Source organism: Melitaea cinxia, chromosome 9, assembly GCF_905220565.1.
Source record: "Melitaea cinxia chromosome 9, ilMelCinx1.1, whole genome shotgun sequence".
NCBI classification, from domain to species: Eukaryota; Metazoa; Arthropoda; class Insecta; order Lepidoptera; family Nymphalidae; genus Melitaea; species Melitaea cinxia.
In genome coordinates, this window is record NC_059402.1 from 4,179,169 (window position 1) to 4,323,347 (window position 144,179).

Below are 144,179 nucleotides of genomic sequence, written 5' to 3' on the forward strand. Positions count from 1 at the left end.
TATATGAAAGTATATGCTATTCTAATTAAAATATTTAAACTAGCTGTAATGTCACATAACATTGTATTATATTATTAACGTTCGTGATAATGTTCCTATTTCTTGTAAAAATGCCTTTCTAAAGTAAGCTTATAACGGTATAAGTTTTAATAATATACAATTAGGTAAAGTACTAAAAGAAAACATTAATTGTCGAAATTTGTCGCGTAATTGATAGCAATTACGCGACAAATTTCGACAGTTAATGTTCATCATAGGATGAAGTATATCTACCTAAACTTGTTAAAGGTGTAAAACATGTCGTATCATGTTTAACATAATTTATGCAAGTAAGAGCAGAACAATAAGTCTAAATGTAATCTCTGAGTATTAAAATAATTTATCATCTTGGAATTGGATATACGGCAGTATCATGCTTCAGCTACAGCATTTTAGTTTGCTCTTGTAACGAACAAGTACCCCATATGGTTCCACTCGAGTGCGTCTCCGCTTTTTTGCTTCCCCCGTGACCCTTCAATGCAATTTGTCCCATCGATACATTTTAATTCCAGGAAGTCGTTAAAACATGGGTTTTAATATATTTTTACGGTTGAATCATTTCGCCCCGGTTTATTGTAAAAAAACACTTACGTCCCTTTCACACGACGAATCTGTTTCCTTTAAAATTTAAATAAGAAACATAAGATTTTGTTAATATTAATTAACGAATATCACAATTGAGTAATTCAATCAAGCTAATAAAACAATGAAAATACATGAAAAATAAAAAAATACATTAAAATAAACAAAAAGTCTATATATAATACTCGGACAGAATTTCGAAACGATATCAGTAAACATACATTTATACTGCATTTCGATTTACCAAGTTGGATTTTAGATCTAAATATTTAATAATTTCATAGATGGATTAATTACGTTCGTTCTAATTAACACAATTAAACATATGTACATTTTCAGATACCCTATAATTTAATGTACTTAATGAGACAAAGGTTATCGACCTCTTGTGACGTATGGCAGCACCCGTGCGAGACATTCGCAGTATTCGCGCAGCGTAAAGATGCAACTGATAAGAACTAGATACTTACTTAAAAACTAATTCTAGAGATTTTTCGTATTCTTAAAATAAAAAATCGAATTGTAGTATGAGTAAGTCTGTAGACCTCAAAAGCTAAGCATATGTCTCTGGTATTTTGACGAAGAATTAATGCTTAAATATGCTATAAATTAACAGATATATGGTATATATATACATTCTCACATATATATTTGTGATATCATATTGATAATCATAACATGTAGATTTCCGTATCATATTACGTATACCTTTTTATACTTCAAAGGTAGCAAACCTGCTTACACACCACCAGATACCATAGCTTCTGGAGGAGCATTTCAGGCACCTCGAGTCTCCACAGGAGCAATGGTTACCTTACTCCACGGAACACAATAATATTTCAGGGAAATGTTATTTGTTACAGTTGGGCTGCTTCAAATTTTAAGCATGAATATTCCTCTATTTATTTTATCCAAGATATTTATTGTTGCATGCAATGTTAAATTTTATTGACATTTCTATACCTACCTACCTACATTTTAATGTTGATTAAGTGTGAAAAATTAAGAAAACTAAATAATTGGCTTAATAGCTTTTAATACCAAGATTATTATTCGAAATTAGAGATCAATCAACAAAAATTAGTTGTTATATAATTATGACATTCGCTAATGATCATTTAGTACACAAATTATTGCGTTATTAGCCTGGCCTACACCGTATGTTGTTTTTGACAGTGTTTACAAAGTTGAGCTTAATATTGGTTTTGACACATCACTTACCACAGCCAACCTATAAGAAAGAAAGGAATAAGGTTTCGTGGATACAATAACACACAACACATTCTTAAACTACCAGAACAAAAATTTGAATGTCACATTAGTATTATATACACCGTACAGATTATTGCAAAATTTTATTTTTTGAATATTTTTTTCTAAATTCTACTACATTACTACATTACATTACTTATTAGTATACATAATCCAGGGCTAGCTTTCGCTGAATCCATTGTTCTACCATCATCCTGTTCCGGTATGACGGATGAGTAGCCAGTAATTACAGACACAAATTGCTTAACAATTTAGATCAAAGTGCCCGGAGCGCTTTGCAAATATAAGGAATGTATAATGCTACAGCACTGAATATCTTAGAAACCGCTGCTGTGTCTCATTTGCTCAGCTATCACGGAGTTCAACAAAGTATCGCCGTTTATGTTAGAACTGGAGGTGCTTCGTGGTTTGTCTGTGGTAAATTTCGTAAGCTGCCAAGTCAAGTAAAATTTACGTCTATTAAGTTCGGTCGTAAGGCCAAGAAGAGTTGTGGCTGGAATACTGAAATTGATGATGGATGGATGAGGTTTAAAATATCGGCTAATATAGTTTTTTTTCAGTGGTGAAGCAAAAATTGTTATCGTTATAGCAGTATTCTAAGAAATGATTAAAATTATCATTATAAATTGGAACTGCGTATTAATCTCCAAATTTTCTCCTTTATAGGACGAGGGGCTGGATTATATTCTTACTAATAAGCTAGAACTAAGTAATCGACATATAATTTCTAGAATTAGGTTTTTAATTAAAACACGCCTTTGGTTAGCTTTTATTTTTTTTATAAATAAACTAAAACACTTTATTATTTTCGATTTTTGAACCTAAACATTTTATAATAAACGAAGATTGAAAATATGACTTATATTCAAAATTTTAATATTTTAAATTGTGGCGCTGTAGTAACTGGGACGCAGCCTAATTGATAGAGCTTCCTGCATACCTACTAGCCAAGTCCAACTCCAAATACATCGTGACACGATGTCGTTATCATGAAAAATACATTTTAAGGCATAGATTTTTTAATCATTATATATTTATAAAAGTAAAATAGTAAATAATTTTTGTATTAATTTTTTAAGCATGGATATTGAAATTAAAGTTTAAGTCCACTTTTATTCCTAATTATTCTTAATGTAATATATAAGAAGCATCGCGAAACTCATTATACAATTTTTTCTTTCATATAAGCCAGGAAATGCCATAATCTACTTTTACCAAGTTATTTATGAAAAGTTAGAGATTTTAAAGTTTGTTTAATTTACCAAGATGGCATACAAAGTTGTTGGTCGCGAACCGGCCGAGACTTTGATGAAGATGAAAAAGAGATGTCTGACTTTCTTGCAGTTTCTTTATAAAACTTCGCGGTGTCTGGCAGAAAAGGGGTTAAAAAGCTTAATTACGAACGCTTCGAGTTGAACGATTTAATTGATTTTAGTTCGGATTTTTAACGAAGTCGTCCTAATAATCGCATTATAATTTCTGCTTCTTTAATTGCTTCATCCAACTTTTTTATTCAATTATCATTTGACCTAAATATAATAAAATATTATGATATTTTTAGAAGGGGTTTTTATATGGGTCATGAAAATGATGATTTCGATTTTAAGGGTAGGTAACACATTAATACATTTTTACTAAAAGCGCTAAAAGTCCTTTTAAAATTGGTCGACAATTACTTATTATTTTTTATTTTTTATAGAAATTAATACGAGTTTTAATTTTTATAATCGTATAATTAACTACGAGAATATTAAGAGTCTTATATAAAAAAAAAAAAAAAAAAAATTCAAACACTTCAATCATAATTTGTTATTTATATTGTAAGAAAATATTCTTACAATATAAATAACAAAATTTACTTACGATATTTCTACATCGTTCAAATCAAAAGGTACAAGATCTTTTTTTGTTACCTTCACGTCGTTCTATAAATCAAATATTTACACAGTCTACACGATCTAACAAAAAATGATTTATCCCAGGCTTACGAGCATTAAGAATTTAAAGAAATCGAATACGAAGGAATGGTACTTTAATACACAATAATTGTCGTTGAGTAGCGTGAACGATACGATAACGTCACGGTGACGTGACGTGACCGGGAATAAGTTCACAGTGAGTTGACAGATATGCTTCGAGAATTATGTTTACTTAAAATATTGCTTTTTTTGTTCCTTTTTGTATTTTTTGTGTCTTTGTTATAATAGTTTTAAAAACTTAATTACTGTGAGACTTTGCCCAAGTTCAGTTATCAGTTTATCACAAAAATGTCTAAGTTAATAATAATAATTTTCAACAAAAATTTTAAATTTAGTTTATTCTAATATATGTTTAAATAATAAAAAATGGAAAACTATATAAGAGGAAATAAAGTTTTTAAACGATAAATCGTATTTGTTTTAAGAAAGGAAGTGTGAATTTTAGACTGCAAACAGTACCCAAAATAGTTACAGCGGAAAAAGGATGAACCAACATGCTTTATTGAATTAGAACTACGACAAAATTGTTGAAAATCTACAGCAGCTTTTAGTGCAAAGCAAATCTATGAAAATACCTTTCATATTTCTATTAATTGATATCGAAAACGCTTAACAAACTATTTCACTGCTGCAGTTTTAGAAAGAGTATGACAGCCAGACAGAAAATAATTATTAGTATAGATTCCAAAAACATAAATCCAATAAATTGCCTTATACAACACTTATAAAAATGGTGTGTTGAAATAAATTTCCAATTACTATTTCATATACCTACTTGTATTGCATACAGATTAAAAAATGTTTTACTTTACCATTAAATATATTTCTCAAATATATGTATTATCTGTATTAACGTGAAAGTTTTCGTAATATAAGCTTTTTATACTACAGTTAAGAAAAAAGATAGTAATAAAATCTCTTTTCTAATAAAGAAAAAAAAAACACATATTTTTATTACTTATAAATCCGATTCTCAAAATTCTATTTACGAAGCTAAAGAGATTAGTCACCGTGAAATGTAACAAACGTTCAGACTAACATACGGACGCGTCCTGAATATTCAATTTAGAGGACAAACTTTAAATTGAAACTATATCATTCTGAACTTTCCACTCTGTTTCAGATGCTGTGCAGCGTTTTGTCGAACTACCCACGTACACTGAGGTGAATCCGGGTGAAGACGGTCTGTTAAAATGCCGGATATCCGATAAGAAAGGCGTGTGTTCATGGCAGAAGGATAATAAGGTAAATTAAAATAATATATATTTTTGCTGATATTTTATTCATGTGAGATTGTGTATAATAACTTGAAAGAATAAATATAACAGAGCAAAAGTTAATCTAAGTTAAAAGTAAGTTACAAATAGTAATGTTCAAACTTCGAGTACGTGAAATTATGAGTATTTTAGCTGCAATTTCTGTGGAATTGCAACAACTTTTAGAAAATAATATATACGTTAAAAGTTTACATTGTAGTACTTTATAAGAAAATTAAGTCAAATATTACCTTGTAATTAATATTCCATTATTTGTAATATTAGATTCAATTAGGTAATTATTAAATGAGTGTATAAATAAATAACAATACAATTCTTTTACAATTGTACTGATATTGTCAGACAATAGGCACAATACAGCCTTCAACTATCAAACATAAGTTACGAACAGATACGCCCAGAATATTAATCAGTAAGGATCTAATCGTCACATTGCTGGATAACCGTAGTTGTAATCCAATCCAGTGTACTTCTCTTATTAAATATTATAGTGCCCCTTTTGTATTATCTCTTTATATCTTCTATATATTAATAGGTGAAGCAAAATAAATTACGATTTTTTTACGAAAATTACGCGGACGGAGGACTATAAAATTTGCATAAAACAATACATTAAATCAATAAAAAAACAATATTACATATATTACCATGTATTTGACACACACACGCGTATATACTCTTTTGTTTATTATAATAGAAGTATAGTATTGCAGTCCACTGCTGGACATAGGCCTCCACAAGTTCGCGTCAAAAATGGCGTGAACTCGTGTGTTTTCCCCATAGTCTCCACGCTGGGCAGGCGGGTTGGTGACCGCACCAAAGATGCTGCTGCCCGTCTTCGGCCTGTGTATTTCAAAGCCAGCAGTTGGATGGTTATCCCGCCATCAGTCAGCTTTTTAAATTCCGAGATGGTATTGGAACTTTTATGCCTTTGTCGTCTCTTATGACACCCACGGGAAGAGAGGAGGTGGCTATATTCTTTAGTGCCATAACAACACAGCTTAAACTAAATTTATCAGTACCAATTTTTTTAAAGAGTAGTTGGTGTTTCTTACCGATTCTTCTCAGCAAAATATGCATTCAGAATCGGTGATATATTCATATTAACAATAGTAAATTTATGAAAAATATTGTTTTTAACGTTGTGATAATTTGTAAAATGACAACTGAAACGTACTTTTGACGCTTAAGTAACGAGTTTTTATTAAATTTGTTACAAAAAGAGTTGCTTGATCTCAGAAAGAGGTAATTACGTCCTTATGAAACAGATAAATTTTAACGGAAACGGGATGTATGGTCGAGGAGCGATCGTAATACTGTACTAATGACCAATGATAAATAATATTCTCATATAATTTATAAGTCGGTAACTTCATTACCTTTCGGGTATTACGTATATCATATATTTTATATTGATTATTATTTTCGCGTATATTTTCGCGTATATTTATTTTCATTCTGTACTTTCTGAAATTTTTGTACGCAATTGTATTAAAATATTAATTTTTTGAATTTTAAAATATATGTATATTTTGTATATTAATATTGATTTGAGTCTTGTATATTAAATTTGATTTGAGTCTTTTAAAACAAAATATTTGAAATTATTAAAAAGATAATTAACCTATTTTATTAAGATCGGATTTCAATTATTTCTTAAAATTTTCAAGTGAATTTTTAATTTTAATTTAATCTTTAAAATATTGTAGAAAATAACTCAGATAAGTATCAGAGAAACTAAAACTTAAAGATTTTAAGCAAAGATCAACTTTTTTAAAAGTTTTTAACTGTTTAAAGTCTTGTACGTTCTCGTAGATAAATATCGTTAGGAAAGCGATATATTATAGGTTAGGAGAAACTCTTAGATATACGTTGCTTAAGTTAAACAGCGCAACGGATAGAATCTGGCTTTACTAGCTTAAAATAAGAATGTTTGGCAATCAGTCAAACATCTACAAATCTATGTTATTATACAACACAGCACAACATACAGTTATGCTATTGCCTCCTACTTTGAAGGCCGATCAGTTTTCAAAGACTTACATCGTGATATTTTGATTTGATGGTGTTAGTAAACAATTGTAGTGTCACGGTAGTGCCATCATGAAACCAAGTAATTAAAAAAAGTTTAAATTTGTATATCTTATTAATTTTACAATATCTTAAACAAACTTCGCCTACTACTAACTATTTATACTCGCAATTCTTGTAGTACAATGTTACATTCGATAAAATATATCATGAACGCCGAAAATAGTAACGTCCATTAATAAACAAATATCGTTCATTATTCTCTCTATAAATACGGGGACAATTGATACAAGCATATAATGAATTTCATCATTTTCCGCTGATAATCGGGAGCGGAGGCTTAACGTGCTCTCGTCCGCTCGGCGAGGATAAAATATTGTGAATATTAAACTACGTTCGTATGTACTAGGTACACGCGTAGTTCGTTTATGTAGTTACTGATTCGAAACAGTCATATTTTAAAAAGAGCTGAGCGTGACTTTTTTTTAATGAATTTTGAGATGTTTTCGTAAATTATTTTTGAAAAGCGGGTTGTTGTTGTACTAGTCATTTATGTATGTGAGTTCATTATTTCAAATAGCTAAGTGTTTTACAAATAAGGCAAAATTTGATGCGTTTAAATTGGCAGACAGAGGCTTACAATGATACGATGAACTCTTTATTTGAAATTAGTGGAGTGATCTCTTTTAATCGACTTCAAAGGAGAAGGATGTGACTCAATTCGACCGTATATATATATATATATTTTATGAACCGATTTTGATAATTCTTTTTATATTGGAATATCCCAAGTGTGGTACAATGATGAGAAAACCAAGATCTGATGATGGAATCCCAGAGAAATCGAGCGAAACCCTCAAAAATCGTAGTGACGACTAGTGCGTTTGATATTTTTTTTTTCGTCGACTTACGTTGTATTATACCGCATAACTTTCTACTGGATGTACCGATTTTGATAATTCTTTTTTTGTTGGAAAGGAGATATCCCTAGTTTAGTTTAGTATAAGAAAACTAGGATCTGATGATGGGATCCCAGAGAAATCGAGGGAAACTCTTGAAAATCCGCAATAACTTTTTACTGGGTGTACCGATTTTGATAATTTTTAATTTAATCGAAAGCTGATGTTTGTCATGTGGTCACATATAAATTTTATTGAGATCTTATAACTACTTTTTGAGAAATCTTTAATACCGCGCAGTTACTTGATTATTTTTTCGTCGAGCTACGTTGTATTACTCGTCGAAATAATTGAAGTCGGTTTTTTTTCGTTTCCGAGCAAACACAATTATTTGATTAGGTTTACTTAGTTATTACTAAATAAAGTTATATAATTAATTAATGTAGGCATTTTCTAGTATGGTATACTAACGCATCTTTTTCGTATACTCTCATAAAAATATGTTTTTTTTTAAACGTTTGAACTCAAAAATATTTTTATATCGATAGCTTCAGCTGTGATAAGCCTTTAAAAATATTTCGACTTCAATAAATATTTTTTGATATCTATAAATTCTACTGGATTTACTTTTCAACTTTTATGAAACACTTATGTCTCTTATGCAGGTTTTTTAGTTCAGACATAGAATAAGGACTATATTTATGTTATTACTAGCTCGTTGGCGCAGTTTGTAGTGGCCCTGCTTAATATACATATAGAATAGAAATGAGATAAGAGAGAAAAGTAAAGAAGTCAATAATTTTTGTTTATAAAATATGTGAATTACCAAGTATTCAGTATTTAAATTATAAGTGCGTAGTTGTGATAGGTTGCATATTTGTTATAATTCAATTGTACTTGGTTGGTTTTTTCATAAGATTTCGCATGTGAAAACACGTATTACTTTTCTTCGAAGTGTATTTAATATTTTTTCGAAGTTCTTTCTGTTTACAATAGTAATGGTATTTTTATTTTGTTTCTTAAATTTAATTTATAATTTGTAAATATTATGCTGCAAAATTATATATGAATCATTAGTTACCTGAAATATATCGATTCTGATATCGCAGTTAAATGGAATGACGCCAGTTTAATAATACGTCGTATATGAACTCTAAACAAAAATATTGAAAAGCTTTGCAGGTACAACCCTAGTACATTGTTAAAATTTAGTTAATGGAAACTACGTTTTCAACACTACTAATCTCGTTAGAGATACTTAAAAACTTTGTCTCTTACAAAGCTATTGAAATGTCTCATTATCTATTTCACAAAATGTTAATGAACTCATTACATGACGTATAATTACAAGCACCTTCAAACTAATGATGGGTGAAATTTATTGCTTTGTTACCGATGTTACAAAAACTGACGAATTCTAATCGGTTGATTTTTCTTTTAAACGCCTTTTTAAAAACTATTGTCTTTACTTTTAATTAATCTTGCTTGTGTACTTCGCTTCCGGCACGTAAAAATGACTAACTGAAATTTTAATATTCTTTCTAATTACACCAACAAGAATTTTTTTGACAAAATTTTGTATTTAATCAAAAGTAGTTAGAGATTAAGGAGTGATAAATTTTTAATTATAATATTTTATTATTTTAATACAAAAATACATCATTTATTATTAAGAATAAAGTATTGTTAAGAATGAGAATGTTAATATTTATAACGTTCGTTGTATTTTAAATTTTACTTTGTCTTAATTTACGAGCTACTACAACAAGGTACTTCTACATAACTGTCCAATGAGCGCGTAAGCACCCGACTAGGAAAAAGGTCAGGCTCAACCAAATCATGTATCTGGATCGGATCAGGACGATGAGGCATGCCAGATCCGGCAAGCTCCAGATCTGGTCCAGACTAGGATAGCCTGATGTATAATATAATCAAGTATGGAAAGGCATACTGGATCAGGACCCGGTCCGGTCCAGATAAGGACAGCCTGATGTAAAATATAATCAAGTATGGTAAGGCATACTGGATCAGGACCCGGTCCGGTCCAGATCAGGATAGCCTGATGTAAAATATAATCAAGTATTTTAAGGTATACTGGATCTGGAGATACACGATCTGGTTTACCTTTACTACCTTTAGTAGGTAGACCTTTCTAGTCGGGTAAACGACGTCAAATTTAAAAATAGTTTTTCACGCGGAACGTGGGCTATAACACCTACGGAGCCTCCCATTTCAAGTGACGTAGTTAGGGGTCAATATTATATTTGTTTGTTGTATTAAACATGTTTTTAATCTTATAAATAAAATTTCATATGCACATATAAACATACGTATATGAACATCAGCAACGCAAGTTATATGTGTAAGTGTGAATAGCATTTTGCAGTAAATGTAAAATATTTAAAAATGAATATCGTCAAATCAAGGTTGAGTAGGCGAGCACGGTTGCAGGCAGTTGGTACGTACGTCTCCAGTGAATCGCAATTCAGATTTCCAATGAGAAAAGCGAGCCAGCTCGCTTGTCACTCGTCGAGGCGACGAGATAATTTTAAACAAGTTTTTATATTATTTTTAATTTTAATATTTTAAGATAATTTAACTGCCACTCCAAAAAAAGATTTTAATTTTGAAAATTGTTAAAAGAGATGTTTTATATTTATCATTTTAATTACACAGTTGTCTTATTTTGGAACTGTCTGGATAGCCAGTGATAAAAAAAATATTTTAACGCTAGGTGCTATATGATCTTTGCTCGGATCCTGCCTTTAACTTTTAATTATAAAAGTATTTTGATAAATACATAAATAATCTATGTATGACGTCTTTTATATCACCAGCTTAACTTCCAATCCAATATTTGTATTATTGAGATGAAATAAAGTCTATGGACTATTCTGGATCTCCATTTACATACATACCAAGCTTAAATAATCAGTTCAGGCAGTTTTTGCTTCAAAAAATAAAGTTACATGAATAAACCTTTGAATTAGTAATATCCTTAAAATGATAATACGTTGATAGGATGTTTGCAAAGCAATCAAACTAATTACGTAATTAATAAATATAATTTATACATGTTATATAAATTAAGAATGTCTCTAATCAAAGGAGGTAATCAGGACTCAGCAGTGACAGATGAGAACAAATAGACCACAGAGCTGCGGTTTCTGCGGGTTGCTATGAATAGGGTTTTCAAGCGATCAAATAACGATGTTACATTTTGCGTAATTGGGTCTCTAGAACATTATGTGGTACTAACATTTTTTATTACACAAAATATAATGTATAATATAGTATGTATACTGAATTGGTATAGAGTGCAAATTAAAATTAACAATTTGGAGTAAAATTTCACATAGAACCTCATTAAATTTGCTTAAAATATTACGTCATTATTATTTTTTATATCAAAAGTTTTATTTTTAATCTAATATAACGGTTATATTAACTTCGTATACATAACGAAGAATAATATAAAGGTGTGGAAAATGAGAATGTGAAGTTTTGGTACGTCTTAGGTAAAGTGTATTAATAAAGTTTTTATGTTATTAGTTTTTATATTATGTTATATTAAGGCCGTGATATCAATTACTTTTACTGCAAATTGTGTGTTCGATCGATTCCTAATAATGATAAATACGAACTCATTCAATATGTTTGTTGATATGTTGTATTTGTGGTTTTTGAATAGATATCATTGTTTGCAGTAAAGAATTTAATTAGGGCTATTATAAACAATATTTGATGTTCTGTGATGTACCTACATATTATTTTGGGTAGTTAAATGTGTAAAATTATCATGTTTTATAAATAAATTACCAAAATAAGTAAGTTGGTATGATTATCTCTGACTTGTAATACTCAAATTTAAATGGATCTTCAGTAAATTGTTATTTTTTTAATAAAATTGACGATCAATCATTTAAAAAAAATTAAATTTAAGTATTTTCTATAGATAACATAACAATTAATGTTATTAATGTAGTTATAAGGAAATAAAAATTAACGATGTAAGTTTTACGGCTGGAGAGCATTTTCGCAATTTGATAGGTAGGATGTGGCACATGCACAAGTTGCATGCATTATACAGGTGATCACTTACCGTCAGGTGGGACATCTGTTCGTCTGCCTTCTGTCAGCTATAAAAAATACATCGTGAAATTATAGCGCCGCCTTTACCATAACTAAATTATGAATGGACTTTATGGCGATGGAGAAATTCCGGAACCAATGTAGACACTACACAGGAACTGTGAGAGAAAACCAGAGTATCAAATTTAGTACATTTGTAACAATCGTATCGTAATCGTAAAATAAATATTAGTTTTCTTACATTCGCAGCATTAATATGAAACGAATAAGTTTCTTAAGGTTATTGTATGTATTTAAGGAATAATTGTTCTTTTCAACGTCCTAATTTCAATTTGGCATTCCAATTAAATTTAATTTATTATGTTGCTTTTCCTACGGATTTGGCGATAAAAAAACAGAAAGTAGGAAATCAGGAGTTGTTTACACTAAGATAATAATATCTTTTACTTGAGTAAGTTATTGTCTACTTTAGGCCGTTTATAGACACGTCGAAAGACCACGCCTTTAGGGTTTGATTTATATCGCTTATAGATATTGTTTCCTTTTTATATGTTAATAGTTATTTTACTTATAATAAATAACTCCTTAAAAGTGTATGATTTATGTTCATAGTTTAAGCAAAGATTTATTTGTCTTGTATCTTTTATTTTTTTACAAAGACTTATTGTCGGTTCACTCATAAATAAATCAGGTTGTATTCTTGTTTATGAAAGCTTATTTACAATTATAACATTAAACTGTGAATACTATGGTAAATGTATGTTTCTAATGAATTTTCTGTGACAGGATACCCAAAAGGTGTATCACTCAGTCATACAAAATAGGTTTCCTGAACTCTACACTGCAGTGCAAGTACAAAGTAAATTGAGTTTTCGCTTCTCAATTGGATTGGATTCTCCACATATCGATACTAACTTCACATCGCGTGGAGTAATAATGTAAAACTAATTTAATTAAAGTTTATTACAAATTCGACTCGTGGAAGCTAATGACAGCCCTACGCTGATACATCTTTAATGGAGCAAACGTTGCATTCGCTGCAATATAACCACGTCCATAGAAACCCTACACTGTTGCCCAATGCTTTAAAACTAATAAACAGTTCTATAAGCAACCTATATAACTTACACTCGTATAAACTCTATCGATTTAAGAGTTTCTACTTGAGATTTTGTTTACTTCGACTTGTGAATCGAAGTTTTTTTTGCAAACTTTTTCTCGAATATTAAATTAAAAATGCTATGGATTACTTTTTTTTTTATGTCACTAGGTCGGCAAACAAGCGTACGGCTCACTTGATGGTAAGCGATTACCGTAGCTTATAGACACGTGCAACACCAGAAGCATCGCAAGCGCGTTGCCGACCCAATCCCCAATCCCCCCAGGAGCTCTGGTCACCTTACTCACCAACAGGAACAAATACTAATAAAAACAGTATTATTTTGCTGTGATCTTCTGTAAGGTCGAGGTACTACCCCAGTCGGGCTGCTCCATATTTGGAGCAGGAAATTCCTGCTGTGCCCTACCTCAGTGAAGTGTACTTTCAAGTAATAATGTTTTTCTTTTAATTTATGCCAATTTTTATTAAAATTTATTTAAATTGTATGAAAAAAAGTAATATAGTAATAGACTTACCGTAGGAACATGCGTCCGTGTGTGTGCGTTATAAGATATTCATTTATTATTATTATTCATTATTACAGAAGATCACAGCAAAATAATACTGTTTTCAAGCAGTATTGTGTTCCTGTTGGTGAGTAAGGTGACCAGAGCTCCTGGGGGATTGGGGATTGGGTCGGCAACGCGCTTGCGATGCCTCTGGTGTTGCAGGCGTCTATAAGCTACGGTAATCGCTTACCATCAGGTGAGCCGTACGCTTGTTTGCCGACCTAGTGACATAAAAAAAAAAAAAAAAAAAATTAAATAATTTAACTTAACCGTATTCTGAATGAGGAAAATTTCAAATTTGGGTTTGCTGATTAGAACTCCGTCAGAGAAACTATAATACGATTTAACAATGATATATTTGAATAAACTATTCATATCAAAATTACCATCGAAACTAAAAGTAGGAGAGAAGTCACATGAAAGGGACATTTTCGTTCTACATCCCCTAGAAAACAAATACTACACTTTTCTTAATTGGTAGCACTGTATAATAAAATTTTCGTTATATAACTAACAAAAAACAAAATGGTCATTTATCTGGATTAATTCTTTCATACCTACTTGAAGCATTAAAAAAAAACGGTTTTGGCCCTATCATAAATATGCTACATTTAAAGGGATGTATGAATTTTTGAAAGGAATAATATTACACAAAATTACACTATTTAAACGAAATTAAATAATAATAATTAGTACATAGTTAGTGTATTAGTGTGGCGACGCGTTGGCAACAGCCACTGTTGCACTGGTGGTTGCGGGTTCGATCCCCGCACACGACAAACATTTGGATTGGTCATGCAGATGTTTGCTGTGGTCTGGGTGTTTGTGCAGTCTTTGTGGGTCTCCCTACCGTGCCTCGGAGAGCACGTTAAGCTGTCGGCCCCGAATGTTATCATATGTTAGCGATCGTTACTCATAGCATATATCCGCCAACCCGCATTGGAGCAGCGCGGTGGATTACGCTCTGATTCTTCTTCTATATGGGGATAGAGGCCTATGCCCAGCTGTGGGATATTACTGGCTGAAGCGTAGTGTATTATTAAGTTATTTTCAGTCTTGTTTTTGTCTATTTTTTATCAATTTTTATGCCTTCTTATTTTTGTATATAGTTTTTTTATCAAATAATAACTTATATCAGATATATCTAATTTAAAAATAATCAATCAAAGACATCTCACTAAATGTTAAAATCGGTTATTAAATAATTTTTTAAAGCGTCAATTATTTAATATGTCCCATTCATATCCGTGACTCTTGTCCCTTTCATAAATATTATACCTAAATTCAAAACTTGGCTATAAAATTCAAAAGCTTAATCAAAATATTGCTGGCCATTTGTTCCAATGTGTGTATGAATGTAGTCGATCACAATAAATGCTAAGAAGACAAAAACTTATAAACTAGCCCGCTGGCGTAGTTTGTAGTTCCCTGCTTTCTGTTCCGCGGGTTGTAGGTTCGATTCCCGCCTGAGTCTGGGTGTAATATTTGTATTTATATATCTATATATGTTTTATTTCTCTTTATACATTTATTAAAAAATTAAAGAAATATTTAGCTGTATCAGCCGGCTGTTACCTATAACACAAGCATTAAGTTGCTTACCATAGGAACTGATATTTATTTATTTATAAAATAAACATTTAAAAGAACACCTTAAAATGGTAATAAAAAACAAATGGTAAATAAAGAGCAGCTATACAACAAATATGATGTTCATTCGAAATTGTTATTATTTTGCGGGTAATTCGAATTGTTCCTTTCAATGCTTGTCCCTTTCATATGACCTCTCCCTCATAACTAACAAAAAAGTGTAAATCACGTGACTCAATAATAAAATAATCAATTTAAACGCATATAATTAAAAATGTAATTACAACTGGCGTTTTAAAAAAACAATTTTCAGAATAAAAAGCGGTGATATCACAGGCACTCTTAAAACGAAAGCACACTTGCTTTCGTTTTAAAAAAAAAAATCATCTAGCAAGGTAGTGTACGTGAAAAAATAAATTTTCATACGTTTTATTTATATTTCTATTTATAAAAATTATTAGTTTTAGTTTATTGGCTATTAACTTTCAAAAAGGAGGGTAATACTTTTTTTTCTTTACACTGTAATCATTGCGCAATCACAAAATAACGGAAACATAATAATTCGAAATATGAATACATAATAGAAGGATAATATGGAATACAAATATTTAATAACATCAGTTGTAAATCAGATTCGGATTCGGTAATTGTCTGTCTAATACTATATTGTGAATAAACAATCTCTACTTGCTACCCAAAATTATATTATATTAATAAGCGTAATCTGAGGATGTTTTACTACAAAGAGTCATAATTTTATTGGCAGTCGCTATTTTAAATCCAATTTAACTATTTTTAATAATTAATAGTAATTTTACATTTAATATGATATACAACCTTTTTTCAGGGGTCCAGAAACATCATACCACAAAAAAAAAAAAACCAATAAACATAGGAGTCGTTAATAAATATGTTATGAGTGGGAATCGTAGGTACTGGTTATTAATTGTTCTAGCCCGTTATGCCACTTCAACGACGCGTCGATGAAGAGTTCTAAATTTTTATTTTAAATTGTTATGAATATTTTTGTATGAAGTATATTAAAAGACATATATTCTTACATTTACATTTCTTACTTCCTTATAAATTAAAAATACACATTAGAAGTCGTTCCACGTGTGAATATAATTTATTCAGTAAGCAACATGCAAAACCCTTTCAAAAATGATGATGTACTCTCAAGGTTTTCTTTATCAGCCGACGTTAAATTGTCGACTGACGACGGCGACGTAATCCATTATTTGGTTATTTATTACCTAATAGTTTATAGTTATAATGAAATAATTACTGCATTTGATGTATTTGACGCTGATCATAACTATATTTGATGATTATATTTCACACTAATTAATTAACAAATAAAATTACTTACTCAATGTAATTCACTCAAAAAAGTTTTATGTTAGTATACGTCGGGTGTTTTTGTTGTAAATGTTTTTAAGACTGTGACGGTATTTTAAACACGCATTAGACCGTAAAATCTATTTTTAAAAGATGAAAGGTAATTGTTACAAACGTATGCGGATAGTTCCAGGCAACGTTCGGAACGTAATGATATCTGGTATCTGGAATGAACGGAAGATATATTCCGAATTTCAATATTTTAGATATGAATCAGTAAATGTGGGTCGGATTAAGAGGAAAAACTTTGGTACAGTTCGATAACGAAATATTTGGGACGAGCTTTTCCTTTGCGTATTTATTAGTTAAAGTATTTTCTAGTATTTATTTTAGAAGACAATGGTATTCGGCAATTGTAATTGTTTATATCGTGGAACCTTTGTTGGAATCGTCGTTTATTCAATTTATATTTATGACTATTGGCCACTGCGGTGTTTCTATGTTGAAGCGAGTCGTACTTTTAGATGTATGGATCTATGACGTATCTCAAAAACGATTTATATTCATTACATTGTATACCTTTTAACTTTCAATGAATTTCAGAAAACGCGTGATACTAACTTGCCTAACAGTGTATTCTGTTATATTCATCATTTTTTTTAATTGTGAGAATGTTTGTAAGAAAGAACTTTTGATAATCCTTGCTCCCAAGGATCCCAATCTCCCTCAAAATGCTCAAGTACTGGAATATTATTTTTTAGGAAAAACTCAATAGAAAATTGAAATTCACTTGGTCAATTCAGCCGATATTTAACGGGTTCGTAATGGTTTGTTATTCGTAGCATTAACTACATGTGGTACTATTCAAAGTCATCATTTCTAAGAAACTAATTACAAGAGAATAATATCATTTAATTTAAGCCACAGGAGACAAAAAATTTTTTTATTATATTAAATATTAGAAATATATTATTAATGTTCATTTGGACATTAATAATATACTTCATCTATAATCTATAATATAATCTATAATATATATAAACGCGAAAGGTCATTCATCACGAAATCTCCGAAACTATAACACCTACAAACTTGAAATTTGGCAAGTAGGCTCCTTATAGGACGTAGACATCCGCTAAGAACGGATTTTACGAAACTCAACCCCTAAGGGGGTAAAATGGGGGTTGGAAGTTTGTATGAGATTCCCATGTTTTTGACTTAAGAGACTTGAAATTTAAAATGTAAGCTCTATAGATAGATGGTAAAAAGGTGTCCAAATAATGTATCTTTAGAAATCAACCCCTTTTTGGGTTAAAACGGGGGATAGTAGGTCGGCTCACTAATCACGAAATCTCCGAAACTATAACAGTTACAAACTTGAAATTTGGCAGGAAGGCTCCTTATAGGGCGTAGACATCCGCTAAGAACAAATTTTACAAAATTCGACCCTTAATGGGGTAAAAAGGGGGTTGGAAGTTTGTATGAAAGTCCCATGTTTTTGAAGTAAGAGACTTGAAATTTAAAATGTATACCTTATAGATGATGAGAAGGTGTTCAAATAATGAATCTTTAGAAATCAACTCCCTTTTGGGGTTAAAACGGGGGATAGTAGGTTTACTCACTCATCACGAAATATCCGAAACTATAACACCTACAAACTTGAAATTTGGCAGATAGGCATCTTATAGGGCGTAGACATTTGCTAAGAACGGGTTTTACAAAACTCGACCCCTAAGGGGGTAAAACGGGGTTTGGAAGTTTGTATGAAAGTCCCATGTTTTTGAAGTAAGAGACTTGAAATTTAAAATGTATACCTTATAGATGATGAGAAGGTGTTCAAATAATGAATCTTTAAAAATCAACTCCCTTTTGGGGTTAAAACGGGGGATAGTAGGTTTACTCACTCATCACGAAATATCCGAAACTATAACACCTACAAACTTGAAATTTGGCAGATAGGCTCCTTATAGGGCGTAGACATTCGCTAAGAACGGGTTTTACAAAACTCGACCCCTAAGGGGGTAAAATGGGGTTTGGAAGTTTGTATGAAAGTCCTATGTTTTTGAAGTAAGAGACTTGAAATTTAAAATGTATGCTCTATAGATGGTGAGAAGGTGTCCAAATAATGTATATTTAGAAATCAATTCCGTTTTGGGGTTAAAACGGGGGATGGTAGGTTGATTCACTCATCACGAAATCTCCGAAACTATAATACCTACAAACTTGAAATTTGGCAGGTACGTTTTTTATAGGGCGTATACATTTGCTAAGAACGAATTTTATGAAACTCTACCCCTAAGGGGATAAAACGGGGGTTGGAAGTTTGTATGAAAGTCCTATGTTTTTGGAGGAAGAGACTTGAAATTTAAAATTTATGCTCTATAGATAGTGAGAAGGTGTTCAAATAACGTATCTTTAGAAATCAACTCCCTTTTGGGGTTAAAACGGGGGATGGTAGGTTGACTTACTCATCACGAAATCTCCGAAACTATAACAGCTACAAATTTGAAAATTGGCAAGTAGGTTCCTTATAGGGCATATACATTTGCTAAGAACGAATTTTATGAAACTCGACCCCTAAGGTGATAAAACGGGGGTAGGAAGTTTGTATGAAAGTCCTATGTTTTTGAAGTAAGAGACTTGAAATTTAAAATGTATGCTCTATAGATGTTGAGAAGGTGTTCAAATAATGTATCTTTAGAAATCAACTCCCTTTTGGGGTTAAAATGGTGTATGGTAGGTTGACTCACTCATCACGAAATCTCTGAAACTATAACAGCTACAAACTTGAAATTTTGCAGATAGGTTCCTTACAGGGCGTAAACATCCGCTGAGAACGGATTTTACGAAAATCGATCCATAAGGGGATAAAACGGGGGTTGGAAGTTTATATGAAAGTCATATGTTATTAAGTTAAGAGACTTGAAATTTAAAATGTATGCTCTATAGATGGCGAGGAAGTGTCCAAATAATACATCGTAATCTATATACATAAAAGAGAAAGGTCACTGATTGACATCACGAGAACTCAAAAACCGCTAGATGGACAAAGATGAAATTTGGCAGGGAGGTAGATTATAGTTAGTAGACGTCCGCTAAGAACGGATTTTGCGATATTCTATCGCTAAGGGGGTTTAATTGGGGTTGATAGTTTGTATGAAACATATACAGTACCATCAAGTTCGCCTGATAGGTTATTCATACTGCAGCCTGAAAATAAAACTAAAAATGTGGTGTATAGAGAGGTTTTATAAAAATAACTATTAAATTATACTAAATTGTGTCTTTGAAAAAGTTACTCAGAGTGATAAGCATTTTAAGTGACTGAAATAAAAAAATAATTTGCGTTAAGCATCTAAATAGTAATGCATATCTTCATAACGACGCGGACGTAGTCGCGGACAACAGTTAGTGTATTATAAAACAAAGTTCCCAAAAGCGTATGTGACCGATTCCCTCAAAATCTACTTAACGGATTTTCATGCGGTTTCACAAATGGAGAGAGGGCTTCAAGAGGAAGGTTTACGGAACGGCAAAGCCGATTTTGATGAGCGTTTCACTGGAAGTTTGCCGGGAAAACTTTGTGACAAACTGATTTCAACGCGGGCGAAGCCGCGGGCACAGCTAGTATTATTATAAAGGTACATTTTTTACTATTTGTGTTTATGTAAAACCAAGATGGGTTCTTAGTCGTAAATAGCTTAAAGATTAGCATATACAAGCTTATTAAAATCACTGAAGCATAATCATTCCATATCCTAGTGACATAAAAATAAAATACTGGTGTTAAACTTTAGCCATATATCGAGAAATATTTTATGTATTTAACTTTGCCGTGAACCTCAATGAAAGGTCACAAAAATACTCTATAAATATTACAGCGGTTTACGATATTACAATTTTTAAATTTTTATTAGATAAATTCTAAAGCCATTCGAAATGATAAGAGTGGACCACCTCGATAAAAAAGTATATCTAAAAGAATAAAATATATACGTATAAAGGAGTTGGTTTACTGATTTTTTATTTTACCGCCATCGTTGTCAAAATGACTAAAACTTGAAACATGGAATTGCACAGTTGTTTCTTCTTAGTTCGATTCCTAACAAAGTCGCAAAGATTGTATGAAGTCGAAAAAACTTTTCTCATCGACTTAAAATCACCAAAAAAGTTTTTAGAACAATCTGGCACTTAGTCAACGTTTTAAAAAGTTTATCTCTTAAGAGGGTAAAAAACTATTGCGCGACAGAAACCGCGTGGATCGACGAGTATACAAATCAATTTTTACGTGCCACTTCAAGTTAACAATAAAAAAGTGTTATGCCCTATATGATATTAAGTCACGCGCAAGTAAGGGCAAGGGGAGGTTGATAGGGGTATAATTAAGCTGAGTGAAGTAAAATCAAGATTTTAAAATTGTTTACCAGAATGTTCTAGACACAGAAATTTACTGTATTTTTATATGCAATATTTTCTATAGTTAAGTTTGTAAACAAGCTTACGCTCTGCCTTATGGTAAGTAGTTACCGTAGTCTATGGACGCGTACAACACCTGGAGCATCGTAAATGCTTTGGCGACTCTACAGAGTATCCTCAAGTGCTCTGGGTATTTTACTCATCAGAGGAACACTACGCTACTTTATAACAGTATTATTTAGCTTTGGTCTTCTTTAAGGTTGATTTAAACACTAGACGGGCTGCTCCAGATTTTGAGCTTGATATTTGATGGTTGGTCATTAACGACGCAGCGGCGCAGATTAATTAATGGTCACTTCTCCAGTCGAAAATGTAATTAATTTATTTAATGTTCAAAATTATATTTGCTAATTAATCTGCGTTGAGTTAGTTAGGAACGTTTGTCAGTTGTAATAAGCGATTACTGAAATGACCGTTAACAGAACGGTCAGTTGTCGTGACTACGCACCCCAAAGCAAAACTAATCATTAATATATATGCCAATTTTTTTTTTCTAAATAGCTCATTTATCGGGTTTCTATTTATATCAATTTGTGGATAGGAGCAGAGTAGAAAAAGAGAGTGAGACTAGATATTATACATGATATTTTTAATTTCTTCTATACTCTGTAAATTATTATTCTTCTAAATCATATTGTGTTTTAAATTACCCTCTATGACTATTCAAATGTGTGTCTTTGTGTTAGTCTTCATTCTATATTTTTACTATATATTCAACTATCATTGTGGCTTCACCGACGTTCACATTAATTATTACAAGTCGTTCCATTATTATAAGTCGCAGCAGAAGAATGAATTATAAAATAATTAAAATATTTTATTGTAGCTTCTATAAAAATATAAAGGGTTGTTTAGATGTTTTAACATATTCGATTTTCTTAATTAAACGAAAATGTAAAGATAGTAACTTAATAAAATAAACCTATTCGTTGGATTGTAAACTAACTTATTGTAACTATATCCAAAAATATACATAACATAGCATTCAGAGTATTTAATAATAAAGTATTTCAATTCATCCGTCGATAAAATGCAAATTATGGGAATGATTTGAACATCAAATTACTCTTCCGTACAACATTAGATAATAAAAAATAGATATCCAAATCGAGTTACCCTTTCGGCCGCGTCGGAAGCGATAAAAAATGGTTTTGTTCAGCTTAGGAAATTCTGGGTACAATTTTTCTTAATCTACTTAAAATAAATATTTTAAAAACTACGGTGATGTTAAAATAATACTCTTTAAAAAGTGTGTTATTTTTTCCATTAAACGGACATAGACTGTAGAAGCAGTTGTCAAAATCATTAATCATCGAAACAAGCATCGATATAATTTTGTAAGAAGCCTCCATCTTCAATTATATGATTATATTATATAAAGATCGTTTCCTGTGCATAGTTTTTTTTAATTTGATTTGGATAGTATATAAGTTATAATAATTATGTATATTACTGAATAGAAAACTAAAAAAGCTAATAATAATCTTCCACAAATTGAAACTAAACAAAACACAACGAGGATGAAAAATATAATCTCCCAAATTAAATCGACAAAGGGCGAAAGGCAACATGAAGTCAGATCAACTAATCAATAATAACAATTATTAAGCAATTAAAATGTTAAATAATATGATAATATTTCATTTACGATTATTTGACATTTTACTGATATTGTGGAGAAATACAAAGTAAATTTATACGCAATACCTAGTATTTTTATGATAGGTAGTTTTAATTGAAACTTCTGATAATCGCCGTTCTCTGAACTTATTTGTTAATTAAAATGGAAGCTCTGTTCGCCTTTGAAAACTTTACCATTGTGAAAACAACATTTAGATCGACGAAGTTTTCATAAATTATTTTCTATTATTTTAAAAAACATTTCAATGAAATCGTTGCACATTGAAATGTAGGCGTTTATTTATTTTTCATTTACAGCAGAATACTGTATAATAAATACACTATTTAAAATTTCATAATAGTATTATTCATAACATTATGAGACTTTCGTGGTAGGCGTTAAAAAAGTTTTTAAGGTGGAGGTTCTTATTTTTTCTAAAAATGTTGTATACATATACAAGTATTTGCTTGTGACCCTGTTTAAAAGTACGTTCGCAAATATAATACAATAAAATAAAATACAATACAATATTCATTTTACCCAATCACATACATATAAATAATTTATTCCCGAATTTTACTATAATATAAGGAATTACACTACAATACTTGAAAATTAATTGTTTATAGATCATTGTGGGATAAGTGACGTATGCATACTTAAACTTATAACATATTTCATGACTCATACATATACATAACACACAAACTACTTAATTATACTTAACTCAAACAGAATAGTTAAGTTCTTCAAACCGGAGACTGTTACTCATACACGATACCGCTTATCGTGTATGAAAGTTAATTTTCTCGACAAAGGTCTTCCGTGATGTGCAACGAACGAACTCATTTAGCATACAGATAAAACTAAACGCTTAGCCCACGGTTATCTGACGGTTAAATTTAACCAGGCTCTATTTAGTATGAACAATCGTAGCCGTCAGGACGAGATTTGAATCTTAAGTAACGTTAGTCACGTTCTTTTAACTGTTGTTATACCTTTTCTAGTACTGAATCATGGATGGTAAATTTTTTTTATATATACGTTTAGAAACGGTTTTAGTTTTTATCTTTTCTGATTTGTATTAAGGAGTTTAGTTATCTTGTTTCGAAATTCGAATTTAACAGAGTAGTCGATAATTTTTAATGAATTTAAGGGTTAAAAGAAAAACATAAAAAAAATATAATTAAACAAAAATTTGAATTTATATTTAATATAGTTTGTATTTATAAACGTAAAATTATTAATTGTTTGCAAAAATAAATTGATAGAAATGATTGAAGTTTAATTAAAAAAATAAATGTACTATTAAAAACGTGTTTCGTTTGAAAAAAAAAATCACTTCAAACAAAATCTATTAATGAGAAATGAAGCCGCGTTCAATATAAAGCAATATTCACATAAATGAAGTAAAATACTTAATTGAAATAGAAATTGCATTCGCCCTAAGTCGTTACATTTTAATTGAATTTACAATCAATACAACTTAATTATTTTCTGTCTTTTAACTTAACATCCCGTCTAGATCAGCGACGATATATATATCTATACAAATTAATTGTAAGGTCTGTTTGTTGTAAGAAAATGTATAGTGTTTATTTGTCTATATATTTATGTAAACAAATAAAAATACTTACAGAAGATATATACCTACATTAGTTATATTTTTGATAATAAGTTTGGAATATTTGAAATTTCAAGAACTATTTTGATGGAACTTTCACTGTCAGATTGCTTTATTATAAGTGCGTGACATCAAACGATAAAAATTAAAATCAATAAAATCGCATGTAAGTAGATAGTCAATAGTAGTAGTAAATACTTTATTAATTTAGGGCAACGCCGCGGGCAATAGCTAGTTATTTACATAGCGAAATGTTTATTGGAAAAATTATTTTATACGGTATGAAATACAGAAGAGGTATCTCCACATCTGGAGGGGAAAGATTGGATTTATTGCCCGTATTCCGCGTAACCGGAATTCAATGGCCATAAAGATGAAAAATTCGCCTTTTATAAAATGAATTTGTTTAAGTTATTAAGAATTGTATTATATCTATTATTAATTTTTAGGTATTATTGTGCATTATTTAAATCATTCAAATGATCAAGTATATTTTTTACCCCGATTATCATTTTCGAATTCTCGATATTTCGGCGACATTGCAGACGGCTCGCCTTGGCGGGTTTGGTCACAGCGACTGTCACCGAAAAGTGTGCGAAATCTAATATTGTTAATCCGAACGTTTGTATGGATGAATGGATTTTTGTTACTCTATCACATAAAATGTATTGAAATGATTTTAATGCAGCTTAGCACGAGTATAGCTGGATGTCGAGAATAAACAAATAAGCTACTTTTTATCCCGACATTCCCACGGGATCGGAAATTATGCGGATGAAACCGCGTGACGTAGCTAGTATATAAATAAAAGGGTTAATGGTAAATTTTAAAGCTTAGAAACTTAAAAGTGTTTTCCTTATCGTTACTAGATGGACTTCATTTTCTCGAACAAAATTAAGCTGTAATAATATATAAATATTACGCTAAAAGTTGCCTACTTTCCAAGTATTCGTAACCTTAACTTTCAAAACCAGATAAACTTAACTTTGAAAATTACAAAATTGTTTAATTTTTAACCGACTTCAAAAATCGATGAGGTTACTCAATTCGAACGTATATATTTATATATGTTCGGGGATAACTTCGTCATTTATGAACCGATTTTGATAATACTTTTTTTGTTGGGAAGGAGATATCCCAGGTGTGGTACTATGATAAGGAAACCGGGATCTGATGATAGGATCCCAGAGATATCGAGGGAAACCCTCGAAAATCGTAGAGATGACTAGTGTGTTTGTTAAAATATTATTTACCAAAAATTTGTATGTTGTAAATCTTAAAATTTCTGTGTAAATAGGTAGTTACAATTACGACTCGTCCATCCGCTCTAGATTAGGTAGAACATAGGATACGTTACAATGTATAAGATTCATAGAAATAGGCAAGAGACGCAAACTCAGCGTCTGGTCGCCCCCCCCCCCCCCCCTATCATCCGCTGGGCCCAAGACTGTAGTAGTTAAGCAGAGACATTAAAGCCTCCAAATCGGTTACATGTCTTTCATTTTTTTTAATATAAATTAAGTTAGTTAATAGTAAATTAATATAAATTGTTTCCAAACGCTCCGAAACCAAAAGTGGCGCAGCCGGTGAGGATTCTCTTATAGACTCCGTAGTTTTCGTGTTTTTCGACGTCGAAATCCGTCTACAAAAATTACGCGAATATTATACGTGAGCAGAGATCCTTCGAACCAAATAAATATTCTTTTGTGTCTCGAGAAGCAAAGAAGACAATATGGGAGTAGCGGTCATTTGGTGAGTCAATCTTTTCGCCAATCCTTGTTCCCGTAATCCTCCTGTATTTTTCATATAAATTATTAAGTTATTGTTATTCTTGAGATCAAACCTTGCTCATTATAACGTTGTGAAATTGATATCTCCGTATGAAATTATTCGGTCTTATCATTCTTAGAATAGGAACATAGAGTAGTAAGGAACATAGATACTTTATTAAGTTAAATATTAAAGTTCGAATTGTATTAAAGAAATTAAATAATATTAAATTTTTATAATATTAATGTTATCATATTTCATTTTATAAAATTAAATTTTGAATTGAATTAAATAAAAATTAATTAATTAATTGTTAGAACATTAGTTATGATATTTTATTTAAGAAAATAAATTTCAAATTGTTTTTAAGAAATTAAATTGTATTAAATTGTTATAATATTAAAGTGTTATGATATTTTGTTTAAGAAAATAAAATTAATATTGAATTGAATAAATCAAATTAATAAATTGTTATAATATTAAAGTGTTATGAAGTTATGATACATAATTTTCTAAAATTAAATTTTGATTGAATTAAATAAATTAAATAATAATTGTTAAATTAAACATATAATAAGTTTAAATTTATATTAAAGGCTTACATTTTATTAAATGATCTTACAATACATTATTTTATAAATTTACAAATTATATTTTACAATTTTTGTTTAATTTCTAAATTTGATTTTTATTACCATATTATTTTATTGTATGTGTGATTTTTTTTCAATACATTATTTTATAAATTTACAAATTATATTTTACAATTTTTGTTTAATTTCTAAATTTGATTTTTATTACCATATTATTTTATTGTATGTGTGATTTTTTTTTCTCTTTTGAAAGTGTTTTATATTTAAGACAGTTGCATCCTCTGATCATTTAATTAATCTATAATCATGACAACCACAACCGTATCACTAATACCAAAAGAAATTTTAGATCTAATTCCGCTATATAGTGGTGATAAAAGACAGTTAAATCTTTATTTACAAAGATGTCAATACGTGATTGAACGTTATAATGGTAACGAGGAACAAAATCTTTACGTTTTTCATGCTTTAACGAGTAGACTAAGAGATGATGCAGCTGCGCTTTTATCTGAACGAGAGGACATTGTAACATGGTCCACTTTAAAAACTCTGTTAATCCAACATTTTGGAGACCCTCGCAGTGAAGAGTGCATTAATATTGAGTTAGAATCTTTAAAAATTAATCCAGGTGAAACCTTTCTCGAATTTTGTAATAGAATACAAGGTGTTCGTTCGTTATTAATGTCGAAGGTCAATTCAATCCATGATCCAGATTTAAAACTTGCGAAGTCGGTTATTTATAATAATACAGCTTTAAATGTGTTTTTATATAACCTCCCGGAAAATATGGTGCGTATAGTTAGGCTTAAATCACCCACAACTTTAGAAGCAGCTTTAAGTATTGTTCTCGAGGAAGTAAACTTCTTAGAGCAATATAAAATGCGTAATCATGTACATGGTAATAGCCAAATTATGGGTTCATGGCCACCGATTACACAACCATTTGGTCACAAGCCCAGCTTACCTTTTTATTCTAAATTTAATTTTAATAATTCTCAAAAGACACCCCAAATTCAGGGTCAAGGTCAACTATCAAGGCCATCGTTCGGTTATAGGCCTCAGTTAGGTTTCCAATCGCAACAAATTGGGTACAAGCATCCGCAACAATTTGGATGCAGACCTCCACACCAATTTGGGTATAAGCCCCCAAAACAACTAGGGTACGAACCCCCTCAGCAATTTGGCTTCAAGCCACCACAACCTCAACAACAAACCAATGATGTATCCATGAGGACAGCTCAGCCAAAAATGCAACAAGAATTTAATTTAAATAAATTAACCATGACTAACTATGAAGAGAATTTTTCATGTGATGAACATTATTATTACGACAATGAATATTCAAATGATATCAATCACTGTTATGATGCTGATGCTCTATCTAGGATAAAAATTGACGCCTTAAATTCAGACGAAGAAAATCAGTCACAAGTAGTTAGTATTGATCAAAGCCTAGATTGCGGTGATTCATCAGCAATGACTATATCAGATTTAAGTCAAACAGCAACAGCTAGTTCTGTAGAAATTCCTAATGAAAATGTAAATGAAAATGGCTATCCTGTGCGATCAGAGTCTAGTAGATCGGAAACGATTCATTCAGACTTGAATCCAGGGCTATCTGGAATACCAATTTTGAGTGAGGCCATAGACACCAAACCTAACCAGATTTTAGTTTTTCCATGGCTCAAAAACGATATGCAAGTAACAGATCTATCGCGTGATAAACAGAAGGTCTTACAACTTTTCTTACCAACAGGCATACCTGAATTAATAAAAGAATTTTTAAAACAATACATAAAGCCGAAAACAAAGTATTTTATTTATTTTAAAGAAGAGGAACATCGAAAATTATTCAGTAATATAATTATTCAACTTTTTGAAAAAGGTTCAGTTGATTTCTATGAATGCACAAAACGAGTAGTATATGTTGAAGATGAAGAAGAACAGACAGCTATCATAAGTAAACATCATGAGGGAACATGCCACCGGAGCATTAAGGAGACTTTAGTTCGGATTCGTAGAAATTACTATTGGGATAGAATGCAGGAGACAGTTACAGCAGTTATAAATAGTTGTGAAGCATGCCGGAAAATGAAATATGATAGAAAACCTATTAAACCTGTTCTGCAGCTGACAAAAACCCAGGATGCCCCCTTTCAGGAAATGGTTAAGGAACATGCAAAACGGATCAGAGTATTGTTAACGGCTAAGATGGTAGCAAAAAGGAAAAAGGTTAGGAAAAAGAGAAGTGGTGAAGCTAACATTGAGTTTCCTGAAGGAGAAATTGTTTTCGCAAAGGACGTTAACAAGCGTTAAAGCAAAGATAAACCAAGATATGTAAAAGCAAGGGTTAAAGGACGTGCCGAGAGAAATATATTACCCCTAAAGGTTGGAGACAGAAACACCAAAACTCCTATTAATGTTAAACGTCCTCCGCAGGTTCTGCTGCACCATGGTAAAGGAAGGGAAAGCAAACATTCAAACCGACCACTGGACTATAGTTAAGCTTGTAAGATTAGAACAAACTAGTAATGATTTCAATCATATTCTCATAAATTACCAACAAATGTGTGGGATAATTGATTTGAATGCATCATACTCTTAAGAACTAACAAGTATTAAGATTCATAGACTTTTTACGCGATATAACAATAGAAAAATACAGACAATTAGTACCACAGTAACGTTCTAAGAGAGGTTTTATAAATCCTTTGGGTTCCGTAATAAAAATAATAATAATTAGTAATCTGGATCATGATGATGCGGTTAAATACGATGAACTTATCTCAAATCTAAATACCTAATAACCAAATTATTATTTCAAAGAAACTGACAACAGTCTCTAAAATGTTTGATCGTTTTATCAATATAACTGAAAGATGTATCTGTGAAGCAGAATAATTGAATTTTTGTAACTTATCTTACGAATCTATTTATTGTATTTACAAGCAACTTTCGTACTATATTTGTTAGACTAAGTGAAATGGAAATAGCATTAGTATTAAGTTTCTATATTACATCAACCAATTACAGATAACTCCGATTATAATTATTTTAAGATTATTCATTACCAATTTTTCATGAACCACAAAACAAATCTGTAACCATTATTCCCAAATATCCTTACCTTTTGGCGAAAGGAATAAAGTACTTACCGCTTGTAAAACCGTGCTGTTCATTGTCGACCAGCGACCAATTCCTATGCACCAACGAACTCTAATAGAATCAGATGTCGCTAAGAAGATCCCAATTAAAAATGCATATGACTCTATCTAGTGCAAGTGTACTCAATATGAAAGGAATAAGTTTAGATAAAGTGAAATATATGGCCTTTTCGTTGAAACATAATGCAGTGATTAAAAGTGTTTTGAATTATAAGAAAGACGATAACTTCAGTGAAATTTTAAGATACGTAACATTAGTTCTAGTAATTTTAAGTCTTTTCTTTTTTATATTTTATGTAATGTGGCTAAAATTGCCAAAATGTTTATTATTTAAGTCAAATTATCGGAATTAATCTCAAATCGATCCTTCCGATAATTTTCCTCTTAGGGATGGAGGAGTTACAATTACGACTCGTCCATCCGCTCTAGATTAGGTAGAACATAGGATACGTTACAATGTATAAGATTCATAGAAATAGGCACGAGACGCAAACTCAGCGTCTGGTCGCCCCCCCCCCCCCCCTATCATCCGCTGGGCCCAAGACTGTAGTAGTTAAGCAGAGACATTAAAGCCTCCAAATCGGTTACATGTCTTTCATTTTTTTTAATATAAATTAAGTTAGTTAATAGTAAATTAATATAAATTGTTTCCAAACGCTCCGAAACCAAAAGTAGGTAATAAATAATAATATTCTTAACTTTTGGTAATTATTGTTTAAACGGGTTGTTTACTAATTGTTAATTTGTTATAGTCATGTATAAAGCATTTTGATATTAACGTGTCTTTGATATTCACATATATTTGTATTGTTTTATTCGTTAAATGAATCCAATGGCTTTTAAAAACCACAAATAATGTGTGCGGTATCGTAATAATCTTTACGTTATCCCAGATTATGTAAGCGAAATTAAATCGAAATAAAAATAATTTACCTCCTACCTAATCAATTATACCTACGTATAGTACACATTATTATGTTTATTAAATAGTTTGTAAATTGAGGTTTAATAATTAAGGTTTGAACATAACTGGTAATCTCTGACTCGTAATTGGAAGAAACAATTATGTTATAAGTTACTTAGCGTCCGTAAAGGTCGTACCTTGTCCTAAAATTCTGAAATATATTTTATTCAAGAATAATAACATTATATATGAACACATACTACGAGCTCTTACTGGATAAACACTGTTAAGTCTGCGCTTCTTGTGTTATTATTACTTCCTTGTCTGAGTTCGTAAGTCGTGAGGTTAAGTTTGAACAAAATTGTTACGTTTAATCCTTTGAATTAAGAAATATAAGTTGTGTTTGTAAAACTTGAATGATGTGAATTTAAATTTTCGTTGCTGTCAGAACACGCTCGTTAAATTTATAACATGAGATATTTATAAAAAATAATAGTAATAAAAAAGCTTTTAAAAAGTTTATACTATTAAATAAAAAGAATATTTTTCCGTTAAAACGCTTACGTTGGTAGGTTCGGATACTATTTTAAAACTCGACAAACTTGATTTTAAATTTATTGAAAATCAAAATTCTTTATAGACTAGTATACACATACATATATATATATATATATATATTTATATATATATATATATATTTATATATATATATATATATATATATATATATATATATATATATATATATATATTTATTTATTTATGTTCATATGTATGTATGTATATAGAAGTATATAATATCGTTATATTTACTCTCACATTCTTCTACACTTTTGTACCCCTACTTAACATTCTTTCTTGCACGTCTTAAGGTTGGTTGATTGATAAGGTTTGGTATCTTTGAGTCCACTTTTTCATAATAAATTTTACACTGTGCATAAAATTTTAAATATATAAACTAAACTTTTTATATTACAAAAAATGTTTATGATAAACTGCTTATGAATTTTAATGTATTTCATTCATCGATTCATGTTTAAACATTGTATACACACAAAATTTACACGTTGATTTACATATTTGTTTATTTAAATATATACACATGTTTTTTTATTTTAAAAATACTTTGGAAAATACAAAAGTGCACATCTCCAAGTCGTATTTATTAGATAATTGAATATTGAGTTACTAGCTCAAAATAGTAAAAAATATATTATAAAAAGTTTCTTATTCACTAGGCTTCTACTTTATCACTTTCTTGATATAATAAAAAAAAACAGTTTATTTCGTCGAGTAGTTCTCGCCTTATTTTACTGTCATCCGTAAAGCACAGTCTCCTTGGAGGCGTGCAATACACAACTCAGCCTCTCAAACCCAAACGAATCCTCAAAAACTAACACTATAATTGTGTTTGCAGGCAAACGAAGAATAACCGACTTCAATTATATCGACAAGTAATACAACGTAGGTAGATGAAAAAAAAGTCAAGTAAATACGCATTATCAAAGATTACTCCAAAAGTTGTAATCAGATCTCGATGAAATTTAAATGTGCCACATGATAAACATCGGCTTTCGATTAACTTAAAAATCATCAAAATCAGTACACCCAGTAAAAAGTTATGCGGATTTTCAAGAGTTTCCCTCGATTTCTCTGGGATCCCATCATCAGATCCTGGTTTTCTTATCATGGAACCAAACTAGGGATATCTCATTTCCAACAAAAAAAATATCAAAATCGGTTCATAAACAACGGAGTTATCCCCGAACATACATAAATATATATATATATATATATATATATATATATATATATATACGGTTGAATTGAGTAACCTCCTCCTTTTTTTTAGTCGGTTAAAAATCCAACGTAAATATACTAAACAACACAATATGAATATAAAATCCAATTGTATACCAGTTTATTTCTCTTTACATGAACTGGAAAACTATTTAAAACTTTATACATTGGGATATAAAGAGATCTCGGGGAACGTCGAGCGGTCTTTAGATCTTTCGAACTTATGTGAATAGAGTTTAGCTCCAATGGTTAGAGCTTTTGCACGATTCTGCTATTTTAATCAATTTCCACAGTCGATCGTTGACTCTTATGCTGTGAGTATTGTGATATACTTTGGTATTACCAATGTGCGATCGGTTAATCATTTGAGTAAAATTGAGGCGTATCTATAACTACATTGTATTCAAAGGTTTGATTGCCGATAAAGATGGGTAGTAAAATATCCACTTATTTAGCAGATTAAGCTTCAACCACCTACGCAAACAGGCTTTGTAATTATACATTCTACCTGCGGCTATGAAAAGCTGAAATAATTATGAATAAATAATAGTAAAAAGAGTTTCCATTCCATTACAACAACCTTATTGCTGATGTTTTTAGAGCGATTTGAAACAAATGTATGATCAAACATTAATCTGTGTGAATTACAAAAATAGCTATTTTTTATGAATACTGTGCTCCTACGACCAGAGCTTAATATCTAATTTTCTATGACATTCCTTAATAAAAAATACTTCACAAGGCGTTTAAAAGAAGAAAAAAAAAATTAAATTTGGAATGGCTTATAATAGTACTATAGATAATTAATCATTTAGTTCAAGAAATTTAATCACTAGTTACACATCTTTTTTATTATACAACTAGGTCGGCAAACAAGCATACGGTATGATGGTAAGTGATTACCGTAGCCTATAGACGCCACCAACACCAGGAGCATTGCAATCGCATTGCCGACCCTACCTCCCAGGACCTACTCCTCGTACTCACCACAGGAGACAACACTCCTTGAAAGTAGTATTATTTAGTTGTGATCTTCAGTAAGGTCGAAGTACTTCCTCAGTCGAGCTGCTCCAGATTTTGAGCAGGATATATCCTGCTGTACCCTATCTCAGCTAAACATCTCTTGGGATATTTGTTTCATCATATATTGAGTTAAAAAAAATTATAATAATTTTCTATTTGCATCATTGTATATTATATCAGGTAATGAGAGACATTGTTTGTTTGTATGTGTGTTAAATTTTCTCGTGTGTGTAATGACTACAGAAAAATATTTGTAACTGTTACTACGCTCACATTAGAACACATTTGTGAAATTCGATACGCAAGCAAAACCAAACAAAACAAAAGGTATAATAATATTTCCATAAGGAAGTTCTCAAATTGCTAATCGATAGTCGCAACCGCAAAGTTTCTTTTGTATTGTTTCTATTGTCCATTACCGAAAAGACTGTCTAAAGACTGGGTTTTTACATACGTATGTATATCATGTAGCTGGTATTATTTAATTATAGTATGTGAATTTGATGCCAGTTATTCCGAATTTATTTATATGTATACTTTTTATATAATAGTTTGTGGAGTTAACAGAGTTGAAAAACTGAGAGGGCACTGTGTGTCTCAGTCTTGTCTAGAGACCCAAAAAATGACAGTTGAGAGTATATAATAAAATAAACTATTCTAAATATAAACTATCATATATATTAATAAGTTAAGGTTAACTTATGTTTGCCCCTCGAACGATATATATATATGTCGCAGAGTATGAATACGGAACGTCAAGTGTTTGACTTGGGTGTATTCAGATAAGGTCAGTTGTCAATTATTAGCTGTTAGAGTAGTGGGGTGATCGACGCGCCACCTAGCACATCGTTCGATAGTCACCTACCCTCAGTTATTATATTGCTCGAATTGTTCTGACGTGTATAAAACGAACGGTGTCACCTCGGCTAAGGCAGTCTTGGCTCTGGCTTGGCACGATACACTTGTTGTATCCTGCTAGTAGCTTAACCTAGACTCATTAAATAATTAATTTGTGCAATCGAATTAATTATTATCTATTACGATTAATTTGGCTAGGCGGGACGTATAACTCGAGCAGTGAAGGTGAGCGTTGATGCGCATCTCAAAGGGGGCCTCCTTAAACCTACACCTAGGTCGCAAGTCCTAGGCACTGCTCTGAGTTACTTCCTCTGCCACACGATGGATTCGGCACCCGCACGGTGAACCGTGAAACCATCGAATACTAAGAAGTTAGTCTTCGCCCCCTTAACTAATAACTATCCCGCCTTCCGTGTTGCGTTATCTTTCTGTTAAGTGAATCCTGTGTTATAATAATTTGGTGATATCACTGAATTGTGTTTATTTGTTGAGTCAACATTACCCACTGAAGCCCACAGTAAACTGAGTACTCTGAGACGATGATAAAGAGAAATATACCTTCAAGCCGAAAAGTATACCTTCTTCTTTTTAATATCTGACATATATATGACGGCTTTAATTTTGAAACAACGTCAACGTCAAGTTTGACGGTCGGTAATTTTTTTATTTATTTAGTGCAAATTATTCGCACAGGTCGCACAGGCACAGGCACACATTTTAACAAGGTTTTAATGGGAGCAATAAAAAAATAATAATAAAGAAATAGGAAAAGCAACTTTTGAGAATTATAATTGTCTTTATAGCGCTTCTTCAGTCGAGTATATGAAACGCCAACAACTAAATACCTAAGTGATATACTCGTAATATATTATCTTAACGTATTGTAGAGTTATATATTATTATATAGCATGGCAAGAAAACTATTATTACATATTTTTAAGGCTACTAAAATTAGTGACTTATATTAGTCACTAAATCTTAATTTAAAAAAGTAATTATTTAATTTTATCCTAATATACTGTAAAAAAAAAAACAAAAACAAAATAACTCTATTTATTATAAATAAACTATTTGTATGAGTAATATTCGTTTAATTATTTTTAACAAATAATTTGAGTCTCAATGAGAAGAAGTTTCAAAATGTTTACGTGTAATTATTAAATAAATAATAAAAAATAAATTATTGAAAAACGACAAGCGTACCCACGGTTTCAACGTAGTTCTCAACAACAAAGGACAGCACATCATAAGCATCAATACACAGGTCACGCTCATTCGTGATTCAAGCCGACGAGCCCTGAGAATCTAGGCGATGCCAGCCTGTTGAGAATATTATCACGATTTTTACCTTACGAGGCTCTGGAATCTTTAGGGTAAAGTGCATTTAAAGTAGAAGGATGAATCGTGAAATATCTATGTGTTTATTTTGTTATACACCTCTTCGAAGAGATTTAGAAAAGAAACTCACTTTGAACGAACTATTTTTACCCATTTTAAGTGGTGGAAAACGAGTTGACAAGATCCGGGTTGGTGCTATGAATATAACAATTAGGCTTTTATTGTAGACAACGCTTACTAATTCACCTAACAATACTCAAAACAAAAAGAACCATAATCAAAATATAATAAATTTTAGTGCTGATACTCATTGCTTACAGTTATTTCGACATGTTCTATACTCTATAGCCTATCTAAGGATTTTTCTTATACACTGCGGTTCTAAATTAAATCACTTATTTATTATCATAGCAAAAAAATTACATTCGTACAGAAAACTACCGATTTACTAATTTTTCTTCAGAATTAGTCTCTAGTCTAGAAGTATTTTTAAATTTTATATATCTTTTTATAAAAATAAAAAGTTTTCTACTTTTCTGTTAGTTAAAAAATAAACGCAAATAACATAAATTTAATTATACCAATTATTAGTCTTTTTTTGTAGAAAGTGACTTTTATATTTTTGTACCCGACTTTTATATCACAACAACACATTATTACAATGCCCTAAATTATAAAAGAATAATTTATAAGGTAAAATTACAATGCACTGGTATGCTCTCTTAATGTATAAATAATAAATAAGTACGAGAATGCCGCGTTTTCACATCGTTCCTTAAACGTCATTAAAACGTAGGTACACATTTACCAATCTACCCACATATCCATTATAATTAGCAATTTAACCAGCAGACGAAAATTGCAACTTCAAGTACAACTTCAGTTGTGAGAATATTTTGACTTAATTGACTACGAGCTAACCCGGCGAACATAATAAATAAGTATATACCGGATGGGGATTGCGGAAAACCGGGATGTCTGGCGCGAACTAGGCCTAAGTCCAGCAGTGGACTGCTATAGGCTAAACTGATACTGATATAGAAAACACTAATGATTCTAGGTTTATAATTTATAACTTCACCTGAAAAGCATCGAAGAATCCAGAACAGCAATTGACGACATTATTTAGTTAAGACCAATTTAATTGCTTAACTAGCTAACTTGTATTGCAAGTTCTAATTTCTAAGTCTGGGGTTGATCAGTAATAATTGTGATAGATGATTAATCTATATTCAACTTGTTATGGGAAGATAAAGTGCTGTATTTTGCGTAATTTACAGTTTTAAGTATTCAATAATTAGACGTAAAAAATATAAATTATATGTAAAATAATTCTTATGGTTTTTTGTAAATTAATTGTTTGTGTTTAATTATAATAAAATCGTTTTTAAAAATACGGGTAAGCACAATAGGTATCGATTACCTAAATTTATAAAGTGGTGAATTTCCCCAAGAATATTTATATAAAAAGCAATTACGTTATTTTTTTAGAAAAAAAAATATTTACATTTTTTAATCTTATCTAATTTTAAATTTTATATTTCCATAAATAGTTCTTAAGCAAATCAATTCAATGTTTGTATAAAGCAAAACTAATAATAGTCCACGAAATAGCTCTTACGAACTATTTCAGCGGTAATATTGAAACGGTAATGACACTGTGATTACAACTCTGTTTGTTCAAACGCTTGTTATATATTTATTTGGTAAACTGAAACGATTTAGTATCATGCATGTCAACACATGTTACTGTGAATTCGTGATTTATTGATCACAGTACCATTAAGGGTTGTACTGTAGATGTTTAATATTAGAGAAGAGAACTCAATAATTAGTGTTACAATTCAGACTGTAACATCCTACTGTTGGGCATAGGCCTCTTTCTCCATGTAGAGGAAGGATTGGAACTTAATCCACAACGCTGTTCTACTGCGGCTTGGTGGATATGTTCCCTATGAGTAACGATCGCTATCAGATATTTATGATAGCAACCGGAACCGACGGCTTAACATGCTCTTCGAGGCATGGTCGGGAGACCCAAAAGGCAGATAACCAGACCGGAAAAAAATATTGGTACAAATACCAATATCCATCCCGAGCTGAAATCGACCCCCCAAATTTGTTTATTTGTTTAAACGTTCTAATCGCAGGAACCACTGGTTCGAATTAAGAAAAATATTTTTGTGTTGGATATGAGGAAGTCTATAGGCTATTTTTTTTTCGTCAAATAAACGCGTGTGAAACCGCAGCGCGACTCTAGTACATGTACAAATCGTTACATTTCTGTTATTCAGGTGCTAATTAATTTAAGTACTCTCGACATACCAGTGACGGTACTCTAGTATTATAATCGTATTTCAATGGTGAACGAGTGACACGTAATACGTGTAACACGTGGTTCAATAAGTCCCGAGACTAAGTACTAAAAAAAGGTCTTTTTTATAAAATTAATTTTTATTCGTCAACATAGTCTCCTCCAAGAGCGATACAGTCCCTCCAACGCTTTTCTAACTTTTCTATCCCATGTGTGTAGAACGATTTGTCTTTGGCTTCAAAATAAGCCTCCGTTGCTGCGATAACTTCACTATTTGAGTCAAATTTCTTACCCTGAAGCATTTTTTTGAGGTCTGCAAACAGCCAGTAATCGCTGGGGGCCAAGTCCGGCAAATAAGGGGGACGAGGAAGCAATTCGAAGCCCAATTCGTTAATTTTGGCCATCGTTCTCACGGACTTGTGACAAGGGGGCGTTGTCCTGGTGAAACACCACTTTCTTTTTGTTCATGTGAGGCTGTTTATCCGCAATTTCGTACTTCAATCGCTCCAATAAGCACATGTAATAGTCACTATTTATATTTTCCCCCTTTTCAAGGTAGTCGATGAAAAGTATTCCATGCGCATCCCAAAATATAGACGCCATAACCTTACCGGCCGATTTCTGAGTCTTTGGACGCTTCGGGCGGCTTTCACCAGCCGCTCTCCACTCCGTTGCTTGCCGATTGGATTCCGGAGAGAAAAGGTATATCCAAGTTTCATCCATTGTTACATACCGACGTAAAAAATCATTTTTATTATGATTCATCAGCGCCAAACATCGCTCTGAATCATTGATACGTTGTTCCTTTTGATTAGTTGTAAGCAAACGCGGCACCCACTTAGAAAAAAGCTTTTTCATGGCCAAATTTTTATGTAAAATAGTGAAAACACTACCAGCTGAAATCTTCACTATCTCGGCTATCTCTCGCACTTTTACCTTCCGATCTTCCAATACGATTTTGAGGACTTGGTTAATATTTTGTTGAGTCACTGCTTCATTTGGACGACCTGAGCGTTCCCCATCATTGGTGTCCATGCGACCGCGTTTGAAGTCTGCATACCACCGACAAATGGTTGCTTTAGAGGGAGCTGATCCTGCATAACATTTTATAAGCCATTGCTGTGCTTCAACGGTATTTTTTCCCATTTAAAAACAATGTTTTATCAACACGCGAAACTCGTTTTTTTTTCATTGTATCGAAATTACAACCGTAGCGTCACTTAAATGTTTCAAAATCAATAATTTTATTGTTCCATTTTTAAAAATTTGACACATATTCTTGTATTGATAGCCAGTACTTTTTAAAAATCAAAAGAGTTTTTAATATATGCGCCATTTCCAGGTTAGTCTCGGGACTTATTGAACGATCTAGTACTTAGCTAGTAACGCGTGTAGATATGCTAAGTATGTTGTGTAAACGTTCATTCATAAGCGACCATTTTTCAATGTCAAGAGTCATTTCATAATTTATTTACTATACGACAACAAAAACTATTATGTAATTATTTGGTAAACTGAAAATTTCATGATAGGAATCTGAAGTTAACTAAAACTTTACTAAAAACTAAATGGTGTAGAGAATTTTATATTTGCATCCTCACGAAGTCAGTCAACGGTTCACAATTACAATTGTTAATTTTTTGTTTAAAGACATCTTATGTTCAGCAGAAAAACTGTGAAAAAATAAACGATGGGTTCGGATTGATTTTCAAAGCTCCCATCCCTCAGCGGAGCATATAGATCTAATGCCTGTAGGTTTCCTATTCGCTGTTACATTACATTACATTAATTCAAGCACTTGCCATCATAATTATATACGTTGGGCCTTGAATATGTAGCAAGGGAATACCATTCGTATATATTGATGTTTACATACAGCTGAAGTTGTCAAAGCCAAGAGTCGTCTTATATAAAATGAACCTCGAAATCAAAAGAAAAAAAAGATCTCTTATATACCGTATAGGTCTCCGTAAAAATATTTTTACGCACAACAATCGACTAACAAGCAAACTTTTACTTGGATTAATATTCATGTTCTTCTTTATATTCATAATGAGGTTAGGTCATGGGAGATGATAGATGGATGGCACTTGATATAAATGAACAAAAATGTTGTTAACTATGTAACGTTAGGACAAGTAAGCGTTGAGTTTCAACGCATAAAAATACAGTGCACCTCTGAAATACAAAACCGGCCGAGTGCGAGTTAGAGTCGCTCACCGAGGGTTCCGTACAAAAATTATTAAAAACATTTTTATTATATGATATAACTAAAAAACTTATGCTTTTCTTTGCTTGCTTTTTTTTGTACCAAATTTCAAGATTCTAAGTTCACAGGAAGTAACCTGTAAGTTTTGATTCCCTTTCGAGTATCGAAAATTTGCAGCATAAACGGCTGTATCTTTTTATTGCATTAGCTTAGAAGTTTAATTTTTATCACAGCTTCAAGGGACAATAGAGTATTTAATATGAATTTCAGCTTGATACCTAAACGCGTTCCTGAGAAAAAGGGTCTTGACAGACAGATGGACAACAAAGTGATACTATAAGGGTTCCGTTTTTAACTTTTGAGGTACGTAACCCTAAAAAAACTATATAATTGTGTAAGTTTATAATGTTTATAGTACCTAACTCATTAGTTGATTAAATTACTGATATAAATGACTGCTCTTTTCTTGGCTTAATGACTTATTTAAGTCAAACACTGAAGGATTAATTATAAGTTAAATTTAATTACTTATAATGAAATTTGTATTTAAGCATATCAATTTCATTTTCGTTTTCGTTTAAAAAAAATTAAAGATGAAATTCGTTTATTGATAAATTAAATTTTGACGGAAGCTAATTATTATTTCCACGATAATATAAGATGTTCGGTAACGTTAAATATATTCCCGGAACGACCGACAGTACGGTTTTCTTAGAAAATGTAATTACAGCGTACACATGTAACAACACCATCGCAGTGAATACGTAACGTGAAATATTCGTTAAAAGAATTGATTGCTTTCTTGAACGTTCACACTTCAACATAAAATATAATGTTATTAAGATGTAACAATTTAGTTTTGATTGTTTCCTAAAATGGTTTATTAATGTTGGTTCAGTAATAATTAAAATTACTAATTCTTCCTAATGAACCGGTTTTTAAAATTCGTTCTGATTTTTCATATTGACTTAAAATTGGGTATGTAATATATTCGGTATTTTAATTTTACACTTCAAATCATATGAAAAAACTATAAAAGTTTTTTATATTATGCCGTATTGTCTAATATTATTTAAAAATAGTGAATTCAACAAGAGACAGTGAATATCTTATGTAATTATTTAAATTTATAAACTTATTTAATTACTAAAATTAAAACTAATTAATTGTTCATATACAACACGCACTATTTGATCGTGCGTGTTGGAATAAAACGACAACAAATTGATTAGACCGAGGTGACGCAATCACTAATTTAATTTTATAAGTTAATCACAAACAAATTTTAAGAAGCGATAACTCAAAAGATTATCGTGAATGTATGAGGCTGTTTGTGTATGATATTAGGAATATGTGTAAGTTATCCTCATACATAACACACCATAGCTCATGTCTATGGAATTATGTACAATAATAATAAAACGACTCATAGATTTAAAAAAAAAACGAAAAAAAAACAAAACAAAAATACTACGTAATTACAAAGACACAAGTTATAAAATCTGCAAGTTTAGTGAGTTCTTTTCATGTGAAAATGTTTATTAACTATGCAATACGACATCAAGGTAACAATGTGAACAAACTTTTAATAGCATACAACAGTCATAAGTACATTTTTGTTACAGTTTAATTAACCGCATGAAAACAGTCCATTTCAATGGAACCAACTAAAATTAAAAAAAATAGCGTACAAACTAAAAGCAAGCAATATTTTCAGCGTAGCTTGTTTTTTTTCATAGTTTTTTATTATTATTAAGCATTTGTGAATTCGAAGGTAAAGTTTTTAATAACAGCACGGTTTTACATAAATTACATAAGCTACGTTTTTTAATAAATTGATATGAAATAGTTTTTTTTTTGTTTATACTTGAGTTATCGTTGAACGTCATTGGGAGTATTTTTGCAAACATTGCTATGCTATTATTTCTCTCTATTTTCTGCTATTTATTATTTTATTAACATCTTTAAAAAAAAGACTTTGTCGTTAACAAGGTAGAGGTCACGCATTCGATCCCTACATATAGTTTTTTTTGTATAGGTAGGTAAAAGCTTCAGTAGGAACTGGATCAGAGATTAGCCTACCACGCTGCTCCAATTCGGGTGGGTGGATATATTTCCTACTATGAGTAACGATAGCTATCAGATGAACGTGATAAAAGCCGGGACCGACGGCTTAACGTGCTCTCCAAGACACGATGGGGAGATCCACAAGGACTAACAAAAAGATCGGCAATAAATATTTGTATAAACACAAATATCCACTCCGAGCGGGAATCGAATCCGCGATCTTCGGTGTTTAGGCGCCGCAGACACGGCACGCGCACCATTACATCAGAGCGGTAGTCACAGGCAGGTAGGCTGGCTATAGGTATTTTTGTCGTGTTTTGAGCGTATGAGCTTGGTGTTGCGTGTGTTTCTGAAGCCCCGACACAGTCTTCAAATCCTAAGGGGACTGATGCGTGTGAAAAGCTTAGTATTTTTGTTTTAATGCTCTGGATTTACCTACTGAGCCTTTAAAAAGATATATAAAATCCATGTTTTAAGGTCTTTTATCTTTAAAAACGTTGTAAACTTGAGAGATTAAGAAATTACCGTATATGTATCCGTATATCATAAGGTTTTCACATAAACACACAGGGAACATTTTTTATACTGTAACAGCCTGTTATGGTCCCATTGCTGGACAAAGGCCTCATTTTCTATTATGGAGATTTGTAAGTCTTTAATTTCATACATGTTGGTACAATATGGTGTAATAATATATATTATAAAGTTAATTGAAACGATTTATAATTTGATTAGTTTTAAAATTATCGTGTAGGTTCAAATTATTCGCGCTACGGAAATTGTACATAACGAGTTACAGCTGTGTAATTTAACTCGAAGAACACAAAATTATACGTATTAACATAATGAAGCTGTGGGTATGTTTGTTCGTACGTGCCCGTCTCAGGTCGTCAATCTGATTGGTGACAAACATATGAATCAGAAAGAAAGGAAATGACTATATAGTCCTTCCCTTTCATAGCATGATATATATATGTATTTCATGCATACGAAAAGTGCTGCCTATTTTCAATAATATAATATATAGATATGTATTTAGTTATTTAGCATATTGCTAAGTACTTCCTTCTTTTTATGCGTTTTTTTATAAATCATTTTTTCACATTATCTTTCTGTTTTCTTTTTGTAATGATCTAAAAATAATCGATGTAAAGTAAAATATTATTTTATTAATTTATTTATTAGGTTCGCTAACGAGTTTATATATAGAAACATACATTAACTGTCTAAAATATATTGAGGATATTCAAAATCTTTTGAAAGCAAAAACAACACGCACGACGAGTTAAACCGCGTAGGTTGTCTAATCAAAAATGTACAGAAGTAGACTATTATTATTTAATTAGTTTAAGAGTACCCACGTTTAACTTTAAATTGCTTATGAAAGATTAAGTAACTTTATATAAAAAACTTTATAATCTCTGTTGATTCTTGTTGCTTACCGCAAAAACTATCTTCATCATTTTAGTTTTTATACTAAAATATATTTATATTATTAAATAATTTTTACTTTTATTTTTTAATTGAAAAAGAAGCGGGTTTTAATAATCACATTTTAAAAAATATATAAAAAATATATTCATACCTATGATACTAATAATAATAATGAATATAATGATAAAAGAGGAAAAAACTGTCAGTAATGGACCACGTCCTAGTTTTACTATATAACTTTTATAAAATGACGAAGGTCTGGCCCTCACGGGCTCTTGGGTTACTAGACAGTCACAGGACTGTCGATCTGTAGTTTTAATGACAAATCGCCTGTGCTATTATAAAGTATATTTAACAAAATTCATTTACATTTTGAGCCCGTGGATATTTATTTTAAATAAAAGAAAAAAAAAATAGAATTTTTCATTACACATTAGCCGTTAAAAATATGTTAACAAACATGTCATCACACTGAGTCCAATATCGCACGAGGCTGTAAACAACGGAGCGACGGGAGGCAGTCGGTCATGCTTCGCGGTCACGCTGTGCGAGCACATTATACTGTTCTGTTTGCGGTACAAGGTACTAGCGGAAGAGATTGTTGCTTTGATTGCATATAATATGTTATGTCAGAAGACTTTATTGTGTATACAGAACTCGAGATTTTTTTTGGTTTGAATATTTGTAGTGAAATTAATCACTATTTGTGATCACTTTTTGAAGATTTTTTAAATAATAACGGCTCTCGGCTTATTAAGACGATTGTATGTAATAACATTTTATACAGTTAAATATGTTATGCGTACGTGCATTTCAAATCCTTTCTTTATTATTTAGTTTGAAATATTATAGAAAAAATGTTTACGAGGACGGCACCCTTATTACTAAAAAAGCAGTCTCACATAACTATTAAATGAAGAAAAAGATTATTATGCGAAATAAATCTGTACTCTTTTATATATAACTAGGTCGGCAAACAAGGGTACGGCTCGTCTAATGATAAGCGATTACCGTAGCCTACAGACATCTGCAACATCAGAAGCATTGCAAGTGCGTTGGTGACCCTATTTCAGGATTTCGAGAACTGTAACCTTTGTAACAAATATAGTAACTTTGTAAAAAAAAGTTTAAACAAGAAAATATTTCAATATTAATAATAATTTAAGATAGTTGTAATTCAAACGCCGTATCCGCTCGTAACTCGCCCCATCATAGATTTAACGCTTTCGTTGCAACGTGGCTGACATTTCGGGCCTCGCACGTCCGTACTCAGCTCAGGTGTTAAAAGCAGTGTTTTTTTCTACGCTTTTCCCTTTTATCTGCAACGGAGCTGCCAGGAAAATTACAAACTTGCATGCGTCAGTTTTATCTCTAAGTTCATTTAACTTTTAGTAAATCTGAGTTTTACGTTCCGTTTCATTGTACCAACCTTTAGCGTTCATAGTTTGTACGGGATTCTTTTTTTGTGTTTTGTAAATAATTTTATGAAGTTTTTGTCTATAGACGCTTAGCTATCTATATGTTACATTGGAATGTATATAAATTTCACCGTCATATTCGAGTTTTTCGAAGTTTAGTTTAACCTTATCATTATCACATTGTACAGTAATCGCATCTCATATTTAAAATTTATATAAAAACATTTAGAAAGCACACTTCGTTTTTTTTTTATATTTCGTTTTCAAACATTTTCAATGTTAGAAGCGTAAAATACAGACGAAAACATTCCTTTATTGTCACTGGCACATAATATTGAAAAAATAAACATTCATGAAATTTAATTTAACAATTATGTGCTTATAATTAGAAATATAGAAACTAAGAGAAGAACAGAAAATCTTTTGTTAATATTATATTCATTAAAACTTTTTTAATGGTCAAAAAAGTTTCCTTATTCTATACAAACCTTTTTCAGTATAATATAAATGTATTCATACTGCAGTCATTACGTAGTTTTGAAAGCATAACGCTAAGTTTTATTAGCCCAACATCTGGAGCATGCGACATCTGTTAATGGAAAATACGGTTAAATAATGTATTTTTCTCGGAAGGTTATTTTAGGAAACAAATAATGTGTGTATTGTCAAAGAAGTAGGTAGGATAATAGTCAAACAATGTATTAAGTAGACAAAAAATGTATCATTTATTTTTGTGTTACCCACAAAATTCTAAACATTTTTTAAGTTGGTATTTTTGGCTAGAGCACCGACACGGTGAGTCAGAGTCAGAGATGCAGGTTCGATCCCCGCAGGAACGGTCGATTTTTGACATTATATTTAAAAAAATGTGTAGGACAAATATGTTTAAAACATAATAATACATTTATTATAATTATTAAAAAAAAACGCCTCTCATTCAACGGCCGCTATTAGGGTTTCTTTTTGTATCATCATCTTCCTGCCCTTATCCCACTTATGTAAGGTCGGCACATGTTTTCCTCTTCCATTCCTCTCTATTATTCGTCACTTCAGCGCTTACTCTTTTCTTTCACATATCCTCACTCACACAAGGGTAAGGTTTAAGTGTAGTTTAGGGTTGCTATCTAGGGTTGTATCTCATCATTCATCATCTTTCATTCGCCTAGACCACGGCAAATATCTAAATAACCTATAAGAATGTTTGCCATGTGTGAAGATAGAACCTGTGATCACTAGCGCAACAGCCAGTGTATGCCATGAGTTGACTGATTTATATTTTCTCCGAAGTACAGTAGAACCTATTAGGACATACAAACAAAACATCAAAAATTGGGCGTAAAAATACAAATATCTGCCATGAGTGGGAGGGAATCCACGGGTGGAAATGGGGACGAAGAGCTCCTGGGGGGAATTGGGGATAGGTCGGCATTGCGCTTGCGATGCTTCTGGTGTTGCAGACGTCTATAAGCTACGGTAATCGCTTACCATCAGGTGAGCCGTATGCTTATTTCCGACCTAGTTATTAAAAAAAAAAAACAGAACTAGTCAATTTTTTATAATAAACTTTATTTCACCCTTCTAATCTCTTTATCATATAGTCTAGTTTAGGTTCTAGGATATTTTAGATAGCCTGTTTAATTACCACGGTAATAGGCTATAAAAGGTCACGTAGTATTCATAAGACTTAGCAATTTTTAATTTAATGCGTGTGAGAAACAGTGTCGGAGGTTAAAACATTAACCTCGGCTGCGCAATATTTAAAGCACTTGAGTAATAAAAGTTGAGGATACAGTATAATAAAAGAATTTTGACTAACCCGTTGGCGCAGTTCGCAGTGACCGTGTTTTCTGCTTCGGGAGTTGTAGATTCAATTCTCTCCTCGAGTCTGGATGTAATATATGTATTTATTTATAACAGTATTATTATTATTATTATTATCGACAAAAAATGTGGCTATATCAGCTGGCTGTTACCTACACAAGCATTAAGTTGCCGTTAGTTGTTTTTACCCTAACAGACGACCTTGTGTGTACATTATAGAAAATGTACTTATATATTATATAAAAAATATAATAAATAAATAGTATATAAAATGTCTATACTCACAATTACACACGTACTTGTCATATTTACCTACCATCTGATCTGTGTTACCTACTATCAAATAATAAAACAAAAAACACTTAACACACACTTCCGTTAGAGGATACGGAAAACAATACTCACATAGGCACTGAACTACCGCACACGTGCAATAATTTGCGTAAAAAATGTTGAGACCTTGAATTCGTCCTCAAAAAAAAATTGAAAATTAGAACTTAATTAACTTTATGAATACTGTTGAAGTCGTCTAAGTTCATCGATATCGATCTATATGTGTATGTGCATTGTTGGACATGTGAGTATAATACATTTGTCTGTGTATGTGTGTGTGTTATGTATGTGTGTATTTATAATTAGGTTATCGAATGAAATGAAGTAAAAGCATATCGGTGACCTTGCTTTCTGCTCCGAGGGTTGTGGGTTCGATTCCATTCGGGTAGTATAAATATTTATTTATATACTAGCTGACCCGGCGAACTTTGTATCGCCTAACAGTGACTTTTAAGTATTATCACAAATCTTTTGTATGGAAGTATAGAAAAGTGTTGTTTTTAGCCTTTTTCAGGAAATTTAAATTTTTTTTTAATTTTTCTCTCCGTAAGAACCATCCTCGTACTTCAAGGAATATTTTAAAAAAAGAATTAGCGAAATCGGTCCAACCGTTCTCGAGTTTTGCACTTAGCAACACATTCAGCGACTCATTTTTATATTATAGATTCATATATGTATTATTTATCGGTATGTTTATCGAAAAAAAATATTTAACTACCTATATACCAGTCGGCTGTTACCTACACACTAACACAAGCATTAAGTTGCTTACTTTAGGAACAGACGACCGTTTGAGTATTGTGTAGATATTTATTTAATATTTATTTATTTATACCGGGATCACATTATAAGTGGTTTTTATGAAGAATATTATTAATAAGTAGATTTATCAACCAAAAAAAATCACCTTCTTAATCAACTTCTCATAAAAATGATAATAAATATTTTACTTACAAAACTGTACAGATTGGTCTGAATTCAAGATTTTAAAGGGATTGTTTCATAAATAATGGATTGTTGATATTCTATCTTAGAACCATCTTGTACTTTCAGACGCTTCAGATTACGTTACCACTAATTTAGCAAATATGAGGTTATAGAATCAATAAAGCCTGAACTAAAATCAACTGATCCCTATTGTAGTTATCATCGATTGTACGAATACAATAAACGGCCCTTCGAATTGTTCCAGGAAATGGTTTAAATTAATTCCGCGCCGTTGCTAAATAGGTTCCTAAATCTCGAAGGTATAAATGTGAGGACGATAGGATTTACCTTAAATTTTATCTCGACCCGAAATATATCACAAACTTTTCTTGTTACAGCTCAGTTGTTTTGAAGTCACTTTACGCTAGGTAATATTTTTCGGACAGATCCTAACATGGACATTTGCACACATATGGCCTGTATCATATATGAATGTTTTCTTTGTGCTAATAGGGTGTAATGGAACCTTATTACTATAACTCCGCTTTCCGAGTTCCGAGTACGATTTCACCTGATGGTAAGTGAAGTGTATGCATGTGTGGTAGAGATGGTATGCTTATAAATATAAGAATATAAAATCAGTGTAATAAAAAAAAAAACAAATCAACATGTTATCGCTAAGTATAAAAAAATATATATTTTTAAAAGTTTCTTTGACTTGACTTTAATTAAAATTCCGTAGCCAATAATATGTGTAAGCTCATAAGCTGCAACTCTTGTCAAGTTGCAGACTTTCTAAAGATAATTATTTAAAGAATGTTATCAGTATGGACAGAAGGGAATAGAAACACATTAAGGGATTTAGATTAACCATTAGTTTTGTTCATATTTTACAACTGATAGCTGACAAGTTTTTTTTTTATAAAAACATTTTGAGAGAATGATAATATTATGTAATAAATATAATTATGTATTATGTAATATGTATGTGTTAAAAAAAAAAAAATCTTGTGTATGTCATTTTATAATTTAAGTAGGTACTTATTGGTTTTTTTAATTTTAAATAGCACAAAATCAGCATATCTGCACATAACATAATAAGACATAAATACATGTCAGAAAAAATCTGAACAGGTGTTCTATGATGAGACCTATTTTGAAGTGTAATATACTTACGTAAACGAATACGTAAAACATATTATGTACACAATTTAACTTAGTTAAATAAATCTAGACCATAATTTATAAAAGCTTTAACCGTTTCAAACGTTTGCGGTGGCGGCGCTAGAATCCTTACATTATCCCGAGGGATACCGATATTTTAAATGTTTATTTTAATTATTTCACCCATACAAAGATAACCCCATTACGGTTTTATTTACATGATACACTTCCCTCGCGGTTTTACGCTCGGTGAGTTTTGATTCTTGTCAGAATTTTTGATATTAATATTGTTTATTGCAGATAGATTTTTTAAAGTCTATCATTACTTGTATTATGTAGTTTATGTAACTGTATAATCTATATGGGAAAACTAGTTGACAGAGTAATAATTGCTGTGATTGACTGTAGCGTATTTTACTGCTGGTTTCTAGTCTTTTTAAATATGTGTCATAGTCTGGGCACTTTATATTATATATATATTTGATCATCATCATTATCATCATCAAATATTATTCAAAACACTAAAAAATAATAATAACAAAGCTGTACAAAGTAAAGAACGATTTTACATGTTTTTAACGACCTCCAACACACTAGTCCATCGTATTAGGAACACTATACCTACTTTTTATTATGTGGTACACTAGAGCGTGTGTATAGCAAGTCAAATAGTAAGGTTATATATGTTGCAAAATATCACTTGTTTCATGTCGTGGTCACGATTGATTGACCGTGGTCATCGTTCATCGTGATCGTGCGTGATATGTAATTATGACTTGACTACTTATCGCGTTGAAACAAGTAATGGCGAATTAAACGCATGGGATCTTCGTTACGAAATATATAATTGTGATGATACTGTGATGGTGTAATGGATGATAGGTCAAAGTAGCTAAATAAGACCTTCGAATATTTTGTTATTTATTATTTCGCAATTACGATTGTACCAGCTGTATACTTTTTAAAATAGTATTTTGTTTTATCGTAATATATGGTCTCAAAGTAATGAAATACCATACACGATATCATACGTCAAGCAATCAATACATATGAATTGGTCTAAAGTAAAATGTACTTAGTACAGGATAGTAATTTTGACAATCATTATAAACAGTCAAATTATAACGAATAGCAAAAATTCAATTACTTTTAGTAAAGAAAAAAAAAGAAGTTTCTACCAGAATCATATTATTATATACGAGTTTATAATTATAACGCGACTTTTTCACAAGACAAAAGCATACAGTATATTAAAAGTGTACAATTTTTTTTCTTTGTCGGCAATCTACATTTAAAATAAAGGATCTGAAAGGGTTTTTCTTTTTAGTGAGTTAATCTCGATTGCTAGTAGGCCGTGAGTCTTAAGGCAATAGGTATGAGATTTAAACACTTTTTTCGCTATTGGCCTTATTGCATTTAACAATCTGATCGGTTGGCGGTTGTGAAACTGAAAGTCTTTTTAATGGGGCTTTTGGTGACGTTCATCCCTGTGTGGTGTCCTACTGAGACTAAATTTCGGCTTAGGACGTTATCGTAGACGTCGAAGAAGGTTCTTTGGTCAGCCCTGAGCTAAAGAGTGATAATAAATACCTGCTGACACATTACAATAAAAATGTAACATAAAAAAATTATAGCTTATTTTTACTTTGTTTAAAACCTTAATCATAATTATGTTAAGAAGCTAAGTATAATTATGTAAGTGTATTGAGAGATCAACGGGTTTATTTATATGTAAATTAATGGAACATAATATCACGTTTAAGGGACCTCACACGGTTTAACCGACTCGTATCAATGCGGAGTTTATAATTCGGAGTTCGTGACTAAACATTTTAATATTCAGAGGTCGTCGCGTTGCTATGACTTGATACATCGATACTGAACATTACTCGCTTCCTTCTGAGATCGTTGTAACCTACTTGGAATAGACGTTATGCGGTATTTTAATTGTACAATGCTCACTTTCTTAAAATATCTATATTTCTTATATACTCGCGAAAGAAAATTAAAACAATGTCTAAATTTCGATACTAACAAATTTCTATTTTGTGCCTTTTACATTGTCTTTATTTATAAATACTAGCAATACCCGTGTAATGTACCCGAATAATTCGCAATAAATAAGTTAAAAAAAAAATCCGATCGTCAATCATGTTGCCGTTGGTTCAGAATTAAAGCCATCATATATGTATATAATTTTAATAATTAATTAATTTGCAAAAACAAAAGCGATAATATTTTTTTTTAGTTGTGGAAGACGGTAGAGCAAGCAATTATCTATAAAAGTATATATAATTTATGTAGAGTAATTGTGAGGTTTTTTCTAAAGAGGGAGGCAAACATCTCAGCCTTAGCGTATTAATATATATGATATATAAATATTTATTAGTATAAAATTAATAATTGTGTTTGCTTGCAAATGAAATGGAATCATCAAAATCGGTACACCCAGTTACGAGGTATAATACAACGTAGGTCGACTAAAAAATAATCAAGTAAACGCAATATTAGATATAACTCGAAAATAACTTGAAAAGTAGTTGAAAAAAAAAAGAATAATCGAAATCGATCCACCAAGTAAAAACTTCTTAGATAAAACAAAAAAAAAAAATCGAATTGAAAACCTCCACCTTTTTCTATGTGTCATCCATTGTATGTAATATTAGTGAAATTATCTGTGCTATGACATTAAATAAGCAATTATTTTTAACAATAGTAATAATATCTTTCTTCTTTCTGTGTCAAAGAATCCTTTTATAAGGCTTATTATGTACTTGTTCCCTAAGGAATAAATTTAAGGGATTTAAATATGATTTAAGAAGTCAAATCAAATATATTGTACGGCTTAAATGAACGTTTGTCATGACTGACAACAGACATAAACGTTCTAACAGAAGCCAGATGTAATTAAATTAATCCTTTAATCCCTCAATTGTTGGGTTCAGGATATTTTTAGTATTTTTGTTGTAATTATGTCTGTTAATCATTTGTCGTAAAGATTGTATGAATGGTGTGTAATATAATGTTGTTTTCATTGTTGTTATTCATTATTATATTAAAAATCATTATTTGATTATTACTTGGTGCTGTTGTTTAATGGCTGTTTTAACGATTGCTGATAAAAATATCTGAAATATAATGGTATCCAACAAATTAGTTTGTGATGTATTTTACTTTTATCAAACTCGACTTTATTTGTCGAGTATTTCTATTCGCAACCTACTACAAAAAAAAATCTCCTGTAGTAAATCCTGCCAGTGACTTATAGTGTGAGATAAAATTTATCAGCAACTGGTTACACAGTCACATATTAATTAGTAAACTGTGATCACTTATCGTCTATTATAAGATATACAAAAATAATTAGGCATTTCATAAGTACCCAATAATTTGTCTTACAATAACTCAAAGATATGTCTCTGTCGAATTATAAGTTTGCGATTTATAGAATATAATATCCATTACAAGCAGAGGTTTAAAAAGAAATCAATACCATAATCGTCTTATATATGAATGCATAAAAATATGAGTAGTCCCCTAACAAAAGCTGTATAGCGTTGTACTGCGCCCTTCAATAATAGTCGAGCATACTTTCATCGACAACCGAATAAAAGATCTTTTTACTTAAGTATTAGTGTTGTAATGTTCGGGGTGCATCACACTGTTGTTCTGTTACGCTGCGACTTACTGACTGCGATTTATATTTTCACTTCAAAGGCCAGTTTCAATAAATAATCTATAATTGACAGATTCGTAATGCAGTTGACGTGAATTTTACATCAAAACTTTGCCTATATTTAGTGTTATATGAGCCAAATGGTTCATAAAAATCAGCCATAAATGTTAAGCCAAAATGTGTTAAGCAAATCTTACTATTACCATATAATTGAAAAAAAAAAATCGAATGTCAGACTTATTATTAATGAAGTCTGTTTCTTTTAAACAACAAGTATTATTTAAAAAAAGCTAAATAGTAAATCATTATTATAACCCTGGAACGGATGCAAAGTCACTATCACACAGTCACAACGAGCGTGTTTAATAATATTTTTAACTTATTACAGTGAGTATTACAGACTATATAAGTATTATACTCACGTACTTTGTGACTGAAGTATTATGATTAGGTTTCTGGTGATATCGTAAAACGCTATCGACCTTCCTAAAGAGCAACAAAACGACATCATTTACAAAACGCTCCGTCGCTTTATTTCGTCTGGTAATCGCTTGAGCGGTGTTAATATTCAACTTGATCATCGATTCAAAGCCTCTTTGTGAAGTATGAATGGATATCTCTTTGTACGCTCGAGACGTTTACGATGAGAATCATTTGAATGGATTGCGTTTCATCGATTATGTACTCGTAAGGAACTGAATGTTGAGATAAAACACGTGATTAAACAAGGCGTTTACCGTTCATAATGAGTCGCACCCTCGTTGAACGGATTATAGGGGTACATTCATAGAAGCAATTAATGCTTGAAATAAAACGATGTACAATCCCCGTGTGGAACGTTCATGATTATACGAGTATACGTATCATTATATACATAGGGATATGTTAATTAAGTTTTTTATCTACTCTGTGTAGGTACACGAATTCAACGAAAAGATAAGTATACTTTTGGATACCTTTTAATTTCTATGGATAAAACACTTTACTCGATTAGAAATACTGCGTTAGAAATAATCTACTTACGGGAGCGTGACGTGTTTTAAGTACTGGTCAAAAAGTGTTCTCTCTGTGTGTGTATTTTTTTTCTTTTAAATTTTGAATAACATTTATGTTTCTGTTATCATTTTTATATTTTTTGTTTTATATTTAAAGCATTTTTATTACACATATTTTTGAAGTAATGGATTATATTATATTATTTATAGATATACATAAAAAGTTCTTACCTGATACTGATTGACATATCTTTGTTGGTATTTCGATCCAATTGTATGAACTGTGGCTGTGAAAATAGGTCCACATTTTGTTGCTTGAGTCATTGTTTCGCTAAACGTCTCAATTTTTCTGCCAGTAAGTAAGGTAACAACTAACAATGTTCTGTTGTTGTTGAACGGCACTATTCTCGTGATAAGAACGGATTTGATGCTTAATCTCAACTACTTAGACGTTAAGACAGGTCCCAGAATACTTCGCAACACACAATTTTTATTTCAATATATTTTTTAAAGTTATGTTAAAAATTATTGTACTTCATATTATTTTGAAAAGTGAAGATCTTATGAAGAGTGTGAGTGTGTGTTTGTGTGTGTGTGTGTGTGTTTTAACGTGTTAATAAAAATGTTTATTTATATTCAATGAGACCAAAATATAAAAAAAAAATAATTGGTAGCGGATTCTTAGGTTAGAATATTCTTAGAGCAGAGTAATACTATTTTTACATCACGCGCTGGCGCAGTCATATTGTCAGCTGTTACAAAATCACTGTATCGATCTTCACTTGTACATAACGATTTCTTAGTACATATACATAAAGTTATTTGTCGTCTGAGCAATTGCATTTCAATTGTAGGTTTTTTACTTAGCACTTCTATCATCCTAATCGAGGTCGTAGAGTATGCTACGTTTTTTTTATTAATTTAATATATATATTATAATTACTGAAGATATAGTTCTTCATAGTTCCAGTGTAGTGTATCTTCCATTAACTTGATATGAATATACCCATGTATATTTTATTCAGACGCAATCTCATAGTATTATCGCTCAAGTCGACAATTCAAAGCGACGTGTGGCTCATTGTGGGGAATAATACGAAAGAGTCTCTTTGTTCGAATATGTTTTATTCCTAAAATGGAATTGATATGTTAGTATGTGCAAAATATATAGTTAAGTATACTGAAAATACTTGAAAATACTGGCCTTAAATTGTTATATTATATGGTAAAATGGTACTTTTTTTGTATATTAGGAGTAGCTTAGTACATATTTGTCTGCTTTTGTTGTATTTCTACTGCATTTTGGTTATAAATATAGTACAGTTTTTACTGTATTACGTAATATTTTATTTCCTTTTTTGTTTTTTTTTTTATGGGGATAATTAACAATTATTATTAAGTTATGTATATCAACTTTGTTTTAAGTAAATTTCAATAAATAAATAAATAATAAATAAGAAATAATGAATAAGATATGAACATAAACATTACAAACAAACAAACTCGAAACTTAATAGCCCATCGTAGTATGTAATTCTATATAAGAAGTCTGGAAACATACAAAATAAAAATATAAACGCCTGGACCACGATAAGCATCTGTATAACCAATATAAGTATTATATAAGTAATATTTAGTGCTTTTACTGTCACCTGTCGCCTGTGACCGTGGGCTTCTATAATATCAGCGCAATATTGGAAATTTCAAAATTACAAACAATCGCAGTGAGGACTCTCGCAGTCAGGACGTATGAGTGGTTGTAGTGATGACAAAAGTTAAAAAAAACGTACACAACGTTTAGTGTTTTAATTACGTACATTAATTTATGACTGCTTAATTGCAGACATTCGTATCATTTATTGAATAAAGGCGGAGCATTGTAACCGTATTATCCCGAATTACCTATTACCAATAAACTATGCGAACTAAATACCAATCGGAAATGACATACAATTCTAACTGGCTTTAATATGCAGTGGCATATTCGAACACTTGGGAGTTCGCAAACTCTGCCTCACGTCCTTGTATCGTAACGTAAAGCATTCAATGGGTATTGTGAATTCACGAGGAATTGGCGTATGGCCTATCCCACCATTGTGCTCTGTTGTAGGGGCACCATAATATCGGGTTGAGTGATGACACAATAATTTATTGCTAGAAAACTTGATTATTGTGTTTGTACTCTATGGGTGGATTGTTTTCTGATCTTGTAATGTTTATTTTCATATGATTTTTGGGAGGTACTAATACATAATACATACGTTGTATGTGTTATATAATTATATCGGGGTCAAATTTTAAAATATATATGTATGTACAAAATACATGGACCCTTTATTGAGCATTAACAAATGCTACAAGTAAATTATATAATTGAAATAATATATGATATAGACGTAGAGGCGTGTCTCCTTTGAACATATTCATATCTGTACACAAACTCAAAATAATAAAATATACTTTTGTAATTTTATATTTACAAAAGACGTGACTTAATTATGATTAAGAAAATCCAATGCCTTCAAATCTGTAGCTCTAGTACAGTATAAAATAGATAAATTAATTACTAGATAAATTCAAATTTGGAACTCATAAGTATTTTTATATTTTTGAAGTAAAACTTCTTTACTCACGCGTGACTTGGGGAGTAAGCTGGTGATTGCATGATGGGAGCGTTACGAAAAGCGTGATCGGGCGAGGCGAACGGAAGTTGAGAGAGAGATATAAGGTAGTGAAAATAAAAAGAGAAAGAGTTACATTTCGTTAGTTTTAGTTCAGCCGTGAGGTCTAAAGCACACTCGTTTTTTTTAACAATAAAGTGTATTTAAAGCTTAAATAATACCCCTTTATAATAAATACAAGAATAACGTGTTTGTAAAATAAATAAATAAGCGATACATAAAATTTTAACTCATGTCAACAACAGCGTTACGTCAGAATTCTACAATTTTAATATGGACTCTGGAAAAGATCTGAAACGCGGAGATAAAACAAAAAAGTTTATATAAATAAATGAAATGTGTGTGATACGCGAGACTAAAACGATAAAAACGTTTATGAGTAATTTTAATTGACGTTTTTATTTTATTTATAAGATTTTACTCCCTAATATATTAATAGCAAATAGAGTTAAGTAAATTTCACACTGTTTATATTAATTTTCGTATAAATATCTCCCTATCAACAATATCTACCACACACATGAACCACAAACATAGTAAAGTGTTATAAGGTACAAAAGGCGACCTTACCGCTAAAAAAACGATCAATTTTAAATGTTACTCCTATACACAGTTTTTGTTATGTGACCCTTTTTACGTTATTATGTTCTTTTATTATTGAAATCGTTCTTAAAGTCAGGCGTAAATATTTGTCGAGAAAGTACTAAGAAAATAAATTTATATTTTTTTATTACAAATATTTTCTTAGTACTTATATTTATATTTTTACTGAACGTTTTCTGTTCAGAAAATAGAAATACAATATTGAAAATTTAAAATAATTAATATTACGTAGTTACGAGTACATCACATCAAAGGAAATTATCAAATAATAACTGTTAGTACGCTTCACTACTATTTAACAATTATTAAATGTTTTGTTACAAAACAGAAATGTATACATTTTTGATTATTATTTTTATGACGAATCTTGGTATAAGTCACTTATTTTAACGTTATTGTTTCTTTGTAAACAAATAACATATTTCTGGTAGTTATTAATTTATATTAAGAGCACACAGGTGTTTTTGACACAATGAACTTCAGTTGAGTTATAAAAAGTGAGTTTTAATATTTTATTTCAAATATATAAAAAATGAATAATACCTGCCAGTACTGTACGTCTTTTTTCTAATATTAAAAAAAAGTTATACCTGCCAGCGTTTTATGTTTTTCTTTTTTTTATATTTTAATCTAGCAAATAGTTGTTAAAGTTTATCCTAGATAAGAGTTCATTCAGCCCAATTTTAATATGGCTTTATATCTCCGAGTTTTAAATTAGAGCTTGAAACGCATCAATGGGTATTTTCTCCCTAATCCGCCGCATAAACTTAATATGGGTCATATTAGTTTAGAACATGGCTGGAAAGCTGATATTTATTAAACTTTCAAATTTTAAACGAATGTTAAATTTCTCGTAATACGACTAAGTATTATTAATGTCAGAATGCTCAATTTATTAGTTTCATAATCGATTTGTAGGATTTACTTTTTTTCTAATTTATTTAAATGAAATATGTCATAATGAAAAATGAGGTGATAAAAACAAAGAAACATAAAACGACGCATTGGCGCAACGGTCACAACACTGGTTTATGGCTGTTGCGCTGGCGGTTGCGGGTTCGATCTCCGCACAAGACAAACATTTGTATTGGCCATACAGATGTTTTTCGTGGTCTGAGTGCTTGTGCAGTCCTTGTGGGTCTCTCCACTGGACCTCGGAGAGCTCATTAAGCCGATGGTTTAAGCGATGGTTATTCATAGTAGGGAATATATCCGCCAACCCGCATTGGAGCAGCGTGGTGGATTAAGCTCTGATCCTTCTCCTACATGGGGAAAGAGGTCTATGCCCAGTAGTGGGATATTACAGGCTGAAGCGCATACCTATCTATATTAATATTACAAAACTTAAAAGTTTGTTCGTTTGCTTAAATGCGCTATTTTCGGTAACTTCTAGTACGAAATGAAAAATTATATTTGTGTTTGATAGCCCATTTACCAAGGAAGGCTACATACAATTTTTCTCAAATTAACGCGTGTGAAACCGCGGCACACACGTAGCATATAGTAAACGTTATTATCCTTCACGAACAGAGTGATAAAAATCACTACAAACCTATTATTTCTTAGGAATCCTATATACGAAAAAAAAAATAACCACAAATAATCTTAAGACAAAAAAAAAACTAGATATCCGCTGTTACGTGTCATTATAGCGACCCTAATGACGCCGTAATCAATTATTATTGTACACCACGATTTAAATATACCCATTGTGATTCGTAAAGCAATTAATTTCGGAAGGGGACGATTTTCGTTTTCAATACAAGCTACGAAGCGTACGTATCTATGAGTACGTGACGAACGCTACGACGGCTTTTATATCGTAATGTCGGCGTTAACACGAATATGATTTTTTTTAAATTGCCTATTATAATCACGACTTCGTGATAAAGTATTCGAAGTGTTTGTAAATAATTATCGATGTCTCTAGTTTTTAGCGCGAAATCGTTATCAATTGATTTTTTTTTTAAACTTGTGTCATGGTATTAAAATTCAAGTATTTTATTTTATAATTATTTTCTTAAAAATTTTAAAATAGGATATTGATTGTAATTATGAACTAATGATTCCTCTTCTCAGTTTTAACGACGCATTGGCGCAGCGGTCATAGCACTGGCTGTTGCGGTGACGGTCGAGGGTTCAATCCTCGCTCACGATAGATATTTGTATTGACCATATAGATGTTTGCCCTGGTCTGGGCCTTTGTGGTTGTGTATTGTGTGTATTTCCGGACCCCCGACACAGGAGAAAATCCAACTGGCGGCCGTTTAGTGTGAAGCGTCTATTTATTTATTTATTATTTTTTCTATTTTTATTTTTTGGTCATTATTGACAAACACATAATATTTTTAAAATTTAAATACCACAAAAAATTTACGGTGGTTTGATGTAAATACGGATAAACATTACATGACGAGTAGATTATGGGTGCACTACATATTATAATATTTTTAATACAATTTCATTGAAAATATAATTATCTTCGTTGACTATTTGTAATTACGATCATGTGTTGATTATATATTTATCTGCTATTTGCACGTATACGTTTGTACGTGACTTATTCCATACAAGAAAATATCATATGTAGTTATGATGCAACTTTCTATTACTAAATGAATTAGAAAACGAAAATAGAAACTTACAATGTTAGATTCCAATCATTTTTTTTTCTCAATTTTAATTTGAATAAATTTGTTATCTGTTATCGGGTATGCCATATTTTAATTTTAAAGTAAAAAATTTATTGGCGCAGGTAAAACTTATTATGCCAAACGTGTATGTATTACTTTATGTTTGTTATTTCCCAATATTTTCCAATTACTGTAATATATAAAAAAATTAAAAAAAAAATTTCGGCTAGTTGATTCAGTCTATAACATCCCACTGGGCATAGGCTTCTTTCTTTATGTAGGAGAAGGGTCGGAGCCTTAATCTACCACGCTGATCCACTGCGGATTAGCAGATAATCTATAATCTATAATCTATAATATATATAAAAGCGAAAGGTCACTCACTCATCACGAAATCTCCGAAACTATAACACCCAAAAACTTGAAATTTGGCAAGTAGGTTCCTTATAAGACGTAGGCATCCGCTACGAACGGATTTTACGAAACTCGACCCCTAAGGGGGTAAAACGGGGGTTGGAAGTTTGTATGAAAGTCCTATGTCTTTGAAGTAAGAGACTTGAAATTTAAAATGTAAGCTCTATAGATGGTGAAAAGGTGTTCAAATAATGTATCTTTAGAAATTAACTCCCTTTTGGGGCTAAAACGGGGGATGGTAGGCACTCATCGCGAAATCTCCGAAACTATAATAGCTACAAACTTGAAATTTGGCAGGAAGGCTCCTTATAGAGCGTAGACATCCGCTAAGAACGGATTTTACAAAATTCGACCCTTAAAGGGGTTAAACGGGGGTTGAAAGTTTGTGTGAAAGTCCCATGTTTTTGAAGTAAGAGACTTGAAATTTAAAATTTATGCTTTATAGATGGTGAGGAGGTGTCCAAATAATGCATCGTAATCTATATATATAAAAGAGAAAGGTCACTGACTCACTCATCACGAGACCGCTGAATGGTCTATCCATCCAGGTTGGACAAAGATAAAGTTTGGCAGGGATGTAGATTATAGTTAGCAGACGTCCGCTAAGAACGGATTTTACGATATTCCAATCGCTAAAGGGGTTTAATTGGGGTTGATACTTTGTATGAAACATATACAGCCTGAAAATAAAACCAAAAATGTGGTATATAATATATGGTTTTATAAAAATAACTATTAAATTATACTAAATTGTGCCTTTTAAAAAGTTACTCAGTTTGATAAGCATTTCAAGTGACTGAAATAAAAAAATAATTTGCGTTAAACATCTTAATAGTAATACATATCTTCATAACCACGAGGACGTAATCGCGGGCAACAGTTAGTGTATTATAAACAAAGTCCCCAAAAGTGTATGAGATCGATTCGCTCAAAATTTACTGAACGGATTTTCATGCGGTTTCACCATTGTAGAGGGCTCCACCATTGGCATGAGGAAGGTTTACGGAACGGCTAAACCGATTTTGATGAGAGTTTCACTGGAAGTTTGCCGGCAAAACTTTGTGACACACTAATTTCAACGCGGGCGAAGCCGCGGGCACAGCTAGTATATGTATATTTACCAGACTATCCCGTTATATCCGTATGTATAGACTAGCCCGTTGGCACAGTTTGTATTTGATATTTGTATTTATATATTTATATATGTATTATTTCTATTTCTATTTATCGAAAAAAAATATAGTTGTAATAGTCGGCTGTTACCTTTAACACGAGCATTTAGTTGCTTACCATAGGAACAGACGTGTGTGTGTGTTATAAGATATTTATTTATTATTAAATAAATAATACGTATGTGATAATCCTAAGAATTTTAATAAAGGAAAATAAATATCCAAAGAAGAACGCTCATTCACGATGAACACATGTAATTTTAAAATGAGATTGAAGTATCAAATAACATAATTCAACGGGTCATAAAGCGCTCGCTGCCTCGCCCAGGATGTGTGTTCCCCATTGTTCTACAGTTAATCAACTGTCTGTTTTGCCAAAAACAAAATAATATACAACATATTGGGCAATATGTCAAATAAAAATGCAGCTCTGATAGCTCGTAACGCTTGTTTACAGTATACAAGTATTGGCTGGCGTGGATTTTTAAAGCTAGCAGAGAAAATAGGTCATAGTGTTAGACGGTCTAAAAGTTTACACAGCCTTTAACCTGGCTGCGGATGAAAATTGTCTACAAAGAATTTAGGTTTTTTGTCTCTTTCTTTTAAAAAGAAAGTTCAATTTTTTTTGTTCATATAATAAAAAGTAAAATAACAAACGCCCCACGCCACCATAATAAATTGGAAATCATTAGAAAATAACAGTAAAGTTAAGAATTTACGGATTGGTGCAGTGATGACGACAATTGAATAACGCGCTACTGGTTGTGGTGCGATGCTTGCACATGTAACATATTTGTTATTGTTTTGTATTTGTTTTTTTTTTGTTTCTAGTCCCCAGCACAGATTTCTCATTCTGTTCATTCAAACTAATTTACCTGGTGAATTTCCATTGCCATTTTTTCGTGAATATATCGACTTTTTAAACTTTTTTTGGCGTGTTATTGAAAATTATGAGAGTTTACGATGCACGCGTCAATCACACCGTCATGAAAAACCGAGACTCTGAAGTTAGCCAGTCAACGAAGAAGAAGTCAGCAACGTGAAGCTAGATAGCCAATGAGGCTAGTCATGAGGAGTGCGCACACTGTCACAACAAACCGACACCCTGAAGTTAGCTAGTTAACGAAGAAGAAGTTAGCTAGCCAATGAAGTATAGCTTCTTACATGCGTACATAAGTATGCAACTACACACGCACACCATTTTTTAAATTTCTATCTCCACAAATCTCTTCCTGACAATAAGAAATATAAAAATGGAAATTTCCAATTCTTTGCATAGTTAGAATGTTATGCGCGTATACATTTCAAGAAATCATTTTTACTTATGTAGATTTATTTACAAAAATAAGAGTCTCGATTACTATAAGTTACCAATTAAAATATTAAAATTACACAAAACTACCGATGCTTACGTATTTTATATTAATACACATTTTAATTAAAATTGTTAAAATTAAAGATTGATTGAAGTGTCAATAATTTTTGTAATACATATGCACAGCTGATAATTATTCTTCATCTCATTATTCGAAAACAGTTTTGACGTAATTGCAAATATTATACACAAAGTTAATTATCTGTTAAAACTCTTTTTTTTCTTTTAAAGTTATTTTAAGATGCATTCAATATAATATCTGATTATCTCGCTGGCACTCGTTGGTAGTGAACCCGCTTTAAGTTTTAAAACTTGTGGGGTAAAAGGGTTGTGGGTTCGATGTTCGTGGGACCAAACAAACGACCGTGTTTGTATGATAAAATTATCTAAAATCTAACTTATTTATTTTGTACTGGCTGCTCGAGCAAACTTCGCATCACTACTTTTAATGTGTCGATTCTTTTTTTATACAAAACTTGTCTCAGCACACGAACACAAAACAAAAAAAAAACAAAATAAAATTGTTGCAGTCGTTTGCAAGTGCATAAACGTCGGGGAATCGTGTTTTACTATACAGATGATACATTGTAGTACAGTAGCACTAATTGTAAGAAGTACTTTACTCAAAGAACAGTACAAATATGTAAAAATAGTAATTCGACAATGATGGAAAATCGAATTATCGGCTTAAATTTATATCAGATCCAGAATTCGTTCTGGATTCAGTGCTTTAATTCTCATCCGTTAATCAAGTGTACATTGTGTTGCCAAAAATACCGCTTTGCAAATATCTGCCCGTCAAATAAGTCTGTCATTGAAGTGTTGGGTATATATAGTTACTTTTTATTAAAGTAGAAAAGCCGAAATAGTTATAAAATTACTACAATAATTATTTTGGTAAAACAGTTTCTCTGGTATATTACATCGTTCTACATATTTATTTGTGATATTTGTTTACTTATTAATACATACGTATTAAAACTTTACCATAGTTAAATAATTTTAAGGAACCTATTTTTGATTTTAAATAAAATATTCAATCCATTTGTAGCAAGTAAGAAATCCTAGCCCCTTAACAAGAGCGAGTAATCACTCCGAGAAGATGTAGAATTGTAGAGAAAATACTTTATTCAAATACGCTTTCACGAGCATCTGTGTAACTTTGATCTATTCAATGCCGGTTAGATATCGTTTGTTCTACTCACTTACGTAATACACACCTAATTGTAGAATATAAACAAGTATTTATTAAGAACATAATATTAAATTACTAGATACTAATATTATAAATGCGAAATTTGTTTGAATGAGTATATATCTGTAACTCTCTCCACTAGCTAATTGATTGTAATCAAAGTTTTTACGTAGATAGATGAAAATCTAGAAAAACATACAGATAATTTTTTATCCCGATACTTGCGATAATACCATGATTGGGAATTAGGCCGATGAAACTGCGAGGTACAGCTAAATGCGAAACTTTGTCTGTATAGATGGAAGGACTTCAGACAAAAACTACTAGATTGAGATTATAATGAAACTTGATACATAGACAGCTGGAGATTCTTTTTTTAAATATAATTCGGTCAGCAAACAAGCGTACAGCTGATGGTAAACAGTTACAGTGGCTTATAGACGTCTGTATATTTACATGTATACTAATGAATAAATTTGAAATAAAAAAAAGTAAATTTAAAATTACATTGTTTATTTTAAAACTAAAGGTTAGCTTTTAACAAAATTAGTTACAGGTATTGTATGAATTTATGTATATATATTTTTAAAATAACTAGGCCGGCAAACAAGCGTACGGCTCATCTGATTTTAAGTGATAGTGACCAGAAGTATCGCAAGGCATTGCCGACCCTATCCCCAGTTCCACCCAGGAGCTCTGGTTACCTTACTCACCAAAAAGAACACAGCATTGCTTGAAAATAGTGTTATTTGTGTGATTTTCTGTTAGGTCGAGGTACTTATTACCCCAGTTGGACTGCTCCATATTTTGAGCAGGAAATTTCCTGCTGTAACCTACCGTAGTTAAATTCAGAATAACATGTAGTGTACCATTTTTCCTGACTCTCCCACGAGATCGGAAATAACTTGGGTGAAGCCGCCAGACGTCGCTGGTCTTATTAACATATTTGACTGTTTGTGAATCAGTTTACGTGGATGCTATATTTAATTGCGACTATTATTGTTGCACTGAATTCGCAGCAGCCGTTAAGCTTATCGGATTATTATATGATATTCGGACTCTATCGCTCTCAGTGGTGACAGGAAATTTGTTAAATAAATCTTGAAGATTGGAATAATTTTTGAAACATGTGCATAAATATATGCTGATTTATAAAGCAAAGGTCATATGAAATAAACGGACTTTATAATTTCTTTAACAAGTGAAGCAAACCAACCATAAGCAATAAAATAGGAATAATTTACAATTTATTTTTCCGAGCTAACACCGTTTAGCATTTAAGTGCTTTTCTTTAAAATTCACTTGAACAGCGTTGAAAGGGAACGCCGTGAGGAAATCTCCTCGTTTCATGAGAAATTCCAAGCCATGTAGGTACATTGCCGGTCCACAGTGGATTAGCATTTAAGATTAAATAAGATTAAACTCTGATCCTTATTTTTAACAGGTCTTTTACCCTTAGTGTCTACATTCAGGTTACAGGCAGCCTCAGTAATGGGTACTATACTTATTTGTATACGTAGATGTAAATATTTTACTTATTCGTCTACGTCATCTCGCCCTAATTTAACTTGAACTTGTTAACAATATCGACCCTTTTTTCCTGCCATTACTCAGCAAAAACAGCAATGCCGAGGCTAATTAAGAAACAACGGGAAGGTTCAGTAAACATCCGTTGTTTCCAAATATTAACAGTACGCCATTTCGCTACTTTTACGTCCAAAAGTTAATTTTAATCTTCTAATTGTTTTTTAATTATTTCATTATATATTAAGTCATATTTTGTAAATGGGTATAGATATATGAATTACAACAATATAACGAAAAGCTATCGCTACAATTGATAGCCTTAATTGCTTTTTTACTTGTTTATAGAGAAATAAAACAAAACTGTCATCCACGTCCACGGTCATGTTTTCCACTTTCTTCCTCTAAACGATCCAACGGATTTGGTTACGGTTTTCACTGTCATTTAGACAACTTTCTAGACAAGATTCTTACGTAGAATACAAATTAATTAAGTTTTTTGGTGTACTTGTAAGAAAACAACGCCACAATAATATTATAGTCAGGTATGTATTGAGAAAATGATTGTATGATTAAATGTACATCCTATAAATAAATCGTATAATATTGAAATAAGTGAAATGAAAGTGAAAATGTAAAATTAATCAACTTTTTCAGGCAGTCCTTTCGTGATCATGGTTGTTGTAAAGTATTTGAAACGTCCGGCATTTGAAAAACCTTAAACACGATAAAATCCGAAAATGTTGTTTCATCGTAATGAGTGAAATTCGCGTAAACATTAGAAAACAATATATAAAATTAAAATAAGTGTTTCGGTTGGTGACCTAAAAGCATTGAAACGCTTTAAAAATTGACTCAGAGAAAATAGGTTTGACAAAGGTTAGTTAATCAAAACATTCTCCAACTTAGTTGAATCGAAAGAAACCATAAATGTTACGCAAATAATAAAATCACAATCAAAATATAAATATTTTTATCTAATATATAAAATTTTCTGAACTCCTCCGAAACGGTTTGACTGATCCTTATGATATTTTTTTTGTGCACATTTAGCAAATCTGAGAATCTGTCGTAAGCTATTTTTTGTAAACCCGGTGGTACCCCAGATTTTTTTAATTTTTTGGACAACTTTTTTGTTTTTATTTTTTTATGATTTGACATTGAAAAAACATACAACCCTAAATCTCCACTCTTCTACCACTAACTTCTATTTTTAATAGCGATTTAAATATTTTAGAAACAATATATGTGGTAAAAGAACTGTTGCCGGGTCAGATATTTAAAATATAATATTTCTGATAATTTGTGCTGTGTGGCTACGGCATTAAAGAATATAGCCACCCCCTCTCTTCCCGTGGGTGTCGTAAGAGGCGACTAAGGGATAACACAGTTCCACTACCACCTTGGAACTGAAAAAGCCGACCGATGGCGGGGTATCCACCCAGCTGCTGGTTTTGAAATACACAGGCCGAAAAAGGGCAGCAGCGTCTTAGATGCGACAAAACCAGCCCTGCGATCACCAACCCACCTGCCCAGGGTGGTGACTATGGGCAACACACATGAGCCAAAAATGGCGCAAATTTGTGGCGGCCTATGTCCAGCAGTGGACTGCAATATGCTGATATGATTATGAATAATGATTTCTGATAAAAATCTTCAAACTCAATGGTATTGTACCATATACTGATGCCCAAACAAAGGCAAATATATCTGCGGTCTGTATAACTATTTGTTACGAACAAGGATCGAGATCCCCAAAAATAAATGTACAAAACCTTCTAACACTGGGTTCGTAAACGGGTAACAAACTTAATAATTATTGCTAAACTTGTCTGATAAGATAATTTCCTAATTTAATTTCCTATTTTAATTTCCTAATTTAATTAATTGATGATAGAATTATAAAGATCAATTCAGTACATACCAAGTTTACCAGTCACCATTAAACAAAGAAATCTTTTGTATTTATTTAAATAAAACAATATGAAGATTACATACAATACTCGTATATTAACGAAACAGTCTAGACAGAGCAATTGTGTGAGGGCAGTCAGGTAAGACCGGCTAAGACGGTACCGATTTGCCTACATAGAAATGTTCTCTGATTCGGTAATGGGGTAGGCTATTATTTGCTCAGCTGTGGGACTTTTGTGGACTGTTTTAATGCAGACTGAAACTACATTACTTTTCTCATCAGTAGTGACAAACATATAATTATACTAAGGAAAGGAATGTGACTCAAATAATTCTTCACCACAATTCATACATACTAAGGAAAGGAATGTGACTCAAATAATTCTTCACCACAATTCATACATACTTTTATTTTTACAAATTATTTATTTTGTTTATATACTATTACCGGTTAGTTGAAATAAATCTCTTCTAGAGATAAGTCGACCGTTGCTAACTTTTGTAAAATTATTAACGAAGAACTGAATAAAATTTTAAATAATTATAATAAAAAAAAAATGTGTAAATTTCATTATACACATAATGTCACAACGACAAATTTCGTTTAAACAAAGAAAACAAACGTGTTTCCATTAAATGTCCGTGTTGGTTATGAACGTGAAGACATTTCAATTCTCCTCTGGGAATCTCCTTCCAGTAAAAGCTGTTCCATGTATGCTGTCATAATGTTGAACATTACAATATATTAACACATACTCTTGAAACGTTAATGACAAAAAAATGCTTTCAATATTTTACGTCGACAATAATTGAAAGAAGGTTAGCAATCCTTTTATGTTATTTTTCAAATTTATATTCTTTGTTTTGATAAATTATTTATATTATAATCTTTTAAGCATTTAGATGGAGTAGATAAAATACGTAAATCGAAAAAAAAAGCCTTAAACGATCTCAAAACCAGACTTGCGCGTATTAGCAATGATGTTAACTAAAATTCATTGGCATTTAATTAATTTAAAAATATATATTAAATCTTTCTAGCTTAATCCTCCACGCTGTTGGACTGCGGGTTGACTAGAAGTAGCGATCGTTATTAGGTATTTATAATAACAACCGGGACCGTGGGGAGACCTACAAGGACAGACATCCAAACTGGAAAGATATATTTGTACAAATACAATTATCCATAAAACTCGTATACCTATATCTAATTCATAATTAGTAAGTTAAATATAAGCGATGCTAATGAACTAACTCTTCAAACTATACCTTAAGATTCGAATAATAACAGTCGTCAATTCAGAAATCCGTACATTGATTGGGAAGCTAATTCTGTACCGACTCTGAGGTTCGTTAAACCGCTGCTGTGTTTGTTAAATCAACAGTTCGCCATTTTACTACTCGTGCTCTATGCCTGAATACTGAGAAATGTGAATACCTCTCGAATTATAGGCATTTCTCGATCGTATACGTTATTTTTGATTTAATATCGAACATTTCTTTTTAAAACATTTGACGTATGAAACGCGGATGTATGTGATGATTGAATGAAAAGTAATAATTATAAAAAGATACAAATTAAAACCATTACATATATATTCTAAATCTATACTATATTATAAAGCTGAAAAGTTTGTATGTTTGTTTGAAAGCGCTAATCTCAGGAACTAATACTGATTCGAATTGAAAAATGTTTCTTGTGTTAGAAAGATCATTTACCGAGAAAATCGGGTGAGACCGTGGTTCCAAATCTAGTAAGTTAATAAAACTGGCTTAAGTTAATGTGATCTTCACAAATTATTCTTCAGATGATTGATTATGACATGATATCAAGTCACATGTAATTGGGATTTTATAGAATACTTACACCATTTAACAATTAACCATTTAACCTCCTTAACTATTAAAGCTATATTTATTTACAACTAGCTGCCCGGATAGACTTCGTTCTGTCAAAACTTAATTTTAATTTTTTTTTAGTATCAAATACTTCTGTGGACCGCCTTAAGGAATATACAAAAAAAAAACAGCCGAATTGGTCGACCTATTCTCGAGTTATGCGCTTAGCAATATTCATTTTTATTTATATAGATATATGAATACATAATTATTATTAACTATAATTTACACTAAGGGTAAAAATTTCCTCCAGAGGTAAAAATCACTCTCAATCATGTTGCCCAAATTTTAATGTACCGAATATAAATTATAAGTATAACATTGAATGTTAAGCCCTCAAAAATAATGCAATGTAAATTAAATCAAAACTAATTGTATATACTTAATAACGTATCATATATGTATGTTATGTATCAAAGATATGCTCATAAATAATAAAATCGTCGTCATAACCTTTTAATATATTATATTGACTATTATTATATTTATATTGACTAGCCCGTTGGCGCAGTTTGTAGTGACCCTGCTTTCTGCTCCGCGGGTTGTGGGTTCGATTCCCACCCCGAGTCTGGCTGTAATATAAATATTTATTTATTATTTATATATTTATATATGTATTATTTATAAGTGTGTCTATCGAAAAAAAAAATATGTAGCTATATACCAGTCGGCTGTAACCTATAACACAAGCATTAAGTTGCTTACTTTAGGAACAGACGACCGTGTGTGTATTGTGTAAATATTTATTTATTAAAAAAAAAAAAAAAAAATGTTACCTAGCTACTGTGACTTAATATTGATTTTCAAAGGTACAAAAGTGTTATATTCCTTACTAAAGAATTACTTTACCCTTGATATCAATACATATAGTAAAAAATGTAACGGGTCGCTGCCAATGTAACGCTAAAAAATATTATTGGGAACTTTATCAAACCAAATAGCACCCAAAACAATGATTGTCAGAATTTTTGTCTGTTTGTCTGTGCGTTTGTGCACGCTAATCTCAGAAACGGCTTATATCAAACAGTTTGGCCGTGTTAAAATAGTTTGTTATTTAATTGTTTACAAAAAAAAAGATAAGTAGAAAACAATCTTATAATATTGTTTTGATTCACTTGGACCCGGGAGTAACAGTGCTATTTTTTTAAAAACAAAGGTAACGCCTCGCTTTATTGCCTTCACTGGTGACAAGAGGGCTGGTGCATTTTTTTGCCCAGAAAATCAGCACAGCGATTCAACGGGAAATGCTGCCACTATTCTCGGCACAATTCCGCGGACATGATTTGTACCATAACTATCTGTTAATATTTAGTTCTTAACTTGTGAATTGTAAATATGTTTAATATTATGTAAAATAAAACTTTAAAAACTAATGCAGAATATAACAAAACACGACAAAATTCTTTGTAGGAATAGTTATCCTTTGTTCATTCTCTAATGTTTTAAGCACTAGTAATCATAAGTATCGCGTACAAATACCATGTTCTATTCTTATGGGGTCGTAAAGCGTTTCGACGACGTTTTTTTCATAACACCGCTTAACATTATAAAAATAAACCTCATTATAAAACCGTATAATGAAACCAAGTATTGTTAACACCCTTTCAAGGATCTAACAAACACACCCGTGACCTCTAGCTATAACTAAGGCTTCCTGTTCTATACAATCTATTCATACGAATCCTTATTTAAATCTCTTTGTGGTTTTGTGCTAGTTATTTTTTTATGTTTGAGGAATTCGACTGAGCCATTGATTTCTAAGTCGACAATACATGTCACCGCTCTATTTTGTAACTTTCAAAAGAATAGATCGACCCTTTGTACCGTGCTTTTTAAAAATAGAAAACTATATGGAACGAAATAGAGAAAATACGTCATGATCGTTAAAGGGATTAACGATAATAGTCAAGTATTAATTTTTTGTTACGAAAAATGTCACGTAGTATAGTCGACTTTCGTTGTAACAATTTGGAACATTATTCTCGAAAGTTCCATGAGGTTTTTAAATATTATACCTGAACAAACAAATATAACATGTAATACATGTCATACTGGAAAGTGCACTCAGCATAATTATTTTGATATCGGTTTATTTGTACCAGCTATTTGATGTGGTTCTAATCTGATCTGTCCGAACAAGTAGTAACGAATATTTTTGTTTATTATGTGCTTCTAATAACAAAATCGATCTAGATACGAATACATTAATGTGATTTTTTTATGCTTATCGGTGCAGTGGCGTAGCGTAGTTGGGGCGGCAGGAGCGGCCCGCCCCGGGCGGCACTTCTTATGGGGCGGCAAAACTTAACAATACTTAAATAATAAAAATATTTAGTAAATATTTGAACCATTTTATACTTTTTATAGCGACTGGCAACGTCTATACTTGTGGGAATTCCCCGTTTATGACTAATAATCAGCGAGAATGACTTCTTACACGTTACACACAGAGTGTAAGAGACACACACTACACATAGTGTGTAAGAGAGAGCTTTATAAACTTTTTATTTAAAATATAACCTGTAAAATTCAAAATAATGATGACTGTTCTTGCCGAAAAGTTCTCTAAAATAATTAATGTAATTGAAATACCCAAATAAGAGGGCAGCAAAAAAATTTTTCGCCCCGGGCAGCCGACAACCACGCTACGCCACTGTATCGGTGTATTTTTTAATTTTAAATTTAATTGTAGTGGCGCTGTGCATGCAAGATTTGATAAAAATTTTATTTATTTATTTATTTTATTTTATTTCTTACATCTAATATTACAGGCATAACCCAATTCATTAGACATAGTAAACGAGACAAAAAGCAAAAGGAATAAAAAAAAATTAAACTACAATTAAAAAAGAATTAGCTGACTTGAGCATAACACTAAAAACAAAACAATGTAACATTAATAACTATAAAACATTAAATTCATTTCTCATAACATATTATGTACAAAGTAACTTTTGCGAATTCACTCCACGAACAAGAAAAAAGGTCTAGTGTGTCAGCCACCAAGTTCAGCGTTCTGATTGAACGAGCAAGGGGGCCGTTGCGCACTAGCTCGGTTCTGCCGTGGGGTACTGCAAATAAGTTCGGTCGCCGCCTTCGTTGTAGATACCTATCGGGTATGCTCAAACCTATCCACTGTAGTACCCCTGGATTATTGACAACACTGCGGAATAATTTTAAAATATAAGTTGCCAGAACCAGCTCTCTCCTAATCTCCAACTTGTTGTATCCAACCATGCCCAATACAAACAATGTTGGATACATCAAGGGATACAAGGGATACACGCCATAAAGCCTATGGTAAAGAAACCTGGTGAATTTATTTTGAATACGTTCCAGCATGAGACTGTATTTGACTTCATGTGGAGACCATACTACCGCATTATACTCAAGCTGACTTCTTATTAGGGCATCATACAGTAAAGAGATTGCTTTGATGTTAGTGAATCCTTTAACTGTGCGAATAACAAAACCTAATCGTTTGAACGCTCTTTTGCATATATTTACGACATGCTCGCGGAATGTTAATTTGGCATCAAACTGAACACCAAGATCGCGGACCGATTTCTCTCTTTTTAATAAAGTGCCATCCACCTTGTAGTCGAAATGGAGTGGTTTCTGCGCTCTGCCAAATGTTACTATGGAACATTTATCGACATTAAATTGTAACTTGTTTCTTTTACTCCACTCCAGAACACGGTTGATATCCTGTTGAAGGTGCTGGCAGTCATCTTTCCCCTTCATTGCTAGAAGCAGCTTTAGGTCGTCTGCGAAAAGTAAACATTTGGCTTCGCTTACGATTTCGGGTAGATCGTTAATCATTATTATAAATTTTAACGGCCCTAAATTACTGCCTTGGCTCACTCCCGACCTAACGAAATAAGGCTCAGAACGGTAACCCATGTACTCAACATTTAATGATGATATTTAATGATCCTGAATTAAAAAAAAAGAATGCAATAATGAATATATAAAAAACTTACTTAAAATCTATAAAATGGAGATTTAAAAGCCTTAAAGCCTTGATTTTTTTTTGATTTTTTTTTTGGTTGATATTAAAATTTTCTTCTTGCAGGATGTGAAAAAATGTTGTAACATAAACTTTAAAAAAATCTGAATACATACGTGCGCTTTAAATAAATGCAATTGGTTCGAGTTAGAAAAAATAATAACAGACTAAGCTTTCACTAGTGACAGGACGGACCAGTTCGTTTTTTAGCCAGAATCGAAATTGTGAATTAAAGGGGAAACGCTGCAAGTAGTCTAGTTGCTATTCTACCAGAATGCAATAGGATAGAATTCTAAATGTATTACTTGCTGTTTGTTTTTTACTTTGCAATATCTTTTGCCAAATATCACTGATCACTTCAGTCTATCGCAGTCCACTGCTGGACATAGGCCTCCACAAGTTCGCGCCAAAAATGGCGTGCCCATAGTCATCACCCTGGGCAGACGGGTTGGTGACCGCAGGGCTGGCTTTGTCCCACCGAAGACGCTGCTGCCCGTCTTCGGCCTTTGTGTATTTCAAAGCCAGGAGTTGGATGGTTATCCCGCCATTGGTCAGCTTTTTGAGTTCCAAGGTGGTAGTGGAACTGTGTTATCCCTTAGTCGCCTCTTACGACATCCACGGGAAGAGAGGGGGTGGCTATATTTTTCATTACCGTAACCACACAGCGTGCCAAATATACATTTTTAATAATTGTATAATGGACTGATGATCTGTTATGACTGTATTTGAGATTGTGTTTTACCTTTACGAAATATTAATTGTATCTTGTACTAATGCACTTAGTGCTTGATTATTAAAAAAAAAAAGTTAAAATAATATTATTTTAGACTATGTTTGCCTCACCGATTCACACGCGTTAATTTGAAGAAAAATAGCCTATACGCTTCGTCAGTAATGGTTATCTAACACAAAAAAATATTCAATTCGAACAAGTAGTTCCTGAGTTCGCGCGCATAAACAAATAAACTACAATCAAACGAACAAACTTTTCAGCTTTACAATATTAGCATATATTTCAAATACTTTTGTGCTCGCAACGAACGCCCTGTCAATCAACGGCCCCCAGTAGCATGTATATTTATTATTATGTATATTATGTGTATATATTAATTACGCTGTGTCGGAATTGTGCTGAGCCGGGGATTCCGGAAATACAACAAATAATAAATAATGATTAATTTATTATATAATTGTGTACTAGACATTTATGTAAACTAATGTGTAAACGTATTTTTTTATTTGTCTACAGCCAGTTGGTATTTATCGAGGCAAGTACGAATGGGCGAACGAAAACAGTCCGATGGGCGGTGACTGCTCACTTTGGGTACGAGCAGCCACTTTGCAGCTGGATGACGGTCAGTGGCAATGTCAGGTCACAGCCAGCAATTATGATGTTCAGGTAAATTTAAAATAAATATAAGATTGATTGACTTAAACTGAAATCTCTCACTGTTGGTCATAAGTCTCTTCTCCATGGAGGAGAAGGGTTAGGTAAGTTAAATGTTCTCTTGTATGAGTAACGATCGCTATCAAGCGTTTATGGTGAAAACTAACTAATTTATTTGTTCATAGTTTTAAGTGGAAACTTTGTTGGCTTGATTATTTTTTTTTTTTATGTTTCATGAACGAATTTATTCTTTGTGCTGTTTGTTTCCCAAAAAAAAAAAAAAAAAAAAAAAAAAAAAACCGTGACCAATACTTCTAGGTGCTTTTTGAAGCACCGCGGGGAAACCCACAAAGACATCCAGACTGGAAACATTTCTGCAACTACAAAGTCCACCCCGAGCAGAAATCGAACCCGCTACGAAAAGAACAATATGAGAACTTGATAACAAATATTAATATAACAAATAATAATATTCTACGCTTGATAAAATTTCCGTGATATTAATGTAATACATGTAATGTTTTAAGTGCCATCCTAGAGATAAGTAATGTATGTGTAGTATAACACGGTATTGGTAGAACGATGTCTGCTGAGAGGAAACAGAACAGAAAATGTAATAAAAATATTAAGTGTACCCGTAAAATATGTACATATGTCCCGTTGTTCCAATCCACTTATGAATAAAACTAAACTGAAAGTCAGCAAACCAAGCAATAATATTTATGTGTATTTGTAATGCATGCTTTTTATGTTTATGTTACTTATATACACAGACAACCATACCATACATAAATCGCTATTAATCGGACAAACGATTTATGAAAAGTTTTTTATAAAATGTTGAATTATATTGTTTTTTTGTGTGGTGCACACAAACATATATTTATAATGTTATAATATTAATAAAAATATGATTTTCAGCTTACCTACTTGATCATGCAACAAATATAATGTTTTATTTGATGACTTAAAGTTACGCCTAAGGGCTCCTTTTATTGTGTTACGAATATAATTGATAAATTAAATTGACTGTATCACATTTTAACAAGGATTACGTATCCTCTTTTATAAGTTGTGGGATTAGTATGATTTCTACCAGAACTATAAATAAAAATAAAACGTTCATAAAACACAGTTAAACGGAGTGAATGATTAACTTGATATTTGTATATTTCAGGACGCTCTTTCGAGTCCACCAGCAGCTCTAGCTGTGCGAGTTCCCCCTCAGACACCAAGAATACTATACAACGGATCCCATGTGTTACCTGGTCAAAACATAACTGTCCCAGCTGGTGGTCGTGCCACTGTGGTCTGCGAAGCGAGATATGGGAATCCTCCAGCTTATATCGAATGGTATTTAGGTGAGTAAATAATAATATATAACGGAGCTTAATACTAAAATTTCCAAGTGATAGCGAGTAGACAACTCATACTCAACTCAACTCAATGACTTACATACTAGAGTATGAATCCTGTGTCCGGGATCTGGAAACGTAAAATACGCAATCAGAAACGTCCTGACCAGCCATATTACACGCCTGCGAGGAGACTATGCTTTAGTTTCACAACATAAAAAATAACTAAGAAGCCTATTGAATACGAAGGCTGAAATATTTTTCATTTTTTTTTCAATACATAATTTTATTTTCTACCGCAATAAAAAAAGGAATCAGAGGAATCATATGTGATTATCTGCAAGAACCAAATCAACTAATAGAACTTATAATCGTTGTCCGGTCGATCATTGCTTCCTAAACAAGCTACTAGAGAGTGATTGTATTTTATTTTAGGGTAAAATACTGCTTATACAAACATAGGTCTTGTACGAGATCGAATCTACGATCGCTAATTCATCAGCCACTTGCTATGATCCCTTAGCTAACGCGTTCTTGTGAAATTCAACCTCACCATTAAAACTTGTCACTATTAAAAGAAAGTATGATTTAAAGCTATAGTTTTAACTGCCTGTATTTGTACTTAAAATACTATAGTATTGAGGAATAACTAAAGAGGTTTATAATATTCTTATAAGTCAGTAATACGATCCTCCACAGCAATTATTTTTAATGGTATAGTTTATTGTCGTTGTATCTACGACTGCTACAAAGACTTCAGACAGTATTATTTGATCTATTAACGCGATAAAATGTAAAAAACACAACTTAATGGGGGATTTCATTAGATTAGTTTGGTTTAAAGAAGGAAGGCATAAGAAGAAGAATGCTTTATTGTTATACATGTGGTACCTTTTAGTAGTTATTACATTTAATTTTATAATATTTGTAATTATTTTTAAGTTATACTTATGTAAATAACTGTAGGTAAACCTATTAAATAAATAAATAAATAAATAAAAGGTATAAAAGTAAATATCTTGCTTAAAATTTGGAATAGCCAGCGGTGGTAAGTAAAATAGTCAAAGCTTCTAGGGACAATCAGGGGTAGGTTCAACAACGCGATTGTAATGCTCTTGGTACTGACTACTTAATCCGTTTATTATCATGCGGAATATACGCTTGCTTATCACCCTATTAATTATTTAAAAAAAACGTGTCTGTGTCAGCTCCGACGCACAACTGGAGTTTACTTCTTCAGATCAACTGTCTAAATAGGCACAAAAAGACTTAATAGTCTAAGAAAATGATTAATAACATATTAAATGGTAAATAAACGAATCAAATAACGCCACAGCGCAATGGTGTTATTAGAAAACGTCGTAACCCTATCTCGATAGATGGCGTTAAAAACAACGTAACGAGGTCATCCGTTCAGTAGATTTTAAGCTTCATATTTTTTCATACCCATGACCTTAAGTGAAACTCGATTCTTAAGGAGTAATCACCAAAAATGTTTTTAACATTTCAGAAAAAGAACGACTAACTGCGTGGAGTCAAACAAACTCCTCGGAGGTAGAAAGACCACGTGTTTGGGCGGCGCGTTCGGTGCTCGAGCTGGGAGCGACAAGAACGGCTCATGGAAAACAGCTTTCTTGTAGGGCGCATCATCCGTCTTATCCGTCTCCGTATTATAGAGATTCATACACGATGTTGGATGTGACATGTAAGTATGGATGGTGCTAAAATTTAAGTGTGTTTTTTGTTATTTAGTACTATGAAATTATGGAATCATTTTAGCAATATACTTTTGCTACTGGTTACAACACTTTTTCAAGCCTTAGTCACCTTCCAAAAAAATTATTGTTTTTAAAGATGTTATATTCTATTATCGGTGGGTGCAGCTTCATAAAAAACCAAATTGTTTTACAGTGTGTCGTACAAACATTAGTTTCTAAGTTCTCATGTTACTAATAATTTAATGAATGTAAATCTGAAATAAATAAACATTATTATTATTATATTTCTCTTACAGTTGTTCCTGAAGTGTCTATTGTGGGAGCAGACGCCAGCTCTCTCGCGAGTCTTGAAGAAGGTTCCAGTGCATTAACTCTCGAATGTCGTGCTGATGGGAATCCTAGTCCTTACGTTTGGTGGACTAGGGATGGTCAAGTAATCGCCACTAATGGTGCTAAGCTGATAAGAGCTCCAGTGAATAGGAATGATTCTGGTAATTAATAATATATCTTGGAAATACATATATTGAATCAATTAGCAGAACTAATTAATTAAATGGTAGGGAATTTGATATTGTCGCCCAATTCTGGAAGTCAAGAAGATGACTGAAAAATAATTTAATTTATATGTTTTTTGTTATTCATTTACAGGTATCTACGGTTGCCAAGCTCGGAATTCACTAGGAACGTCTGATTCTGTTAAAATAGAGGTTGACGTGAAATGTAAGTGATACAATTAAAAATCAATTAACAAAATCACCTTGATATCTTAACGTAAATCTTGAGATAAATATTTAAGTGAATTCCATTTAAATAGCTTTTAGCATTCCATCAATCACTGGATCCCAGTGGGGAAAATTTGTAATCAAATTTAAGTTCCTTCTTTGTTTGTCTCTTACTAGATAATTATTGATCTTGATTCTTGATGTATTTATTGTTCCATTTTGATTTTATTCTTATCCTTTGTTTTCTTTATAAAAGTCTCAAATACTGTATAATATATATTTTTTTTCTAGTTCCTCCGAGAGTGACATGGGTTGGACCGGACACAGTGGTAGAAGCAAACCTGTTCTCTGAAGTCACTTTAGAGTGTAAAGCTGAAGGCAACCCTACACCATCCTATCAATGGTATCATAAGTAAGTATTTTTCTAAATCTACGTTAAATAATATACGGCTACCACTATGCAGTAAATAGTTTTAATTTTTTTATCGATGTAAGTAGTAAATAAAATTATGTTTTTATTGTATCACTTATAAAGTGTATAGACCGAAGACTACCTTTTTAACAGACTTCAAAAAAGGAAGAGGTTACTGAATTCGACCGTGTATATATATTTTGTGTGTTCGGGGATAACTTCGTCGTTTATGAACAGATTTTGATAATTCTTTTTTTGTTGGAAAGGAGATATTCCAAGGGTAGTACCATGATAAGGAAACCAGGATCTGGTGATAAAATCCTAGATAAATCGAGAGGAACCCTCGAAAAACATAGTTACGACTAGTGCATTTGTTAATTTTTTTCGTCTACTTACGTTGTATTACTTGTCGATGTAATTGAAGTCGGTTTTTTTCGTTTCTTACAAACACAATTATAAAAATATGTTATATCGATCCATGTAGTAAGAGCGTCATCTAATTTGTATCGTTTGTTTATCGGTTGAGAGCAGATTTTCTAATGAGTTCCGAGAGGTAATAAAAAAAATCATTAGACCAAGGCTCTTGGATAGTTTCGTTAGACCTAACCTGAGTTAAACTCAAATCTATTTCATCAGTCGAGGCGTAATGTTTTTCATAACTATTGCCTATTACAATACGTTCTGAGTTTCTAACAAAACAACAAACTAACCCTTTAACTTTACAACACTTGTTTTACTATTAGTATCTAATTAAATTTCAGCTACTCGTAACTATTGAATAACATTCCTAACACAGCATATTATTTACATCAGCAACAATTTTAAATTATTGTAAATATTTCAGTCCTAACTTGTCGTCGATGAGCGGTCACTTAGACGATGGTTACCCGATATCGTCCACACCGCAGCTGTTGCTACACAACGTGTCATACAACCAACACGGAAGATACACGTGCATCGCTACCAACCACATCGGCCTTGAAGAAAGGTTTATATTTCTGTTATTATTTTGTTTTTTACTATATATGCTGTATTGTTCGCTGTTGGATGAAAGTCTATTTACTTACCAAGGAGAAGCGGTTAAGTTTAATCGATGGAATTTTCTATTGTCTCTGTAGCGACATCTATCATGTGGCATACAAATGAGAGAAAACTGACGTATCCTACATCGCACTATCAAAGTTATCAAAGTGATTGAGTATATACACAAGATCCCGACAACAACTGTTTGGGCGGTAGCTCGCCAGACACAATACCCGTTTGGTTGGAGGATGCTCCCTTTTCGATGGCGGGCGAGGAACTTCACACTATGCTGCTCACGCACCCCCAAACCTCTATTGCGGATTTTTTTGAACATTGTTGTACTCGTAATTGAATAACAATATATTTTAATTGGATTGTTGATGATAAATCTGATAAATTATTTTTAAAACTAACGGAAAAGTTAATGTTGATGATGTAAGCTATGCTTAACATCGTAATACGAAGATTCTGTTCGCCTCGCCCGATCACACATTTCGTAACGCTCTCGTCACGCATTCACCGGCTTACTCCAGTAAAGCGTGCGTAAAGAACTTTTAATACAAAAAAAAGCCATCTTAGTTTGAACACGGCCTCATCTCACACTCAATGGTGGTCCTAAGCTTTACTCTATATCGGTGGTCCAGAAACACAAACACAAGTACAAACATCTATATAGCCTCCAATCTTGGGTTGTCGATTGGCTTCTGTCAGTAATGTAACAACTGTTATAAATTGTCAACCTTATATTAAAGGAGTCAAATCCTTATCTCAGAAATAAAACGTAGTTTGTAGGAATAAAGCAGAATTATATTTCGACACAACCTTCTCACAGCTCGGTACAAAGTAAAGTGAGTCGACATCTTTGCTGTCAGTCGATTCCGACAGATCGAATGACCGACATTAATCATTTGATTATTTGTTTGCAATGATTAGTCAATGTGACTAATCGTTGCTTACAAAATGTTTAAAAAAAAAACTTAAGAATTATATCTATAATATAAAAATGAGTCGCTGAATGTGTTGCTAAGCGCAAAACTCGAGAACGGTTGGACCGATTTCGCTAATTCTTTTTTTAAAATATTCCTTGAAGTACGAGGATGGTTCTCACGGAGAGAAAAATTCTAAAAAAAAAATTTAAATTTCCTGAAAAAGTCTAAAAACAACACTTTTCTATACTCCCATACAAAAGATTTGTGATAATACTTAAAAGTCAATTTGAATTTTAATACCATACAATAAAGTTTGTGCTGTCTGGCTACGGCACTAAAGAATTTAGCCACCCCCTCTCTTCCCGTGGGTGTCGTAAGAGGCGACTAAGGGATAACAAGGTTCCACAACCACCTTGGAACTTAAGAAGCCGACCGATGGCGGGATAACCATCCAACTGCTGGCTTTGAAATACACAGGCCGAAGACGGGCAGCAGCGTCTTCGGTGCGACAAAGCCAGTACTGCGGTCACGAACCTGCCTGCCCAGCGTGGTGACTATGGGCAAAACACAAGAGTTCACGTTATTTTTGGCGTAAACTTGTGGAGGCCTATGTCCAGCAGTGGACTGTATAGGCTGTAATGATAATGATGAATAAAGTTTGTGTTAGGCGATACGAAGTTCGCCGGGTCAGCTAGTATTAATTAAATTAACCTTACAATATTGTGTCAGGAGCCACCAGTCCGAGGCGCTGACGCTGAACGTGCTCGGGCCGCCGGTGGGCGCGGAGGCGCTGGGCGCGCACGCGTGGCGCGGCGCGGAGGGCCGCGTGCAGGCGGCCGTGTGCGCCGACCCGCCGCCGCGCCGCGCCGCCTGGCTGTGGGGCAGCCTGCGCCTCGACGTGCCCTCGCACATCGGTATGCCACCTCTTTTTATATCACTAGGTCGACAAACAAGCGTACGGCTCACCTGATGGTAAGCGATTACCGTAGCTTATAGACACCTGCAACATCTGAGGCATCGCAAGCGCGTTGCCGACCCAATCCCCAATCCCCGGAGCTCTGGTCACCTTACTCACCAACAGGAACACAATACTGCTTGAAAACGGTATTATTTTGCTGTGATCGTAAGGTCGAGGTACTACCCCAGTCCCACCTTTACCTATTATAATGAAACAAATTTTTCGGTTTTTTGCGGTTTAAGTTTTTTAGATGAAGTCTACTCTACCCATTATAATGAAACAAATTTTTCGGATTTTATCGCGGTTTATTAAGTTTTTTAGATGTCCGACGTTTCGGATACTTTACAACAACCATGGTCACGGGAGAACTGAAGTGTTAGACGTGCTAACGTTACAAAATTATTCGTTATTCGTAGTTTACCCTTATAATACACCAATGTTTTAATTAATCCTCTCTATGCAGAAAGTGCTAATTGAATCCTTAATCAGTGGCACATTATGCTTGGTTTTTGATTTAAATATTTTAATGATGGGATGCCAAGTAGGTGGTAATGGCCAGCCATCTTTTCTAATGAAATTTGGATATTTTTTTTTAATTCAATACCCTCACGGATCATCCTTAGTTGAAATTAGTATTCTACCTAACACACTTTCCTTATTAGTCTAATATCTAGTACTCTATCTAACTTCTACGCTAAAGACCGCCAGTTTCTTGCCTTCCACGCCAATGTAGAAAAGGCCGAATCAAATATTAATATCCAATTTACTTACCGTTAATTATTTCATTCTTACTTTAACTAGTAACAACCATTTAATTCAATTTTAACCCAAGTCTATACTGAAGTATTCAAAATGAGTGTTCCATTTAATTTTTATAGGTAATAAGAAAAGAAGTAGGCGTGACAGATTTGGTTCCAGTTACTTATTTCTTAATAGACTTTTAAATTGTCGATATCAAAACGAAGTTATATTTACAAGACATCACTATTGTGTGTTGTCTGTCCACAAAAAGACAATAAATATAAATGAGTATTAGGAAGTTTCTAAGACAAACAAATATCATAATATTAGGCCATAACAAATTACATTATGCAGTAATACGAATATTTCAGTTCCTTTTTCTGAAACTTTGTATAATTATTCACCATCATTACACGGTATAAAAGAAAGTCGCTTTCCGCTGTCTCTATGTTTAGATCTTTAAAACTACGCAACGGATTTTGATGCGGTTTTCTTTAGTAACTAGAGTGATTCCAGAGAAAAGTTTATATGGATATTACATGCATAATATATTAGAGGTACACTGATAGCTTTTGCAACCGTGCGAAGCCGGGTCGGTAGTAATTTATAAATATTAAAATTAATCTACAGGTCGCTTCAAGGCATTGGAACCAAACAACATAAACGGATGCTATCGCTACACGCTGCTGATAAGCAGTACCAGCCTATCAGACGCTCGCGTGTATGTGCTGCACGTAGAAAACGAACGGGGTTTCTCATCGCACTCTGTTGCTCTCACTGTGCACGGTAAGTTCTGGTGGTGATGGTGGTGGAGGGTAGTTAATAAGCTACTGGTATTAAGCTATATATGGTTATGATGGCTACGCTATTGGGTATGTGCTGTACGGAGATAAAGGCTAAAATATCCTCAGATTCAGAATTTGGTTTCTTTTACCACTCTGTTGCTCTCAATGTGCATGGTAAGTACGTGCATGCTGTATGGAAACAAATGCAAATTCTTATCAAACGTAGTAGATTTTACTGTTTACGCTGCGTTCTAGTTATTTTAGTTCTTGGGAAATAATAATGTTTACGGCTAGTTGTTAAAAATTTGTTGAAATATGCTATTAATAATGTATTTTCGTTTCGTGCTACGAAGCCATCACCGATTATGGTAAGTAATGGTAATACAAAATATATATACCCATTATGACATTTTTATATTTGGGTACTTGCAATATGGTGATGATATCAGAAATATGCTTCGTATGATTTTTATATTTTGACCGACGATCTAAGTAAGATTGCCGGTGTGGGCTGGATGAGGATTGCGGAAAACCGGGATGTCTGGTGCGAACTTGGGGAGGCCTATGTCCAGCAGTGGACTGCAATAGGCTAAACTGACTGATTTTTATACTTATAGTTAATTTTCATTAGTTAACTGCAATTCTTATTTATATAAATACATTACATGTTACTTTGATTAGCATTTGTTTTTGTTTTTTAATTTATTCTACATAGAGTTAACATAGTTTGAATATAAACTGTAGGTAGTCACGATATCAGCTCATACTTATACTATAATGTAAAAATATAAAATAAATTGTACTCTTGATAATTAGATTTGTCGTTAGGATTATTCATTGTATATTATTAAAAATATCAATTTAAAAAAGCATTCCTAGCACCATTGATGAGATAATTTATACCGCAACTATTTGTAAATATTTAGTTCTTAAGTTGTGAATTCTAAATATGTATAATATTGTAATATTCTGAAATAAATGTACGACGACGCGTTGGCGCAGCGGTCACAAGTACTGGCTGTTGCGCTGGCAGTTGCGGGTTCGATCCCCAGACACTCACGACAGACATTTGTATTGGCCATATAGATGTTTGTCGTGATCTGGTCGTTTGTGCTTGTGTATTGTGTGTTTCCGGACCCTCGACACAGCACAGGAGAAAATCCTCCTGGGGGTCGTTTAGTGTGAAGCGTCTATTTATTTATTTTTTATTTTTTTATTTTTAACCGACTTCCAAAAAAGGAGGAGGTTCTCAATTCGACTGTAGTTTTTTAAATCCTCCTGGGGGCCGTTGAGTGTGAAGCGTTTATTTATTATCATTGTCTATATATATATATATACATTATTTTTTAATTTTAAACCACATATCAGCAATTTAACTGCAGGATAACTTTATGACCACGTATAATTTCTTCACGCAGAGAATTTTTCGCTAACAGAGACAGCGCACGTGGCGCCGCTGATCGCGGGCGCGCTGCTGCTCGCCGCGCTGCTGGTGCTGGCGCTGTGCCTCGCCGTGCGCTGCCGGAGGAGGCGAGGTGCGGCTCCATCTGCTTTATATTGAAACACACTACCTGAACTTTTATATTAAAACACAGTTCCTGAACTTTTATATTAAAACATAGTACTGGACTTTTATATTAAAACACAGTTCCTGAACTTTTATATTAAAACACACTTCCTGAACTTTTATATTAAAACACAGTTCCTAAACTTTTATATTAAAACATAGTACTGGACTTTTATATTAAAACACAGTTCCTGAACTTTTATATTAAAACACACTTCCTGAACTTTTATATTAAAACACAGTTCCTGAACTTTTATATTAAAACACACTTCCTGAACTTTTATATTAAAACACAGTTCCTGAACTTTTATATTAAAACATAGTACTGGACTTTTATATTAAAACACAATTCCTGAACTTTTATATTAAAACACACTTCCTGAACTTTTATATTAAAACACAGTTTCTCAATTAAAACTTCTTTGTGGCCCGACACAGTGCTTCCTCCACACCGACTTCGTCCTAAGCCGAGGTGCGATCTTGTTAGACTTGGTAGGAGACACCCTTAGGACGAACGGACATCCCGAGCCCTCCTTAATAATAATAATAATAATTTTATTTCAGACGAAGTCCATACAATTAAACAGCAGTATACAAACATAATTAATAAAGAAATTGAGAAAAAATCAAAATAAAACATAGCAAGATAATAAACATAAGATAATTATATCAAAATACACATCCTCCCCCTTTTCTTTCACCACTGGGTCTCAGTACCCGGCCACCCCACCCGTTGACGTTTTCAAGGTAGCTAGGGTCAACAGCACTAAATCATCATCATCTTCCTGCCCTTATCCCACTTATGTAGGGTCGACACAACGTGTTTTCCTCTTCCATTCCTCTCTATTATTCATCACTTCAGCGCTTACTACATACTTACTACATACACTCCGAAAAAAAAAAATATTTACGTGCGCTTGACTTAGGGAGTTAGCTGGTGAATGTGTGACGAGAGCGTTAACAAAAATGTGATTGGGTGAAGTGAATCGAAGTTGAGAGATAGATATAAGTTAGTGAAGATAGAAAGAGAGAGAGTTACTCAAGATTCTAATTTGTAAATTCGATTCGAAGGTGCTTAGGAAGTCTATTTAAATAGATTTATTTTTGATTTTGTAGTTCAGACATTCGTAAATGACTACCGTTTGTCACTTATTTTTGTCATTTTTATTTTATAAGCTATAATAATAGAGTTCTTATTAAAATCAGCATATTATTTAGTCATTTTTTCCAAAATTTATTAGTTCCCGAAATGTTTCCACTTATTGTTTATAAGTTATTTTGACTTGTATATACACATACATACATGATTTTTTTAATTAAAATTAAAAATAGAGATACAGAGTTAAAAGCAAAGGATTGAATCGATGTAAGGTTATTTTATATGCTTCTAAAGATTTCTTTTCTTTTCGTTTTCTTACAGATAGCGTCGAATACAAGACTGATGATTTAGATAGGTGAGTAATAATAAGTACTTATGTTAAAAAAAAAAAACAAAATGATAATAATAATGGAATAGAAAAAGGAATATTTGAAGCAACTTTATAATAAAAAAAGTGTGACTTTAAATTTTTGTAAGAGCTTGCACTTAAAATTGACATAAAATATATAATTTTATTAAAAAAAAATTACTCTCCCCATAGAGTATTGGAAAGCGTAGAATGTGCTATTACAGTTTCTTTTTTTCTGTTAAAATTAGCGAGAAGACAGTACTACCCGCCGATGCGGTATACTCGCCACGCGACCAGCCTCGGACCGCAGCCTTGCGGGTAGGGATGGGTGGGCCGGAGCGCGTGCCGGGGGTAGCGGGAGTAGTGGGGGGAGCGGGGGGAGCGGGGGGAGCGGGTGGCGGCGCGCGGTACTCTCCCGGCGCGCTGCAAGTACGTCGCGCGGCCGTCGTGCTCCAACCCCCCACCACCGTGTGAGCTGCACAGGTGTGACGCACTTACACTATTAACCGGTTGTGGAGTTTTGTGTGACGAGGTTGAGCGGAGATATGACCGGATGCTATACTTAGAATACGGATATTGTTTGCTCACGAAATTTTAATTACATTTTTTATTTGGAACGTCGTCGATTTTAAGTTTAAATACAAGGCTATATTATAAACTAAATTGATTGTTTTCTGAATATAGCAGCCGGGTTATAGAGGTAGCAAAACAATAAGTTAAGGTTGGAAGGACTTGGAATTGGACTTGGATATTTGTGTTTATTGTAACAGTATTTTGAATAAGCATAATATACATAATTACTTAGTAATGGTGAAGTGAGCCTTGTGCAGATCTTGTTACATAATCATAACGCAGCTTAAACAAAAGTCAAAATGAACAATTTATTGAAAACAAATTTAAATTACTTCATAATTATCACCCAGGAGGTTTTATTTCAATATATTTGCTCCCGGTTTTTCACAATACCCTAAACATACATAATTCTCGTCATCCCACAGTAAAATTTTTGTGTCTGTTTATGTGTAGGCATAAAAAAATTTTAATTATTTTTTTATTAACAATGACCATTCTATGGTTCTGTGAAAACGTGCCATACTTATGTTATTTTTAGTACTGTAGTAATTAATAATAATCATTAGTTTTTATAACATTTAAGGTGTTTTCAACCACAATGATGCAGACATATTCACAAATTCATATACACATAATACGCACCCTCTATAACGACTTAGAATTTCTTCCTTATCTGTGCATACATTGAGTCTAAAATTTTTGATATAAAGTAAAACTTATAATGAAACACAATTTAATAAAATTTTATTATTTAGTAATTTTTTATCAATCATTTTAACATTACTTAATAAATCCAAATTAACATTTAATACCCACCCACAGTTTTAGTATTATTGCGGTGCGTATTAAGAAAGCTTTCGTTTATCCACCTGTCACAATGATTCAGAGCAAAACGAAGCGACATTTAATTACTGTGAGTGCAGTTCGGGCGCTTAAATCAACTTAGTATTTTAAGGTATTAACATAACAATGAACGGCGTGGGCACTGTGGCACACTATGTAGATCATAATTAAGTACATTTCGCAATTAAACATTTCCCTTTAGGGTAGTAAAATAATGAATAATTGTACTTTTCTTCTAATTGCACCGAACCATAATGGAATTAAACAGCGTTATTAGTATCTGTAATTATAAAATGTTGGTTATTTCCTATATGTGTTCTTTTTTATATTATATTTATTTATTTATTTTATACTTTATTGTACACCACAAATATATTACAAACAAAGCATAAAGATAGTTAAAGACAGTGAAGTACAATGGGTGGACTTATGGCTAATTAGCCATTTCTTCCAGACAACCCATTATAATCATTGCTAAATATAATAATAATGTAAAGTTTAACAGTAGTTTTCTTTTCCTTAGGCAGCGATGTCTTCGTTGGAGAAGGAAGCCAAAGAAAACGTTTATGCGGTGTACGATCCGCATATTCAGTACGAGTTAACTATAAATAAGCACGGGGAACCGCCTAAATACTTATCGCTATCTAAGCCTCTAACACACCAAAGAACGCACGCTTTTGATCCGCAACATTTTAAATTTAGCGAAATTAATAATAATTTCTTTAACGAAAACAATCTCACTACATTTAAAACTGATCAAAGGAATAGGAAATCTAATCGTAGCAATAAAAGAAATAACAAAAATGAACAATGTTACTCCAGCCAGAGTAACCGAGATATAAAATATTCCATAGACCCTCATTTCGGAATGGTTAGAGCACCAGAGGAGAATTATATGTCTGACGCACAAAATGTTAGAAACAATACTCGGAGTAGCTTCATTAATAAAAACCGAATATATGAAAGGAACAATTCAGGTAGGAAGAACGTAACAAAGAAAATAGAAGAAAAATATGATTTTAAAAGAGTTGATGGTAAGAGAGCATCAAATAGAAGTAAGAAAGCTAAAAATGTCCAAATACATAACAGGCCAGTATATGAAGATGAAAAGGAACGTTCCTTTGAAGAACTTAAAGCGGAACAAAACCTACATAACGATAACAGTAAAATAAACTCGCTGCCTCGAACTGGGAAGGTCAAAGAAATCGCTTCGAAGTTTGATAGGAACAGCGAAAAATTTAGACAAGCGGCGAACGAAAAAGTAGAAAGGCCAAAATCTATACAAATCTATGATCAAGCTTATTTGGATCATGTGTTTCCTGATGCTGTAGAAATTTAGAATTATAATGTGATGTTTGAGAAACAATAAATAGATCTCTTAGTGTTACGTGCTGTTCAGAGTGAAATCTTTAAGTATTTAAAGACGTTGTAGTTCTCCTAATCTATAGGATATTTATTGACGAAACTGCCTCTTTGTCACGTTACACATAATTGCAGTCTTACTACCATTATTATTATATAATATAATTCATGGCCATATTGTTTTTATGATACACTAGAATTAGTATAAGAGCGTTTTCATTATATTTAACTAAACTTGGCACAAAGACGCTTGTATTATAAAATTTATCATTTATTGTATATTACAATATCTTCATTTGATTATTTCATATAATTATTATTTTTATCTCACGTACTTAATAAGTAAGTTTATTTATTTGTGATCGAATATCTTGCTTTTCAATAGTTTTATGATTCGTTAATGTTCAATCTATAATGTGTATAGTCTCTTTTGTAATGTTTTGTATTGTTGAATTTTAACTGTATTAAATTGATAATTTACGAAATTGGTTTAGTGTTTTCCATTCCCCTGTGAGTTTAAGTGAACTTTTTAACTGCACACTACTTTAATTCCATTCAACGCTATTAGCTGAAGGCAATAAAAATTTAAATATACTTGTAAAATGGAGGGTTAATTTTATTGTCATCGTTTCATTTCAAGTAGACAAACGCGTGTTAATTGTTTAAAAAAATTGCTCCAGAAATGGAAAATTTCATAAAGTACATTATTTTTACATATTGTTTTAAATATATAAATACCCACGAACAGATAAAGGGTAATTTGACAGTGATGAAAGTACCATTACGACCTAATTCTACTTGTCCAGCTAGTGAGCATTGTGTTAGCAAATGTTGTCCCCTAAACTTTGTTTTCTTCCGTAAGAAAAACACTATCGGTTGTAATTCCAGTGGATTCAAAACAGAAAACTTTCTTCATTTAGAATATCCGATATACAATCAAACACACTTTTTGTATAAAGCTAACTTAACAGACACATTCAATGTCATGGTCGGCATCACTTGCAGAAGGAAATACAAGCTGCACAACCCGTTTTTTATACAAAAGGTAAGTTAATTTTAAATATTGCTTATCATCATCATCATTTCAGCCTACACAGTCCACTGCTAGACATAGGCCTCCACAAGTTCACGCCAAAAATTGTGTGAACTCATGTGTGTTGCCCATAGTCACCACGCTGGGCAGGCGGGTTGGTGACCGCAGGGCTGGCTTTGTCGCACCGAAGACGCTGCTGCCCGTCTACGGCCTGTGTATTTCAAAGTCAGCAGTTGGATGGTTATCCCGCCCTCGGTCGGCTTTTTAAGTTCTAAGGTGGTAGTGGTTATCCCTTAGTCGCCTCTTACAACACCCACGGGAAGAGAGGGGGTGGCTATATTCTTCATTGCCGTAACCACACAGCAATATTGCTTATCGGAGGAAGCGGGAGGATTCATAAGAATAATTTTAATTAAAATCTTGATTGAGCTTTTAAACGATTACAATTACTGTGTTGCATTTTTAAAATTCAAATAAAATTACGACGGCATTATCATATTTTAAAATTACCTGTACTCAGGATAAGGTACAATGTTGATGGGCACAACTGCGAAATGCAACACATAATGCAAGGCTGAGCATATATAGCGCATATATTATATTCTTTCGAATAGGAGTGATTGCATAGCTAAATAGGTGTCACGGGTGATCAAAGATTATAAGAATACTAGCTGACTCAGCAAACGTTGTCTTGCCGCTAAACGCTATTTAAAAATAGGGTTTGGTGGTAGAAGGGTGTAAATTTAGGGTTGTATGTATTTTTCAACGCCAAATCATAATGAAATAAAAAATAAATAATTTATCTAAAAATTAAAAAAAAATTAGGGGTGGACTACACTTAACATTTAGGGGGATGAAAAATAGATGTTGTTCGATTCCCAGACCTATCCAATATGTACACAAAATTTCATGAGAATCGGTCAAGCCGTTTTGGAGAAGTTTAACTACAAACACCGCGACACGAGAATTTTATATATTGGAATATAATGTATCCCTGAGAAGAACAAATTCATATTTTTAAAAAGATTCTCTCAATTACATAAACTAATTTGTATTCATAGGAATAGTATTTCAACTTATTTACTTTTCAAATTTAAATGAAACGTTTAATTAAACGCTCTGTGAATACTGCTCTATAATTCTACGCGACAGTAGCTTTTAATTTGTTAGCTCAATAGCCGAAGCTCTCTGAATGTTCCGTTTCTAATTATTTATCATTTGGGTTAAAACGTCCCGAAGGAAATTTGTTTTAATTAATCACATGCTATTTGCATTTCTTCAATTAATTGGTTGTCGTTAAATAATGATAATTATAATTAATTTGAGCCAGTAAATTAATTTACCTAAAATGACTAAGTAATTGTGGTATTTGTGTATTAAAGCTTATCTAATATAATAAATTCTCGTGTCGCGGTGTTTGTAATAAGTAATTGTAATTGGCAGTCCAAAACTCGTCGAATAGTTTGGTCACTTGTTCCACCTGTCATCTTTAACAAAACTGCTATTAACTTCTTTTTTTTATGTCACTAGGTCGGCAAACAAGCGTACGGCTCACCTGATGGTAAGCGATTACCGTAGCTTATAGACACCTGCAACACCAGAAGCATCGCAAGCGCGTTGCCGACCCAATCCCCAATTCCCCCAGGACTTCTGTGACGGACTTGTGTGAGTAAAAAATCTCGGTGTGATTTTTGATAACTGTCTCTCCTGGACACCTCAGCTGAACGAGTTGAGCCGTAAGGTGTTTGCTACAATCAATTCACTTCGCCGACTGCAATATTTCCTTTTCCTATAACGGGGGGAGATTAAGAGGATTAATAACATATATGGCAAAACAACGTTTGCGGGGTCAGCTAGTAAATATATATATATAATAAAATTGACTTAAGGATTTGTTTATAAAATATTTTATTTCTCTGACACATCTATGCCTTAGCAAAACGTTTAAGCAATTAGATATTATAATTAAACAACTTTTTCGGATTTTATCGCGGTTTATTAAGTTAAGCCATGGTCACGGGTGGTCGTCCCGAAAAAGTTGTTTCCTCATAATGAGTGAAATCACGTTAATATTAGAAAACAATTAGATATTTTTAGAGCTGTCATATCGGGCGGGCTCTTTAGTCATACACAGATTTGGGTCCCTAATGGAAAGTATTAAATAGTAAATTATAAACTTCTACGTCCTATTTGTTTAGGAAAATAAAACAAGTATAACCTTAAGACAGCTAGTGAGCTACACAAGATATATAGTACTGGACAATAATAAGTACACACCGCTCAAATTTCAATGAATGTGTTTTTCTCATTCTAAATATCAAATATATACCAAACTTAGAGCAGTCACAACAAAACTTCATTGGTTTGCCTTTACGCTGGCTATGAAACAATGTTTGTAGCAAGTAGAAAGAAAAAAGAAAACGATATCAGGAAGAAAAATGCGTGCTATTTGCTGAACAAAAATAGTACAGACCCCTAGAGTTATCTGTAGCCTATTTTCTGTATAAAAAAATCCGAATGTAAGAATGAAAAATATTCCGCGATGTCAAAAACTTTTATCTAAGTATGCAAACTTGTAATTAAAGACCAAAAAACTGTATCTTTAAAAAAATCAGTCAACAATATTATATAGGTTAAGGCACAGTTTGAAAAATGGAACTAAAAAGTTGAAAGAATTGCAAGTAGTGATAAAAAAAAATCAACTATTATTGGCCGGTCATTTTTTAAATATGTTGAGAATGTCGAGGAAACGGATTTAAAAAGTTTTTGCCGACGTCACCCGTTTATTCAAAAAGGTTACAAATATATGCGTTTAAGTTTCATTTTTTTCAATTTCAAAAATAAATAGGTGTCAATAACCTGATTTATTTCTGATAAAATGTATTTGAGGAAGTTACTTTATGGAACATATTATATCGCTTAAAAAATATTCCACAGTTATGACTTATGTAATTTGATTTAGCACCATTCTTTCCTTTTCAAAAAAAAAATCATCAAAATGTATTGTGGTTTCGGAGAATTTCAACAAAATTAAAGAATACTTTTTCTGTAACAACTCTCCTATCACCAGGTAAGCCATCACCCCAACTAAGTAGGGAGAAATCGTCTTTGTCACACTCACAGACTATCCTCTGGCACAACTCTCCTAGATCTTCCCTAATGCAAGTATATTTAGACTTGATTTTGTTATAAACAACAATCTTGAATTTGGATAAAGGTCTATATGGCTTCTTGACAAAAATATAACAATTAAGTACGAAGACAGCAGTACATTCGCGTGAAGGGTTTTGCGTGAACAGGAGTGGAAAAATTAAATGAAATTAACAGTTGGTCCAACCTGAAATTTCAATTTATTTATTTAATGTTTCAGTGAGAATGTAAACAAGATGTTATGTTATAAACGCTCTATGAAACTTTTTTAGAATTACTCCATTTACTACTTTCGTAAAAATAATGGCATCGATGTTGAATTTTAAACAGTACGTCCCTAATTTATTTTGTCCGTTACTATAAATTTGTACTTCTAATAATAATACTAATAATACAATCAAAAATTGCACTAAGTCATGTTAAGCAGACGTTACTTTTTGCACATACGAAGTAAAAAGAAAAAATGAAAAAACTACATAATATTAAACTGTTTTTGTTAACAATTTCAAAGAAAATTATATTTTATCCATCAAGATATTAGTAGAGCGCTCTGTTTGTTATTGAATAAAATGCTGTTTGTAACTTTGAAATATTTACAAAATTTGCAAATTTCGAGATTTCTGTTCTGAAAAATAGAGTAGATATGAAAGTAAATTATGTCATAAATTCGGGCGCCCTGGGCAAGAGCCCCGTGTGCCATTATGGTGAAGACGGAACTGGATATTTTTTACAAATAATTGATTCTTTTGTGCATCGTTGTGATATTACAAATAAGGAAGCAAATATACGTCTATTAACATAAAGTTCACAAGTTAGCTACTTTTTGTGTAGCACCATATTAAATACCGATACAATTACGTAAAACTATCTACTGCTCGCGACTTCGTGCGCGTTGAATTGTTACTTGAAATAAAACCCGATTTTGAAACATTATTTATTTGCGCTCCGCTTCTTTTGATCTTAGCGTGATGATATATAGCCTATAGCCTTCCTCGATAAATGGGCTATCTAACAGTGAAAGCATTTTTCAAATTGGATCAGTAGTTCCTGAGATTAGTGCGTTCAAACAAACAAACAAACAAGCAAACAAACTCTTAAGCTTTATAATATTAGTATGGATTTAGTCAAAATATAACAACAAATTGATGTAATTACTGACTTCACAAATAATACTGTATCTGTGCTTATGTATCGTTACCAAACAAACTAAAACAAATCTGATCACTGTCACTACAGTTTTAATACCTTATATTAATAATTTAATAATTTGAATTTCCTTTTATTCGGCGATGTTACGCAATTAAAATATTTATGTATTGTATGTATAGGAAATATAAATGTTTATATTTTATGTACCGGTTTTATATAAGATATTTCTTGAAGTTATGTTTTTTTTGTAATTTTTATGTAATGGGCTAGTCGAATTTATAAGTAACTAGCGATCCGCCCTTCGCACGGGTGCAATGCAGATACTAAATATAAAATATAAAATAAATATTTGCAATGCAAGCGCAAAGAAATGTGTTTATTTACGACATCACATTAGAAACCTCTAAAACTATCAGTGTCCCTCTACTATATTATGCATGTATTATACGTGTAAACGTTCCTCTGGAATCACTCTTATTTACTTAATAAAACCGCATCAAAATCCATTGCGTAGTTTTAAAGATCTAAGCATACTGACAGCGTGAAGCGACTTTGTTTTGTACTATGTAGTGATATTTGTGTGTACAAAAATAGACATATTTTTATCCGTTTATATTTTAACTGAGGTAGGGCACAGCAGGAATTTCCTGCTCAAAATATGGAGCAGCCCGACTGGGGTAGTACCTCGACCTTACAGAAGATCACAGCTAAATAATGCTGTTTTCAAGCAGTATTGTGTTCCCGTTGATGAGTAAGGTGACCAGAGTTCCTGGGGGGATTGGGGACTGGGTCGGCAACGCGCTTGCGATGCTTCTGGTGTCGCTGGCGTCTATATGCTACGGTAATCGCTTACCATCAGTTGTTCAGTCAGTCAGTTCAGACCTACTTTATATATTAAAAAAATATCATTTAAGCACACGAGACAAAAGATATGTCTATGTGGCATGGAGAGCACCATAAGCTGTCAGTACCGGTTGTTATCATAGACAACTGATAGCGATCGATACTCATAGTAGGGAATATATCTGCCAACCTTCAATGGAGCAGCTTGGTGGATTAAGCTTCGACCCTTTTCCTAGAGGCCTTTGCCCAGCGGTGGGAAGTTACTGGCTGAATTAAATCATACACATACCTATAGATCTATGAAGTGATATATGTATAGCGTGTGACTAACAAAGGACGTAATGGGCCCACACATTTTTTTTTGTTTCTTTTTATTTCTAGCTACATAAGAAATGATTCCGTGTATTTTCATAAATAAAAGTGTACGTGACTCTAATACTCGACTTCTAGACTTTTTAGAACTCAGTAAAGGAAAATCACCAATACAATTATTAATAATATAAATTAGGTAACGAATTTATTTTAGAGTCGAATGACTCACGTGTACATTGACGATTAATATGGATACTGCAACGATTTAGCGGAAAGTATAACACAAAACTCAAACAGGTATAATTTAACTAATATATATCAGTTTAAATTTTTTTTTAATATCATATCAAAAATCGACCGTTCCAGCGGGGATCGAACCTGCCTCTCCGACTGACCGTGTCGGTGCTCTAGCCAATTAAGCTATGGAACGATGTACCCGTTAGATCGAAATTTTTATATTCGGTTTAAGCTAACCGTGGCGCCGTCTAGAGTTCTTTACAGAAACCCGTAACTATTTAAAGTTGATTGATTGGTTTAATGGCTTTCAGTTGTGCCTATTTAAAGTTTCATATTACTATGAAAATCTTTGACAGGAGACGACACCATGCTATTTTTAATTTGTACGATTTTATTTTTGTGTTACCCACATTACAATTTAAACATAAGATTTTTGATATGATATTAAAAAATGTTTAGAATTCCTAATGTGTGGGTAACACAAAAATAAAATCGCACAAATTATATCAGTTTAATTTATTATGCACCACCACCACCACCACCTATTTCTTCCTTAAAATTTTAACCCTAAGGTCGCCTGGAGGAAATTGCTATTGATCGATGGGACCCTCCTCACTGGTCCTTTTTGTACCTCATTGTTCATTGTTTACTTTACAATTACAATTTTAACGACTCATTGGCGCAGGGGTCACACCACTGGCTGATGCGATTGCGGTCGCGTGTTCGATCGCCGCTCATGACATACATTTGTATAGACCAGAACTTTTAACTGAGGTAGGGCACAGCAGGAATTTCCTGCTCAAAATATGGAGCAGCCCGACTGGGGTAGAAACCTCGACCTTACAGAAGATCACAGCTAAATAATACTGTTTTCAAGCAGTATTGTGTTCCTGTTGGTGAGTAAGGTGACCAGAGCTCCTGGGGGGATTGGGGATTGGGTCGGCAACGCGCTTGCGATGCTTCTGGTGTTGCAGGCGTCTATAAGCTACGGTAATCTCTAACCATCTTGTTTGCCGAACTAGTGATATAAAAAAAAAAAAAGATATTTGTCGTGGTCTGGGCGTTTGTGCTGGTGTATTGTGTGTGTTTCCGGACCCACGACACTGGGGAAAATTCTACTGCGGGCAGTCAAGAGGTAGCGTTTATTATTATTTATTGCAAATAATTTTGTAACAAACGCTCTGGTGAAGTGGTCCATGTAGTTACCTAATACATCGACGGTTTGCGGGTTCGATTCCCGCCCGTCGGTCCCGATTGTTATCATAGACACCTAATAGTTACTCATAGTAGGGAACATATCCGCCAACCCGCATTGGAGTAGCGTGACTGAATCATTAATGTTGTATTAAATACTATATTTGTGACAATATATACGATTAAAGTACCTAACGTGATTTCCTCGCATCCAGACCGAAAAAAAATATTTGTACAAATACTGCACTCTTAGCGAGAATCGAACCCACGACCGTACGCGGCACTCGAACCATTACACCAGAGCGGTTGTCCATTTTATCCCTCCTCCGTAATCTTTCTCTTATATGGTATTATTCACTTATAGGAAATTCCCACTCCGCAACCAAGTCCTGTTTCAATCATGCATGAAGCAGCGCCAAGATGACGAGAAAATGATATAAAAGTGACTTTAAGGTTTAGGGTTACGTATCCACTTATAGGACTTACTATAAATATAATATAATAGGATAACTATTGCATTATTTCAGTGAGTAATTGAGTAATATATACCTAATACATATATAATCTCTGTCTTATTCTACGGATACGGTAGTTATAGACGTACTTACCGCACTTACCTGAACAGTATTTATCGACTACAAATACGAATAATTACTATGCTATAGTACTATGCTAATAACGACAATAAAAATAAATGAGAACCCCTCTATAGGGTAAAGCTATTGATAATTTTAATTTATTGATCAATTTTTTTCAATATTTTCTATTCATATTTCGCAATTATTAATAAACTTAAATACTTATTATATCGTTTATATATTTTTTTATAAGAATGCAATTTTGAATGTAAATTTTTTTAAATCAATTTTAAAAGCTATAAACATTTTATCGCAATAATGATTTTAATTTAATTTATAGAGATATTTTTTTTTCTTTTAGTAAATTGGCTTAACTTATTATTATAATGAAACAAATTATATGATAATTTATTTGTCAATGAAAATGTATGCTATATGAGATGAGAAATAAAAAGGCTTATTTATTTATTTATTTATTTAATAACGACAATATGTTATTCGAAATCTGTAAAACACTTCCCGTTCACGACCTTTCCAATTACAATTTAATTAAAGAACACCTCTTCAATTTAGATATTAGAAAAGTTGGTACACTTTTTTGTTAAAAATACATAAATAAATAAATACATCAAGACTCTTGGCGGGCAAACTACGCCAACGAACTAGACATGTCTCAATATGACATAGTTTGTTTTATACTTTTGGTTCCTGTTAATTCTGAGAAATCAACTCACCTACTAAAAACCCAAAGGTCTCGTGTTATTTTATAATAACGATTAGCTAAAATTAACATATACGTGATTAACTCAATGTACCTCCGAGTGAATCAATATTATTTAAAAATTATTGAAACCATTATTTTATATCCTATTACTTTCCGCGTGGAATGTAACAAAAAAGTTATTTTTCAGTTCGCAGAGTTATACAATAAATAAATTTCTAAAATAAAAGTAGCTTAAGTTACTCTTAAAAGTCCCGTCAAAATCGGTCCAGCCGTTTTAAAGATTAGCCGGAACAAACGGACAGACAGACAAAAATTGTAAAAAAAAATGTTATTTTGGTATGTGTACCGTGTAGTTATTTGGTGGATGTATATCCATATGCATTTAGTAAAAAGCGGTTATTTTAATATTACAAACAGACACTCCAATTTAATATATTTGTATAGATGGCACGAGTAATACACTCAAATTGTTCGAGTCCTAATTGACTCGATACAATATAATAACCGAGTTCAAAGTATCGTGTGCTCCAAAGCGTTGTGTGAAAACCTAGAGAACATACTCTAAAACCTTCACTAAAACATACTCTAAATACTTCGATGAATACAAAAATCTGCTCCTAGCAGGAATCAAACTGCAATGGCACAGCGTGGTGTACCAACCATCCTCTTTTCTAAGAACATCCATTTTCGTGTAATTCGAAGTCACCCCTCAACCCTGGCTTAAGCAGTTGCTGAATTTGTGGATTATTATTTTTAGGCTCCTAAAAATAAAGAGATAATTGTTTTCTACTCTCACGAAAGACAAATAATATAGTTGTGTGACTGACATGTGGCACAATGGAGGATAAGTAATATAAATAGGGATCCAAATAAACCGAAGTAGTGGTGTGGCTGTCGATTAGCAGTGCTGTTGAGAAGTTGGGGTGAGGTGAGTTATACAAATACATACAGAACAGTTGAGCTGCTAAATGTATTTATTCTTCATAAAAAAGTGATTTACTTTATCTAATCATATTTAATACACATCAAGCATTTAAAACCGGTTTTTTTTATTATAAAATAAAGACTCCATTTGATATTTACAAACTTATAGACTTATATTTTAACTAGGTAGTCATTTTCCTACTTTATACAAGGAAACAAAATTGGGTTATTTTCGTCAACACGGTTGCATATGCAGACGTTCATTACCCTCGTTTAATTAAAATATTATATATTTCTATACATTTATATTTAAAACATATTATATGTATGAGTACACGAAATTATAATAATTTGTTTTATATGTCATAAGAAACACCTTTCTTAAATACTGATCGCTTTTAAATAATGAAGAGAAAGGAGATAGTAAATTATTAATTAACAATGTGACAAAAAAGTAAGATCAAAGTTTCAAATATAATAAAAATTTGTATTTAAAGTTCTAGTACAAAATAAAACATTAATTAAAGCAGTAAAACTTAAAATAATAACAAGGAACACTTTTACATCTATTTGTTTTATGACACGCCAGTGACAGTTCTTTCACTCAAAATTCAATAAAAAAGTTAATAGTTAAAATGTCTACCGCTTTAAACGCAATAAAAAATGATAATAGCTTATTCACAAAAGCTGTTTGGTTTATAAAACTAAAGCTCGCGACGCTAATTGGTCCACATCTAAGTAGGTATATATACAGTCGAAAAGCCGCTCGCGAGCGCAGTACCAACTCTCGTTCGATGCAAAAAACGCGCACGACGTATTAAAAAAGTATCGGAATTTTATAACAGAAACTCGTTCTATTTATAAAATTCAAAATGCGTACCGTTATATTTATGGAAGTGATTTGTTTTTTAATTGTGAACGGCCAGGAACCCTGCTCTGATGGAAATAGTGTTGAACTCAAAAACGCTAAACATTCTCGTGACAGCTTTTTAGAATACGATGGAGTAAGTTACCCACCAGATCAAGTGTACGCGAGAAACGTTAGTGGTGAAATTAAAACATTTGGATGTGTTTGTAACTATAAGAAGTGTTTCAGAAAGTGCTGTCCCTTGGGACAAGTGCTTCTCAAAGATCCTTACGGTAAAAAGTGTATCAATAGTTACGATGTGGTTCTAGCGGAGGGTTTAAATGTGTCGTACATTAATAATTTTAAAAGGAAAATAAACGTGAATGATACTGATAATTACATGCTGTTGGAGGGGTTTCCATGTGGAGGGGATGTGTACATGGAAGATAGAGGGAAGTGGTTCGTACAAGAGGTAATTAACTTAGCATAACATAGCAGACAGTTTTATTCGTAGATACAAAAAATCACAGAGGCACTACAAAGATTCAGCATGCTTTACAATGATTCTATTTTGAGATTGTGTATTCTAATAAAAAATAGACTATCAATAATTTTGTGATTTGGGAATTGGCAATTGAGTATGTGTAATATAATAATTGTTATAGTAGTAGTATTCTTTAACTAGTTAATTTAGTTTCAGTAACCATAATATTGTTATGTTAGCAGTGTTAATAATTTATCTAAAAGTTTTGTACGATATAAACCTTTTTTTTTTATTTCACTAGCTGATCAGCCGCGAAGTCTCGTACCGTTTCAACATTAAATAAAGTCAAGGTTCTAAAGTTAGTATTAAATAATTCCCGATAGCCTAAATTTCATAAATACAGCAATTTGCCTGTTTACTGAGGAAGGTTATAAAAAATATGATATCAACGAAAAATTTGATAAAAACTGACTTGAATACTTTTAAAAGTTAGTTTTAAGATATCTTGAACATGTTAACAACGTGAAAGATATTCTTCATATATTCTTAAGCTATCATTATCATTACAGCCTACACAGTCCACTGCTGGACATAGGCCTCCACAAGTTTACGCCAAAAATAACGTGAACTCATGTGTTTTGCCCATAGTCACCACGCTGGGCAGGCGGGTTGGTGACCGCAGTACTGGCTTTGTCGCACCGAAGACGCTGCTGCCCGTCTTCGGCCTGTGTATTTCAAAGCCAGCAGTTGGATGGTTATCCCACCATCGGTCGGCTTCTTAAGTTCCAAGGTGGTTGTGGAACCTTGTTATCCCTTAGTCGCCTCTTACGACACTCACGGGAAGAGAGGGGGTGGCTAAATTCTTTAGTGCCGTAGCCACACAGCACAAGCTAAGCTAGTAGGAATAATTTAACTGAGTCTGATCTAATAGGAATCTAATAGGAATAATTTAAGTGAGAGTTTGTCAAAATTATATTAAAAACAAAAATTAAAGAATTAAATTTTAAACTGCGTTAACAACATCAAACTATGCTTAAATAATAACTTAAAAATTAGGATTATTTGTTTCACTAACTTGCGTACCAGATGGATGGATTCAAATTAGAGAAAGGAAACTTTAGGTTTCCATACTTTTCCGGAATATACATATGCTTAATTATATGCGTTTATTTACGATATTATATCATAAATATTTGTTAATTGCTTCTAACCGTTTAATCCCCCCCCCCCCTCCTTCGCGTGGGTGTCGTAAGAGGCGACTAAGGGACAGTTCAACTTTCTTGGAACTTAGAAAGCCGACCGATAGCGGGATAATCATCCAACTGCTGGCTTTGAAATACACAGGCCGAAGACAGGCAGCAGCGTCTTCGGTGCGACAATGTCAGCCCTGTGGTCACCAACCCGCCTGCCCAGCGCGGTGACTATGGGCAAAACACGAGTTCGCGCCATTTTAAGCGCGAAGTTGTGGAGGTCGCTGTCCAGCAGTGGACTGCGATAGGCTGAAGAGAGTGAGTGAGGGAATGTAATGTGTTTTGCGTTCCCTATTTGATTCCTAGTCTTCAACTGTATATGTACTAGGTTTTATCGATAATAGTGTTTGCTCGCAAATGAAAAAAAACAGACCTTAATTATTTTGAAAAGTAATAAAATGTAGTTAGACGTAAATATAGTCAAGTTAATACGCTTTATCAAAGATAACTAACTCAAAGAGTACTCGTTAGATCTCAATCAAATTTAGATGTGATCACACGACAAGCGCCAGCTTCCAATAAAAAAATCATTGAACTCGGTATACTCAGTAACAGTTGTGAGGTAACACAGATGAAAAAATGCAGTCGTATTGAGCACCTCCTTTTTTTTAAATCAGTTTAAAAGTGATCCATTAGTTTTGTAGTAAGAATAACAGCAATCAATCAATTGATTTTCACCTATTTTTGCGAGTGTAATATTTATTCAGACCGATCTACTTAAGCTGGTCTTTGTTTGTTTTTATAGCGCAGTTATCTCATGATTTATCAGTCCTATTTTCATTCTAAGCTTTATTTGAAATTTCTTTTTTTTTTGTACACAAGCCATCTGTTTAAGAAAGCTGTAAAATATCACAAAGCGAGCATGCAAAGATATTATAACAAATTTTAGGAGATACAGGGGCGTGCAAAAATTTCGGGTCACTCTCGGTCTTCACTCGTTAATTATTTGAGAATTTTAAGAATATCGAGATATAGATAATAACACCATGTGTTATTTATTTTTTCGGCATATTTTGTTTGTACCACGGGAAATTATTTTCGGCGGCGTGTATTGCCCAACGTAATTCACGAGTTCGTATTTACGAGTAGCGTATTTTTTTCTTTAATACACGGTCGTCTGTTACTAAACTAAGCAATTTAATGTATTTAGAGACTAATGTATGAAAATGTCAAAAAATCTTGCGTAGTAAGGTCCAGCAAGTTCGTGAATTGCGGTGGCACAATACTTTTTAATACTACCGAAACTCGTTTCCCTTAGTACATCCCGTAGTATGTTATACTATACATAATTATTGACGTTATAACTATTTACTCTGGGACTCTCAAACAACTCGAACAAAGAACAAGTAAAAGAAAAAAAAACATTTTGTCAATTATATATTATGAAAAAACAGGATGGTCTGAAGCTTTTGCACGCCACTGTATGTAATGAAACTCGTATATTCTACAAATATATAGCATAATACCACCTAAAGTTTACTAAAGTTTTATCATACTCTTTTAAACCGTCTTTTTAGTATATAGTATTTTAATATCACTTAATTATAAATAGTATTTAGGTACATATAAGCAAAAAAAAACTATATAGAGAATTTATATTTATTTCTGCTTGGTATAGGACATACTTATATATACGGAATATAATTTATAGAAATAATATCTAACACACAAAACTCCGGGACATTCTAACACAGGACACTTACTTAAAAGGATGTCCCAACAACGGTATCATATTATGTAAACGTTTTTCTAAATAAATAATTTTTATTTTTATTTTTTTTAAACGTTTTCGATCTATAAAATTAATAATTAATTATGGAAATAAATCTTCTCTCTTTCTAGATAGAAAAGAATTGTTGGATGGTAATGTTGGTTGATATATTACTATTGAGGGAAGGTTACATTTTATGAGTATACACATATTTGTTAATCATATCTTGACCATTTTTTGAAAGTAACGAGTATTTAAACATGAAATATTTGCAAAGATAGTCTGAAAGACTGTTGTTCTATGCAGTAAGACCTTTTGTAATTTTCTTTTTGTAATATGATTTTTTTTGTACGATAAATAATATGTAACAATAATAATAATAGTTGTCCGCATTCTAAATTTAATTTTGGAATAGAAATTTTAAACATAACTAAATCGTCAGTTCTATAAAAATAGTACAGTTGTGTACAAATGCTTCCGTACTGTATCGAAACATTGAAAACAGGATGAGATAAAAGTGCGATACTTGTGGCTATCAATGTTTTGTCAATGTCAAAAGATTTGCAAACGCTGAAATAGCATACGGAATATTTTAAAAACTGTGTGAGGATTTACGAAATGATTTTGTTCATTTACAATTTATTGATCGTAAAAATTGAACGAAGGATAAAAATAACGAATTTGATACAAAGTGCAAAAGCGATTATGTCTGCCAGTCAATTAGCGTGGGTGTAATTTTTTGAAGAAAGCTTAGACATTCTCTACAATTTTTTTTATTCTATAATAATAAAGAAAATAATTCATAGATCAATTTTTATGTTTATTCTACGCGATATACTTACTTAGCTTGAAGCGATTAAATTTAATATAAAAGTTAATATATGTTTGTATAAGTCATCATCATCATCGCTTCAGCCTATGGCAATCCACTGCTGGACATAGGCCTCTCCAACTTCGCGCAAGACGTCCCGGTTTTCCGCAATCCTCATCCAGCCTACACCGGTAATCTTACGTAGATCGTCGGTGCAACGGGCCGGAAGACGTCCTGCACTGTGTTTGCCAAGACGCTGTCTCCACTCCAGAACCCGTCTACTTTAACAGCCATCGGTCCTGCGACTGTCTCATTTCTAATCCTATAGTTGAGAGAAACCCCAAGCATAGCCCGTTCCATTGCACGTTAAGCAACTTTAAATTTGTGGACCAGTCCCTTCGTCAGTGTCCACGTCTCGGCTCCGTTTGTTAACACAGGCAGGACGCATTGCTCGAAGACTTTTGTCTTCAAGCATTGCGGAATCTTCGAAGTGAAGACTCCCCGAAGCCTGCCAAACGCTGCCCAGCCCAACCGAATCGTCCTGTTAGCCTCCTTCTCGAAGTTGTTGCGGCCTAGTTGGATAGTATGGCCTAGGTAAATATAATCCGGAACAGCTTTGAGAAGGGTACCATCGACCGATACCGGTCTCGGTATGTTTTGGTAGTTAAACATAACTTTCGTTTTGTCCAAGTTCATACAGAGACCGACACACTGGGAGGATTCGTTTAGGCCGGCCGGCATGTGGTCTAACCCATCCAACGTCTCCGCAAAGATAACGATATCGTCGGCAAAACGAAGGTGAGAGATGAATTCACCGTTGACGTTAATGCCTCGTTCTCCCCAATCTAAGGTCTTAAAGACATACTCCAGGGCAGTGGTAAACAGTTTGTATAAGTAGATTTATTTAAACAATCTTATTATTTACTGACGCCGCGTTGGCGGTCACAGCCATGGATGTACCTGTTGTGCTGGTGGTTGCGGGTTCGATCCCCGCACATGACAAACATTTGTATTGGCCATACAGGTGTTTGCTGTGTTCTGGGTGTGGAGTCCTAGTGGGTCTCCCCACCGTGCCTCGGAGAGCACGTTAAGCTGTCGGTCCCGGTTGTTATCATGTACACCTGATAGCGATCGTTACTCATAGTAGGGAATATATCCGCCAACCCGCATTGGAGCAGCGTGGTGGATTATGCTCTGATCCTTCTCCTACATGGGGAAAGAGGCCTATGGTGGGATATTACAGGCTGAAGCGAGCGATTATTTACTGCGTTGAATGTTTCTTACATAGTAGGAAATCGCCCGCTCAAAATATGGAGCAACCCAACTGTGGTAATACCTTACACTGTTGCAATCCTGCTGGTGAATAAGGTGACCAGAACTCCTGGGGGAACTGGGGATAGGGTCTGCAACGCGCTTGCGATGCTTCTGGTGTTGCAGACGTCTATAAACTACGGTAATCGTTTACCAGGTCAGGTGAGCTATACGCTTGTTTACCGACCAAGTTACATAAAAAAAACTTTATGTTTAAATAGCACTATCATCTGTTCGAAATATTTGGCATGGTAAGAAACCCATTAGTTACCCTTTTAAAAATCTAATTTTGTGCATAATATTTAATGATCCATTACAGTTAGATGTATATTTCTGTCAGATAACAAACCACACTTAACACACTATTTTTTTATAAATTCACATTTAAAAAAGTTTTTCTTGTAAAAGTGTAATTTCACAATGCTGTTTAACATGAACTAAAATTAATTTCAGCCTAATTTAGTTCGTTACATTAGAATTAAGGTTAATTTACATGTGAAATTATATTAGGCGAAATTTTTATTAATATATTAAATTGACCTTCAAAAGTTCACTTCAAAATCCACATATTATGTAATAATTTCATTTATTACTCTGTAAAATATATTTAATAATTTTAATCGAATATCTAGTATCAGATCATACTTGTGGTGTATCAAACTTTAACTTAATTTATTTTAAACTTACAAATACACAAAATGATGCATATAAAATAATGAAACCCAGACAATGTCAAAATCTTGTTTAAAGCAATTAAAGCTAAAATAGCAATCTCGTCCAGATGATCTTTGGCCAAAAGACTTGAAGAAAATAAAGCGGAAAGAATCCCTTACCAATAAGAAAAACAGTTACATCTATATATATACCCTTAGCTTATAGCAACCAAGTAACAAAGCAACCAAAAAGAAACTCACCACATAACTACATACACACACAACTCACTCACCTGGCCAGAGATTTTTTTAGACAACTCTTTCACATTTTCTTTAAATATAGTAACCTAAATATAAAATAATTTTCATACCTTAAAAAGATAGGTGAAGTTCGTTTCTACTTCGGATCTTCCACTATATTATTGTATAATTAATACGCTGCTAGTGTAACAGCTAGTTGCTGTTACCACTAAGCCTGTCTTTATTGCCCTACTATAACATAATACTTTAAATCTGTCTATCTCATCATTACATCTATCTTTCCTTCCATTTCAACAAAATATCAACGAAATGAACATTTTTGTTTTTGTTTGTAACATCAAATAATGTCAGTTGGATTTGGTATTGGTTAAGTATCTTGTGTTCAAGCATTTACACTTTTTTATTGTATATTCGTATTAATGTATTTTATTATTTTGATTGTATGTAATATACAATGTTTATTGCTTACTTTACTTTTATTTCTACCTGCACTGACTATTTATCACTGTAGGTGGACTGGTAGAGATGTCTTTCAGAGATATGTTTTCCTTGCCAATTTCCAATGGCATTACAGTTTGTATAAAAATTTTAAAGTGCAATAAATATATATATTTGAAATAGTTACGAAAGTCGACGTTAATTTTTCGATGACAGTTATAATATTTTAAAAATTTTTAATATTATCTTTTTATTTTATATTCCGGATGTAGGAATTCAATTAAAAAAAAAAGTGTATTTGCAAATGTTGATTGCGTGAATAAAAATGTCACGATATGTTAAAATTCTTTTAACTTTGCTAAGTAAATGAAAATAGGATACGAAATGGAAATTCGTGACGCCTTGTTTATCTGTATAATTCAGTAACTAGCGCGAATCAATAAAAAATGTCTACTTTTTGTGTTTGAATATATATATAAGATCAAGGACACGTTTTATAAGCGCTTAAAAAACAAGTAGCCAAAAGGCTAATCACCAAAGTAATGAGTAAAATTAAAATACAAACAAAATCAATTACTTGTTTTATTAATTCTTGCTCTGAACTAAAATTAGATATGAGCTAACGTATTCGGCGTAATGATTTGCATTTCATTGTTTTAATATATATTCTTTGTACAATTACAATACTAACACGTACTGAATATTAACATAGTATTCTACTAAAAAAACTGTTGATATGAGAAGTCAAAAACTTCCTGTATTCATTCATTTTAGTTTAATAGCTTTAAATAGTCCAGAGGTAGCACAGATAATTTCGCTAATATCACGAATGAAAGAAAATACGTAAATTTGGAATTTAATGTAGGAGCTATTGAGTTAATAACCTTTAAAACATAGAATTAGATAGATATTATAATTGAAAATAGAATACACACAATTACATATGTTACATGAAGAAAATCAAATGATTATTATTCATATAGAAAATATCAAAAACTACTAAACACAAGCATTAACAATGTATAATTAATAATGTAGTCGACTTTGAACATTAAATAAGTTTAGAAATGACATACGCAGTAGGTATTATAAACTATGCATGTACAAGTTTCTTTGTTATTCGTCTAAGACGTGATTTATATTATGACTGACAATACAGAATTTGATTAATAGTTTATTTTAAAAGAGATATTGCTGAGTTACTTGCTTATTCTAAGCTGAATCTACATTCTGAATCTGTGGTAAAAATATAATCAAATTATTACCAACTAATGTAAAGTATATTTGCTCGAAACCGACTTCAATTAAATCGACATGTAATACTTTGAGGTAGACGAAAAAGTAGTCAAGTAAATACGCGTTATCGAAGATTACTCGAAAAGTATTAAAATAAGAATCATCAAAGGCTCCCAGTAATAAGTTCTGAGTAATATACTTAAAAAAATACAGTCAAATTGAGAACCTCCACCTTTTTTTGAAGACGGTTAAAAATAACGATTCAAAGTTGCTTTTGAAGTCTACTATGATAAAGCTAATTTTTGATTTGATTTGAATAACATTTCTAAGCGAGATCTTATAACTTATAAGAGATCGGACGATAGTACTGCTTAGTATTTGTTAATAATTGATACAAATGATAGCAAAATACACAGGTCGCGTGTTGTTCAAAATGTACTAAATTAATTGCGAGCAATTAATTAAAAATCCACATGACATGCAATAAAACCACACAATGCGTGTTAAACAACGTTTCCTACATCATTTACATGATTGTTATCATTCAACTGGGAGAATTTTTTACGAATGTCCTTGGTATGAATTCCAGAACTAAAACTGTCATTTAAATATATTTATTTATGACTAGCTAACAGTCACGACTTTATGTGTATTTCTTATTACATTAGCAGTGTATTTTATACGCAGAAGTAAAATGACTAAAAATATATACAACTTTAAATGGTTGTGCTTATAAATCGTCTTTTTAACCACTTTACAAAAAAGATAGAAATTTTTAATTTGATTGTATTTTTTAATTTTTTTAAATATTATTAATTATATATTAAATTGTGATCTAACCATTACTTTTCGAGTTATATCTAATAATGCGTATTTACTCACTCCTAATTTTATTTTTTATTTTTAGTTAATTTTTTTTTTTATTTTCTTATGATACAACATTAATAAATACATACAACCCTACATTTTCAACCTTCTACAATCAATCCCTATATTTAGTTTGTTAAATATAAACTTTAATTTTTTGGCAAGATTTTTATTTTTATTTTGTCATGACTTAGAATTAAAAAAAATATATTACTCTTAATTTTCCACCTCTCTACGATCACCCCTATTTTTCCATCGCAATTTTTATTTAATAATTTCCTTTAACTATATGATTAATATTAATTTTTTTCTCAATTTAATTTAATCTCTTGCCTTCGCCAGTCGATAACTATCAATCGATCAGTTATCCCCGCTAGATGTCTACCGTTGTCACATCTATTCCAGCAAACATTACGAGTAGGGATGAGAATGAAGCCGGTCTCCTGTCTTACTCACTATACCGTTTTCGGCCATATTTTTTTTTGGTTTCATTTGTGTAGCGATCGTAGCTGTGACTGTTATACGTATTATTTTAATTATTCTGTGCACTAAATAAAATATACTTTCATTGTCTACAACGCTTTCGATCATAAGTAAATCCCCGCACACTTATATAGTAGATAGTTTATTGGCAAAACAACGTTTGCCGGGTCAGCTAGTTGTATATAAAAATCAGTGTTAGTGTCTGTGTCAACATGCAATCTAGCAATCCGCTAACCACTGCTCCACTGCGCAGCGTGGTGAATTAAGCTCGAATCTTTCACTTACATGAAGAAAGAGTCCTATATCCAGCAGTGGGATATTACAAGCTGGATTGTTTCGTTGCGATATATACATACGCGTTTTTTCGCGTCGCGTGCTCAACAGAAACCAGTGTAGGTACTCTGTAAACAAAGACTCATTTTTAGATCGTGAGAACTCAGAAGCATAAAATTTTATTTAAATACTGGCTGCCAGGACAGACTTTGGTCTGGGAAAAGTTAATAGTACATCTTTGTACATCTTTTATTTTGTAATTACTACTGTTTGTTTATATTTTGGTGTACAATAAAGAATATATTATTATTATTATTATTATTATAGTAAATATAATTTTACTTTTTTTTTGTATGAAAGCCTTAAGGAACATACAAAAAAAAAAGCTGAATTGGTCCAGCCATTCTCGAGTTATGCGCTTAGCAACATTCATTTTTATTTATATAGTCTAGACGCTGTGCATGATTTCACCCGCTCAAGAATTTACAGTGTTTCAATTTGCTTAGACTATTATTTTTTCTTCTTCTTTCCTCATATTATTGGCGTACCTACAGTGAGGCAAGATGGGCCATTTGCTCCTGAACTTGAAGCTAATAATAGAATTTTTTGATTTATAATTTAAATTTTAAAGTAGCCCAAACGTTCGCTAGTTTGTATTAAAATGTTTAGTTAGTGACGGTAGAAAACATAATTTTATAATTTTTAATTTTCTATGATGTAGGTACTTATTGAGTTTTTATACAATTGTGTATTATCACCAATTCACTTAGATATCACGTTACGAATCCCCATACATAACCATTTCATAGACGTATGATTTACGTATGTTTTAATAACGTTAGCTATGTTTTTATTACTAGTTAAAACAAAATCCAAATGCTAATATTTTCATCAAAAGAGACTAGTTAGATGCCGAGACAACCAATTTTAACAAATTATTTATATTATTATAGTAACATTTCTTAACTACGTCAACACTCCCTTCAGCCTGTCGCAGTCCACTGCAGGACAAAAGCCTCCATAAGTTCGCTCCGAAAATGGCGTGAACTCATGTGTGTTGCCCATAATCACCACGCTGGGCAGGCGGGTTGGTGACCGTTAACTACGTAATAATACAAAATAAGAATAAAATTTACATTTTAATTTTCTTAATTTATTTATAACAATTAAAATTATTACTTCAAAAAATCAATTCTTTATCGTAATAAATGTTCCCCATTTGAATGCGGATTTGATCTTAAATGTTTATTTCGAATTCCATTTGTATATGAATATGTATAACTATTTAATAAGGATTAAATCTCCCTAATTTTCAATATCACATAATCTCAAATCATATTTTCTAAGTAATTTTTTTTGCACGTTTAAAGTGCTATGTTTATTGTTCTTGTGGGAAATAGATGTCATTGAGCTCACGGTCGTATCAGACTCATAAAGCCGAAATTTATTAATGCCTACCCACGCCAAGCAGTTGCAGTAGTCGGATTTTCAGGAGCAGGGTTAAATGAAACAAACTTCTCGACTATGTAATAAAAATATTTTAATTTAATAACGAGCGTGGCTATAAGTATGTATCTGTTCTTGTAAACGTGCAGCTATTATTAGTTGTACACAGTATATATAGTATGTTATATAGTATAGTATGTTATTTGTTGTACACATACAATCCATAAAAACTAAATTTGATATGCTTAAAAATAATTAATAAATAAATTAATAAACGCTTCACACTCAACGGATCCCCCAGTAGGATTTTCTGCTGTGGGGGGGGGGGGGATCCGGAAACATACACAACGTCCAGACCACGACTAACATTTATATTATCGATACAAATGTCTGTCGTGTGCGGGAATCGAACCCGCGATCGCCAGCGCAACAGCCAGTGCTATTACCGCTGCGCTAACGCGTCATAAAATAAACACTATAAATTAAGAAATGAATTGACTACCCAGTTGACATAATTTGTAATGAACAATATTTGGTTGCGGGTTCGATCCACGCACACGAAAAACATATATATTGGCCATACAGATGCTAGCCGTGGTCTGGGTATTTTTGCAGTCCTTGTGGGTCTCCCCACCGTACCTCGGAGAGAACGTTAAGCCTTCGGTATCATGTACACCTGATAGCGATCGCTACTTATAGTAGGGAATATATATACCAACCCGCATTGGAGCAGCGTGTTGCATTAAGCTCTCCTACATAGGGGAAAGAGTCCCATTCCCAACAGTGGGATATTACAGGCTAAAGCGTATGCGTAGTGTATAATATTTAGAGGTTTACATCAACATTGAAGAATATATATAGGTATATTTATTTTTTTCAACATCATTCTAAGCTCTACCAAATTATTGGTAAATTTTAGTTCTAATAAGTAGTATAACGTCACTGTAACATCTTTCATCATCTATTCCTAGATTAGGTGTTGACTAAGCCTTCCTAAGACGTAAATAACATTTTAAAATTGTACCAGATCTTGAAACAAACACATTTTTAAGCTTTATAATATTAGCATCAATTATTTTTAGTAATTTTTATTTAGATTGATTGTGAAACAAACAATTTCTATCGTAGTCACTAATAACAGAATCTAGAATTTTCTTTAAAAGGGCTGTAATAGAGAAACTTGCTAGCACGTATGAATAATCTACACAGTTATCTTATACTTACCCCACTACCTTATACCCACTATCTACTGCTTCTATCTTCGAGGATTCTAATTCGCACACCAATCGTTTGTTTACTTCCTAACTGCAGTTTCTATTTTGTGTCCTATACCCAAAGGTTGTCTGGAAGAGATCGCTCTTTCAGCGATAAGACCGCCTTTGTACATCTTTCATTTTATGTTTTTTTCTCTGTTATTTCTTTTAATGGTTACAATAAAGAGTATTATTATTATCTACTTATCCATACCCATATCCAATTACATACAAATACACAGGCATACACACTCACAAAATTACACATACACATCTATACATTATTGACCATGGATATTTTACATTTTATATATTTCTCATTTTTATTGTTACTGTGTTTTACTGCCTCAACTCAACTTTGTCTACCTTAACTTGGCCTCGTTCTCCTCTTAGGAGAAGGGTCGGAGTCTAATCCACCACACTGCTTCACTCTCCACTATGAGTCGGTGAATTCTACTATGTGTAGCGATCGCTATAATAGACACTTGGTTTATGATAGCAACCGGGAACGTGCTCTCCGAGGCACGGTAAGGAGATCCACAAGGACATACCCCCATATCGAAAACTCAGAGGGATCAATCAAATGTCGATCCCGAGCGGTAATCGAATCCGCGACTACCGGTGCTTAGAGGCTACATGACACAAATATACCAGAGCATTTGTCATATATATTAAGTCATATCTCTTTATCGACATGTTAATCTGTATCTTCCGACTGTCTGGCGCCTTATACGTATAAATTGACAAGTGCTAACAATTAAATTAATGAAACAATATAAAACTGAAAACAATTAATTGTTACACTTATTATAAAAGGTTTTTTGTTGAAAAATATAATTCCTAGTTCTGTTTTATTTTTGTTCGCTATCATTTAAAATTTCTATAATACGAAAATTATATTTATGATAGATTAAATGGCAAAAATGATATATCTATACAAATAAATGGAGAGAAGACTTTTTTGTTCGATTATACTGCGAAAACTACTGAACCGATCGGGAGAATATAGAATACCAGAGAATGCAGATATGTTTCGGAGAAGGTTTTTGTATACGATATGTTGGTGATTACTTATTGTGTATAAATAAATGTGGACGGACAGAGGTCGCAACTATTACACTATAAGGTGATTAAAATTAATTTAGTAATTTTTAATACAATAAGTATGATATATTTATTATACACTAATTTTATATTCCTCCCATTCAAAAGCTTTTATTCGATATAGGAGCATTGATATCTACGATTATTAAATCTTGCAAATGTATTGATTTTTTTAAAGTGTATATGAAATTTTCATATCTGCAACTTATATCATTGTCTCCAAATAAATATTAATTTTCTTTCTTTTATTAGATAAAAGTAATGCAAAACCGTGAAATGTTTTATCCGCAGGTTGTATAATTATGTCTTATGATCTGTGAAACTAGACCCTTTACTTATTTACTAACGGAATTACATATCAAAAGTATTTTAGTAGTGACAGTTATTTTAGCAGTAATTTACGGTCTCATCACACTCCGTTCAAACAAGCCTATTAATATAGATATTATATTTATTTATATCAGAATCGTATTGTGTCTGCCCTTCACCCACTTACCCGCTTACCGAGTAGACTGACCGTTTTCCTGAATAATAATACTATGTTAATTTCTATAAAACGAAGGAATTATTAAAGTGCATATAATTATACAAGATTGTTTATCTCTCATCGTGAAGGTTACAAAATGAATAAACTTGGGCTCTGTAAACAAAGAAACGACATTTAGAATTTATTATTTGAGATGTAGTCCTCCACGATTCCTAGTAATATTTAAATGAATTGCAAAACATCGCTTTGATGTCGCCACTATTTTTAACTCCACAGATATTTAGTCATATGTTGTTCATTTCGAATATTTATTAAAATTTTACAGCCAGCATTAAGCGTAACAAATTTCATAATAAAATTAAATATTATAGTATTTTATATATAAACTGGAGTCAAATGCATTATTATTATAAAACTATTATCGTGTTTACATATATTATTTTTATTTCAAAGTATGTTGTTTCTACTGTATTTCAGCATTATAAGAATATAACTCACGTAAATAATATACGGAGAAACGTATCTCATTTTGTACAAGCAGATATAACAAACTGTAATCATCATCAGTTCAGTCTATTGCAGTCCACTGCTGGATATAGGCCTCCCCAAGTTCGCGCCATACATCCCGGTTTTGCGCAATCCTCATCCAACCCACATCGGCAAAACTGTAAAGTATGATGCAATTTTTATCATTAATAATCATAATAATAATTTATTAAAAATAATTAAATTAAATAAATATATTGAATGTATAATCGTTATACTTACTACTACTGATTGATTTTATGGTACAAAATCAGAATCGCGATTACACATAGGATATGAGAGGAATATGCGTCATCATTCTCGTCAATAATCCACGTGGAATTGATTTATTATCATTCATACATTATTATATAAATATTAACAAAAATTTACAACAGTAACAATTTAGTAACAGTACTTACAACTTTTATTTTCAAACTGTGTTGTAATTACTCGTAAATACATTAAATCAAGTAGCTTCGAATGAGGGCATATAGGTACAATAATTAATGATGCCTCGCACTCGATGACATACCGTAATTTATATTACAATATGAAATTAAATAATTTAGTGTGACTAAATAGGCAAATGACCTTGTACACATGTTTGAAATATGATTTTTAGATTTTTCTTGAACTTATTTCAAGTTGTAAGTAATTATGGGTACAGAAAATTAATAAATAAAAAGTGAACTTTATTTGTAGCGATATCTTTAAGCACTTTGTTAGCAGCAACAATTTTTGGTTGAGATCACATATAAAAGACGTATTTCCATAACCACTAATTTCTGTACAAATTATCTTTGTATAGATTGGTATTAGTAGGATTACGTAACCAATTCATCATTTAAGGATGTAAGAACCATCTAAGAACAAGTTTTGCGGATGTCGACTTCAAATGGTACTTCAAGGGAAGGCCTGCAATAAACCTTAGCTAACCCACTAACGCCCGGTTTCCGAAAGGCTGATCAAAGCAGAAATTAACAAATCATCTGTCAAATCTCTTGTTAAGCATGAAATGAGTTGCTAAAAGCATGGTTAACTACTTAATTTAATCATACTGTCAGTTGACATAACTGTCAAATTTGACTCTGAAATCGTATGTTAACCGCCATTTTGGGTTTCTGAAACGCGAATTAAGCTATAATCATTGATCAAACGTCTGTCAAATACCGGTCAACTAATCGGTGTATATCGGCGAATTAACTTAAGGAAAACAATTATTTTCTACGTGAAACTACATTTTGGTTCTTTAAAGGTATGTAAAACATATTTATAACCGAGTTTTATATATGTAATGTATGTTTTATCTTATAATAGATCATACTACGATCTACATTTTGATCTTGATAAACTAAAATTTTTTGTTCTTTGTTGTAGCTTACACAGATGTATATTATTATTACGAAGAAGATACTGGTCAAAGTTCAATAATAAATAAAAACACTTCAGTTTCGGTCATCTCTATTATTGACACATTTTAATTGTTAAGTTTTAAATTTGATTACTAACAATATATAAATAATAGGGAATTTAAAAGAAAAGGTCATAAAAATATATATCTAAATATACATTTATAGGAACTATTAAAAAAATACTTATAATTACTTAATAACTAAAATTTGAAACAAGCTATTATAATTATAATTACTTTATCATATTTTCATCTTACTATTTTCTACTAAACTAATGGTTTTTTTTAAATCAGTCTACAATATTCTGATAATTTAATTTTTTTTTTCTAAAGATGCTCTTCGTCTTATTTTCATGATATTGTTTTTTTTAAATAATAATAAATAAATAAATATCTTATAACATACATTTTTTATAAATATACAAAGAAATAATAGATATATAAACATATAAATACAAATATTACACCCAGACTCAGACGGGAATCGAACCCGCAACCCGCGGAACAGAAAGCAGGGCCACTACAAACTGTGCCAATGGGCTAGTCAGTTATTGTTTTTAGGAACTATTTCCATTTATTTTATCTTCCTTAGATGTTTATATGATGCTTTATTAGATGTTTGAGTATTATCATATGTATTAAATAACATCACAACTAACAGTTTCTGTAGGTTTTGATACATCACAAATATATAAAATAATATTTAATTATGTTACATGACCACATGTTACAAACCGAATGTCAAATCAAACTAATCGAGGACTAGCTAATTTTGCTGTGAATGACGTTTCAGCAACTCCAATTGATTTGACATCCGTTTTAAATCTAACAGCCGATTAGTAGACCTATACTTTGACAAACGTTTCAGAAACCGGGCGGTCTAATATTTTGTTAGTAGTTTTTTTTAATATTATTGTACTTTACATTATAATGGAATTAATTGGATTGTAATGGAACGAAAAGTTGAAAAAATGCGCAAAATATTTAAAAAAAGTCAGTAAAGACAACCAATTTTTTAACTCTAAGTTTGGGTAAGTTCGAGAGAATAAAGATCGAATAATCGGCTTGCATGCGATGATGCGACTTAAGTACCAGCATAGTTAATAAGAATTAGAACAAAATAAAATATAGGTATAATACTGCATTCGAGTCAGAAAAATCAAGTTTTGGAGTTTCTTAATATTAGATCTCATCTCAGATATTCATTAGCACAAGTTAAACTGACTTAAATATTATCTTAAAAGTTTACTACTTATGCTTACTACTCATTCGTTGATAAGAGTGCTTTTCCTTTTTAAATATATTTTAAACGACCTTATTTATTTCGTAAGTATTTTAAAATAATGTTCCTAAGTGGTTCAGTAAGTTCGACAGTAGGTTAGTAAGAGTGGTTAAGCGTTAAACATACACTTAAAATACTTTTAAATACGGATTCGGTCAAGGCTATATGAATATGTTATCAGATGTTGTGAAATGATCATTAGCAAACAACTAACAGGACATTTTTGCGCGTTCACGTCCCCGTAAATGTTTGAAGCATCGTGTATTAGAGGATGTATTATTTTAAGCTGTAAAACTGGAAAGACGATAGAATTTTCGTTCATTCATTAGTTTAAATGGCTTTGAAAGCTTTAGTAAATTATTTAATATCACGTCGGATCTAGCTTACAAGAAACAGAATTAGAGAAAAAGCAAGAGAGCCCCATAGAGTTAGAGACAGGTCATAGAAACTAGATTAGAAACTTCAGACTAGCAAGCAACATTATGTTTTGTTATGGTTAGCTTAGCTTTATTACGGTTAGCTAAGAAAATATCATTAAGGAGTTCTGAGAGAAATAGATCTGCCCACTGGAATAGTGTAGCACTCTGATTCTTCTTTTTGATAAAAGCAGCAGTATTCGACATAGGATTATTGCAATTAAGCAACATGTAATTAATAGGAGGTCACACTGATTAATAACAATGTAAGTTTATACATCTCTTGATAATTACCTACGACAGTACAGGTGCTGACAAATTTAATAATGCTTTAATTTTTTAATTCTAATTATTAATTAATTAATCGCTTTTCGTAGGTATTTGGTTTGTGCGTTGACATATACTATTGTTGATATTGATCATGAAGACATTGGTAGTTTTATTAGGCAGTACTCCCTATGGTTTCATTTAAGCCTATTAACACACACGTTTTGTGTTATACTTGTACTACAAGATTTTTTTTAAATAGAATTTTAAAGTCAAATAGCGTTTCATCGAGTAACTTTGTTATTTCATAACAATTAGGGGAGCGAGGGGCTTGTTGTAACATTTTTCATGAAAACTAATATATCTTGAAATCTATTGATTATATTGCTACTGAATAAAGATGGATGGATGCTGTAACTCTTCCTCTACCCAATAAAGTAAAAATAATACCATAACTATTATTCATTATTTTATAATCAATTATTTTCTAGAAGAAGTGCGGTGTTAAAACTTACCTCGTGCTTGGGGCAAGTTGTAACATCTACCGGGGCAAGTAGTAACGACAAAAAAAAAAACGACACTAATACCTGTAATCATTTATTCTTTGTTTATTTTTAACAAAATTGACACCTTTTTAAAGTAGGTATTGTGTAATTCTTATCAAAAATCAACTCAAATAGACTTTTAAGTAATCAACGCCTAAAAATTAAATAATTAACTGTTTTATGTTCTTAAGCACTACTTATAATCATCATTGCACTTTTATATCAGAGTAAGTAATTAAATTATTTATATGTAAGGTATGCTTCGTAATTATCTCTTTTTAATATCTATCTAACAAAGTATTGTACTTATATAAGAAACAAAATTTGGTAGGTTTCATTATAATTAAATTCAGTCTTCATCTGAGCAACAATTAATACAAATAAAAGAAATAGTGTCTCCTGTAACACATCCTACATGTGCCCACATCTTACAAATGATACACTCTACCCAATCTTCTTTATTTGAATCTGTGTAAGCTTCACCACATACCAGACAATATGTATCTATAAAGAAAGACGTGACATAATCCAAAAGTCTGACTAGCTTTCCGAATACTGCATTTTTTTCTAAAACTTCAGCTGCCGCTAACTTGTACACTTCTTTTATACACCCTCATTCTAGAAGAAAGGAAAAAAAGTAGGTATCTACGTCATAACAAGCCTGGAATTTTGTTACAACTAGCCCCGGGATTTTGTTACAACTAACCCCATGGTATGATTTTTAACATTTATCAACATAACTATTTAAACAATTTAGCAACCTTAAAAACTGTTACACATTATCAAAGATAGATAAATTTTAATGTAAATAAGATATAGAAAGTCTGAAATTAGTCGATATTAATAATGCAAACCAAAAGTTTACGACAGTACAATTTCATATTACCTGGCAAAAATGATGCGCATGCACAATTCCGCTCACTGCGCCGACTGGTGGGACACTGGCTATGGCAACATGATGCAGCGCGGTTTATAGGTTAAATCGAGTCAAAGAAATGCGTTGATAAAGTTTAAGATCCTAGTGAAAAGGGCCTGTTACTACTTACCCCTGTTACAACAAGCCCCTCGCTCCCCTACCACAGTGTCTGATTAATTTTTTTTTTATTTAAAACTCAATTGTTAATTGTCAACATACACTTGTCCATTTTTTAAATCTTAATTCATTTATTGTTGACTAACATAATTATGTTATTCGAAATTAAACATAATATCTTGGTTAAAATAACATTATTTTTGACACCACTATTGCCATCTCGTAATACGGAGGTGTACTACATTACCATTGTAGTGTATCGTATCTAAACTTTCTTTAACCAGCGAGATCTACATTTTTCAGCCTAAAAGAGACTTTTTGTAATTTAGGGAACGGTACACTAACGAAATAGATTATACTTTTAACTTAAAACATAAGGGTATGGTTCTGAACTTAATTAATTATAACACTTATTAAATATACATTAATCAGACACGAACAATGACAATCGCTGACTAAATTGTAAGAGACAAAAAACCAATGTGTTTTAAACCATACGACTGAAGTAAAACTTCTATAGCAATAGGCCTACACTGTGTCTTAGATATACGAAACGAAACTGGCTATGAGAGACAGAGAGAAATAATGTATGCTCGCACTTCTCTCTTATGCTCCGTTCGCCTCGCTATATCACACTTTTTGTAAAACCCCCGTCACGCCTTCACTAGCTTACTCCCCAAGTCAAGCTTGTGTAAAGAGGTTTTACTTCAATAAATGGTTTCTTAAAACTGTTAAATTTAATTAAGTTAATTCCTGATTAAAGGACCTTAATACATTAAGCTGAATTATAGTTACCAAGGCATGGTTCGTCAATACTCATCATACCCATAATATGTATAATTGTATACTTATATTTTGTTTAGTGAATATTGAAAATCCGTTTTCGAAATAGACTTAAAACTATATAGATATATCATAAATATAATAATCATCATCATCATCATTACAGCCTATACAGTCCACTGCTGGACATAGGCCTCCACAAGTTTACGCCAAAAATAACGTGAACTCATGTGTTTTGCCCATAGTCACCACGCTGGGCAGGCGGGTTGGTGACCGCAGTACTGGCTTTGTCGCACCGAAGACGCTGCTGCCCGTCTTCGGTCTGTGTAATTCCAGCCAGCAGTTGGATGGTTATCCCGCCATCGGTCGGCTTCTTAAGTTCCAAGGTGGTTGTGGAACCTTGTTATCCCTTAGTCGCCTCTTACGACACCCACGGGCCATATAATAATAATTGTTTAAAATTCCTTTTAAATATCAATAATGCGTTGAATAAAATACACATTGAATATTAACGTCCCGGATTTGAATAATATGTGGCGTTAATTGATTACTATGATAAGATGAACTGCATCAATAATTTAACTTAATTTGTATGTAGGTATAATTATTGTAAGTTGTTTTGATTTATAAGTGACAGCTAATATAATGCACTGCAAATGTACTTTAGAGTTACATTTAAATGACGTTTAAAAAAAAAATTATCTACTTACGTAGCTAGTAATTTATAGATAAAGCTTCAAAATTGACTAAGCTGAATTAGTCTTTTATAGTCTCAAATCTTGGCCAAAGACTTCATATAAAAGGCTCGTCCGAGAAACTCACGACCGAGATAATGTTGGAAGTCTATCAGACAATATCTTCTTCATTTACTTTGGCTCCCTGTAGGATTTGCAAATATCTGAGTGAAGCTTAGTTTACGTTATCAGACAATATGTATTTCTGAAACAAGGTGACACATTGCGACACCGAGGTGAAACATGACATGAAAATTCATACTCGCCTCAAGCCCACATTACTCGCATTGTAGTGCTAAGCATCAGCGCTAGATGTCCCTATGTGTCACTATTTATTATTTAGCTATTTTAGCAACTTCACATTAAATGGACGTTCTCGATTCAACTGTATTTTTCTTATAATTTTAAAACAAAAAGATAAAACTGAAGTAGTAAATGTCTAGTAATGTTAACTTTAGGGCACTTGTCGTAATTTAACAGAAATTATAAAGAAGGGTTAGAGAGCCAAATCCCTTGCGCTGCTCTACTGCATGTTAGATGAGTCCTTGTCTCAGTTTTATTTAAATAATAAAAAATCCAAATCAAACAACAATTTGGAAAAGTAAGACAACTTTTACAGTCGATACGTAACACATTAAGAATTATAATTTTTATTTTATGTAGCCACACATTAGTTTTATAAAGCCTACAATCGTTGTAATACGTCAGCTATTTACTAATTACCGTATAGTAATTTGTGTAATGTATGATGTCTTGACTAATTACTGTGTATATATGTCATAACACATTTGTTTCACATCACTCATGACTTTATTTAGTATACAATCAAACAATTATCCAATAATTAATAGCTGTTTTTTATTATCACTAATAGCCGCTCTAAGAAGCAGCACTCCATATGTTGTAATAATGACCACAATTGAGATATCAATATTTAAAGTAAAAATAACAAAATCCAATTAAATTTAAGGAACTAAATAGAAAATGAAGTATACAATATGTATATACCCTATATACTTAAATATACTTATATATCATAGTTTCTACACTTTGAATTCCTAAAAAGAACTAAATAATGTGGAATACACACGAGCAGCCTTACTGTGATACAATAAATTCAATTTTTTTTCTACTATTATTTTTAAAATATAACTATGTTATATCACCGACTTTCTATAACTGACAATCCTTATCGGCGTTTTTTCGGCCGTTTCGAAGGAATATGGTAACTAACATTGTGACACGAGAATTTTATATACAATAAGATTATATTAATGATAATATAACCACTAGTTAGTTATTTGATAAAATACTGAAAAATTCTATTGAATATAATTTGTCCAACAGCCTTTTTTATGCTTGTAGAATGGCAAATAAGTGTTTATTACACTTAAAAGCTAGCAAACAAGCCTCCTGCCCCTAACGCTCCTCAGGAACTCTGACTATCACCACGGGTATCAACACAGGTACACAACAGTACTGAAGAGTAGCATTATTTTTAATGTCAAAAAGATTGAGGTAATTCTTTATTTGGGCTACTTCATATTTTGAGCAAGAAATTTCTTGCAGTGCCCTACTTCCATAAATAATTCCTTAAATATGTCGTATTTAGTATGCCCCTAAATACTTTTTTTTCTTATTTATTTATTTACCGATATAATACGCATTGGAAATCTTTAAATTGTGAACGGATACAAAGCTTACATTTTTAATTTTACTTTTTACGTCTGTCCCAAACCGGTTGCGAGTGGGGGCTTTACACTCGATCGTCTGGTGCGTCTTTTGAAGGAATATCCCAACCCATTCGTTCGCTTTTGTTTAATAATTTTGTCCGAATCATAATTTTACGGTTATTAACATAAAACTGATTCTATTGTTAAAAAAATAATATATATATATATAGAGTCTATATAAAGCTATGCTTTATAATATTAGTATGGAATATATGGAACATATAATTGAAATCAATATAATTTAAATAAATAATTCACACACTTCAAATGTATTTGTCGACAGATGAAACCAATTAAAACATATGTTTTCAGCACAAAACAATTGAGTTGGTAATAAATTAATTGAATACTAGCTGTGCCCGCGATTTCTTCCGCGTGGAATTTAACAAAAAAAGCTATTGTTCAGTTCGCAGAGTTATAAAATAAATAAATTTCTAAAATAAAAGTAGCCTAAGTTACTCCTTATTACATCAATTATCTGCCAGTTGAAGTCCCGTCAAAATCGGTCCAGCCGTTTCAGAGATTAGCCGGAACGGAAAAATTGTAAAAAATGTGTTTTTGGTATATGTACCGTGTATACTTCCATATACATTTAGTACAAAGCGGTTATTTTAATATTATAAACAGACACTCCAATTTTAATTATTTGTATAGATTTAAGTGACATTGGCAGTGACATACAAAACATCGCGGTAACTTAAGGAGAAACACGTGTATATATTTTTTTAAATATATGAGTACAATGAGAGGTAGTCTCAAGTTGATATTTCATTCTGATAGCCAGGTGGTTAGTTTAAGAATACTTATTCTATTTATATAATAAAAATTAGCTGGCACTCAACGGCCCCCATTAGGATTACTTATCAGAGGTCCGGCAGGAAACATCTCTATGGGCAGTACAAACGTTTACCATATGCAGGGATTAAAGCCATAAGGCAGTGTTGTGACCGTTGCGCCTTTCGTTGTTATTTAGTCTTATAATTAGAAGTTTTACTACTATATATAGAAAATATTCTACTATAAATATGGAGCAGCCCGACTGGGAACGTACCTCAACCTTAGATAAGACCATAGCTAAATAGTACTGCTTTCAATCAGTGTCGTGTTCATGTGGTGAGTAAGGTGGCTAGAGGTTCTGAGGAGGTTCGGGGGTAAGATAGTCAGCGCACTTGCGATGCTTCTGATGTTGCAGGCGCCTATAGGCAGTAGCAACCGCTTAACATAAAGTGCGCCACTTGTTCGCCACTCTAGTCGTATAAATAAAACTGGAACAATTTGGAAAAAAAATGAAACTGATAATATTGACAAACAAAAAAACATTCTTTGAAAAAATTTCTACATACAGTATCTAAGACCCGATGGATAGTGAGTAATTAGTCATTGTCTGAGTATTCCTTATGAATATTTCCAGTAAAATTAGTTTAAGTATTTAAGGCTCGGACAATTCATCACATTCATAGAAATGCTTAATAAATATTTTAAAAAATATATAATTTATTGTCATTGATGTCTTATTTCCTATGGTTCCATGGTGGACAAGGAAAACAAAGCTGTGGATATCACAACATTGTCTTGGTATTTTGGACCGCTGTGACGAGTGTCGTGTGGCTACGGCATCAAAGAATATAGGCCCCACCTCTCTTCCCGTGTTCTTCGTAAGAGGCAACTAAGGGATAACACAATTTCACTACCACCTTGGAAATTAAAAAGCCGCCCGATGACGAGATAACCATCCAACTGCTGGCTTTGAAATACATAAGCCGAAGACGGGCAGCAGCGTCTTAGGTGCGACAAAGCAAGCTCTGCGGTCACCAACCCGCCTGCCCAGGGTGGTGACTTTGGGCAACACACATGAGTTCGCACCATTTTTGGCGCGAACTTGTGGAGGCCTATGTCCAGCAGTGGACTGCCATAGGCTGAAATGATGATGATGAGGATGATGAATGATTTTGGACCGGGCAATTTCACTTGTGCTTTTAATAAAATTGATTTCTATAATAGCAGCAAAATATCACAACAATCGAAAAATCTATAATCTGTAATCGCCACACTGACAGAATCTGAGAGTGTGGCGGTTGCTTCAGTGTGGTGAAATAAGTTGGTGTTAAGTAAATGCTACCCAAAGATAACAACAATACTCCACACTGGTACTAAAACTAAACGAAACAAACTGTGAGGTGCTGTTCAGCAGTTCAGAATTACAACTTTAGTTGGGCAATTATTTTATCTTAGATTCAATGTGCTTCGTAAAGTCAGTGTAGCACATACCATAAGCCTAATGATCACTTTGTAGTGTAAACCCTAATTACTTAGTAGTATGCGAAGTGCTAACTTTGATTAATCTTCGTCCCCGTCAGACACTCCTTTAGGAGTCGAGTTGATCTCGAAAGTTAATAAAAATATAAAATTAATATTAAAAACTAACAGTTTTTATAATGTTGTTAAAAGTAAGAGACGAAATATTACGGACAATTTTGTTGACATGAATTACTAACCTGTTATGGTTAAAATAAATAAATAAATAAATAAATAAATAAATAGGTCAATATCAAAGTACTATAACATTGTATCATAATCATCGTAATAGTAATAATTAGGACATTACCCAATTATAACTTTTTATTAAATTATATTCGCAACGAATAGAATAATTTAAATATTGTTCTAGAAATTCTATAAGGACTAATGGAACCTAACGTCAGTAATAGTGAAGTTCTCGAGATAATAACACGTCTTACGTCATTAGTGGTGTAATAGAAATCAATTACCATAAATTTTTTTAGTTAATATTAAGTGTTCGGTGATAAAAAGTGTGCGTGTTGCGTTTAAAAATTATTTTTACATGTATTTAGATATTTAAGTATTTAATTCTCTTATTACACCTGTGGTATAAATAAAATTTGTCAAAGAAATAATATAAATGTAATTAAAAATTAGTTTACAAAATGTCTAGGCCATTTGTTCTGACCTGTCTTTCTCGTGGTAAATTGGTCTCGAGAATGGTAAAAATTGATAACAAAAAGCTAAAGCGATATATGTAAATACGCTATAAGCTATAAAAAATTAAGGTCGATTTCTTATCTATCGAGAATAAAATCAACTTAACGCGACAATTGTTAAAATTAGCCGCGAAATAATTTTATAACAAAAACGTTTGTTACAAAGATATATATCCTTTATGTTTCTCATTCATTAGAAAAATAAAATGCATCAAATTAGTGTAAGATGATATCATAACACAAATTAAAGTTTTTTCGTAAAATACTTGGTTTTCTCATGACTATTATATGTATATTAAGAGCACGGTTGAGTAAATCCGTAATAATTGTGTTTGCTGGCAAAAAACCGACTTCAATAACATCAACAAGTAATACAACGTAAATGGACGAAAAAAAAGTAACAAACGCAATAGTCGCTACTACGATTTTTGAAGATTGCCCTCGATTTCTTTAGGATGCCATCGTCATATCCTGGTTTCCTTATCATGGTATTACTCTTGGGATATTCCCTTTCTAGCAAATATATATACGGTCGAATTGAGAAACCTCCTCATTTTTGAATTCGGTTAAAATCATATAATCATATTATTTAGTCTGGAAAGAACTAGTAGCAAAATGTATTTTAATTCCTGTAGTCATACAAATACAAGATAACCTATAAATTTGATATATTTTAATTTATTATATTAATTGAATTAAATAATGAAATAAAATGAATAAATTTGATAACAAAATTTTACTTAGCATTTGAAATAGATCGATCGAGTCTGTAACAGTCTCACGTTCCGTTTCTGGTCAAATATCTTTATATAAACTTAAGATTTAAACTAAATCTTTGACAGCATCTCATTTGCGCGTTCTCGAGTTTCTTACTTAAGCTTCAGCCTGTAATATCCCACTACTGGGCATAGGCCTCTTTCCCCATGTAGGAGAAAGATCAGAGCTTAATCCACCACGCTGCTCCAATGCGGGTTGGCGCTACACACCCCAGTGAGGTCAGAAGTTAGGGACAGCAATTGTAGTTCTCTTCGTGTTTGAAACGTCCATAGGGCATCCACTTACGTAGTCGTATTTTTTGTATTGATTTAAGTCTAGCTCCAGAGATTTTAATCAAAACTTTCCAAAAATACTTGAATAAACATTTGTAGAATAAGAAAAGTGTTAGCTGTGATTCAAACCAGATCGAAAAATGTTTATATTCCTGTAATTTAAACATATTTCCAAACTACGCTGACTGTTATTTACTATGAAATTAATTCAGATTTCAGTCAAACGAATAATGATTATTTTTTATAAAAGTTGACTTATCTTTAGTTTTTAGAGTATCTAACTAATTTTTATATCTTAACAAACTTTTTAAAGATAAATAAATTTAATAAATTTTACTAAACAAGTTCTAATAATGACATCAGTATCAAGAAAGTTTTCGTTTTTTTTATTTGTTTACAATTTGTTTCAGTTAAGTCGTTTTGTTTTATTGGAACGAAGTTTTGAAACGAAGTTTCTTACGGCAGGCTTGACATTTGGCTGGGCAAGTGAACTGAAAAAAATGTGATACTAAAACCGTAAAAACATATAACGGAAGTGACGTAATATCAGTCACACGTCTGTATAATATGACGTTTGTAAAACTAAAATATTACTAATAAACTTATTTTAAATTATTTATGTAATTTTATAATGTCGATAAAAATAAATAAAGACATGTGTTTTTTATTTCACTTAATAGTTTGAATTATTATTATTACTATTTTGTTTGATTTATTTTATTTTGCGGTATTTGTTATTTTCTAAAATACTAAATTTCCTAAATACTTTTATGTACTTAATTAAAAGCCAATCAAAAAAATTAAAAAAAAATCAAGAATTAGAAAATATATATAAAATTCAACATTTTTTTTTCCAAACTGTGTTGCTTTTAATACTATCCGAAGGAACTTCGTTGCTACCTGGTGTCCCATGACACCACATATGTTTTTTTATTAATTTCACAAGTTATTTCCTTCTATCAATCAAATTAGAGACAGTATATTCGAATACATATAATAAAATAGACTATACAAATTTTAACTGTTACACAATAAGAAAATAATTTTGAGAGACATTCACATGTGCATGTCATTCAAAACTTTTTCATACTTAGGAATATGGATTAGTTTACAGTACAGTTTATACAACAAAAAATATAGTTGAAAAAATATATTTATAGCGGTTTTAAGTTATTTTTTTTGCAAAATACACAAGTTGAAGTATATAAGTAATAAAACCACTGCATAGGCATTTCTATACACATAACCGCGCGAGTTTTGTTAATTTTTAGATCCTATTTCTTAAGCGTAAACAATAAATGATGTGGAGAGTACTGATTTTTTCTCTGATGTTTATAAAGTCTAATAGTGCATTAAAAAGATGTGACACAATTCAAAACTTGGAAAATGTTGATGGCAATACATATCGACGGTCTGAATATTTCGGAAAGAATGGAAATATAACAGCTTGCGAATGCCAAGCTGGAATATGCATCCTAAAATGCTGTGCCCCTGGTAAGGGATACGATTGGAAACAGAAGTCGTGTGTACTAACAGCAGAACCATTTAGATTTCAATCAAACGAATATTTAAAAGTGCCAAGTAAAACTATATCGGATAGTTTTCAAGTAAATTACCATAAGCCACAGTGTAATAAGAATGAGATACGCGTACATTTAGGCCACCTTCTCTATCAAAAAAACGAAATAAGATCTGTAAGTTTATTATATTATTATATTTTTTTATATTTGTTATAAAGAAATGTAGTTTATATTCTTCTTTCAATAATGATAAATCTAAAATATTCTAAAACTAAGCTTCTTTTAGAAATACGAATGATCCGGAACTGTTTCATAGATATCTAAAATTTTATTTATAGAATCGAAAAGATCATATATAGCAAGTAAAATAATAAGGAGTCGTAAAAATTCTCAATTGAGCTGAAGTCTTCAAGGCTGAGGTTATTCATCCAAAAGCCCAAAGTTTCCAACTGTTGGGTTGTTGTGATACTCAGATTTTGTCTTGGCTGATCATCAGAAGATCTAATACGCCAGTTGTGACCAAGTTTTTTTTTTTTCATTTGAATGTCAAAAAATAACTGAAATATTGCCAAACTTTCGAAAACCAAAACTAGTCTATATGAAAAAAATACAACTAGATTGAACAGCTATATTCCATCTTTTTATTGCTATTCTTTTGTAACTGTAGCGTAGTTTAGTAGCTGTAGTTTATTGTTTATATTTAAATGTTGAAATAAAATCTGGGGTAATATCTGATCAATAAATCTGTGTTGAGTAGGTTCCACATAATGCAACACCCTAAATCTTTAATAAATTTTATCGAAGTATATCAAGACATATTTTACTATAAATTTAGAGCAAAATATGTATTCTTAACTGAGGTAGGGCACGGCAGGAAATTTTCTGCTCAAAATGTGCAGCAGCTCGACTGAGGCAGTACCTCGATCTTACAGAAGATCACAGCTAAATAATACTGTTTTCAAGCAGTGTTGAGTTCCTGTTGGTGAGTAAGGTGACCAGAGCTCCCGGGGGGGATTGGAGATAGGGTCAGCAACGCGCTTGCGATGCTTCTAGTATTCCAGTCGTCTATAAGCTACAGTAATCGGTTACCATCTGTTGAGCCGTACGTTTGTTTGCCAACCTAGTTATACATATAAAAAAGCAGCCCGACTGATGTAGTCGTATGAAAAAATTCGAATTATATTTTTCGGCTCAGTACTATGAGTAATTATTATTGTACCTAGGAGGTTGATATTGTCTTGAATATTTATCTTTTAATAGAAAGTCATGATGAGTATAACTAATGCGTATGTCTTAACTTTTAGGCAGCATTATGATTACAACCCATTATGAAACTCTTTCTCTATATAATTACAAAAGATACGCATATAAGTACACACAGTATTTATAAACTTTCTTCACATAATTTACCGTCATTGGTATTTAAAAAGTTAAAAACTACAAATCCGTTGTGTACTATAAGATCAATTAATTACTTTTGGGTTAGAATTCGTTTTGAATTCTGTTCTTTTACGTTATTTTCTTCCTTTATAAGGCGCAATGATTTCGTTTTAGCATTTCTTCCTCTATACAAATACACATAACAAGAATAATTTCCAATACATTACCTTCATATTTTGTTTACAGGATGGGCAGCTGTACGTCAAAGTGGAGTCAACCATACCACCATGGATTCTGCATGGTCCTGACTCATATTGCGTTGACACATTCATCTTTGAAGATGATACAGGCAATAGAACGAGCAGCTTTGATGCTCTCGTTTGCTTTGTAATCGAAAAAGATGAGGAGCATTATGTCATGAAGTCTACTTGTATGTATTTGTTTTACAAAATTACCATTTTTTCGCCCTTGGCTTTGCGCGCGTATATTACCTACACGATCTTGGTATTTCCATGTTTTTGTGTTAAATTTCTAATACTACACTCTTCTACATATATGTATCTATAAATAATTTCGTAATTGATTATATGCATATACTAACTAAGCATGAAAAACTGGAAATTTATCAAAAAAATTAAAAAAAAATAAAGAAAAAATATTGCATATAAGTGGCAACACAGCGTACTAATTAATGGTGGGTGAATTTTTAAACTGGTTCAGTAGATTCAGAGTTTATCCATTACGAACAAAGAGAAAATCATATATATCCAAAAAGAAATTAACAAAATTATATTAATATGATGAAATAATTAAACAATGATTTTGACAGGATTGTTTTAGACCTAAAATATTATTATGTATATTATTTACTTGAATACCGATATAGACATTAATAAACATGGTCACAAAGTTCTAGAATTAAATTTACTTGTAATGTTTAATATTGTCAAATAAAAAAAAATCGAATTATTCAATTTACTGACTATGTAAAATAAAAAAACTATGTATAAATAATATACTCGTATGTAACTCAAAACCACATATAAAATAATAAAATATTATTCCATCTGGTAAAATTATAAATTATTGGTCTTTAGAAACTTAAAATGTGCATTTCATAATTGTTGTCTTATTCAAAACGATCTTTTCAAAGGTATGATAATATCGTGCGTGTTCATCCTGGCGACTGTGGCGGTGTACGGCTGGTTGCCCGAGCTGCGCAACCTGCACGGTCGCGTGTTGATGGCGTACTTGCTCTGCTTGTTCGTCGGATTCGTCGGCATGGCAACCATGCAGATATTATTGAAAATAGACAACATTGGTGAACAAACTTGTCTCGGTCTGAGTAAGTATCTCTTTGATAATAAAAATAATAATAAATTACTTTATTGCACGCAGTGAAATTTAACAATTATACAAATATGAAGCTTAAAAATAAATTGCATAGCGTGCAACGGACGGTCTTATTACTAGAATAGTGATCTCTTCCAGACTACCCACCAGAAAGGAGCTTGAAATTTAACGGGCTTGTGCAGACTAATAGCGAATATATGCGCATAATAAATTAAGTCATAGTTTTGTAATAGTTCTTAACACGATTTTTGAAGACAGATATGGTAGGGCATAGTTGGGCACTGATTTGATTTTAGATGTAAGTGCATTCCACAGTTTTACAGCCTTTACTGAGAACGAATTGGAAAATGAGTTCGTGTTACAGGTTGGCATACTTAGCTTGTTGTCATCTAGAGAGCGAAGATTTAGGCGAACGGTAGGGTTACCAAAAAAAGAAAAGCGTTTTTTAAGGTAGAGCGGAGAAGAGGGACGGAAAAGAGTGGAATAAAGGAGAGTTATGACATGGAGGTTACGACGATACTTTATTGGGTGCCATCCGAGCTTTAAGCGGTATTGCGAGACATGATCAAATTTTTTGACCGAATTTCGGTCGAGACGTCTCGTGAACAAGACATTCGTGGCTAATGTCGAAATATCGAACTTCGCAAAATAAAAACAAAAAAACATGGTAAATATCCCGTTTTTGAATAGTTTTGGCAATGAGAATAACCATGTTATTTAAAATCGAATATACCTTAATAGCACAAACATGCAAATATAATTATACATAAAACGCGTACATACATAGTTGTATTATTATTGAACACAATTATCACTGGATAATTCTAGGTTATTGTCATAATGACAACTTTTCATCGAATATCGTCAACTTTTATGGTCTATGATACACTAAGCACTTTGACCATCACGGTACTTGTTGCATTATTTTTTTTATTATTAGTTATGAAACTATTGATTGATAAGCTATAAGGTAACAAATTTTTGACCAACGGAATATTATGATTAATTTGTGGCCTCTTTCTGTGATTAAGACCTTTTTTATACAAATAGGTGGCGAAACAAGAGTAGGTACGGCTCACCTTGTGGTAAACTATAACCGTAGCTTATAAACAACAGCAACACACTAGCATTGCCAGTACGTTGCCGACCCAACACCCCCCCCCCCCCCCCAGGAGCTCTGCCCACCTTACTAACCAGAGGTACACAACACAGCTTGAGAGCAATTTTATTTAGCTGTGATCTTCTGTAAGGTTGAGTCTACTTTCCCAGTTATAGCCATATTTTGAGCAGGATATTTCTTTCTGTGACCCACTAAAGTTTATTTGAAGATAATTAATTATTTGAAGATTCTACTTTGCAGAATGTGTATTTCAAATTAGTGTTAGATACACTTTAACGTTTAATTAAGTTAAATACTTTGACTATAAATTATTTACGCTTCAGCCTGTAATATCCCACTACTAGGCATAGGCCTCTTTCCCCATGTAGGAAAAGGATCAGAGCTTAATCCACCACGCTGCTCCAATGCGGGTTGGCGGATATATTCCCTACTATGAGTAACGATCGCTATCAGGTGTACATGATAACAATCGGGACCGAAAGCTTAACGTGCTCTCCGAGGCACGAGGAGGATAGGAGATCTACAAGGACTGCACAAACACCCAGACCATGGCAAACACCTGTATGGCCAATACAAATTATTTAAAAACTAATATAGTTTTAATTTGTAAAATGACGATTTAAAAATGCTTTTGAAGCCTACTTAAATAATTTTGATTTGTGATGCATATCTGACAGAGATAGCGACGTAAATGTAAAATATCCCAATATTTCTTACTCTAATTGATGCGGCTATCATTTCTACATTAACAACAGCATTAATCTTGTTGAGTTATTAGATTATGTAAAGTTATGATACAGTTCAAGATCAGATATAAGAGATCCAATTTAAAATATCTCTCTCGATAGGCCATTATTGATTGACATCAAATACTTATTATTAACAACACTAAAACATTCGTAGAACATTGAGTAGTTAATAATCATTTATCATTACAACACCTGCTATTATATCTTATTGGCAAGGCTTTATCATTACAAAGAGTAGCCAAATAAAAATATGTCACTCCATACTAGAAATGAATAGTTCAAAATATCTGTTTATAGCAAATTGCTGAATGGAGATGGATAAAAAAATCTTATTACAATAGTACACGAGGTTTGATGACGCTTATTTGAAATTACTATATTGATTGCTTATTCTTAGACTATTCAGCTCATATGGTGTGCAGTAAGTGATCAACTCTTCGTCACTTCATCACTTCCTCCTAACGCAGTCCACTGCTGGACATAGGTCTCCACAAGTTCAGGCCAACAATGGCGTTGAATTCATGTGTGTTGCCGATAGTCACCACGCTGGGCATGCGAGTTGGTGACCTGGCTGGGATGGTTATCCCGCCATCGGTGGGAATTTTTATGGTCCAAGGTGGTAGTAGAACTGTGTTATCCCTTGTCGCCTCTTACGAAACCGACTGGAAGAAAGGTGGTGGCTATATTCTTTGCTGCCGTAACCACACAGCATAGGTACTCTTAGAAGCAATATATTTGAATTTATTTTTAAACTTTTAAGCTTGAAATTGGTAACGTTGATGGTTTTATATTTATTCCACTACTGAAATTTTAATGCTACTCGATAACAATAAATGTTTTCAATCGACTTACTAACTAAAATATATTTTATCAGCTACGCTTCCGATTTAAAAGGTTTTATTTTACTGAAAGGTCAAGGACATATAACCATTTCTCTGCGAATGAAGTTTTGATGGCGCGTAATTTTATAACGGATCTTCAATGTGGACAAATTAATTTCAATTATTTTTGATTATAATCAATAAAAATGATACCGCAGACATTTTATCATTTATTTTATTAAATATTTTATCATACAACTAACTTATTTTCTTTTTACGAAAGCCGGCCTTGGCGCTACTGCCTTTACTACCAGCCATCCTTAGAACAGAGTCTTTATTTTATTTTTATATTTTTTTTTACAATTTTAGGCGCGTATTTTGAAAGCAGTCGAAAACATTTGCTAGAAAAATGATCAAAACTGACTTTTTTACTATATCAATTTATTTTGGAATAAATTAATTTATATGTTTTGACGTAAAAATAAAAAAATAATAATCATTACAGCCTATACAGTCCACTTCTGGACATAGGCCTCCACAAGTTTGAGCCAAAAATGGTATGAACACATGTGTTTTACCCATAGTCACCACGCTGGGTAGGCGGGTTGGTGACTGCAGTGCTGGCTTTGTCACACCAAAGACGCTGCTGTCCGCCTTCGGCATGTGTATTTCATAAAGCCAGCAGTTGGATGATTATCCCGCCATCGGTCGGCTTGTGAACTGTGTTATCCCTTAGACGCCTCTTACGACACCCACGGGAAGAGAGGGGGTGGCTATATTCTTTACTGCCGTAACAACACAGCAGATAGGTTATCAACTGAGATAACATTTCTTTACTAGGTAACTATAATAATGACAAAAAAAATACTGTTATTTTTGATAACCTTCTTTCAGTATATGTATATTCAGTATATGTATGTATGTATGGAGGTATGTATGTAATTTTTAACTGACTAAAAGGAGGAGATTACTCAATTCGACCGTATATATATATATATATATATATATATATTATGTATGTTCGGGGATAACTCCGTCGTTTATGAACCGATTTTGATAATTCTTTTTTTGTTGGAAAGCAGATATCCCTAGTTTGATACCATGATACCAGGAAACTAGGATCTGATAATGGTATCCCAGAGAAATCGAGGGAAACTCTCGAAAATCCGCATAACTTTTTACTGTGTGTACCGATTTTGATAATTTTTAATATAATCGAAAGCCGATGTTTATCATGTGGTCACATTCAAATTTCATCGAGATTTGATTACAACTTTTGGAGTGATCTTTGATAATGCGTATTTACTTGACTATATTTTCGTCTACCTACGTTGTAGTACTTGTCGATATAACTGAAGTCGGGTTTTCTTCGTTTACCTGCAAACACAATTATTATATCTCATACTTATACATTTTCTGATGTTACGAACACAACCCGTTTTGCTAATTTACTCTTCCTGAGGATGGAAGATGCTGCCTTAGCAATAAGGCCGCCTCGTGTACATTTCTCTCGTAAATATAAGACTTTTTATGTGCAATAAAGAGTAATGTGTTATTATTGAAATAGAAATAGTGTAGCGGGAAATATACTTTTTACGTTTCAGCGATCATGATCTACTTCTCGCTGCTGTCTGCTTTCTTCTGGTTGAACGTGATGTGCTTCGACATTTGGTGGACGTTCAGGTACCTAGGATGACGGTGTGGCCTTTACATTATATACACCTTCGATCGTAAAACAAATTGTAATACAAGTAATCTTGACATTTTCCTGTACAAAAAGTGAACAAAAAGCTATATTCACAAATCCACTTTAACAATTTAGATTTTTAAATGACGAATTAACAATTTAGACTATTTTACGAATTTCAATGTAATGTAAACAACTTTTCGACTTTATTTTTATTTTAAATTTTTTTTAAAGATAATATTCACGTTTGTGATTGATTTTGTTTATGCAAATAAATCATTTATGTAATTCAATTGGAAATATGTCAAATACAAAAGTGTTTAAAATTTTAAAATTATGATTTCCCTAATACACTCAGTAATTAAATTTCAAATTTATAGTTATTTTGATATAATTTCAGCGGTAAACGCGGTATGGGGGCGGAAAATATGTCAGTGCAAGCTAAATTCACTGCGTATTCGATATATGCGTTTGGCTTCCCAACTGCTCTCACCATTCTAATGGTTTCTCTGGAGTTCTCTGGCCTTCCAATACATCCTCTACTACCATTGTTGAGACACCAAGGATGCTTCTTAGCTGGTAAATTGATACTACATCACATCATCACTTCAGCCTATCGCAGTCCACTGCTTGACATAGGCCTCCACAAGTTTGCGCCAAAAATGGCATGAACCCGTTGCGTAGTTTGTAAAATCTAACTCCAGAGTCAGAGACTCAAATCACACGCCATACGCCAAAAATGGCGTGAACTCATGTGTTTTGCCCATAGTCACCACGCTGGCAGGCGGGTTGGTGACCTCAAGGCTGGCTTTATCGCACCGAAGACGCTGCTGCCCATCTTCGGCCTGTGTATTTCAAAGCCAGCAGTTGGATGGTTAATTGATACTAACCTATTACAAAATATTATAGATATAGAATGGGGATTTTTTTAAATATATAACTAGGCTGGCAAACAAGCGTACGGCTCACCTGGTGTTAGGCGATTACCGTATCTTATAGACGTCTGCAAGAGCACAAGCATCGCAAACGCATTCCCGACCCTATCCCCAATTCCCCCCAGGAGCTCTGGTCATCCTACTCACCAAAAAGATCATAACACTGCTTGAAATCAGTATAATTTAGCTGTAATCTTCTGTAACGTCGAGGTTACCCAAGTCGGGGTATTTAAAGTTAAAAGATGAATACGAAATAATCCGCTGTACTCTACATTCAAATGTTAGTCCACAAACAATTTACTAATTGGTCCAAAATCCTTACTCTTCTTTAGAGTAAAAATAAAAACTATTTGTATTTTAAAAGATGAATTTTTTATTAACAACCAAGTTAAGAAATCGTAGTAATAAAATATTTTTAAAGATTTGAAATTGAATCGATTTTATTTTCTTCATTGGTGAATCGACTTAAGAATGACAATATACTGACTCGGCAAAGGTCCCGTCCCAACCTCTTCAATCTTTCAAACGCATGATGCTCAAATAATCACACACTTTTCTAAAGTATTCCTGAATTTTGCGCAATAATCTTAATTTTCCATTCCTTACATACAAGAATATTTTACAATTTGTTATAAAAACTAAAAAAAAATTAATAATGGAATCGTCCAATTTAAAGGACAGACTAGACAGTTATTCTTCATTTATGACGTGACCAAAGATAAAAATTATATATTTTTATACGTGCACATATAGATAGATAATATTTTTTCATAAGTTTACTATTACTTTACAGGTAAAAGCAGATTGCTGTATCTGTACGGTCCGATTGTAATTCTTTGGTTTGCGAACATGGTGTTCTTTGTAATGACCGCGGTGAAGATAACACAAATCAAAAAACAAGTATCTGTTCTGAAACGCAAAGAAAGTGCCAGACATGATAAACATCAGAAAGAACAACAGAGGTAAATATTATTTTATTAGTAACTAGCATCCCGCCCTGGCTTCGCACGGGTATTTAACAAAAATTCAAAATATTTTGACGTGACAACGCCGGCTGGATGCACAAAAAAGGATGACTCATTGTCGCGTTACGCAAGGTGTCCCGTTGCGGCCATTGTACGCTTGCACCACTCGATTGACCTATGCGTCCGAGGAGATGTTTTGTAATGACGTTGTCACGTTAAACTATCGTCTGTAAACCAATTTTAAAGAGATCCAACTTTACAGACAACCAACTTTCTTTTCTTTTTTCTGATTTTTTTTTTTTTTTTTGAAAGTATAATATAGCCTATAGCCACCTGCGGAGAGTGTAGCTTCTCAACAGTGAAACAATTTTTCAAATCGGTTCAGTAGTTTCGGAGCCTATTTAATGCAAACAAACAAAAAACCAAATCTTTCCTAATTATATACTAATTTAGTTAGTCTATAAAATTAAATATTATAGACTAACTGACTCGACATACGTTATGCAGTCTTGCGAACTTTCAAACGCGTGTTAAGTTAAAAAAAACAGTCGTTACGTTTTCTGATATTTTTCAATTTTCTGTTAAGCCAAAATTTTAATCCCACAAGAACCAAAGAATAAAGTATTAGAAAACTTAAAAAAATTATCTAGAATGTTCCCGAGTTTGCGCTTAGCAACACATTTAGCGTTTCATTTTAATTTGTATAGATCGATTATGATAACGGCGTAGTAATGTTATAAAATTTTAATACATCCTTTATTTCTTGTAATAAAGTATAACGCGCTTCAGCTTGTAATATCCCACTGTTGGGCATAGGCCTCTTTCCCCATTTAGGAGAAGAATCAGAGCTTAATACACCACGCTGCACCAATGCAAATATATTCCCTACTATGGGTAGCGGTCACGTGTATATGATAACAAACGGGACCGACGGCTTAAAGTGTTCTCCGAGGCACGATGGGGAGACCCACAAGGACTCCACACTTGTAATAAAGTATAATATGCAAAACATACACGTAAAATATATTTTAAATAAAGAAAAGAGGTTGGGTTTATTATGACAAAATGCAAAAACTTCATTACTTACCTATAGCACTGTCGTGTAAGGAAATCATTTGAATGAAATTTCTTACTGGATTTTTGACTTAAAACCTTTTTACGCACTCTTCACTAACCGGAGTAACACTGGGAGTAAACTGGTGAATGCGTGACGAGAGAGTTACGAAAAGTGTGATCGGATGAGGCGAACGGAAGTTGAGGGGGAGATATAAGTTATTGAAGATAGAGAGAGAGAGAGAGTTATGTTTTTTATGTTACTGTGGTAGCTAAAGAAGTTTTACTTCAGTCGTGTGTCCTAAAGCACACTCGTTTTTTTTTTTCGGCCAGTGTCGGTCTAGGGATTGGCTGATAAAAGTTGTTCTTTCATATAACTCTTATTCGATAAGAATTTTGGTTTAAGTTTAAATTATATAAAGGTTACTGATGAAATATTCCCTTAATCATTAATAATGATTGTTGCCACTTATTAACGGTACACTGTATACTTGTAAACTCGTAACCATTCAAGGAAAAAAGTAAATCAGCTGTAGAGAAGATTACACTTTTACCTAGACTTTTAATTGTAATCGAGTGTTAGCTTATGTCATCTGGAAAATTAATTTTGCCTGAAATAAATTATTTTTGCCTGAAATAAATGTTTTGGTTTTTCAGGTTGCTTCTATACGTCAAGCTGTTTATCGTTATGGGTATCAATTGGCTTCTGGAGGTAATCAGTGCCCTCTACCCTAAGGCTGATTATATCTGGCAATTTGTAGACTCTTACAACGTCCTTATTGGTCTCATTGTTTTCATTATCTTCGTCTGCAAGCGTAAGATCTTCAACCTAATGAAAAAGAGGTTAGTAAAATGTCTGTTATATACTCGTGATATTATTCATTCATTTTTCAACTATTCCTATCATCAAAAAAAAATACCTTAGAACTTTGATACTACTTTTTTTCTTCAAGCTTGAACACACTCTTTGTTAAATACTATCTTGAAAAAGTAAAATCAAAGTTCCACCATAATTAATATTCATTACATAAAATCATAAAATATGGTATACGAATTTTATATTTCACTTAGGATCAAAGAAGGTATATTTGAAAGAAAACAAGAAATTGGAAACATGACAATGGACAATAAACATAAAATTGTACGTGATCTTAAAGATTACAAGCACAGAGACAGCTTAGATACAATCCGAACTGGCTCTCCGGACAAAGACAGTATTAAAACTGTAAATATATGAGAAGAATGGACGTCAAATAAAACCCATCGATCTGTGTCTTAGTTTAGTATTGAATACTGTACAGTAAGATAAGTTACTTTAATGAGAATTAATTTACTATGAATCGGATGAGAAATTCTAATAAAGAAACGATTGAGGACATACAAAATGAAATTAATAGATACAGTATATCAGAAGGAAGAAATGAAAGTAAAGGTACATGAAATTGAGTTGGACATTAAGGAGCTTAACAACTTAGGGCTTCGCTTTTTGTGTTAACTAACCCTTTGCGAATAACACGATGGCTAGACTGGAGGTTTCAATAGATTTGTAAACATTTTTATTATTGAGAGATTAGAAAATATTAAATACTATTTGTTTTTTTTTAAATTAACTGAGTGTGCGCTGTTTTTTAAAAACTTACATTTTTAAATAATCATAAGGTTTTTTATTGTGGATTTGTAGTTAATGTTTACTTTTACTAAAAATACCAAATATAAAGAACTTTATTATCAATGTTACTGATGCTGCAAGAATAGGGTCTGTATTAAGAGTATAATATAAACAATGAAATTAATTTACTTTGTATGTTTAACGAGAGGCAACATTTGAAAAAACTACTTTTTATTAAGAACAAACTTAAAAATTGATAAACTATTTAGTATATGAACACAAATAATAACTAAAGATGACTACAGTCCAAAACAAAATAAGACGATTTTTTTTTTATATACATGATTATAATAATAATAATAATAATCGTTTATTCACACTCACATACATACATCGATACACAGACAACTTAAAGACTAGACAAAAAAAATACAAGATAACTGTTCAACAATGTACATACCACGCAACTAAAATAAAACACAATAATTTTACAAAAAAAAAAAATAACAATAATAATAGGTAAATACCAAAACAATAATAATTATTATATATTATATAAAAATATATAATATTAAAATATATTTCAATAATAAATTTATTAACACGGAAAACCACAGATGTTTTTACTAATTGTTGTGATATGTAATTTAAAAGCAAATAATGTTGAACATTAAATAAACTTGCCAAAATACGTTACCTATTTCTGTTAATTAATTTTCGTCGTAATAATATCAATTATGATATTAATTAATTATAAGGAACACTATATAAAAGTAAATGTTACGAAAAAAAAACTGACTGTCAATCCGTGGTAATAAACAAAAAAAAAAATGCTTAAGGTATCATGCAATTAACTGGAGGTCTGAATTTTAAGCTTCAAAATGGACAATTTTGGGTCAGGGAAAAATAATTAAAATTTGTTTGTATTTTAAAAACATTTTCGTATTTTAACAATCATTTGAACATTTATATGTAAATTAACACTAGTGCAGTTATTATAATGAAAATAATTTCTTTTATAGATATGCGCTTCGTCGAGGTGACCAACTGTCAAAAAGCAAGGCCTCAACAAGAACATTATCCACTAGAGACGAAATGGCTCTCAGCACAAAGAATTAATATTAATTACATTACCTACTCTATTTCTAAGCATAACGATATGTTTTGGAGCAACAAAATTTTTCTTGATAAACATTTTAAAATTTTACCTTTATCTCATAATGCTTTAAAAAAGTATTTACACGTAGGCTTAAAAATTATATGATATAAATTTACTTATAAAATATTAGCACTTTTTTTATTATTTAAATTAGCCCATCTTTCCAGGTATTTACTTCGTTGTAAACATTTTTCATGCACAGTACATTTTAGCATTTTATCCACCGATAAAAAATATTTTGATCTAAAATATAGATACTAGTTTAAGATAAAATGACAGTAGATAACTTTATACAGTCGTATGACGCTAAGTAATAAAAGTTTAAAATTTTTGAATACTTATGATATTTATATTTATTAGAACTGGCTGTTCATATCAAAACGTAAGTCCAGATCTTTTAAGCCTACTTCATAAAAGGGCTTTTTACTGGGTGAACTGATTTCGATTATCCCTCTTTAGTCAAAAGATGGTGCTTGTCATGTGGTCTTATTTAAATTTAATCGAGATCTGACAAGTGCTTTTTATTAATCTTTGACAACACGTATTTACTTGACTATTTTTTCGTCTACCTGCGTTGTATTAATTGTCAATGTAATTGAAGTCGTTTTTTTTTTCATTTGCGATTGTCATTTTGAAACTTCCGTTACAGACGCTATTGTCATTGAAGACTGTGTCCTTAACGTCTGCAAAATGACAATCGCGATAAGACATAAGTGTTAATAGTGACTGTGAAAGCTTAAAAACTTTTATTAAGTGCAATTGCTAATTAAGAATCTGATCATATACTAGTCATAAATGTTCAACTACAATTGTAACTTGTACATTTCTATTTTATTAGAATTAGTTATCACGCAAGTCTTAATGATATAATTAATTACAACAGTAAATGTTTGATTTAATCTTAGTCGCGGTATTGTCAATGGTATAATTTACACATTAATGTTTGTATGAAAATTCATTCCTGAGTGGCACATTATTCAACTAAAATTTTAACTTAGTTTTATTAAGACTTAGGTAACATAATTATGTTACTTAATAATTATTCTAGAATCAATTTTATTAATAATTGCTATTATAACGATATCAATTTATGATGTAACTTACTAATGATTATTTCAATGTCATTCCTCAATCTATTAATATGTTAAGCGTTGTCTTTAGTAGCTAAAACAAGCTTTTTCCGAGATGTATCCAGACCTATAGTATATAAGTTTACATCACATTGATTTCAATGTAAGAATTGTGATAATCGTAATTGTCAAAACCATCACATTGTTCCTATGTTATAAAGTACGCATACAAACAGTATTTTTAATTAAAATGAACAAATTGTTCGTAATATAATCTTTAGTATTTTAGTTTTAATATTATAAATAATCATTTAGTTTTACAAAACAATTAATGAACTAAGACTATATATTTTCGAATCAGTCGTAACTCGCAAAGTATTAGTAGTTGACAATTTGGGACTTTATTTTCAACCGTAAATCTTCAAATTTAATGTTTGAACAAAATTGTTCAGACAAATCTATCGAGTATTGGAACCAATTAAGTTCCTTCGAACCAAGTTTGATATTATATATTGTAATATATGGATATTTATAAAAATTACTTTTACGTTTATTCCTATTTTAGAAACAGTATACTATGAACATTTTTAAAAATTATTTCCTGAATAATAATTTTAGATATTTACGCCGAGTTGCACGAAAAGAAATTAAAATTTAAGTAGTGATTAAACTAATTTAATCGTACGAATTGTATGAAATTCTTGTGATTAAATTAGTTTAATCTCTACTTAAATTTTAATTTTATTTCGTGCAACTCGGCGTTAGTGCACCTATTTATATTTTAATTTTTATTAATATCTCGACATTGGTTTCTATCCAAAACAATTACAAATCTGGAAGTTAGAAAGAGGCCACAATGTATCACATTACATTACATTAAAAAAAATGTATACTCTATTTGACATGATACGGTGTCAATTTAATATTTAATAAAATAATGCACATGTTGTTAAGTAATTAGGTTTTATAATATCACCCGAATGAAATTTCATTACTATTTTTATTATTAATTTCATTTACAAATAAAAAAATATAAATCTTGCATTTTTTATGTATTTCATTTCTAAGTTCCTACAAAACAAGTAATACCTATTATTATAAATAAAATCAATAGTAAATCTGATGCTTCAGGAGAAATTCCTGAACATTTCCAGGGGCGTATCTACCTATAGTGGATCAACAGTACTATAACAATATAATGTTATTTAGTCTCATTCATGTTATACCATCAACATTTCGGTCTTCATAACCAAATATTTAATTAAACTCCTAACCTCCTTTATTTATTTTTGTCGACAGTACAAAATTACATAAATAATAATAAAAAAAAACTTTACTAGTTATATTTTAGTTTTACAAACGTCATTTGATACAGTCG

General features: G+C 32.2%; 2 protein-coding genes and 1 long non-coding RNA gene across 3 annotated transcripts; 2 read left to right on the plus strand and 1 right to left on the minus strand.

The window, feature by feature from the left end:
- The first annotated feature begins 2,183 nt into the window (after positions 1 to 2,183).
- Positions 2,184 to 88,962, plus strand: LOC123656560 (hemicentin-1). The gene is made up of 15 exons (XM_045592230.1): positions 2,184 to 2,310; positions 4,996 to 5,117; positions 74,968 to 75,117; positions 76,283 to 76,466; positions 77,971 to 78,165; positions 78,475 to 78,669; positions 78,827 to 78,898; positions 79,192 to 79,312; positions 80,157 to 80,300; positions 81,994 to 82,178; positions 83,594 to 83,749; positions 85,167 to 85,283; positions 86,736 to 86,769; positions 87,012 to 87,246; positions 88,703 to 88,962. The coding sequence occupies exons 1-14, from the start codon at positions 2,184 to 2,186 to the stop codon at positions 87,235 to 87,237; spliced, it is 2,028 nt and encodes a 675-aa protein (XP_045448186.1). The 3' UTR covers positions 87,238 to 87,246; positions 88,703 to 88,962.
- An 11,503-nt stretch (positions 88,963 to 100,465) lies between these two features.
- On the plus strand, positions 100,466 to 140,562 carry LOC123656332 (G-protein coupled receptor Mth-like). Its single transcript, XM_045592031.1, has 8 exons — positions 100,466 to 101,004; positions 130,527 to 130,710; positions 131,434 to 131,625; positions 135,928 to 136,006; positions 136,411 to 136,589; positions 137,739 to 137,907; positions 139,621 to 139,806; positions 140,035 to 140,562. The coding sequence occupies exons 1-8, from the start codon at positions 100,558 to 100,560 to the stop codon at positions 140,198 to 140,200; spliced, it is 1,602 nt and encodes a 533-aa protein (XP_045447987.1). The 5' UTR covers positions 100,466 to 100,557; the 3' UTR covers positions 140,201 to 140,562.
- On the minus strand, positions 133,577 to 141,050 carry LOC123656333. The gene is made up of 3 exons (XR_006743521.1): positions 140,914 to 141,050; positions 135,499 to 135,504; positions 133,577 to 133,589 (listed from the first exon to the last, which is right to left on the minus strand). It is a non-coding gene; the product is annotated as an uncharacterized LOC123656333 (long non-coding RNA).
- Between the last annotated feature and the right edge of the window lie 3,129 nt (positions 141,051 to 144,179).

What these genes read in the sequence shown, in the direction of transcription:
- LOC123656560 (XM_045592230.1), top strand. Translation starts at nt 2,184, where the DNA reads ATGTATAATGCTACAGCACTGAATATCTTAGAAACCGCTGCTGTGTCT. An exon ending in CGACGTGCCCTCGCACATCG is followed by an intron (nt 82,179 to 83,593) that starts GTATGCCACCTC and finishes ATTAATCTACAG; the next exon opens with GTCGCTTCAAGGCATTGGAA. An exon ending in TGTTGCTCTCACTGTGCACG is followed by an intron (nt 83,750 to 85,166) that starts GTAAGTTCTGGT and finishes TTCTTCACGCAG; the next exon opens with AGAATTTTTCGCTAACAGAG.
- LOC123656332 (XM_045592031.1), top strand. Translation starts at nt 100,558, where the DNA reads ATGCGTACCGTTATATTTATGGAAGTGATTTGTTTTTTAATTGTGAAC. An exon ending in TTATGTCATGAAGTCTACTT is followed by an intron (nt 130,711 to 131,433) that starts GTATGTATTTGT and finishes ATCTTTTCAAAG; the next exon opens with GTATGATAATATCGTGCGTG. An exon ending in TTCAACCTAATGAAAAAGAG is followed by an intron (nt 139,807 to 140,034) that starts GTTAGTAAAATG and finishes TATTTCACTTAG; the next exon opens with GATCAAAGAAGGTATATTTG.